Raw genomic sequence first — 144,179 nt, forward strand, 5'->3', positions numbered from 1 at the left:
AATTGAAAATAGAAAATGGCAATGCCTCAATTATCCACTAATGCTTGTTACCGTAATTTTTCTACTCTGGTTAGCTCTCTCCATCTATGCTGTATAGTATGTACTGTAGTAAGATGACCAGAACCATGAGCAAACATAGACTCTCCTGTCATTCAATCTTACAAATCAATACTTAATAAGTTCCAATATATAACATACCAAATCCAGTGGTGGAAAGCTTTTAAAGCAGATCATCCCCACACCAAAGTAAATGCCAGCTGCACCTAGAATCATGTTCCGGTAGAAGTTGAGGGTGTCTGTGTTCTCCTGCATGATCTGCTTCTGGCCTTTAGTGCCAGGCTTCCCCTTTTGAATCTGGAAAAAAAAAATCACAAATGCTGTATTTAGTTTTAGATTCACAGGTCCAATGACAAGTCCTGTGGTAGAATGCTCCCTCTGTCAGTGTAGCTTCTGTTTTATTAAGTTTTGTGTTGTTGCTCGTTTCTCTGACTTGGAAGGGAGGCCAAAAAATATGGTGCAGACAAGAACCACCGGCACACATGAAAACAATCACAAAGAAACTCTTCTGCATAAATGATTAAGTGCCAAAAGGTTTTCAATCCATGTTAAATATTTTGTACCCGAGAGTAACAATAAATGTATATTATTCTAACACTTGATATTGCACATATTAATTTCACCTAAATAAAACATACTGTACACTATTAATCACTTTTGCTGATAATAGGCTTCTTTGTTTAAAATTTCAAGCTAAGATGCCAAACTCAGGAATTAATCAAGTTTACGTAGTGCAGTAAGGTAATCTATATCCCACTTCACAGCTGCCATATAGAATCAAAAAGAAAGTTAGAGATCACAATATGTATAAGTGCCATTTTCACAATGTGTGGACAAAATAATAATGAACTTTACCAACTTTACACTACAAGATGTGGAATTGAAGAGGGAGGTGTGAGGGAGGGAGAGGAACATATTCAAATGCTGTACCCATATAAAATCACTCCTAATTTTCTAATCAGTTCCTCAGCCTTTCCATTTCTGAAGTCTCATACAATCTTCTTCACTGTTTTCTTCTCCTATCTGTCGTCTGCAACTTTTTCTCATGCTTCTGGCCCATTTATTTGCGTGTTCCACCATGCACCTTCCTCTTAATCAATTCCAAATACTGGTAATTTACTTCTACAAACTCTATTATATAACTCATTTACAATAAAGACTGGGTTGATTGATACTATGTAGATCATAATTTTGTACATGACTGCAACTTCACAAGGGACATAAAATTAAAAAATCATATCATTTTGTCATGTCAGAAGAGATTGTCCTAAAATAAGATTAAAATTATGCCGAGACTCTACCATAACTGGATTCTGTACTTACATTCAGTCAATACGGAATTCAATGCATTTTTCTAATAGCTCATCACTTGACAATAAAACATACCTCACCACCTATGTACTTTGAGAGTATTTTGGCATCTCACAAGATATCATCATGCCATCCTTGTTTGATTTAACTACTGTACAGGTTTTTTTTTTATTTCATTTGGCTTACTTATAAGAATAAACTTCCTGAGGGTTCATAATAAAATGTGTATCTCTACCAAGTATATTTAAGGGCAAATAATTTTGTATGAGAAAAATTTACCATCCTCGGTCCTAAATAGTTCTTCCCATGACTGTAACCTGGTGTATCGCTGTAATTACTGAACCTATAACCTTGCAATCAACTCGGTCTCTACTGCATACCCTTACTTATATCTTTCCAGTAAGTACAGAGAATGTAATGAAACGTTTTCAATACATTCAATTTAAATTCCTACAATGCATATACAAAACAATAATTCAACGGATCACAACAACACCTGTATATACAAAACCAGGTGTTGTTCGTCTAAGAAAATACTTATGGTATTTTCTTACCATGAATGGGGTTCCATAGGCTCTCCTAACATATCTATTCCTAGGCTCCTTGCCCTTTGTTGAAATGTTTCTATGTTGTAATTCTCAGTGATTTCAAAACAGTCTTGAGAAAACAGTTAATTATAATGAAGGAAGCTCTTTTAAGTAAGTACAATAATCATCATAAAATCAATCTATTTATTCCTCTGTCCCACTCTTGTATGGGATGATTCTAGGTGTAAAGACTCCTTAAGTCAGAAGAAATAATAGGGGGAATTTAACACAGGTGTTGAAAATGAGGGAAAGAGCCAAGATTACAAATTAGAGAATAAAAGCTCATATCCAACAACCTTGCATATGCAGTAGGCAACGGAAATCTTCAGCATCCACAACGATTCAAAATGGTTTATGTATGCATGTACCAAGAATGTTTTATAATCTGTGTTGCATGGACCATTTTACGTCACAGAATAATTTGACAAAAAAGCATTATTAGGGATTATTTTTATTTCTTACGTTCATTACCTACATGTCGCTGTGTGCGCTATGGCCCCATGTCAATGTATATGCAACAACCTGCTTGCAACTATAGTAAGACATAAATCTTTAGGGTCGTGGGTTGAGTGATACAGTACTGGAAAAAAGTATCTCACATTAATCAGGAACTTCAGAAATTTTTTTTATGAAAGATAAATGTTTTCTTAATTCAAAAAAAAATTTCATAGCATAACTTGGCATAATATTATTTTGCAATTGATTTTGTCATGAACACCGATCAATGTTGACACACTACCTCTCAGCAATGCAAGCTTCACCGTTTACATTGCCAGGTTATAGTACATTACCACCTACCAGTATTACCTTCATTACTGGGGTAAAAGAAAATTCTTCTCCAAATATTTATCCTTGAGGTAAAATTTTCCTCTTTGTTAATAGGTAAATATTGGTAATTAGTAGCCCATTCTTGTAAAATATTAGCATGGTTTAATAATGGTTTGGTTTTAATCACTGGATTATGTAAAGCCACTAGTTTGCTTGCCGCTATGACTCAAGTCCCGTAAGTTTTTTTAACCTAACTAATTAAGGATAGCTCACTAGTTAATACATTACCAATATAACCATAAGCCTAAAACTAAATTTGTCTCACTAATTTCTTTTCTGATAAATGATTTAGTATGAATATAATTACAACGGGGAAAACTGCATTACAATTACTGCCTTTATCATCATCACTGAACATACTGAGAAGGTAATTTTATCCTCATCGTATGGAGATAAATATATATTACCTTTTTAGATTAAGTTTAGTGATTCAATAGCAATAATAAATGGAAAAAATAGAAAATATACATCAGATTCTTACCACCATCTTGCTTACTTCACTTCTGTCACTATCACCACTCAACCATTAAATCCAGTTTACACACAAAATACTAACTGGAGAGAAATTGTGTTAATAGAATATATACAGTCACAGTTTGTACTAAAAGTAAAATTTTATATATTGGATTTATAATTTAAATACTATAAATACTGTAATTTATTTTTGTTTTATTAAATGAAATATGAAATGACAACTGGATATATACCAATTGCCAACATGCTAGATGTCAATACTAGATAAACAGATATATTAAATCCACATTTCCTCGTTTCTTTTATAATTTGTTAAACTGGAAAAATGAGCCCTTTTTTAATATAAATTAGTAAGAATTTTTTTAGGTAAACTGTGATTTTTTTTAGGAAGAAGTCTATTTAGCGAGTAATATTATAAGAACAAAGTGAGTCCCTCTCAACTGGGGTCACTCATTTCAACCATAAGGAGAGAAATCCAAAGTTTTTGTTACCATTAGACGCCTAAACTCCTAGCTGGAGTTTCATAAATGCAATTGTCATAAATAGAACTACTGGGTAATTAGTTAGGGGCCTATAGGAAGCTTGCTTGAAGCATTATATGTATTTGGGGGATTTACTATGATTATCTATGATGTTACATTAACAGTCATGAATTACTAGAAAAACACATTCTGTTGCGAAACTATTTCTGTATTGAAGTATAGCAGTGGACATAAAAGTCATCCTTTGTTGAATTAACTTAATATTTAACATTTTCTATATACTTGTATCGTATATTAACATGATGCTCCAATGTGAACTTTTATGGCTATTATATTCGATAAATAAGGGCAACTCTCTTATAATTATACAAGTTAGCCATATAAATTTTACATTTTCTTTTTATAGTATCATAGAAAACAAATAAATTTATGAATAACGCAACTATTTGGTAATAGTTGAGCAGGGGGCTAACACCTGAAGGAGTTGTTTGATTTCGTTCTTTTTTGGCCACTGGGCCACTAGTCGGCTCTGAAGCCGGTTGGCCTGGAGGTCACGTCTCCATTACACACTGTTAGCAAGTACTGGCTCTCCGTTACACATTGTTGACAAGTACTGTCGCCGTTACTTTTACTTTTACGCTTATCCTCTTCACCACGGATCGGCTCGTTAGCCGCTTGGGCGATCGGTCACGTCTCTGTTACGCACTGTTGGCAAGTACTGGGCATGCACCGGCTCCTGAATGTACTTGAACCTGCTCCAGTGTTGGTCAAATCTGGTCTTGAAAGAGCTCACACTCGGTGCCGTCACAACACATTCTGGCAGCTTTTTCCAATAGTTCACAACCCTCACTCCGAAAAAGTTTGCCCTCACAGTTTTCTGGACTTGCGGCTTCTTCAATCTTGAGCTGTGACCCCTTGTGGGGAGAGCGTCCGCCAGCTCCAAGTTGGGACACTCAAATGAGTAGTGCCCCTTGAGATGCTTATACACCTCAACTACGTCCCCCCTTGCCCGTCTGTAGTATAAACTAGGCAAGTTCAGGTGCTCTTATCTCTCAGGGTAGCTGAGGTGCCGAAGTGCAGGCACCAGTCTGGTGGCCCTCCTTTGAACATTTTCAACCAACTGACAGTCCCTACCATATCTCGGGGACCAGATGGGGAAGCACTTCACTCCTGAAGATCGTTACGAGGGACGGACTGTCTAGATATCTGAACGACCTTCTTGTAAGACCGAATAATTTATTTGCCTGATTTACCTTCCTTTCGCAATGGCCCGAGAACTTCAGCTCATTGTCAGCATACACACCTAGGTCCTTCTCACATACAGTCTCTACTAGTGCAGTTTCATCATCCCGTTGGGACATATGGTACGCCTCCTTACCATTGGTACGCCCCAGGTACATCCTCTTAAACTTCGTGACATTAAATCTCAGCAGCCATTTCTTGGACCATTCCTGGAGCCCACAGAGGTCCTTCTGCAGCTCTTCACAGTCCGCTTGGTTCTTAATTCCCGAAATAACTTGGCGTCATCGGCAGACATTTGTATGGAGGAGTGTACAACGTCAGGCATGTCATTTATGAAACAAACAAACAACAGCGGGCCCAATACACTGCCCTGTGGTACCCCACTTGTGACAGGTACAGATGACGATTTCGTGCCATTAATCACCACACACTATCATGGTCACGTTGACTGCTAATCTGTTTTAACTAGTGATTCTTATGAAACTCCACGACCGCAAAACATGAGTGGGTTAGCGACCCCTGAGAAGAAGTGTTTTTCCCCATAGACGCTACACATGTGTCCCCTCCCAGAGTCCCGCCTTTGTGAAGACAGTTATCAATGCGTTGTTTATTCCACTTTCTCCTGGGAAGCTCAATCTTGAATTAGTCTGTGTATATGAACTCAAGTAATTTGCCAGACCTTTGTCAACTGAGGGTCATCTTTGAATGAATAACAGTTGAGTTGTTTGTAATCTCTGTCATTGCGTGAGTAGCGATCACTGGCAACTCAGGGGATATATATACCAAGGGATGAGGCAGGGCGAGCGTCCCCTGACGCCGCTCCAATGTTTCCCCAGATCCAATTGTGACTCGTGGATCATTCAACAACTGCCCCGGATGTAGTAGCTACTCAGCAGGGATCAATATATGAAACGATGGCACCGATTCGGCCTGATTAATATGCCCAACTGCCTCATAGTGCCAGACCCCAGACTCGCCATGTGTCTGGCTACCACCGACCACCACAACGGTCATGAGCCCCAGTGTTCTACCCTGGGTTACTCCCTGGAAGTTATATGTCAACAGAGGGTGTTGTAAATGTATAATTATCCCATGTTGGGTAGTGGACCCATGTATCGGCTGGTTTCAGTATTAACGTGTATGTTGAGTAAAGTCTTGTATCTGTACTGTAATGCCACGTACCACCAGTAGGTGTGAGAAGTACAGGAATCTACAATGAGTACCATGTACTATGTATTGTGAGTAGGGCCAAGGAACTGGTCCTGCTATGCCATGTAATGTAACACCAGTAAGGTTGTGTGCAGCAAGATTGTAAGATCTGAGTAACTACTGTTGAGTAAAGAAATAAGAAAATAAGTAAATAAGAAAATAAGTAAAGAAGAAAGTACTGAGTCTGCAATAAGCCCAGGAGGTGAGCCTGGTAGTTATATGTAATACTAACTTTTTTTTTTCCCTTTGATTTCATATTAATAAATTTGTTCTTAGAGTATTTTAGGTGTATTCATTTCTCCCACAGTATTTTACCTTTATTTCCGTCCAAGTGACTTGATACCAGAATTACCATACCCATGTGCCTAGACCCTCGACCATGCTACCAAAAGAATGTTCATGCTACCAAAAGAACTTGTGAAGGAACTGAGTAAGAGTAAGAACTAGAGAAGAGAAGTAAGTAAGATAAGGGTGGTGTAGGTGTTGGAAAACACGCGCCCTTACAACACTGCTTGCGGTCATGTAGAAAGTCTTCTATCCACGCTAGGACATTTCCCCGAATTCCGTACCCTTCCAGTTTGATTTTCAGCCTTTCGTGGGGTGCACTGTCGAAAGCCTTGGCAAAATCTAGGTAAATATTGTCGATATTACCACCCCGTTTCAGAATATGGGTCCAAATATCCAATACCTTGAACAATTGTGTTAAGCAGGAGCGCCCCGGCATAAAACCGTGTTGGCAATCCTTTACAAGGTTGTTTCGTATTAGATGTTCCATTGCGGCATCTCTAATAATACTCTCAAGTACCTTACATATTATGCTGGTCAGGCTCACCGGTCTATAGTTGTTCGTGGAGTGACGATCGCCCTTCTTGAAGATAGGACTCACATAAGCCACTTTCCATTCACTGGGGATCATTTGTTCATCCAGGCATTTACAAAACAGGATCTTCAGGGGCTCTGCAAGCTCGTTGCACAACTCTCTTAACACTCTAAGATGCACCATGTCAGGGCCGGGACTCTTATGGACCTTTAGCCTGAACAGTTTATTTCTAATACCCTCTTCTGTGAACACAATGTGGGTCAGTGCTGTGTCGAACCGTCTGTCATCAAACGCAGGAAGGTTAGTTGCATCCTCTCTTGTGAACACCGAGGAAAAGAAGCTGTTCAATGCCTCAGCTTTATCCTGGTCAGAATCTGCATAACTACCATCCATCAGCCTCAGGTCTGATACTCCTACTCGCGTTTTCAATTTCGACTTTGCATAGCGGTAAAACGCCTTTGGGTTTGACTTGACCTCGCTTGCAACCAGCCTCTGGAACTCCTTCTCAGCCCTTCTACACTCTATCTTTGCTTGGTTTCTGGATCTTGCATACATCCTCCTGTCTTGCTCATCGTTTAACCCAACCCACGTCTTGAATTTCTGGGTTTTCTTCTTAACTTTGTCGACCGCCGCATGGTTCATGTGTAGGGATCCCCTCGTATTCCTAGAAGCACTGGGTTTGGTCTTGGGTATATATTTATCGATCAAATGGGTCACTTTACTAGTTATGATATTCAGCGTAATGTCTGCGTTCTTGTACCTTAATGAGTCAGGCCAGTTGATACCTCTCATCTCTTCCCTCATCCCATTGTAATTTCCCCTCTGTAATGTGTCGGGTCTCTAACATGTTGGAACAGAAAATTATCTCTCAGAGTTTCTACAAAAAGAGTAGCAGGGTTATTCAAGTCATTCGGGGTGGACTCGTTTCTCCAGTCGATGTCGCCATAGTTAAAGTCCCCCATGATAGGGAGGTGGCTAGGGTTGAGCATCGCCGTGTTGTTTATTAAGGTTCTTAAGTTCCTTTGATTTAGTGGGCCACAGTTTGGGGATCTGTAGATACACCCGACGATAAGTAAGACCCCTCCCTTTAATTTAATTTGACACCACTTGGACTCTTCAAAACATCCTTTCCCTGTACCCTCGCCTGGCTGGCTCTAAGGTCTTGCATCGCATAGATAACCACACCCCTCTTGCAAGTTTCTTGAGAAAGGTTCGTAAATGAGTCATATCCAGCAATCCTGAACTCACATTCCTCTGGGTCGATTCTCCTGTTCTTGTACAACAGTTCTACAACATCTACAATATCTGGTTGGTGTACTCTTAGTAGTGTTTCAAACTCCTCTCTCTTATCAAGGAACGTGTCAGTATTAGTGTACATGACATTCAAGCCAGAATTTGTTCTCGGTAACGTCTCTGCTCTTAGTAGTAAACCTGCCCCCCCCCCATTCTCAGAAGCTGCAGCATTTGCTAAGTACACTGTATTTTGCAGGGTGCGGTTAGAAATGTCATTGTTTACACGGCGCTCGCCTCCTGTCCGGTAGGCTGAGCTTTTGCCGCCTCCCGGGTGGGGGGTTGAGTGGGTGGAGGGTGCACTGCTGCCCTTGGCCCTGTGTCGGCACACTTGTTTCCACTACCCTCCCCCTGAATATAACCCATGTACACTTGTCCCAGTTCCTCCTTGACTCCTCCCTCTTCTGCTTCAAGTCCTGCAGGAGCTTCTTGTGCTGTTCCCTCTGCATTACCGTGCGATCTGGGTGAATGAATACATCCCGAAATGCCTTGCTCCTTGCTAAGTTTTTTTGCCTGTCGAATAACCTGCCATTTCTCCTCCTCACTCACTAGTGTGATCCTGAGGGGGCGAGGCTTATTCCCCTGCTTTTGTCCCAGCCTCCTCACATCCTGAGGGGTTGATGGAATCTTCAGAACCTCTGTACAAATATTTTGAAACAGCACCTCATCGTGTGTTACCTTACTCACAGTTCCCTCCGCCTGGCTCTCTGGGACTCCAAAAACCATTACATTGTTCCTGCGCTGGAGACGTTCTTGGTGTTCCTCCTCTCCCCTAACAGTAGGTCCGTTAATTTTCATGTCCTCGACACACTTCTTCAAAGTCCCAAGCTGTTGTAGAACCTGTTCAGATCCTGCATTACTCTCCGCCACCCCCGTGGCCCTGCTAATATGTCAGCATAACTCCTCTTAGCAACCACCTCCAGTCTATCGGCTACTTCCTCAGTCTTAACAAGGATCTCTTTCCCAACTTCATTCACCTTGACTATGCAGCCAGACTATGCAGCAATACCAGCAACAGCCATCATGCTTTACGGCAATTAGTAACTTCCTAAACGTTGAATTAGTCAGACCTATATCCTCCATATGCGACGTCTCCCTGCAGTAATCACATATCAAACTCATGGTTGTTGTTGTTGTGAGGGGGGGGGGGGCGCAGACTGTGTATAAATCTAAACCTATTTAAAAAAATAAAGAGAGAAAAAGAACAGTACTTAGCTACTCTCTGTTGCCTATAGAGTTGTCGTCTGTGACTGCGTACACTGTATCTCCCTGTGAATGGTGTATTGTAGGCACAGTTTCAGTCCTTGAGAAAGCACACAAACAAAATAAAATTTAAAGTCTCTGTGGCACCTATGACACGACTTGGTTTCAGCTGGCACGGCGCCTTTCCAGCTTGCTTGCTAGTGAGCGCTCACTTTAAGTTATTTACAACTTCTGCGGTCACTGATGACACTATGAACTATCACTGTGTACACTGTATCTCCCTGTGAGTGGTGTATTATAAACACAATTTCAGTCCTTGAGAAAGTACACAATCAAAATAAAATTTAAAGTTTCTGTGGCACCTATGACACGAATAGGCTGGCAGTTGTCCTTACCAGCTTGATTGCCAATATGTATTCACTTTTAAGTTATTTACAGTCTCTTCTTCGGTCACTGATGACACTATGAACTGATTTACCTAAAATCACAGTACTACACTCTCTGGTTGACCTTTATCACAGCCGTGACCACAACTCCTTAAAAAAAAAAAGCTTTGTCATATGGCAGTGATTTTGTGGTTATAGGCCTGTGACCCTGGCTGTACCTCCAACTCGGTGGAAATTGAGTTTTCAAAAACACAATCACGTCTAGCATTAAAAGTCCTACATCGATTTACACTTTCACATCACTAAGACGATCTTCATTATCTTATGTAATCACTGTCCAATTTCTGCCGCTCTACATCGAAGGCCCGAATGCCGAACACGCTTTGTTACAGAGACGCAAAACGACCCGACCCGGCCATGACACACTACCAGATTGTTCCAACTTCCAATAGTTCACAACTCTCACCCCAAAAGCATTTGCCCTGCCAATTTTCTGAATTTGTCACTTATGGCATCTTCAACCTTAAGCTGTGACCTTTTGTGGGGCGGGCATCTGCCAGCTCCAAGTATGAACACTCGACTGAGTAATTTATTTTGACTTGATTTAAATTTATTGAGTAAAAGTTCAAATACATTCCGACCTCTTTGAACTCTGTCTGTGTCTTGTTCGATACCTTGTCTACCGACATATATATTGTCTTTCCTGTGCCAGGTGGAAGGGAGGCTGGCTATATATTACTATAGTCAGTTGAATTATTTTAGCTAACCGCTTACTTATATTTTATACTTAATTAGCCTATTTGCTCACACATGATAAGAGGATCCAGTGGTGTTCGACCCTGGCCTTGTTCACGAGTCAAGAAACACTGCTCAACTGAGCGTAAGGTTTAGCGGCACCAAATTGATGGCAAATTGTTAGCATTATTTTTAAATGGAATCACTGAGACTTGAAGTTGATAACAGAAAATATCTCACTTAAGTAAATGAAGAATGAAGACAATTAAAGTACTGAGAGTATGTTAAGGACGCCAGCAGCCTGACAGGTCGGCCATTATGGCCACTAGTTATTTTCACAACGTAAATTTCAGTGTATCAAAGTCAATACTAAGTAATTCAGATATATTATTTCACTTACAAATAGTGGCGTAGTAATGGAAAGTGGCAGCGCCAAATTTAAAATCAGTTTACCTGGACTGTAGCTGCTTCCAAAAGACCTGGGCTCACTATAATATCATTTTTGTGCTTTATAATTTACATCAAATGTACCAACATTTGCAATTATCCAATGTGTAGTGGTAGGCTGCCCTGCTCCTACACATTTACCACAAAATCCCTTTCCAAAGGGATTAAGTGTTTTTCTACACTGTCGCTGTTGCTTATACGACCACCAATTGTCTTTCAGAGGTCAGAAAATCCTGAAAATATGGTGTGGTAAGGTTGCCATCAAGAAATATCTGAATAACTGGAAAATTTATTTGAACCAAAATACAAAAACCTTGGCCATGACTGAGGCCCGACTAGGCACAAAACTTCACATAGGAAACAAAAAACATCATAAAAATACGAATTTCAAATAGGAAAAATAAAATTGCATGAAATACAATCATGTGAATAAAATTGCACGTGGAAAATCACATGATACAAAAATAGCATAAAAATTCCCCTAAGGAGCAAATTTACAATATACAGTACATTGTATAGATGAATTAAAATGAAAGATATTTCCTATAATTACTTAGCATTTCAATATGGGTAAGTGTGCTGTATATATAACACTTGGTTATAATTGCCTGATTTACAAACAATAATAAAATGGATTGCATAAATGTAAACAAAAACCTTAATGACTCAAGGAAAATGGGAAACATATTCAAAATAAAATATAATAATAATAATAATAATAATAATATACAAAAGCCAAATTTCATAGTCTTCCTAGCATGAGATTAATTATGTACTGTACAGAGCTGAATTTTGATGAACCTGTATTCTGAAAATAAAATTTGTAATTATTTTATAAAGTACGTATTGTTATTTTTTAAATTTTCGCTGGTAAACTTTTTTCGACTGAAGATATTTGTAATTTTTTAACTTTTTATTCCATTCTATAACTCAATATATACATTCTTTACAATTGGTCGACTTATGCAGTATAATTCCTATACAGAGTAATTTGTATAACTGATTTCAGTTCCCTATTTATACAGGAATATGTATACACAAACATATCGATAACAAATTTAGGTACAAATTATATAAAAGTATATAGCAAAGGATATATATATATATATGTAAGATCACTTGAAGGAAATAAAAAATATATCAAAGTCCTCTTATATTTTTTACAAAGTATACGTAATACACAACATCTTTACTACGCTCCCATACACTTCTGATATTCTGTGTATGACTTGTGTTGGATATGGGCCATGTTGTTGAGTATGAGGAGGCAGTTACACAGTATCATCTCCACTTTACACAGTTTTGCAAGTCGAGAATCTGTATACGAGTTCCAGTTGTGTTTCAGTAACCGAGTTATCGCAAAATAAGACCAACATCAAAAATAAGTAACATGATGGGAGAGAATGTTGCTTTGTGCTGTTTAGTCATGGCCTCAAAACTCATCAACTCAGGGAGAAATATAGTCTTTTCCCATAATTTTTTTTTTCCGGTTGCCAGAAGGCTGTGCATATAGTCACTACCACAACTCTGGGGGCCACGTCGAACATGAAGTTTCTTGTTGTAGTAACTACTTTCCAGCTCTCGGAACTAACACAACCTTACCAATGTCAACCTCGTTTTGTAAAGTAGAAACAACGCCCATGCTAATTTACATAATCATAATGTGTTGCACAATTGTTTGTTTTCGATTAGTTTGTACTGCACATATATAATTATTGTTTACTTTTAGGGGAGAATACTGTAAGAGGTCGCTTAATAAAGCACACAGAGTAGAGTCACTGTGAATTTTCATGTTGGGAGATTTACAATGGATGAGAATTAGTCACTGGTTCCTGGGGTATGCCAGGACACGCGGCAGCTGGCTATGCTGGCTGGCCGCTCTCTCTTTGGTGTTGCTACCTCGTCGTCAACCTCAACCTCGGGTGAGCTGCCTGCCTGGACAAGGTCGATCTCACAACGCTCCCTCTGCACTGGGGCCGAGGTCATGCGGCGTCATGCGGCATCTCGGTGAGGTCTTGGATCATTGCGGTCGATGTCGAGGACTGGCGCAGACCCGAGGCGCAGTTGACGACGGACGTGGCGGGAGACGCTCTGACTGGTGGCAATGGGCGGTAGCACAACATTGGAGGAGGTAGGGCGCGGGTGTGGTAGGGAGGCCAAGGGCGGTAAGGAAGGCGGCGGGGACACCAGTGTTGGTGGCAATGAGAAGTTGGAGTTCCGTGGAGTAGGGTTTAGTGGCACCCTCCCTGACCTTGAGGTTCGGGCTGAGATGGTGCTGGTGCCGCCTCCCAGCCGAGCCCCTCGCCATGAGCCTGCCTCGCCATCCTCAGATCCCAGACTCCGTGGCCCACAAGATTCTAAAGACTCCTGAGAGCCAACAGAGGCACGGGAGTTACGGGAGAGAGGGCGCAAGGCAGTGGTGTTAGAACTCCGGGAGGTGGTGCGAGAGGAGGTAGCGCGGGCGCCTACCGTGCGTAATGCAGAACTATAGACTCGTAAGTCGCGCACCTGAGCTCTCAGTCTGTGGACCTCCCCGCGCAGGTCCGCCACCCGCCGTTCCCCTGCCTCCACCTGCTGTTGCATCTGCAATTCCCGCCATCTGTGCTGCTCCTGCTCCTCCTCTGATAGTTTTTGCTGGTTTGCTAATTGCTGCTCCAGCTGCACCACCCGCTGAGTACGTTCATCCAGTAGTTTGTTGAGCTCAGCCACATTCGCCCTCCAAGTCTCCTCATCCGTGAGAGTCACATGTCGCAGGTGAGCCTCGAACTGTAGGTCTGAAACACAAGGCTACAGTAAGTCACAGTGTAGTACAGTCATAGACAGCTGATAACTCCTCATATAGTATTTCCACGCTAACCTGGCCCATAAGCCACGCCCCTTTTCTATATTAATAGCTGATTGGTTCATATAAAATTCAAACTAAATGTGTACTATCAAATGATTTCAAGGCATTAGCACTTCAGAGAGGATGTTAGAAAATTTTAAATATTTATCATAAAAGGTCGATATAAATACGCGCTTTTACATGCGCAGTTCGGGGGGAGGTAAAACGCTCAGGGGAACCAATCAGCTATTTGTAGCTAAAGACGAGGGACGGAGCTTAGTGGCCAGGTTAACGTGGAAAGGGTATAGTGTTGCCAAGGCTCTAAGGAAATATACCTGAACTATATATTGTCAACAACAAGATAACAAGCATTTCAAAAGTAAATAAATGATTATTAATAATAGTGACGCCACATCCCCAGAAACACAAAATCATCTTAGCAGAAGACTCCAGCGGGTAACACAAACTAATGATATACAGTACTTTAAATATGTGGCCTTCATATCTGATACGGACCTTGGCACCTCCTAGGAAAAAATACAAATGCCAAATTAGAACATCATAACTCTCTTACTGCTTCATATACAGTCTGAACAGTAACAAAACCGGACGTGGGTTCGACTGTTCTATCGTTCCTGCGGCAGACGAAATATTGAAAATACACGTTGTGAAGTACAGTTATGAGCTGGGAAAAATACTCTTTATTGCTCTTTTTTAGCCATTTTTCACTTATTCATTCAAATTACATATTTTCTAAACTGCCAACCCCTAATTATATCATGGCAGGCATGCGAAATATACCCCTTTAATTGCGCCAATTGAACACGCACACGAAGGGATCCAGTTAGAACATGCACATTCAGGCACTGGATGCACAAGGTGTAACTATAGGAATTGTTGTATTTTAGAAATACTGATAAAAACAAAGTCGTAATTTATAAGAATATATGCACCTGAATGTAAATTTAAGTGAAAAATGTCGACGAGTTTGAGTCGAATTTATTGATTCGATGTTGAAAATGCACGGGTCTGTCGTGAGGCCAAGGGCAGGAAGGCGCATGTCGTGTGCTTTAAGAGGTCTCATTTTGGCAGGAAGGTTATTTTTTAATGGTCACGATATATAAAGAAATTAAACAAGAAAATTAAAGAAAGGAAGAGACAGCAAGGTCAATTGCAGTTAATCCTCAAATACTGTTCCGTTTTCTGTGAAAGCAAAAATATATTTTTCCGGGTAACTTTACCATTTACAATTTAACCAACTGTTGTGCTTATTTCTCCATTAAATCGCCACATATATTTGAGTTTCCAATGATCATTCATATTACTTATTGCCCAAAAATAGTGACATCACTATTTAAGTCAGTTAAAGTACATACTGTATTATCATTTCCCTGTCAAGCAAATATACTATCATTAACTTTTAAGTCCGAAACAAATGTGGTCATGCAAGATTCCATTACAACCTCATGTTAGCCAGTCGTGGCCACCACTACCATGACGCTACCACGAATGAAGTACTGTACCCACGGCTTGTCACAAAAATCAATACTCCTAGTTGCTCTGACTTCGATAAGAGCTACACAGGGACTTTCGATTTTGATATGAAATTAGGAGCAGTGTAAAGAGGAAGGCATCTAAGTCAAGGCAACTTTTGTGAACGTGATATATATAGAGCGATTTACTCCAGTTGGATAAAAGGGTGGAAGTAGAAGTGGTGGTCGGGGCTTGAGCTTACCTCCCCTCACCCTTCCTCCACTCCCATGCCACCCCTTCCCTACCACCTCCACCCACGCAACACACCACCTAACCACCCACACCATACCGCCTCCCCAACCACTTCCACCCACCCAACACCACCCCCACTCATGCGCAACCACTCTCCACTACCCCCCCATCTATGCTACACCCTCCCAACCACACCCAACTCCATCTCTTCACCACAAATAAACTCCACACCCACACAATACGTCCCTCCACCACCCCTACCCACACCACACCATCTCCGCCCACACTGAACCTCTAGGCACACATAACCAAAGTGACTGTAGAAAAAATTAATAATATCAATGAATGTATGAAGGCAGGAACATGTATATACAGTATCTGAGAATATTAGTAAATAAAAAAGGACAACAAAATCAGGTTTGTCTTGTCATCATTGTGGTCGAGTGAATTCAATAGCTCCACCTAATATTTAAATGCCGGACCACACTGCCTCCATTGATGAATCCGCAGCTCTGGGTGGCTCTCTGACATTTAACGCATAAAAAACAGATACCTAGTCAGTTTACTTTGAGCTTTGCCTGAAGAATAAAAAAAAAAAACAATGCCACCACTAGCATTCAGTAGCACCTGGCATTTAAGGGTGGTACGCCAGACGAACGTTCTTTTGCCTTTACTGACGCTTGCAAGGAGTTTCAGGTAAGTTGTCCTTGGTCGTATAGCCACAGGTCCCGGCCACACGTATTAGCGACGAATGTGTTGCTCTTGGTGCGTGCCTGTGTGACCTTGCTTATGTGAGGTAACTATGAGGTAGCGTGGAGGCATCTCACTTGTAGTAGCGTGTGATTACAGGGGGTTGTGCCCATAAATGCTGAGGGTTACAGGTGTTTGTTGTGAGTATAGGAATGAGTACAGAAATGCAGTTACAGGTGTAAGCGTGTGTGTACAGGTGTTGGCCCAACTAACTGGCTCTGGCTGTGTCAATAGGTGTCATAATTACTGTGGTCTAACGTACAGCACCACGAGAAGCTTCATGGATCGCAGCTCAGTTTTGTTCAGCACTTTCACATCACAAATAACTAAGTCAAGGACGATAACCTAACCTAACCTACCAAAGCTACGTCCCTTATAAACTATTCACATCAATCTTTATAAATTACTAACTCTATCTGTCAGTCTTTAATACAATATATACATAAAACATACACCAAAATATATGGGAATAAAATATATACACTGAAAATACAACGTTAATTGAAAGCAAAAAATAAAAATAAAAAAATAAAAAAATTGGTGATATGTATTTTTACTGTGTGTGTGTGTGTGTGTGTGTGTGTGTGTGTGTGCCCCATAATAAGACAATATGATGACTGGGAATATGATCTTTATTTTAAGATATTGTAGACAGGTAGAGTCGAGACGGATGTAGACAGGTGAAGGCAAGGTAGACAGGTAAAGGCAGGGTAGACAGGGAAAGGCAGGGTAGACAGGTAGATGTAGACAGGACCTACCGTCACACCGTTGCTGGAGGAGTTGCACTTGGTGATGAAGACCTTGCAGGACTGCCTCGTGCTCAGCCTGCAGGAACCGTACTGCCTCGTGTACGCTGCCGCCCACCCTGCAATACCAACACCGGTTATCCTTCAGCCTTGCAACACAACACTGGATATGATTCACACCTTACAACACAATACTGGATAGGATTCAGCCTTGCAACACAACATTGGATATGATTCAGCCTTGCAACACACACCTGAAACACAACATTGGTTATCAATGAGACGCAACACATACATATACAACAACACTGGCTAGCCTTTATTCTTGCAACACATTATCTCCAAGACAACACAGTTATCCTCCAGTTGTCTGCACCATTCAGTTTATCACTCACTGGATGAAACAGGGCACAGAGTCTCACGAATAAGCTTTAGACAAACGACTACTTGGTGACTATGGGAGGGAGAGAGTCACACCCCAGGGAGAATCACACCACACCCCAGGGAGAGAGTCACACCCTTCACCCCCAGGGATAAGGGATAGAGTGTCACCCCACACCAGTGAGTATAAGCGTGTTGCTAGGTCAGGGTACTCAGCAGCAATGGTTCCTACGTTAAAATTTGCATCGTAACTCGAATCGTAAGTATGCAGACCTCTCTCTCTCTCTCTTATACCCTGAACACGCTATAAAGACACACGGTTTCCCCAGCAAAAGGTGGAGAAAATATGACAGTAATGGAAGCTTCTTGACAATCATAACAGCATGACATGATGAGGCCAAGACTCCTACACCTTGACCCTCCTCACCCTCCTTTAACGCCACTGTTGACAGCTACTTTCCCTTAGTAACAACGATGTGGTAATTAGATGTTTAATGGCTTACAGGGTCATGCCAAGAGGTCAAAGCTGGCACTGATACTATTTTTAGTCTATCTCTGTGTGAGTGTTTTGTTTTTCTGTGTAAATAAGTCTATTGTACGTGGGTTAAAAATTCCATGTCACGTTAACTTTGAGGGCCAGATCGTGAGAAAAATTTCAAGTGCGTTGGTGAATGATACCATCTCCTTAACCAACTTGACTCTGTACACACACACACGTAACCCTAACCTAACCTACTAGCACTTTCCCATTCATGACCCTTCCCCTTCTAGACTCCCATGACTGCTGCTGGATACTGAACTCTGTCGTCATCAATAGTGCAGGTAAAGTAAGTAGTACCAACCCTGTTAGAGTGAATATCCACCGACCTGGTCTCTTCCTTACCTGGGGTCGTCAACAGTGGCCGCAGGGGTGTAATTCTATGGCTTACCAACTCTAGTGAACTGATATCCCACTTTACACCTGCGTGTGTGTGTGGGGGAGGTGGTGGTAAGAGGCCAAATGACCTTTGACCTTTATGTCCTCCAAAACAAAACAGTACAAAGGTTTGCCATGATGAATAAACAAGACAAGTTTAAACCCCGTATCTCCTTCCTGTGTTGACTTAATCGTAATACACATCCCCACTTGGAACAGTTACCACCCAGACATTGTACTCACTTGGAACAGTTACCACCCAGACATTGTACTCACTTGGAACAGTTACCACCCAGACATTGTACTCACTTGGAACAGTTACCACCCAGACATTGTACCACTTGGAACAGTTAACCCCACCCAGACATTGTACCACTTGGAACAGTTACCACCCAGACATTGTACCACTTGGAACAGTTACCACCCAGACATTGTACTCACTTGGAACAGTTACCACCCAGACATTGTACTCACTTGGAACAGCAGACATTGTACTCACTTGGAACAGTTACCACCCAGACATTGTACCACTTGGAACAGTTACCACCCAGACAATGTACTCACTTGGAACAGTTACCACCCAGACATTGTACTCACTTGGAACAGTTACCACCCAGACATTGTACCACTTGGAACAGTTACCACCCAGACATTGTACCACTTGGAACAGTTACCACCCAGACATTGTGTGTCATTCTAGTTCCTCATTCTCAACATTTACGTGTATATCACCTCATTCTCTTAGAGTTATGAGAACATAGAGAGAGTACTTGCAAACATACATTCATACAACAATCTATACATACTGTACATCCATACTTACACACATTCATACAACTATCTATACATACATACATACTGACTCGGCTGCTAGGGGTCTCAGGGTGAGTGAGAGTCTCTAACGGTCTGGAGTTATTATGGGTCAGTCTGCGGTGTACTGCAGTAAGTGGGTCGTTCGATCGCCGCCACGTCACGCTACCCACACTATATTGTCGCTTCGTATACGGTAATCAAGGTCACTTTGTATACGGTAATCAAGGTCGCATCGTACACGGTAATCAAGGTCGCTTCGTACACGGTAATCAAGGTCGCTTAGTACACGGTAATCAAGGTCGCTTCGTACACGGTAATCAAGGTCGCTACGTACACGGTAATCAAGGTCGCTTCGTACACGGTAATCAAGGTCGCTACGTACACAGTAATCAAGGTCGCTTCGTACACGGTAATCAAGGTCGCTACGTACACAGTAATCAAGGTCGCATCGTACACGGTAATCAAGGTCGCTTAGTACACGGTAATCAAGGTCGCTTCGTATACGGGGATTCGGCCTCTCTCTCTGCTAAATGACGAGGCGAGGCATTGCATCATAGATTGTATAAATCCTGATAAATTTTTTACATTGAAACTGTGTGTGTGTGTGTGTGTGTGTGTGTGTGTGTGTGTGTACAGATTCGTGTAAGCTTAAGATATGTGTGTGGTGAGGCGTCCTATTTACTCACCGTCACTAAGCAACCACTATCATTCTGTGTGTGTGTGTGAATGTGTGTGTGACAGAGAGAAAGACTATCACACCTTCACATGTCTAGATAACATAACTCGTATTTATATATGAACCGGATATCTACAGTATACTTAACAAGCCCCGGAAAAAATAACCTAACCTAACCAGTATCTTAAAGCGAATCGAGGTGTCTCAGAAAAATGTATACACACCACATTACAGATTATTCGTGGAGAACCTGTGAATGTTTCTGATACAGGAGCAATATTGTCCCGACTTCTGCAGGAGGAGGAGGAGGAGGAGGAACTTGCATATCAATAAGTGAGGAAATGTAAGGTAGTGTGTGTGTGTGTGTGTGTGTGTGTGTGTGTGTGTGTGTGTGTGTGATGTGGGTTGACGGAGGACAAACACTGATGTAGCATTCTGTGTTTCTGTGAGGTTTCCATGCGAATGGTCACCTTCAAGGCCTGGCCACACCCAAAGTGCTGCAATACTCACACACTCATTATTATCCACACTCACAGCCACACCATGCCACAGCACCGTACCCACACAACCAGGTAGAATATATCCACAACAACCTAGTCAGTATATTAACCCCTCCCTCACATCCACATGAGGTCAAATACAATACAACACTTGGTTCGCCTGATGATTATACACCCTAGCTTATGTCACCTTAAAATTATCCATCCTAACAGAAACCTAACCTAACCTCGGGTGAAATAAACTGGGGTGTCTATTATCCAGGTGACCCCAGTTTAGCCTATACACCAAGATACATGTGGGTAGATGGTTCTATTGCGTGTTGTGATGAACTAATGAGTATATACGATTGGCGACGAGGACTATTCTGCCTCACAACCACACACTGACTGACCTATAAACTGTGAGAGGGTGAGAACTAGCAGCTGTTGGGTGGGTGATTAGGTGGGAAGACCCGCGTGTAGAGGGACCTGGTGTTGAGAGGACCTACCTGTAGGAGGTGGATCTGGAGTTGGGAGGAGAATCCCTCGCCTTCCGTGAGAGATCAGAGGTGAGGTCATTGCGGGTTGGGTCGAGGACGGTGAGGTCGCGGCCAAGCTGGCTCTCCGTGGCAAACACACTGCCGCACGCCATCACTGTAACACAACACTGAGTTAGATTTACTGCACTGTATTCTTCACTGTATCACTTGCTGAAATATACACCGGCATACACTGACAATCACTGTATGAACAAGAACACTCACTGTAATACCCACAACGTTTCAGTAACCAAACATCATCTTAAGTTGCCAAACATCATCATCAACTCAAATTACCAAACATCATCATTAACTCGAATGAGTTGGATAGCTTCAAACATAGGTTGGATGGATATATGAGCGATAGGGGTTGGGTGTAAATGGGACTGCCCAGTAAGGGCCAATAGGCCCGCTGCAGTTTCCTCCAGTCTTATGTTCTTATATCACTTACGGCAGTATTTATCATCATACATTAACCTTCACTGTTATACCAACACTTAATACACTGCATCACATATACTTAAGTAACCATAATAACACAGCATAACTTATATAGGACAGACGACCCCGAAACCTACCTAAGCATCCGCTCCAATGCGATAAACATAAACAACATTATTTTCCCTCATACCATCTGAAACAGGTTATTCAAGTCTTAAAATTTCACGATAATACAGTTATAAAACAGTGAGAATGCTGACCCGGTCTCGTCTGGTTGGCCGCAGTAATACAGGAACGGTGGAAAATCTCAAATATCTGCAGTGGATTCTTGCACAGCCAAGGACGGAAGTGAACCGCTGGAGGTGTTGGGTGGACTGAACTGGCGGGCGAGAGTGTAATCTGAAGAGTCTCTTATGATAGTGGCGCCCCTGTGCTTAGTGGCGATAAGATTAGGACGAGCGGATGAGGGAAGGAAAGAAATTGTGATAGAGACTGAGAGAGAGGGAGATAGGAAGAATGTGAGAGGAGAGAAATAATGAGAAACATAGTGGAAGAAAGTGTGAGAGGAATAACAAAGAAGAAGGAAGAAAGGAAGACAAAGAGAGAGAAAAAATATGAAAGACGAGAGAATGAAAGAGAAGTCAACGATATACACTGCCACTAATTATAATTAAAAACATCAACGATTTACTGAATAAAAGACAAGAATTAACTAAACCCTTTATGCCCTCACCAGCACCCTGCCCCGGCCACTCAGAGAAGACCCACAAAACGTCTCATTCTCCCCGCCAAGACACCAGAGACGCTACCACCCTCAGCCATACATTATCATACATCCTGACGTTAATTTCTCCCTGTAACTAGGAAAGGGAGAATATATTGGCTAGTTACGGTAGAGTCTCAGCGCTATTACGAGGTCACTTTTACCGCTATCTCTGTGCAGTAGCTGAAGGAAGTCAGATAAATGCATTCTCACGTCCTCAGTTAGAAAGAAAAAAAAGTTACGGTAAGACATGCGTTCTCCGCGACCCTCTGTGTATAAGGTCGCACCTGTGTTGATCATTATAGCTCAGGCCAGGTGTGTCGCCGGTCCCAAGAAGGTGGGGGAAGTCCTATTCAGTTACCTGTAGGAGGAGGACTCTGTCACTTGAGCAATGACGACCTTCGCCTGATGGTGTGGTGAACGACCTGTGTACCTGGGATCACGACTTGGCTAACTGGCGGGAATCTTTACGTTACATGAAACTCGTTTTCTTTACTAATGACTGACGGATGATGTAATGTTTCCCGGTGTGTTATTGTCTGTTTGCCTTTAACGTCATCTGGTAGTTTTATTAAATCTGTTTTTATTTATTAATGGAAAGTTTTGTGAAAGAATTTAATCCAACGAAAGTTTAGAGGAATGCTGACACACAGTGGACGAGGGAGGCGGTGGAGGTGAGGGTGACTTGGCCAGTACAGGTGACCTTCCCGCCCGTTAGCCGAGGGAGGGACGGAGGGGAGCTGACTCACTACTCCCTCCTATCCTCTCCCCCATCACCTTCCTCCTTCCTCTCTCACTGTTCCACCTCCTTCGCCCCTCCACACCCCCCTCCAACTCCTTCCGCCCTCTCTCTCTCACCACGCCCGCTACTCCTGATCCACAAGTTATGCCGCCACACACAGCAAAAAAGGAGAGCTTCAGGATCGCTATTTTGTGGAAAACTCCCCATTAGAGGTACTGCAAACTGAACACTCCAACCCCACACAGTGTTACCCCTTGGGACACAGAAGGTCGAATGTCCCGGCACACTAACACAGCGAGGACGACGATATTGATCCGGCAACACGAGGCACTGTAGAACATAGAATACAAAGGTCATTTAGACAATCTTTTGTTAGTTTCATGACCACAATGACGCAGGCTGGACGACCACAACAACATAGGCTGGACGACCACAATAAGCCTGGACGACCACAACAACACAGCCTGGACGACCACAACACAGACTGGACGACCACAACACAGGCTGGACGACCACAATAAGCCTGGACGACCACAACACAAGCTGGACGACCTCAACAACACAGACTGGACGACCAAAACACAAGCTGGACGACCTCAACAACACAGGCTGGACGACCACTCATCCTATATACCCAAGATTAAATGCTTTTGGGTCACTTTCTGATTATATATTGACAAACAACATGTTAATTACTTTACCTGTTCGTTATATCAGAATCTGTAAACATAGTCGCATTTCTGTAAGTAAATAATACGGAATTAACTGAACTACATCTAGTTTACAATACTGTAACAACAGGAATTATAGCTGTACCTGTACTTTATACTTGGATCTGTAATCTTAGTGATGATTATGAATGGATCACCTGAAGAATACATACATACATACATACATACATACATTCATACATACATACAGACATACATTCATACATACATAAATACATACACAGACATAAAAAGTTATTTATATCTACACAGACAGACAGACAGGTGAGTTATAACAAATGGTTGAAGGTAACGTAACAGACAATAAAGCTACGGATTTAACTATGAACATACTGCGTTGTGATTGGTAGAGAGAGGACCGCGAGGACACCTGCAATTGGCTCCTCAGACCATGATGTTTGGCAGTGAGCGACTGGTGTAATATTCAACATGGTACTGCATTAATAACACTAATAGCTTATCGATAGAGAGTGAGTATTGAGTGTGTGTGTGTGTGTGTTTCTCTCCTACACCCAAACCTTCCTCATAGGTGTGGGTGTAGGAGACAGGATGGAGGGAGGATGTAGTAAATATGGGAGGGGTGAATGGGAGAGGAATAGTGGTGAGAGGGAGGGGGAAGTCGGTGGGGGAGGGTGTGATGGGGAAGGAGGGTGAGAGGGATGAGGTGAGGATGGTATAGGGAAAGAAGAAGAGGGAGGAAGGGTGAGGGAAGGGTGGGGAGGATCTATGGGAAAGGGAGGGGGAGATGTATGAGGTGGTGAGGGAGAGGAAGAGAGAGTAAGGGAGGAGTGAAGGGGGGGGGATGTAGGTATGTGGGTCAGGGGGGAAACATAATCAGTAGCCGCTGGTGGTAAGGGTCTGACTGTTGGTACACACACACCACACACACACCACAGAGACACACACACACCTGATAATTCGTCCTTGTGTCCAGAATAACTTAAGCTTCGCCATGTTTCACAGTATTTAAGGACCTCGTCACGCCACTACCCGCATAAATGTGGATTTTATTATACCACTACCCAGAAACGAGTGGATTTTGCGGTACTGTTACCCTCATATGCGTGGATTTTAACGTACTGTTACCATCACACACGTGGATTTTGTCGTACTGTTACCCTCATACGCGTGGATTTTGCCGTATTGTTACCCTCATGCGCGTGGATTTTGTCGTATTGTTACCCTCATACGCGTGGATTTTGCCGTACTGTTACTCTCACATGCGTGGATTTTGTCGTATTGTTACCCTCATACGCGTGGATTTTGCCGTACTGTTACTCTCACATGCGTGGATTTTGTCGTATTGTTACCCTCATGCGCGTGGATTTTGCCGTACTGTTACTCTCACATGCGTGGATTTTGCCGTATTGTTACCCTCATACGCGTGGATTTTGCCGTACTGTTACTCTCACATGCGTGGATTTTGTCGTATTGTTACCCTCATACGCGTGGATTTTGCCGTACTGTTACTCTCTACATGCGTGGATTTTAATGTATTGTTACCTCTATGCTGCGGATTTTGCCGTACTGTTACCTTTACATGCGTGGATTTTGTCGTATTGGTTACCCCTCATACGCGGGATTTAGCCGCGTATTCGTTACCTCTTTCTGCCACATGCGGATTTTGGTCGTATTGTTACCCCCATACGCTGCGGGATTTTGCCGCACTGTTACTACTACGCGTGGATTTTGTGGTCGCATTGGTGTTGGCCCTCTATACGCTGCGGATTTTTGCCGTACTGTTACTTCCTACATGCGTGATTTTGCCGCATTGTTACGCGTGATTTTGCCGTATTGTTACCCTCATACGCCGCGGGATTTTGCCGCATTGTTACTCTCGCTACGCGCGGATTTTGCCGCATTGTTACTCTCTACATGCGGATTTTGTCGAATTGTTACCTCATACGCCGTAGATTTTGCCGCATTGTTACTCTCTACATGCGTGATTTTGTCGTAATTGTTACCCTCATACGCGTGGATTTTGTCGAATTGTTACCCCTCATACGCGTGGATTTTGCCGTATTGTTACCTCATACGCTGCGGATTTTGCCGTATTGTTACCCCTTTCATACGCCGCGGGATTTTGCCGTATTGGTGCTACCCTCTATACGCGCGTGGATTTGCCGTATTGTTACCTCATACGCTGCGGATTTTGCCGCATTGTTACCTCTTCTACATGCGTGATTTTTGCCGTATTGTTACCCTCATACGCTGGATTTTGCGCATTGTTACCTCATACGCGTGATTTTTCCGATATTGTTACCCTCATACGCCGTTTTGCCGCATTTTGCCGTTACCTTCATACGCGTGGATTTTGCCGTATTGTTACCCTCATACGCGTGGATTTTGCCGTATTGTTACCCTCATATGCGTGGATTTTGCCGTATTGTTACCCTCATATGCGTGGATTTTGCCGTATTGTTACCCTCATATGCGTGGATTTTGCCGTATTGTTACCCTCATATGCGTGGATTTTGTGGTACTGTTACCCTCATACGTGTGGATTTTGTCATACAGCGAGCCGCCATCGTCACTAAGAGGACATATGAGTGACGTACATATCGACGAAATTACTGATGGTCACTTACGGCTTTGGTGGCAGAGGGGACACACACACACACACACACACACACACACACACACACACACACACACACACACACTCACACACACACCGCATTTACACCTCCACAACGAAAATAAGGTAAAAAAATCAACCCCGACGATAGCGACTGATAGCAGCTCCCAGGTGTTGTTGCTCTCAAAATGTAAACAAGACGTCAATTTGAGTCTCTCTAGCCACCAGGTGTTAGGCTAGATAGGACGCCCTGGTTGGTCTGTTATCTTACTGTATGTGTGTGTGACGCAGTTATCGTTGAGTCTGTTGTTATCTCTGTCTCTTGTTATCTATGTGTGTGTGTGTGTGTGTGTGTGTGTGTTTTATTATTGCAAACGTAATTAATGTGTTTTATCTACAAGAGAGAAATAATATTAAAAAACTCTGTTGACATGTTAAGTAAAGGTAGATGATATGTTATGTTATGTTACGTTAGGTTGTGTTAGGTTAGGTTAAGATAGGTTGGGTTAAGTTAAAATGGGTTAGATTAGATTAATATTAAATTAGATCGAGTGTAAGTTGGTTAAGTGAAGGTAAATTCAGCTTGAGTCCCCGTCGTTGATATTAAGGTCAAGAGTCAAGGTCACCTGGGGGGCCTACCTTGAGTACAGCCTTAAATACCGCATGGCTCCTGTAATACTGTACTCGTCACGGATTATGGTACTCTAGTGGTCATGTCATGCAATGGGATCATCGGAGTGCGTGTGTCACACAGAGAGGGAGAGTGAGAGAGAGAGAGAGAGAGAGAGAGAGAGAGAGAGAGAGAGAGAGACGAAGAATGAATGAGATGTAGTAAGATAAATGACACACCAAGGTTAGAATGTTACAACAATGAGTAAGAGGAATGTTACCGTCGATACTAGGAACAGAGACGAAGGTTGACGTGTGTGTGTGTGTGTGTGTGTGTGTGTGTGTGTGTGTGTAATAATAATAATAATAATAAACTGTTTATTAATAGAGTTGCAGCCGGTGGCTGAAAATATACAGACTTACTTTTGATTTAGACATAATGATATAATATGCATTGAATACATTTACAGGGCTGTACAGCACATGAATCAGGAGTTGTTTATTATTTTAACAATAGATGGGATGGTGCTGTTCTTATATCAATCGGTGCGGGCTCTTATGGGTGAATTTTGTTGTAGTGGCTGACTGCACGAGTTGGGTGGGGGGCTGCAGGTGGCAGGAGGTGGCGATGACGAGGGTGGTGCAGTAGTCCACTGCCAAACCTTTCCAGTGCTTGGTGGTGGAGGTCACTAAGGGATGGCATTTCCAGGGTGGAGAGAGCGTTGGTGTTGCCGGAGTATTCTGCGCCGAGCATGATTCTGCAGGCCCTTTTCTGTACCTTCTCTAGCTGACGTTGTTGGGTGGAGTTGAGAGAAGACGACCAGGCTGGTGACGCATATGTTAGTTTGGGGAGAATAAAGGCATTGTAGATGGTCCTCAGCTCTGGCGTGGGTGTCCCAAGTGACCTAAGTCTTCGTAGCATGTAGAGACGGTACGAGGCTGCCTTGACTGTGTTATTTACATGGGCCTTCCAGTCAAGTTTGTTGTCTATAGTTACACCCAGGAGTTTGGCAGACTGCACCAGCTGGAGAGGATGGGCACCCACTGTGACTGCTGGGGCTTGCACTGGAGTGGTGGCGGTATTGATGTGCATGACTACGGTTTTGGTGTGGCTGATGGTGACCTTGTTCTCCGTAGTCCATGCCTGTAGCCTGTCCAGGGTGCCTTGTAGCGATGAGTAGTCTGGTGCGGTGTTGTCCACTGAAACCCCCACAGTGCAGTCATCCACGTACTTCCACCTGTGAGGAGTGTCCGATAGAGCGTCGTTGATCAGGATGAGGAACCACAGTGGTCCCATCTTGGTCCCCTGGTGAACACCGCAGGTGAGGTGTTGGAATGTGGAGACCAAGCCCTGATACCTCACTGCCTGGCGACGTCCACTCAAGAAATCAGTGAGTCATGAGACCAGGTTGGTGTGTGTGTGTGTGTGTGTGTGTGTGTGTGTGTGTGATGTGTGTGTGTGTGTGTGTGTGTAAACAGTTGAAAAAATCCATAACTCATGACGTGATAAAAAAAAAAATTAGCCATCAGAAAATCGACTTTTCTTAACACAATTTAAATCCTGCAACCGGACGTAAGATTTACTTACCCAAAACATGGATTCTAATTAAGTTGGGTAAGGTTAGGTTTGAGTTTGGTTAGATTAGTTTATGTTAGATTAGGTTAGGTTAGAGTCAGGATGGATAATCATGACGTATAATAAGCTAAGGGTGTCTAATCTTCAGGTGATGTAGGAGAATGAACTCAGATCATAAACATATACACGAGAGTATTCTCAAACACACAAAGACTCTCTCTTTCTCTCACACACGCAATGAGAAGGTGACCTTTCCCTAGGACGTGGTGACCTTTGACCCAGCACAAGAAACAGCAGAGAAGCGCAAGTGGTATTCTCACATGTTTACCCAAAACTGGTGACCAGCTGTATCTTAATTACCTACCTTGATACTGTCTTGTAAGTGGTAATAAGTGAACGTATGTAAAGTATGTTTCTAAGTGGTGATAAGTGAACGTATGTAAAGTATGTTTCTAAGTGGTGATAAGTGAACGTATGTAAAGTATGTTTCTAAGTGGTGATAAGTGAACGTATGTACATTATGTTTCTAAGTGGTGATAAGTGAACGTATGTACAGTATGTTTCTAAGTGGTGATAAGTGAACGAATTTTACTAAAGTATTCCTGAAAGTGGTAATCTTCAGGCGAAATAAACTAAAATATCTAACCTTTAGGTGATGTGGAAAATCCCAAATACGAACTTTGGATATCCCATGTTGAGATAATACACAAACACATACACAATATAAACAACATTTCTACACCGACCTTATATATTATTAATTTTAAAATATAATTAATCCACTAAGTAAATATTTTAACTTTATTTGGTTTATAAATATTTTAAAATATAACTCCATGACTTTACACGTTTCTGTTGTCGTATTAATAATCGATTTTGATATGAAATCTTATCGTTATGACCCCTGATTAGAGAGACCTAGGTTTTGACGGGGAATATCTGTGACTCATTTGACAAACCTCGATACTTTTTTTTTTTTTTTCTGATGTTTGGATTTTATTGTATAACCTTAGACGTACGTGACCTTTTCTATTATAATTTCTTGTATAATCTTTGATCTTATTGATGTTTCGTGTTATTCTGGCGTGTAAGTGACCTACAGTACTTATAATTGGACAATCTTACTTATAATTGACCTATCTTGCTTATAATTGACCTATCTCACTTACAATTGACCTATCTTGCTTATAATTGACGTATCTTACTTATAATTGACGTATCTTACTTATAATTGCCCTATCTTACTTAATATTGATCTATCTTGCTTATAAGTGACCTATCTTACTTACAATTGACCTATTTTACTTAATATTGACCTATCTTACTTACAATTGACCTATCTTACTTAATATTGACCTATCTTACTTACAATTGACCTATCTTACTTACAATTGACCTATCTTACTTACAATTGACCTATCTTACTTACAAGTGACTTATATTACTTATGACCTATCTTACACATTACTGACCTCCTCTGCATGTAATTATGACCCGTTTGACCTTTACAATCTGGGTCACTCACAAGAACCTTTACTGAGCCTTTGTCAATTGGTCATTAAAAAATATGTTGACAGATATTAGATAATGAAGGAATGAATGAAAATAAAGATATTAGATAATGAAGGAATGAATGAAAATGAAGGCGATGAAAGGTTGATTTATTGGTCATTTGGTCCTTAACAAAACCTTCAAATATATAATGAATGAATGATGGTTAAACCCACTAATTTTAACATAATTTAACCTAATCTAAACCAACCTAACCTAACCAAGACGAACCTAACCTAACCAAGACGAACCTAACCTAACCTAACCAAGACGAACCTAACCTAACCTAACCAAGACGAACCTAACCTAACCTAACCTAACCAAGATGAACCTAACCTAACCTAACCAAGACGAACCTAACCTAACCTAACCAAGACGAACCTAACCTAACCAAGACGAACCTAACCTAACCAAGATGAACCTAACCTAACCTAACCAAGACGAACCTAACCTAACCTAACCAAGACGAACCTAACCTAACCAACCAAGACGAACCTAACCTAACCCGAAGTACCAGAACCAAGAAGAACCTAACCTAACCTAACTAAGACGAACCCAACTCCTCTCTAGATAAATCTCCTGTACAGTGGAGGTGTTTAAGTATTTAGTTACAGGTTTTTTGTGTAACAACCTAACCCGTTTAAACCAGATGTGTGTGTGTGTGTGTGTGTGTGCTGTGGGAGTGTGACAGTGGCCATGAGAGTGTGAGAGCCAAAAGCAGAGCAGACAGAGGCCATGGTGAGTGGAGGAGCCGAAAAGACATGGCCAGCGTGAGTGTGACAGGCCATGGGTGTGACAGTGGCCATGCAGGTGACAGTGGGTGAACATGGCTGTGGTGGCATCGGAGGTGTACAGAGGCTATGTTTCAGTGACAGTGGCCATGTGAGTGTGACAGTGGCCATGTGTTGTGTGTGACAGTGGCCATGTGAGTGTGACAGTGTCCATGTGAGTGTGACAGTGGCCATGTTTGTGTGACAGTGGCCATGTTTGTGTGACAGTGGCCATGTGAGTGTGACAGCGTGATAACTGAAGGAATGAGTCACAAACCACAGGAACTAAGAGAAGAAAGCTGAGGTTCAAGACTTCAATATTACCGTGTCCAAAAGACCTTCGTGTCGACCAGCGCTAAGATAAAGAAAATAAACGAATAAAGAAAGAACAAAAACAAGAGAGAAGAGGCAGAATAAAGAGAGAAGGAAAGAGAAATAGAAGACAAGACAGAAGGAAGAGAAAGGGAGAAAAAAAGGAAGATAAGGGAAGAGAGAGAAAGAAGACAGAAAATAAAGACAGGCAGAAGGAAGAGACACACACAGAGAAGGAACAAACAGTAATAATAAAGAAATACATTAAAATAAAAAGAAAAGAGAAGACAGACTGTAAGGCAAGAACCGGCACAGGAACTTCGGCCGAGATTCACCAACGCAAAAAAAAAATATTCACCCCCCCCGCCCCCTCCAACCTGATGACGCGATATAACTTTAAATTTAACTCACTTCAAAGACACAATGTTTAATGGTCGTGAAATAAGAATGAAATTTTATATAAACAAAGTAGTATGTTCTTTTTCTCGGGTAAATTAAAACATCGATGTGTAAATATCTGGGAAAATGGGATCACGTTACGGGTGAAAATATCCCCCCTCGTTCCTTCCTACTGTCCTATCAGCTCGAAACTTGACATTAACCTAAGTTGGGATAAAATAAGGAACGTGAAGTATTATTACGTTTGTTTGAGTTTATTCATAAGCTCACTGTTAACATGACCATTTCAGGTGTAGCGTCAAGCAGTCAAGCAAGATTTATTTGGGTTAAAAGTGAAGTCATGTTTCCTGTAAATAAATAAAATAATCTTGAAATAATCGTTAGTTTAATTCCTCGACCAAGTACAATAAATCAGATAAGTTTCGTCAAGCTCAGGATCCGTTTGATGTAGGTCGGTCATCTGATACGAGGTTTTGTTCTTTACTCTGGGAAAGTGTCTTGGCTGGCGTGATATGAGTCATGGCAGTATGAGGTCGCTAAAAGCCCGCAAAACGACCTCCACGCGTGACTAATTTTCAGGCGGCAAATCTCTCGAGAAATTAGATCAACATTTATGAACGACCAATGAGAAAAATACCATCAGACCTTTTCCAAAATAGTTGTCTTTATTTCTTATAGATATTTAAACCATTAGGGGAAATTTAAAGACTGAATTGATGATATTACAAAAAAAAAATCCAAACTCCTCTTGTGACATTTTTACTATGAACGACCATCACAAGAAAATGAACCAACACTAATTCATCATATGTGAACAAGGAACCTTTCTAAGGCTTTTGAAATCAATTGACATTAATTCTGAGGAACATTTTAAGACTTTCCATGAAATTTGACGACGTAAGGTGTGTGAGGGTGAGTCCGGACATGTGACTTTTTTAACAGGCCGACACTCGGGTTCGTCATGGTGGCTGACCTGCGCTAAGAGGATGCGGAGACAAAAAACAATATTATCAAGGCGAGGTGTGAGTTTTATGGTCGATCACAGAGTAACACATCATACAACAACTTCTAAAACATAAACCTTGACACACTTGGAGATATTTTCACCTGAGTTCAAATTTACACAAAGTTGACGATGTGAGATATGTTCGCCTGACTCTCCAGCTCTTATGTCCTTATTACTATTACTTTATGTTTATTGACAAGGAAATTTTCGAGAAGGGAAAACAACACACCTACATTCACGAGGTTTTATAACAAGGAAAACACGAGATAAAATGCATGCCCCCGTCCTCTCTCTCCTCAAGAACACCTGGTCTTTCCGTCCTCAGCTTGTAGACAATAACATACAAAGAACATAACTGTGTTGACAATGAGGGAAATAACACGGTTGAATCATGAATATTCAGACGCAAGTGAATCATGCACCACCGTCCACGTTCCTCAGGTTTTCAGCGACTTGAGTAAAAATCGTACATTTTGTGAGTGTGAAAATAGTTCAGGCAACTCTCTGGACGACTTGGTTCACCTCGGATTGGATATTAACAAGGCTTCCCAGTTAGTGCCATCTATATTACCTTCTAAGCAACCACCCAACAAACTGGTTATCAAAATTCACCCAAGACGTCACACACACAGGACGTTAACTGATTACCCAGGGAGTCACCCACTAGGACACACTGACAGCCTAAACACCTCAACCAGCAGCCTTAAAACGTGCCAAAGACAGTATAGCCAGCAAAGACAGTATAGCCAGCAAAGACAGTATAGCCAGCAAAGGCAGTATAGCCAGCAAAGACAGTATAGCCAGCAAAGACAGTATAGCCAGCAAAGACAGTATAGCCAGCAAAGACAGTATAGCCAGCAAAGACAGTATAGCCAGCAAAGACAGTATAGCCAGCAAAGACAGTATAGCCAGCAAAGATAGTATAGCCAGCTTTAATAGACCCCGAAAGAGACGAAGATACAGTTTTCTTGTTCCTTGGGTTGTGTCATCTTTTCGGGGTCAGCGAATCTCGGGTCTTGGGGTGATACAATAACGCCCTTAAGCCGTTGATTGACCTGGGCTCACTAAAGACACCAGAGCAACACGGCTAGGAAGAAACACCTGTCGTTGGATGATTGATTGACGACCTTCACCTATGGAGTTTAAGGAGGTGTCTGGGTAATCTGAAGATGTTTCCTGGGAGTTTTTCTATTCACATAAAAAACCAGATGAAAATTGACGAAGGAAATACTTTAATTTAAATTTCCCCTAAACAATGTACAGTCGCGGACAAAAGTTCTCTTCCCGTGATGAAACTGAGTCATGGGGATGAGTCTTCGAACTTACTTACCCTGGCTGCGGTGGTGCTGGTTCATCTCATTTGGGGTCGACACGGCTTCATTTTGGGAGGGAACGAACTTTTGACCACCGAGGCTATCAAATATAACTAATCTTTGGTGGAAATTGTTATAATTCACATACAACAGAGTGAGACAAAAGTATCATCAATCACTCGCCATCTGTTGCTCTGCCTGTCACCTTAACTCCTGCCCTCCCAGCCTCACTCGTGACGTCTCGCCCGGCTGACCAAGTGTGGGTCACGGTATCCCCCCCCCTCCCCCCACGACACCCCGACCACCAGGTAATATTTTCACGTTCCTCAACAAAACCTCCAAGATGCCTCCAATTTCAATATTTCCTTTTAATTTTCTAATAAAAGTTATACAAATATTTTTCGTTTTTTTCTGGTAGTGATTTTTTTTTACCAAGTGTAGATACAGATCCGAGTACAGGTGTAGGTACAGAGATGATGACCTTACATAATTGCAACAACATCCATCACGACCTGTCAGCATGGCCCAGGTCAACGTAGGTCAGGTCAGGTCAGGTCACTTGTATATATTACTTGAGCTATTCCTGTTATTCTTATTTTGTGTTATTGAGAATTTTTTTTTGAATAATTTTGTGTTTAATAGATGACTATGCGTAATTAATTAGTGACTCTCTCTCTCTCTCTCTCCCTTTCTACGTATTTTCACATTCTCTATCTCCCTACCTAATCTGTCTTTCATCTTGTCACTTCATCTATCTCTACTTTCTTATTCAATCTTTCGTTCTCTCTATTTCATTTTATTTATTTTTCCTTTATTCTCTATCTTTAATCTTCACACTTTATCTCTCTCTCTCTCTCTCTCTCTCTCTCTCTCTCTCACGCCATCGTAGACCACAAGTCATCATCTCACGGCTTCAAAAGGTTCATCGCCACATTCTTGAGGATTCAATGAACTTTGGATCTGAATTCATGAAGCTTCGCACACTTTGACATTTTCCTTCGTCTCGTTACGTGTAGAGTCTCAGTGCCATATTGACGCCATTTTGTGTCGTAGTTTAAGCAAGGGTAAAAAAAAAAATGGCAGCCTGAATGTCGTCAAAATTGCCCCAAGACTGTATCGTGATCAGGAGGGTTCGTTTATATGTGAATCCCCGAAGCCTGAGAGTCGACCCCTGGTGGAGTTCATGTATCGAACGTATCTTCCGAACCCGTTACAAAGCTTCATTAGTCTTTTATTTTGAAGCTTCCCATTTAGTAAGAAGAATTTTCCAAAGCATAGAGATATCCTAAGACACCCGCTATCCCCGGTAAGATAAGGAGAGAAATTCAATTGTATATAGGACGCGGCTGAGCACCAAGTCCAACTGAATTTGCATGATTTCCCGCCCACTGACTCAAAACACTCAGCAACATTACATTAAATCCCCCCCCCTCTTCCTAGAATCATGGTAATTAAACCCTATATGAGCTCAACAGTACTAAATTAACATTACCATTTAATAAATAAACATAACTACCATCAACATTTGGTGAGTTTGTGGTGAAGAGAGAGAAAACGACGATTTAAGTGAGATATCAACAAATCACAATGTTGGAAGAGTACCCCGACCACCCCCACCACTACCACCACCCAACTCTTAAAATTGAAGGGAAAGTTATGAAAGTTGACTGATGTTTTTTCCCCTGTCTTTAATTCACACACAGACGAGTTCACTTAGGCTGAAGGATGGCCTCTATAACGCTTGTAGATCCACCAGTACTTTCTACAGGTAATACAAGATGAAGCTACAAGTACAGAAACACATACAAGTACATAAAAGACAGGTTACAAATACAGTACACCTAACTAGTACAAATATTTAAAAACGACACCTGTACACAATCAATACACAGGCTGTAGGTGTATTATTACGTTATATTATCTTGTACATAATAGAAAGTAAAGGGGAAAGTCGTAAGGAACAAGAGAAAGGTGATTATACAGTAGAGAGAGAGAGAGAGAGAGAGAGAGAGAGAGAGAGGAAGGTGTTCTGACCAAGGTGTTCCCACGGTAGCCAGCCAAGCATGTGCTGCGGTCATCACACTCTCTCTCTCTCTATCTATCTCAAATTTCTCTGTATCTCACTATCTCTCTCTCTTTCTTTTAATTTTTGTATCTCTCATTATTTTTTTCATTTCTCTAATTCTCATTCTCTCTCTTTCTATCGTATTTTCTTAATGTCTCCTTTTCTTTGTCTATCTCACTCCTCCCTCTCCGCATTGTCTCTCACTCCGTCTCACTCACCCGTGTTTTCTCTCTCTCTCTCTCTCTCCACTAATAACGTCATTATCCATCATCATTATTCTCATCTTTCCTCTCAACTTCCTCATACCGACAGACACAAGTCCACACTGCATAAAAAAAGAAGAAGGATAATCTTCCTTATAATCGCTAATATTTTCACTAAGTTCGTATCTAAAGATCAAAATATTCGCTAAAATAATTTAAACAGTAGTAGAAAACGTTTACATGAGGCAAACAGTAGTAGAAAACGTTTATATGAGGCAAACAGTAGTAGAAAACGTTTATATGAGGCAAACAGTAGTAGAAAACGTTTACATGAGGCAAACAGTATTAGAAAACGTTTATATGAGGCAAACAGTAGTAGAAAACGTTTATAAGACAAACAGTAGTAGAAAACGTTTACATGAGGCAAACAGTAGTAGAAAACGTTTATATGAAGCAAACATAGTAGAAAACGTGTATATGAGGCAAACAGTAGTAGAAAACGTTTATATGAGGCAAACAGTAGTAGAAAACGTTTACATGGGGCAAACAGTAGTAGAAAACGTTTATGAGACAAACAGTAGTAGAAAACGTTTACATGAGGCAAACAGTAATAGAAAACGTTTACATGAGGCAAACAGTAGTAGAAAGCATTCATATGAGGCAAACAGTCCTAGAAAACGTTTATATGAGGCAAACAGTCGTAGAAAACGTTTACATGAGACAAACAGTAATAGAAAACGTTTATATGAGGCAAACAGTAATAGAAAACGTTTACATAGAGGCAAACAGTAGAAAACGTTTACATGGGGCAAACAGTAATATAAAACGTTTATATGGGCAAACAGTAATAGAAAACGTTTACATAAGGCAATAAACAGTTTAGAAAACGTTTATATAGGGGCAAACAGTAATGAAAACGTTTATATGGGGCAAACAGTAGTAGAAAACGTTTATATGGGGCAAACAGTAGTAGAAAACGTTTATATAGGGCAAACAGTAGTGAGAAAACGTTTATGAGACAAACAGTAGTAAACGTTTATGAGACAGTAGTAGAAAACGTTTATGAGGCAACGTAATAGAAAACGTTTATATGAGGCAGAAGTCATAGAAAACGTTTTACATGGGCAAAACAGTAAATGAAAACGTTTATATAAGGACAAACAGTAATAGAAAACGTTTATATAGAAACAGTAGTAGAAAACGTTTATATGAGGCAAACAGTAATAGAAAACGTTTATGAGACAAAAAGTAGTAGAAAACGTTTATATGAGGCAAACCGTAATAGAAAACGTTTATATGAGGCAAGCAGTCATAGAAAACGTTTACATGAGGCAAACAGTAAAAGAAAACGTTTATATGAGACAAACAGTAATAGAAAACGTTTATATGAGGCAAACAGTAGTAGAAAACGTTTATATGAGGCAAACAGTAATAGAAAACGTTTATGAGGCAAACAGTAGTAGAAAACGTTTATATGGGGCAAACAGTAGTAGAAAACGTTTATATGAGGCAAACCGTAATAGAAAACGTTTATATGAGGCAAGCAGTCGTAGAAAACGTTTACATGAGGCAAACAGTAGTAGAAAACGTATTTGAGGCAAACAGTGGTAGTAAACGTTTATGAGACAAACAGTAGTTTAAAACGTTTATATCAGGCAAACAGTAGAAGAAAACGTTTACATGAGGCAAACAGTAATAGAAAACGTTTATGAGACAAACAGTAGTACAAAACGTTCATATAAACAATAGAAGTGGGAAGAAAAACATGCGGTTGACTGACTGACCTGCGTGTTGACTGGGTGATGTAGACGATGCACTGGACGGTGGTCAGGTGTCACTCCCCAGTCACAACACGCCTCTGAGTGCACTGTCTCCCTATACACACTGGCCATAGCGTTAACTCTGCCCCACCAGCTGTCCCTAAACCGTGTATTATTTTCTCCTAAACAACTCAATAATCATCTCAAAGGTCACAGGCGTCCAGTAATATCACTTCTCATGTCTTTTAAGTTAGATGGTAGTTATGTTTAAAGATCTTCATTATAGTGTAAAAGGATAATTTAACTATGGGAATATTTTCTACACTCGTGGGGAGGTTTACAGGCGGCTGACGCACCACACCCACCCTTCACCGACCGCAGTCACCGGCCGACTGACGAACGCGCTGGGTGGGGACCCTCACTCCTGGCCCTGGGGAAGAGAAAGACGGTATCCGATTGGTTAGTAGCTCATGGGGGGGATGTATACTCAGCCTATGATTGGTCGATGTCATGGATGGTTGGTAATAATGCTCAGGTTGTTTGAGATGACGTAAGTTAAGATTGTGTTACTGATAAATTTGGCTCAATACTTAAAGCTTATTGTTCAAATGACAACTTATGTACCTAACTGAGATGAACCAAAGATTAACACATCATGTAATTACGACCATAAGAAAATTATTTATAAAATAATAAAACACAACAGAGATTTATATTTCCTGAGTTCATATTTATACTGATGGTTATAATACACTACATATATACTTTCATGGTAAACTATGTGTATTGTTGTATATTACTCACTTCACTCTCTCTCTCTCTCTCTCTCTCTCTCTCTCTCTCTCTCTCTCTCTCTCTCTCTCTCATATTGCTGTCACAGTTCTTTCCATCTGTCTGTCATCCACTTGTCACATTGCATGACAAATATGATCATCAGTGTTACCAAACCTACGCATAATCTGTTTTTTTTGGGGGGGATGGGGGGGTAATGCCTCGTCATATCATCATTTGCCAGACCAGGGAAGTGTAACACCACAGTCACGATAAATCAGGGTTGTGGAACGTGTGAATTGTACTCGGTGAAGCCAATGTGATGTTTACTGAGTTCTGGTTACCACTGAATGTATCTTACTCGTCAGGACTAGATAACCTTGAATGTGAGTATAAAATGTGAGATCTCTATACCACTGAATGTTTATAGTCGTATTTTCTCGATGTCATGAGTTGGTATTAGTATTTTTTGGATATCAATGAATGTACACAAGTATGTTTTTAATACCATTGAATTTATACAGTCATAAGTTCTGGTTACCATTGAATTTATACAGTCATAGGTTCTGGCTACCATTGAATTTATAGAGTCATAGGTTCTGGCTACCACTGAAATTTATAGCCATGAGTTCAGGAGAGCGTTAAATATTTAGTCATCAGTTCTACGTACAGCAGCGACCATTATATATCACCGTTCTCAGTTTAGCGGTGGATATTTTGGTCTCCAGTTAAGTAGTTCCTATTTTCACAACACACACCCACATCCACCCACACACACACACGCGCACACAGAGGAGATTAAAAACACGTCTTCCCAGCGTCGTCCACTCACTGTCTTGGTCACCTCAATACGAACCTGACCACATAAGCTATCCTACTTGAATCATGTACAGAACACCCACCTCTCTACCTCACCATGCACCGGAACAAGTAGTCACGACTGTGTGTGTGTGTGTGGTGTACATCCATGTGCGTTCTCAGTGACGGTCGGGAGAAACATGATCTTCTTGACCAGTTTCCTGTTGATCGTGAGCAAGACATGTGTGACACAATCAAGCATTTCCTGTTTGGCCGGGAGTTTGATGCAGAGGAACACACACACATACACACACACACACACACACATACACACACACATACACACACACACACACCTTCTAGCTACCAAAACAAGTAATTCTTCTTCTTCTCTCTCTTTTCTTATCTTCTCCTTTCTTGTTTTATCTATATTTATATTCAACTTCTCTCTCTCTCTCTCTCTCTCTCTCTCTCTCTCTCTCTCTCTCTCTCTCTCTCTAAGATTTAAGAGACATTGTATCTCTAAGTTGACGTAATATATATATATATCTCAATACTGACGTAACACCTCATATATAGTCAACAGTGCCTCATTGTTTGCAGGTGAGAATAACCAAGTCTTATCACGTAACACTAAACAATGTGGCACTCATTGTTTGTTTTGGGTGACGTCATACATCCGTTTGTTATTGTTGTTGTTTGTATCAGCTGTGAGTCATCGTTTCCCGCCATATTTTCCCGCCAGTTTTGTGATAAGTGCCGTTTAATTACTGGTGGTGATGTGTCTTTGAATGGTAAACAACATAAGAAAAAAAAGGTAAATATTATCTTATTTTTTTTTAAGAGAATGAACGTAAGGAGTCACTTTAGATAATCACCATAATTAGACATTCTTTGCGACTCATTATCCCTACAGTAAAGACACGTGAGGAGTGTTTAGGAATTTCAACACCTCTTCACAAATTAAAGTGGCATCTAGGTCACCGTTATCAGGTCAAGGGTTATCGAGTAATGTTCAAGGAATAAGTGGATTACGTGAGGAGGGTGACCTTACATGGAATAACTATCACAGAGACTTGGTGGTTAGGTTAGGTTAGGTCAGGTCCCGGATGAAGGGTTAGGTTAGGTCCCGGATGAAGGGTTAAAGGATAGTGATGATAAACCCTTTGAGGTAAACCAAAACACTAATTAACGGGGATAAGTGTTACCGGTTAGGAAGTGTGTGGTTTATAAGTGTCGTGGACTGTACATGGAGGAGAATAAATAACTAAAATGGCATCAAATCATCAAATCACACAACCTTAAAAAAATAAAACAGGACACATAATACGCCCGCCACATTTGGTCCTACACCCGCCACCCTTGGTCCTATGCCCGCCACCCTTGGTCCTATGCCCGCCACCCTTGTTCCTACACCCGCCACCCTTGGTCCTATGCCCGCCACCCTTGGTCCTATGCCCGCCACCCTTGGTCCTACACCCGCCAGCTGAGGTTAATGGCAGATCAATGTGCGTGAATTATTCCTTCAGCGTCGCCCACCGGAGGGTTTTATTACTTCTTTATGCCTCCTCCCGCAGATGATGGCGACTTAGTGCTGAAGCTGCGGGTACTGGTGGTGGTATTTAACAAGGTGGGGAGGAAAGTCATAAAGATAAATACATAAATAAAGTAAAATAAACCATAAATAATAAAAAATAATGACATTTAATTTTGTGTCACGAGGGATTTAGTGAATAAAACAATTTAATGAGAAGTAGCGAAAAAAACTGTTAGTTAAACACGAAACAGTTTGGAAATGAGCAGCCAGTTTCTTACGTCCTAAGTCCAGCTTAAGCCCATGTGAGCTTGTGTTGGACAAAGCTTAAACTCAATTAGCCGTCAGTAAGGCTTAGTTGTGTGTTAGACCTTTTGAGAACGATGGTTTAACCACCCTAAGCACTGTGTCAACAAGGGAGTAGGTCTTCCTACTAAAAGGATTAAGTTGTCGTACTCAAGGGGTTAAGTTGTCGTACTCAAGGGGTTAAGTCATCGTACTCAAGGGGTCAAGTTGTCGTACTCAAGGGGTTAAGTCATCGTACTCAAGGGGTTAAGTTGTCGTACTCAAGGGGTTAAGTTGTCGTACTCAAGGGGTTAAGTTGTCGTACTCAAGGGGTCAAGTTGTCGTACTCAAGGGGTTAAGTTGTCGTACTTAAGAAGGTCGATATATCTAAAAACACTGTGTTTATTCAGTGTACTCAAAAAGATGGCAACGATACTCAACCGAGACTTACATTAACCAGCTATACGCAAGGGGGGGGGGGACTACCTTATGGATGTTGAGGAGAAACTAAAGTATTATTTCCCGATGCCAAAGATTCTTAATGGAACTTACGGTAACTTTCTTCCCTGCCAAGATCTCTAACGTTACCATGGGGATATAATAGAGAGAACACAATAACAGGGCTAAACGAAGAGAAAGAGAGAGAGATACTAGTAAGAAAGATAGAGATGGAGACAGAAGAGAAAAGAGAAATATAGATGAAGATAAAGAACGTGAAAGAAAAAGAAGGAAAGAAAGAGAGGGTTAAGAGAGAAAGAAAGAAAGAAAGAAAGGAAGAGAAGGATAAAAAGAAGGAAAGGAAGAGAAGGATAAGAGAGAAAGAAAGAAAGATAAATGAAAGAAAGAAAGAAAGGAAGAGAAGGATAAAAAGAAGGAAAGAAAGAGAAGGATAAGAGAGAAAGATAAAAAAGAAAGGAAGAGAAGGATAAAAAGAAGGAAAGAAAGAGAAGGATAAGAAAGAAAGATAAAAAAGAATGAAAAAAGAAAGATAGAGAGAAGGAAAGACATTATACCCCAACAACACAGGTACACAGAGGCCTCTTGTTTCTTCTACCGTGTACACCTGACCTCATTAAGTAGGTCACGATACCACTCTTAAATAGGTTCAAACAGGTATGGACTCAAGCAGGTATGGACTCAAACAAGTAGGGATTCAAGCAGGTATTGACTCAAGCAGGTATGGACTCAAGCAGGTATGGACTCAGCAGGTATGGACTCAAGTATTCACATTTGGGTTAAGTCATTTAATAATACTCCAGCTAAATGAGAAATTATTTTACCTGTTCTATGGTGCTAATTAAGGCCAGGTGTGAGGTACAGTACTACAGGAAAAAGATACAGTCATCATTTAGTAATTACTGTACCTGTACTTTATATAATACACCTGAAGGTTAGCCACTTAGTTTACCTGTGTTTCACCTGGAGTTTAACCACCCGAATGCTAACCTAACATAACCTAACCTAACATAATATAACCTAACCTAATCCTTCAGGTTGTGTTGGTGTTTAATCTTAAGGCGAAATAAGCTGGGGGGGGGTAATCTTCAGGTGATCTATTCATACATAGAGTGAGTCTGTGTACTGATATCAATGTTGCTTAACACTCATGCCCTGTGTGTGTGTGTGTATGTGTGGATGCCAGGGCGGTGGTGTCATCAAGGAGGAGGTGGTGGTGTTCCTCCATCTCTCCCTCACCCCACCCACACCAGAGCCTCTCACTTCCCCTTACCGTCTCTCTCTCTCTCTCTCCCCCCCCCCCCCAGCTAATCCTCCCCACCCACCTCCATTTCCTCCATCACCCATCCGCCCAATAATTTCCTCCCTCCTCCCCACCCGCCTACGCCCACACTTTATTCCCCGACTATCCCACCTACACCCACCTGGCTAGTATCGACCCTCTCAAACACACACATCCACATTGCAGCTTGTTCCTAACCTTCCTCCTCCACCTATTCCACCCTACATTGGTTCATCCCCTCCTTCCCTCACTGCCTCCTTCCCTCACTGCCTCCTTCCCTCACTCACCTCCCTCACTGCCTCCTCTCCCTCACCTCCTCACTCGCCTTCCTCACTCACCTCCCCTTCCCTCACTGCCTCCCTTCCTCACTACCTCCTTCCCTCACTGCCCCTTCCCTCACTAACTCCTTCCTCACTACCTCCTTCTCACTACCTCTTCCTCTCTACCTCCTTCCCTCACTACCTCCTCTCCTCGCCTCCTTCCTCACGCTTCCTTCCTCACTCACCTCCTCTTCCTCACTAGCCTCCTCACTGCCTCCTTCCCCTCAATTACCCATAAATAACCCGACCAAGACCTACACACACCTCGGTCAGCCCCAGGTGTGACATAGTTAGTGGTTTATTGATCATCGCGGGTCAACCTTCAGGTGAGTGGTGGTTAAAGAGTTACTCTGGTTCTCACCTGACAACAAAACAAAATGACAGTAACATCGTGAGCATGGTTGTGTGTGTGTGTGTGTGTGTGTGTGTGTGTGTGTGTGTGTGTGTGTGTGTGTGTGTGTGTGTGTGTGGTATTCCTCAAGGACTGTGAGAGAGAGAGAGAGAGAGAGAGAGAGGAGGAGAGAGAGAGAGAGGAGAGAGAGAGAGAGAGAGAGAGAGGATAATGAAGGGTGGGAAAGATAAAGTGAGATAGAATGAAAATTAGAAGGAGGGAGAAAGGAAAAAGAGAGAAGGAAGAATAATGGAAGCACTAATTAATACGGAGTAAAAAAAGAAGAGAGAGAAGAGGGGAGAAGAGAAGGGGGAGGGAGATACAGAAAGAGAGAATAAGAGACATGAGAAAATAGGGAGAGATGACAAGGTAATAATCACCTATGAAAAGGGAGAGCGAGGGTGTGAGAGTAGAGGGAAGGGGAGGAGAAGGGAGGGGAAGGGAATCAATAACATGCCATAACATTCTACCATACTGGGGTCCTCAATACACAATAGTGACGTCATTAAGTTCATGGTCATTGTGTATGTGAGAGAGAGAGAGAGAGAGAGAGAGAGAGAGAGAGAGAGAGAGAGAGAGAGAGAGCATGTGTGTGTGTTTGTGAGTATGTACGTGTTTGAGTGTACATGTAAGTCAAATTATTTATTATGTAGTTACTAGCCTGTATATGTGTGTATGAGAACGCCCGTGTATGTATATAAACTCGTGTGTGTGTATGAGAACGCCCGTGTATGTATATAAACTCATGTGTGTATGTAAACGTTCACGTGTAAGTATTTGTCTCCGAGTAAACGTAAAACAATGTAAACATCCAGTCACCCGACATGATTAAACTCCAAACAATGACTCGCTGTGTTTACAAATATACTCCACGGGTCATGGCTTCTTGACCAATCACAGGAGCTTTCACAACCTCTTAACCAATCACAGGAACTCTAACAAATTCTAGCCCAATCATGGATTCTCTCAGCATATGAACCAATAATAAGGACGTTCAGAGCCTCTTCACCAATCACAGGGACTCACAGATTCTAGACCAATCACAGAATTTCTCACAGTTTCTAGACCAATCACAGATGAAATAAGCTAGGGGGCTAATCTTCATATGAACCACCTTTCTTGCATCTATTTCTGTCATCCCGTTATAATATTTCTCAATAAACACATTAATAACACGAAACAAAAGCGCAACGAGACAAAAACGATCATAAACACATTAATAACACGAAACAAAAGCGCAACGAGACAAAAACGATCATAAACACATTAATAACAAGATAAAATCACAATAAGAGACACAAGGGATCATAAACTAAAGGAGTTCATCTCCAGCTAAGGGATTGAACCCTACCCGAAGATGCTTTATAATCACACTGGGGGTAGGATTACGTGAAGGCTGGAAGAGAAGAGAAGAGAAGAGAAGAGAGGACAGAAAAGGGAAGAGAGAGTGAAGGAAGAGGAGAGTGAAGAGAAGAAAAAAAAGGAAAAGAGAGAACACGAACACGACACAGATGTTCCCTCAATCACCACTGAAAACTTATACCATGGAACAAATATTTAATACCATCGACGTCATTATAAGTGAATTAGCTAAAATTTACGTTTGAGTGAACTTGAATACATTTACTATCAGAATGAATGAGTTGCTTACGTAAATGTGGGTTAGAATGAGTTAAGTTTAGTTTGAATGAAGTAGAAAACTTTTACTACCAATCCACGTTCACTAAATGATGATGAAAAATATATACAAATTACGATTACTTTTACCAATAGCGTGAGAATATGAAATTACATCAGACTAAAATTATTAATAATATTTCCACTAACGAACCAAATTACCATCGACTTTCACCACCAGCGCACAGACATACGAACCTTTAGTTAGCAATAGTTATATACGAGTTCTTAAACATTTATCAGTCAATGGCACAACAAAAATTAACCCAGCAACACAAAAAAAACACCCTATCCACCGCATAATGTAATATTTAATTAAGGTGAATATTTCAGCAGGTGGGCAGCAATTGCGTGTCTGTTTACCTGAGTTAATGTTGCCTACCTGGGCTATAATATCACCTTGATGGCACACGACTCACGCCTCGAGACAACACTAGGATTAAAATACACTGATTTATTTGTTAGTATATAGTTTATTCTAGGTTGTAGGATTTATAAGAATGGATTAATACAGTTTGTTATAGAATTTATTTGTTAGTGAAAGAAATAATTTGCTCTAGTAGGATTTATTTACAACATGGAAAAAAATGAGAGAGAGAGAGAGAGAGAGAGAGAGAGAGAGAGAGAGAGAGAGTTTGATGGCCACACACCTCGAGTCAGCCAGTAATATATTAATAACACTCCTGGGATTTTAAGGGTGATGAGCTACTGGTGTGAGTCATCCAGCATGGCATTTGGTGAAGAGAAAAGACGGGGAGAGGGAGAGAAGTAGAGAGAGAGAGAGGGGGGGTGTGGATAGGTAAGATAAGAGTACAACAAAAAGAGAGGGATTGAGAGAAAACCGAATAGAGAGAGAAAGAGAGATAGTGTCTTGAAGTATTACATTAATCTGGTTTTCTCAATAACAACACCAACAACAACAGACAAAAACCACAATTAAAATGACAATAAAAATCACAACATTATGCCTTCATAGCTTTCAGCATCTTGCCACACATGAGTCACGAATCTATATTGCCAGGGAATTACATTTGTCTCGTGAGATTCAGGCTTACTGTTCAGGGATGTTCTGTGTGTTCATCTGGGCCGAGTAGATCATGCGCGATAATCTCCTTTGTTCATGACGACACCACATAGCTGGGGAAGGTCGATCCTCGCACCTACAAAATCCCAAGGCCAGTTCCTCAAACCAATTCAATCAGTGTCCATAATGATTTGTTTTTTCCACGACAGTTTGGGTTGAATTTGTTGTGGTGGTTGTGTTGGTGTGCGCATATGACAGGAAACAATAGAGTGCAGCTGGAGCCTGGCAGCACATTACTGGTGTATGTAGGCTGAGGTTATGTCATCATACAACTTTCCCTCCTCACAGCCAACACAGAACCGCCACCCGTGAGAGAGGCCAGAGTGCCACACATTCCTATCAGCCAGATGAGACAGTGAAGCGACATTTAGTTATCAGAGCTTCGTACAGCCTGCTGACCGGAGTAGCGTGACGGTGCCTACAATATGCAACAAGTGTGGCTCATATATTACGAACACCCAGTCACTGAGGGTTTATTCTGCCCCAAATAACACATTATAATTTAAGCGACCTCCCCGGCGCTTCACACTGTGTTGCCGTCGTGAAGTTTTGTCACTCGTCAGGTTATTACTCATGAATTGTTGGTACATTCAGGACTCGTGGGTAGGATATCTGCAGGATATTTGTGCCTGGGAACCCCACCGTCACTAAGACTGGTGTTCACAGCGGGGTATCATTGTCGGTCAAGGTGCTGCCAGCAAGGCCCACTCGGACCATCCCGTGTTGTCTGGGTGAGGAGAAGTAGTTGTCATGCACCACCGGGACCACTATGCACTTGTTATGCAGCCGAGGGAGTCAAGGATCAACTAACAAACCATTAGAGGAAAAAATATTGCCTCCTACCTCAGGTGTTGTGGTACTGCATTCCTGCCGCCCGCCCGCCCCCCACACAGACACACACAGACATACACAGACATACACAGACACACACAGACATACACAGACACACACAGACATACACAGACACACACAGACACACACACAGACATACACAGACACACACAGACATACACAGACACACACAGACACACACAGACACACACACAGACACTCACTAAGTGCCCCCTTCTCCCCATTACTCCCTCACACTATTTCTCGACTCCTCAGTGAGAGATACCTGCACCTTTAGTATTTCAAGTGTGATGTAGTGACCCTCGAGTGCACTCTATCAGTACTTAGTCCTCTAAATAAGGTGTAGTGACCTTACGGTGAAGTGTTAGTGAACCAGGTACTTTATCTAAGACACTCAAGCGCCTTTACCTCCTCGCTTATACCTGAGTAGTGGAACAGATAGTGAAGATGTTGTTGTTGTTGGTGGCTGAACATGTGACCTCCACCCACCACTCCTACTACCAACACTACCACCACCACCACTACCACCACCACCACTACCACCACCACCACCACTACCACCACCACCACCACCACCACCACCACCAGGTCGTAACACTGCATGAAACAAAAAATGGGTCGATCACATTACTGAGACTGGAAGAAGTAGGGTGCTAGAGGCCTCTCACTCACGGAGCCACGCCAGGAGTAGAGAGAGAGAGAGAGAGAGAGAGAGAGAGAGAGAGAGAGAGAGAGAGAGAGAGAGAGAGAGAGAGAGGAACCCGCCATAAAAACTACCACAATACGAGCAATCAACTCCACCTAGTGTGTCTCTCTCCTCCCTCCACCCCACTGGATGAATGTTCGCCAGACTTCTGCTTGCCTACACTGACGTTCGTCTCTGTCATGATCATTAGACTGCCTCGTTATAAGACTCTCCCGGGTAATGAATCACCCACACAAACACCCACAGAAGAATCATATTCTCAAAAGATCGTAGGTTAAAGTTTTCCTTATCTACCTGACCAAGATTGGTTCCACCGTGACTGTACAAGGAAGATATGAACGTAAGATTAATAATTTTTTAGTATCATGACAACACAAGATAACATGACAACAACGAGTCAAGGTCAGATACATACTATTACATCGCACTGACCTGGATGATGGTGACCATTGACCTCTGAAACACACCTGGACTCAGTATATAAATTTCGACATGATGAAACTATAGAAATCGTTATTTTCTATGAATACTTGAAGATACTGTAATTTATATTAATCCTAAATAGTTTTCAAATATCTGTAACTGTACTTTCATCTGTACCTGTTTATACCTGTAGGCTATCTGTACCTGTCTACCTGTGTCTGTACCTGCGTCTACCTGTGTCTGTACCTGTCTTGTTTTTTCTGTATATGCGCTACATAAATTAACACACAAAACTCTACGGATTTATTAAGACTTCCTTCACTCACTTTGGAAGAGAGAGAGAGAGAAAGAGAAAGAGAGAGAGAGAGAGAGAGAGAGGAGGGTGGAGGAGTGGTCAGGTCCTCACTAGGTGCAGCTAGGCAGCCTTGACTTACTGGATCATGTACACACCTTAACACTCATACATTTCTCTCTCTCTCTCTCTCTCTCTCTCTCTCTCTGTCTTTCTTTCTTTCTTTCTTTGTGTATACGACGACCTGTAATATGCATGTAAAAAATTCACATACTGCAACCAGACACACGTATACATACAGAGCATATGTTAACACACACACACACACACACACACACACACACACACACACACACACACACACACACACACACACACACACTGTACAGTTCAATGGTAAATATAGCCACGAGACGGAGGCATAACACGCACACACATCATAACATTACAACATAAACTAAAAAAAGAACCACACACCAAAGTTTATAAGACAGTACAGTACGTGCCTATCACCAGTCACCTTCAACAACTCTCAAAAACACCTCAGTATTGTCCTAACCTCGCAATATGACGGTAAAAGTGATATAACGACGCAGAAAATTGAACACTAATATATATTCTACCTTCCAGCTGACCACCACGGGCAATAAAAGGGACGATTTTTTTTTTATTTTAGTTTGTTTATATAAACCTATGACGTCATTCCATAGCAACGGGTTTTGTTTACCCTAGCAACAAAGAAAGGTGGAATGAGCGTCTTTTAAGAAGTGTGTTTCGATATACCAAGACGATTATTACACACACGTATATATTCATTTAACATAAGCCAAATCAAGTGGGTTTTTCTCTCTCTGATGTAACAATAATTTGAAGGTTTGGTTAGGTTAGGTCTTTCTCTCCAGTCGTCAGGGCCTGCAATGACGCCAAGGCAAGAAACTGTGTCCAATGTTGTCTTTAAGAGCATTGTGATGTAGACGTTTCGTGCTGTCCCAAAGTGCAACCTTCTTCTCTCCATCACCCGACTCCACACTTCCTACTCCGAGTCCTCCTCACACACACACACACACACACACACACACACACACACACACACACACATTTACTGGGATATTGAGAGGCTGTTATTTTTCCTACGGTCCATGGAGCTAACCCTAGACGTCTTTGGGCGGGAAATCCAGGAAAACATAGCCATGCAGTCTCTCCCACCTGCTCTCTCTGAAGGCTTGGCTACTCAACAGGGGGACCATTACTAAACTGCACTATCATTCTTCAAGGTATTATTCACACGTTATGAGCCGTTGTAGAGAAGTTAATGACAGAAGACACTCACAGTAAAATGTCTTCCTCGTATTCAAGTTCAGGCGGGTGTTCTTTGAGGTTATGTATAGATTAGATCCCTAGTTTATTCTAATACTAATCTAATCTAACCAAATGTAACGTAACGTAACTCCTTTTGCGTTACTCCCTTGGTGTTACCCTCTCGAGGACAGCCACCAGCTCCCAGGAAGACCCGCTCACACATACAGGAAGTCTTGAGCTAACCGCACGCACCACAACACACTACCACCACCACCATTACCACCATCACTACTACCACCACCACCATTACCACCAGCACAACACACTACCACCACCAGCACAACATCACTACCACCACCACCACCACACCCATCAACCATGCCATTACACTACACCTAACCTAACCTAACCTAACCTAACGTGTGCAGCTTTATGTGAAAAAAATTACATAAGTGGATCAGAGACGTAAAAAAAAAACACATCAGAAACAGGAAAGCACATCAGGTGGGCACTGAAGGTTGGCAAGTTCAGGCTATTGTTTACGTGATATGTGACCTGCTGGTGGTGGTGAGGGAGGGAAGGTCGTGGTAGTGGTAAAGGTGAAAGAGAGGGATAATGGTGAGGAGAGAAAATCGTAGTAGTAGTAGTAGTAGTAATGAGGGAGAGTCAAAGTAGTAGTAATAGTAGCTAGGATAGTTACTCACGTATTAGGATATTTAATATTAAGGTAATAAAATGGCGGCGAAGGTGTGGCTATTGGTGGAGGCTGGAGGCCACATTTAACAAAAAAAATAGTAAATCAATTTGTAGTAGTGATGATGGGACCCCGTGCACGAGGCTTATATATAGGCGTGTGTCTATAGGAATCTCAGGGGAGGAGAGGGAGAAGTGCCGTCCTCGGTCTCATGGTTAAGACAGATACCAACCAAGGCATTTATTCCTGATAGAGTTCGGTCATAAAAGTAAATGGTGTGAGGGAGGTTGTGGGTGTAGTGTGGGTGTAAGACGTGGGTGTGGCGTGGTGTGGGTGTAAGACGTGGGTGTGGCGTGGTGTGGGTGTAAGACGTGGGTGTGGCGTGGTGTGGGTGTAAGACGTGGGTGTGGCGTGGTGTGGGTATAAGACGTGGGTGTGGCATGGTGTGAGTATGTCAGTCAAGTGTGGGTGTGGCATGGTGTGGGTGTAAGACGTGGGTGTGGCGTGGTGTGGGTGTAAGACGTGGGTGTGGTGTAGGCGGAAGGAGGAGCTATGTATATTACTCATTGAGGCTGAAAGACAGACAGACAGACAGACAGAAGTACCTTACATGGAGAGAGAAAGAGGGGCAGTCACAAGATGCTGCCTCACCCTCATGACTCACCCATGACTCGTGACCCATCTCCTCTCTACCCACGATTCATGACTCACAACTCATATCATTAGACTCATGACTCACAACTCATATCATTAGACTCATGACTCACATTACTCATAAGTCATAACTCATAATAATTAACACATTCAATCTCTAATTCTCTCTCATTGTCATTAACCTAATAACATAATTATATTTTATTATCATTAATCACTACACAATAATATCTAGTTTATTATTATTATTATTATTATTATTATTATTATTATTATCGTTATTATTATTATTATTATTATTATTTATTATTATTATTACTATTATTATTATTATCGTTATTATTATTATTATTATTATTATTATTATTATTATTATTATTATTATTGCTGTTATTATTATTATTATTATTATTATTATTATTATTATTATTGTTATTATTATTATTATTATTATTATTATTACTGTTATTATTATTATTATTATTATTATTGTTATTATTATTATTACTACATTTATTATTATTACTAGAGTTGTTGTTGTTATTATTATTATTATTATTATTATTATTATTATTATTATTATTATTATTATCATTATTTCCAACACAGTCCTCCATATCTCGTAGTATCATGACGTGAGCACTAATGCCCTTATCTGGTAAAGCCCGTTTGTACACAGCTCCGGGAAGGCGGGTTGACTCAAGGCTACGTCACGGAAGAAGGAATGAGGGGATGATGATAAAGATGATGATGATTGATGATGATGATAAGTGATAAATATGGAAGAGGTTTAAACAGAGGTCAGTGGGGTTTATTGTGCGTTTTATTTTGTGGATGTGTTTGAGAAAGAATGAAAGAAATAATTCACCCTGCCCCAATTTACTTCACGTGAATAATAACAACTACCCAAACACTACATAAAAGGTTAGGTTAGATTAGGTTAGCTTAGGTTAATTTAGGTTAATTTACGTTATGTTAGGTTAGGTTAAGTAAGATTATGCACTAAGGTGGTTAGTTACACTCCAGGTGAAATAACTCAGGGGGTGGCTAGTGTTCAGGTGTTCTCATTATCACAAAACATACATAAAGGGTAACTTATTCACAAATGTGTGAGTACAGGTGTGTGAGGCAGTATGTCTGGCCTCACACTTTGTTATTCATATTTACCTGAGAAGTATTCAAGCACATTGTGGATTTGGTTCTGTACATGAGAAGTGATATAGTTACTAAGTGCAAGAAAGTGGATACAATCTTAATATGTCGGCTATCTTGCCATTAGGTGGAGAGGTGGGAGGAGGTGGAGTGGGGTTGAAGGGGTAGAGAGGGGGTGGAGTGGTAGAGAGGTGGAGTAATGAAGGCAAAGTGGGGTGGAGTGGGGTTGAAGGCAGAGAGGGGAGGAGTGGGGTTGAAGGGCAAAGGGTGGGAGTGGCGTTGAAGGGGTAGAGAGGGGTGGAGGGCAAGGGGTAGAGAGGGGAGGGGCTGAAGGGGTAGAGAGGGGATGGAGGGGTTGAAGGGTAGAGAGGAGGTGGAGTGGGGTTGAAGGGTGAGAGGGGATGGAGGTTGAAGGGGTAGAGAGGGGAGGTTGAAGGCAAAAGGGGGTGGAGTGGGGTTGAAGGGCAGAGAGGGGATGGAGGTTGAAGGGCAGAGAGGGGATGGAGAGAGAGATGGAGTGGGTTGAAGGGAGAGAGGAGGTGGTGGGGGTTGAAGGGCAGCTGAAGGGTAGAGAGGGGTGGAGGGCAAGGGGCAAAAGGGTGGAGTGAAGGGTAGAGAGGGGATGGAGGTGTTGAAGGAGAGGGGGTGAGTTGAAGGGCAGAGAGGGGGTGGAGGAAGGTGTAGAGAGGTGGAGGGGTTAAGGCAAAGAGGGGTGGAGTGGGGTTGAAGGGGTAGAGAGGGGGTGGAGTGGGGTTGAAGGGGTAGAGAGGGGGTGGAGTGGGGTTGAAGGGGTAGAGAGGGAGGGAAGGTCTTGTTGATGGCTTGGTGACAGTGAACGCAGACACTAAATATTAATCAATAGTCTTATAGAAAACAAGAGAGATAATATGTTACCCAGGGAGTCGTAGAGGGAATATTGGGATCATTTAGAGATTAACCGCTCTAACCTAACATTAACCTAACCTAAACCTAACATTAACCTAACAATAACCTAACATTAACCTAACAATAACCTAACCTAAACCTAACATTAACCTAACAATAACCTAACAATAACCTAACCTAACATTAACCTAACCTAAACCTAACAATAACCTAACCCAACAATAACCTAATCTAACCTAACCCAACAATAACCTAACCTAACCTAACCCAACAATAACCTAACAATAACCTAACAATAACCTAACCTAAACCTAACAATAACCTAACCTAACTTAAACTTAACTCCCTCCCTCCCCCCCCTAAGGTAGTTTTACGGTGGTTAACCAAGTAAAATAAACTGGGTGTCTAATATTTAGGTGGTACTAATTTTTGTTACCAGTCTACGTCCTTCCTTAACCTCAGGGTCTTTAAGTGTGATTTATTTTTTTCCCTGGAGAGCGCGGACAGATACACAAACAGACAGACTTTGTGGGTCATTGACAATCTAATGTGAACTTGACCTCGCCTGATCTATGTGGACTAATGGCTTACAATGAACAACCTAACTCCTGGTTCTTCCTGTAGTCGACCACACACACACACACACACGCACCACACACACACAAACAGGTCTTCCTGGATGAGAGTGCACAGGGAGTGAACTGCCGTGATTTACATGAATGCCATCCTGGTATTCATTAACCTTTTGATATAAACCAAATCTGTGTCTTAGAAAACTGTTGGCCCACCCTGAGCGAACACAGAGCATCAGATACACCAAATACTAACACAACTAACAGCAGAGAATGTTTTTGATTGGATGAATATCAAAATCAGACGATGGTTGGCAACTTAAGGTGAATTGGTTAAAGGTGGTGGTTAACTGGGTCTAAATCTTACCAGGTAATGGTTGATGTGGCTCACCTGGTGTGGTAGAGGGGCAGGACAGGTGTGTGTGTGCAGGTCTAGGCCAGCCCTGCAGGACCCTGGGTGGCAGCAACACATGCACACGCCGCCACACTTGCAATATCACATTCCATCCCCTGTTTCACTCACACAGAGTCCTAGCCGCCAGCAGCTCACAACCTCTGGCCACACTCCCTCCCTGATGCCTTGAGAGACACCTTCAGTACACACACTCGGGTATCTAACACACTGTTTTAGTCAATAAACTGCTTCTACGCTTAATAGAGGTGATCTGTCCTTCCACAAACACGTCACAATTAGAACTGTGTGTTGGTGTGTTCCAGCCCTTCTAGCAGCTGCTCCCAGGCGGTCATGTTGCCAGCTCGGTACTTTGGTTCGATATTTTTCGAAAAATCCGACGTTAAAATTAGAAAATACTAATTCCTTTCAGCCATAACTGTAATACATATTCTCCCAAAATATGATAAAAGAAGAAAAGTTGAAAAATTTCTGTTTATAAAACGATAGTTATTTATACCGAGCTGTTAACTGCGTGTCATTCACTCCATGCTTGTAAACTTAACCTGGTCGTCATGACAACGCGTGTAACAGAGACGTAAACCATGTCCCTGGTCCCGGCCTTCCTCGCTCTCACACAGTAAACAACGAATTCCCGCTACTGAGGCACTGGAGGCAAATAGTCGTTGACGTGCTGGGGTGAGGGAGGGAAGGCCGAGTCGAGGACAGAGTGTGTGTGCTGCAGGTGGCGGGAGGTGGCAATATGAGTCTCCCGCGCCACGGATAACGGGGCTTTGACACGGCGACCTCGCTACACTGATTCTTGTTTCCTTGAGACAAAATTCGGCGGGAAAAATGCAAGAAATACTGATGGAATGTTACGTGGATCACCAAACACTGCCGTAATGTTGACTGGACCATCTCACATGTACTGTACCAGCACCAAACACTACTGTAATGTTGAATATTGTAACACACAATATTGTAATGATTAAAGATGTAACATAAACTACTGAAATATTCAATAACGCTTGTAATACTCACAAAATACATCTGTGCAATCCCAAGTAATTATATTTAAACTTGAATAAAATATTCCGTCATCGTTATTTTTAATGTTTGAATTTGTTCGCTAATATAAATCAATATATTTTACCTAATATGCATTCTATTTTTTATCAGTCATCAAATGCTAACTGTATCCTCATTAAGTTATAATGTATCACTAACTTATTCCCTTCAATATCGTCAAAGAAACTTCACTTTTCGTTAACTTTACCCTAACTTTGCATAATAATTTACCCCTTTCAATGTCATGTAAGTTAGGGCCTTCATTAAAAGTACTGTGTTTATTACTTATTTAATTTGTCATTTAAAAATGTGTATTTAAACTCTTATTAAATGTTTTTATTATTTACACTAATTTATTTTAGTATTAGTATTCAACGTTGGAACATTACCATTAGCATAAATCCTCACGTAGGTGTTGGTGTCCGATAATTTTAAACTAGTCTATTATCCCTTTAAAAATGAATGTAAATGTTTATATTTTAAAGCGTAATTTCTAAAAAAATAAATATAAATTAAATCGGGGTTTAAAGAATATTACTTAAGTTTCCCCTTTTACATTCTCTATGATAATGCTATAAAAGAAAATATCTTTATGGGAAACTATTTTAAAAAAGTGATTTTGCGAAGAACAGTTGTGAATAATAATAATTATTCAGTAAGGTTTTCATACAGGTTTACAATTGTATAATCATGTTTCTAAATTTTGCAATGCAGCATGAGTATAGACAATATAGGTATACGGTGCACGTAGGCTGTGGGAATACACTGTGTTGTGTGTGCCGAGACAGTGCAGGTCAACAATGATAAACGGGCAACTTGACCGAGTTCCTTCTCCCAGTGCTGCCCCACATCTATGAAGTCATTTCTTACCCGCCTATAGCATAAGCTAGACAACTGCTGGCGTTATTATCTCTCTGTGTGCCTAAGGTGTCATAGCGCAGGGTGGTGGCCCTCCTATGGACTTTTTAATCAACCGAGTCTCTAGTATACCCAGTGTGTTGACGGGGGCTTTAACATTCCTGTGAAGGTTTAAAGTTTGGGTTTCGTAACTTCACATCGATTTCTCCCCACATCCAGGTGCAACCACCTCCCTTGCACCAGGTGTTTACTCTATGTAGTAAGTTAGTTCACTGTGTACACATAGTAGAAGCACATCAACCTCGTGCGTGAGAAAGCCGTTTACTTAGCATACAGTTTTTTGCATACCTAAACTAGTTCCCTGTTGTACTCGACAACGATAACAGGTACAGGATGGTGAGTGGCATTGTCTGGATGGTTCATGTTACAAATCAAACTTTACAGAGCCCTAAAATATCTGAAAATATGCCCGGGGTGACGTAGAAAGGTTGCTGTAGCAAATGGATCTACAAAAATTGGTTATCAATAATCATGATAAGTTGTGTATAGTTTTGGGTGTATAGTCATTCCAAAAGGTATATTCATGGAGGGGGCCGATGAATTCCAAAATGAACACTGCGGCTCCTGTTGTCTCGGTAGGGTTGTCAAAATCCTCCATCGGTTGTGTCATATTGTCTCACACAAAATCGTAAAGACACCTTTTGGAGTGACTGTACGGTCATGAACATTCTACGAGTACGGTCGTCTACGATCTAGCTCGAAATATTGTTTTGTAGTCAGTATGATTGTGTTTCATGTCGTAAAGGTTTCGATATAATACTTACAAAGTAAAACGTTAGTGTAAAACGTAGTAACTTAGTCCCATTCAACTCCTCCAAGCGAAGCAATAAAGGCATCACATGAAGACTAGCCGCCCACCTTATCATTTGGTGACGAAACACCTGGACGCTACCTGGGGGTAGGTTCGGTTAAGTTATTCTAGATTAGCTTTAGGTTAGGTTAGTGTTAGGATGCTTAATATTACGGTGAAATAGCTGGGGGGAATACACAGGTGATTCCTCGTCAACTTATTATGTAATGACTAAAACCCGAGAAGTCACCCCGGCCTCTGACTTTCCCAGACCTTGGTACATAACTCTGTTCATTCACCTCTGGAGACACATGTCGCTGTTTCCCAAGGTTGAATCGCTTAAACTTGCTCTTGATAAAGGTCTCTAGTCACCAGGTGGCCGGCAGTGGACAGTGATCATCTCTAAGGACTGCACTGAATGAATTACTAATGTAAACAAAAGCTGCTCAGACTCTCCATCATCACCGAAGATCCTCACTTTCACCAACACAAATAATAAACACTGCCTCTTTAGGTCTCCAGTCATGGATCTGAAGTGCTTTCCCTCTCCACCCACCCCCCTCCTCCTCCCCTTCCCCTTCCTCCTCCCCTTTCCCTTCCTCCCTCCACTCCTTCTCATTCCCTTTCCCCTCCTCCCCACCTTCAAATAATGAGTTAGCGGACCTTACAAAACAAACTAAACATTCATTGGATTTATTATAAAGGTTCACTGATACTGTACAGTCAAACATTTAGTCTTCAAAACAACCTGTACACCCCCAGACGTCCTCTTCAGTTAAATACAATCACAATTATTCCTGCAGCTCCTAGACATCTTCACGTGGGGCCTCTTCCCGCTAGATCAATGCCAGAGTGAAACTGTTGTTGTCTTTCCGAGAGAGAATGGACCAACGAGCCCTCGACTTTTTATCAACCAACCACGAGTGAAAACCGACTGACAGCTGACTACCATTGTTCTGCATGGTAGTTTCCCTCGCTCAAATGATTGTATCTTGGTGATTGGAAGCTGCTGGTTGAACACTCCTCTGTAACCCGGATATATATAGATAACACACGCATGAAGTTACTTAAATAGACATAACACTTGGAGAAATAATACTAACATTAATATGTCTTTAATGAGGATCTTACCCTCCTATAAGTGACTTTATCGAGCTCATTATTTACATCCAACCAACCAACCAAAACACCAACCAACCAACCAACCAAAAAACCAACCAACCAACCAACCAACCAAAAAACCAACCAAAACAGCAAACAAAAACCAAACCAACCAACCAACCAACCAACCAAAAACCAACCAACCAACCAACCAAAAACCAACCAACCAACCAACCAAAAACTAACCAACCAACCAAAAACCAACCAACCAATGAACCAAAAACCAACCAACCAAAAAAAACAACCAACCAATCAACCAAAAAAACAACCAACCAATCAACCAACAAAAACAACCAAAAACCAACCAACCAACCAACCAAAAAAAAACCAACCAACCCACCAAACCCACATTTTCGAACACCTTCACCCCAAACTTCAACATATCTAAACAGAAAAAAAAAAATAGCAGAGGAAGCAATGTTGTCGCCATCTTAGAAACCTCACAGTATATAACCAAAACAAACAGATTACAATAAGCTTAGTCACAATATCAATAACTTTTTCCAGATATAAGTCAATAACAGACTCTGCTACAATCAATACCAACAATATTTCATAACCACGTCACTTGATCAGCACTAATAACCGCCCTTCTCATCGTGATAGTTGCAATATTTACAAACTCAGATTAATTTTCCTGGTTATTATTAGTAGTAGTTTTAGACGTTGGTAGTAATAGTAGTAGTAGTAGTAGTAGTAGATAATAAAATGTATGGAGAAGGTATGGCTGTAATGGGAGGTTGGAGGCCATGTTAAAAAAAGTAGTAGTAGTAGTAGTAGTAGTAGTAGTAGTTAGTAGTTACCGTAACCTAGCTCTCGATGCTGCACACAGGAGGAACGAGAACGACAAGATAAGGGCATATGGGGAGAGAATTCAGAACGTTGATCAAGGCAGCTTCACTCCTCTAGTGTTCACAACCTCTGGTGGGATGGGACCAAGTGCAAGATGCTTCTACGCCAGACTCACGGAGGTGATCTCCGAACAGAAGCAGCAGCCCAGAAGTTATGTTACAGCCTGGATGAGATGTCGACTGTCCTTCTCTCTCCTTAGGTCGGCTTTGCTCTGCCTCAGGGGAACGAGAGCATCGGCCCCAAAGCCGACAACTGCTGCAGATATTGACTATGAGGCAACAGTCACTGAATGCCACATAGATCTGCGGCTCAACTAACTCAACACAGCTAGGATAGCTACTTATGTATTAGGATATTTAATTTTAAGGTAATAAAATGGCGGCGAAGGTGTGGCTATAGGGGGAGGATGAAGGCCACGTTTAAAACAAAATATTAGTAGTAGTAAGAGAAGCATCATCACAGAAAATTCACATAAGAAACCCCAAACAATAACAAGAATAACAAACAATATATTATCCACCTAACTCACACAAAAACATAACCTCAATTTAACAACTCACAACCTCATTCCTGCCTTAGATATTTTTCCTTGATAAACAAAAATAATAACAAGACAAATTTATACACGAGATCACAACCCTGGTGAGATTAATCCCGTTTAGAAATTAAATCTTCAACGGGGAAAATAATGAGATGCAAAACTATATTAAGCAAGTATCAGTCAGTCAGCCAGTCCAGTACCTCTCTCTCTCTCTCTCTCTCTCTCTCTCTCTCTCTCTCTCTCACGGAGGTACATCAAGTGTTTAGCAGCTATTGATATATTGATATTGATATTGAAACAGTTTATCTAGCCAGAAGAACACAGATACAGAGTCGATACAAAATCATAATATTAACATGGCTGAGCCAGTTGAGAGCCTGAGCTCTCTTGTAGGCACCTGATATATACTGTACATTTATCTCAAGGAAGTATTATGTAACATTTAGTAACATCTGGAATAGTACACATAGCATAGAGGTAATAAGAACACCTCAGGATGTTACCAAGGTTATCACTTCGATATTTATTTAATTTATTTATTTATTTATTTACTTTTTTTTATTTATATTATAAGTATATACATAAGTTACAGTGAAAATTGAAAAATATATATATGATAAGGGAGGGAAGCAGTACAACATGGGCTGTATTAAGGTTGAGCAAGAGGACAGAGCTGTCAGGATTATGTCTAGTTGGCAAATACACCCGTTGCAAATGTTAACCTTTTACCTATATATTACATGAAAATTTCTGATAAAACGGTTTTGGTGGTACAGTAAAAGCAGGTATATGAAGAAGGTATTACAAAAAACTATTAATACTAATACTTAGACAATAGATATTTTTTTAAAGATGAGTTAAAGGAAGGGAGCGTAGTCTTTGCTGGGATGGATGGGAGTAAGTTGTTCCACACCTTCACACCAAGACATTTTATGGAGGTCTGGGACTGAGAGGAGCGCATGGGGGGTGGTCTTAGTCTCTCTTGGTGCCTTAAGTTGTATCTCTGATTATTCCGGAACTGGAAATAATTGTTGTCAAACAAGTGATTGACAGATTTGTAAACAAAGAGGGCACAGCAGTAGGTGTTAATATCCTCGAATTTTAACATTTTCAATTTAGCAAATTGTTCGTTTGTGTGATCAGTTTTTTTCAAGTAGGTCATTGTCCGCACAACTCTCTTTTGTGCAGTAACCAGGGATTGGGTTTTTGAAGAGCTAGAGGCCCCCCCATAGTGCGTGGCAGTGTATCAGGTGTTGGTAAACAAGATCATGATAGATTTCTTTCGTTGCTGCGAGAGTGAGTGACTGTCGAGTGTGACACATGATACCGCACTGTTTATTGACCTTACTGTGAATGGCTTGTATGTGGTTTCTCCAGTTAAGTTTCTCATCAACAATAACTCCGAGGAATTTAGTATTTTGTTCGCGTTTGAGGACTGTATTACCAAGGTACAGGAGGTCCAAGTCTGAGGGTAAGTTTTTCCTTCTGCGAAATATCGTGTAGTGGGTTTTTTCAGGGTTTAAGGTCAGTTTATTACGTACTACCCAGGTCCTGACTTTAATCAATTCAGTGTTCATAGTTCTCATCAAGGAATGGAGGTCTGAGTTGCTGGCATAGAGATTACTATCGTCTGCAAATAAGTTGTACTTTATGAGTGTGTTGGCGTGGAATGTATACTGTAAATAATATTCAGTTTTAATATTCTACCACTTAAAAAATAGCATTCCACTTAAGAAACACCTTACTACTTAATAAATACCTTACCAAAGATGTAGTACCACTTAAACAGGCAACTTATCACTTAACAAACATCTTACCACTTAACAAACACGATACCATTTTACAGATAACTTACCACTTACCACTTAACATACATAACAACACTAAACATTTATATCCTGAAGAAAAAAAAACTCAGAAAAACAAGAATAAATAACTACACGCACGACTTGATGACAACAAACACCACAGACACTATAAATCTATTACTAATCTGTGTGTATTTTCACCATATTTCCTAACACCACCTCCACCTCCGTATACCCAAAATCCACCAATCAACTTCATCTGAATCCCTTACCCCTTCCCTCAGTCAACCAATCACCGACGAGATAATACTTCGTTGTTGATTTTTTTTCCCCGCCATTGGTACATACTGCATTTACCAGCTCGATAGATCCGTCCCTGGTATATTATCAAGTGAAACCTTCCTCACAGGTAGTGACTTATTTAGAAACCGTAGGATAATTATATGTATTTATCACGTCGCGTTCTTTTGTTAGCCAGACGAAGTACCTATAAATTTTCAGAGTGTTTAAAGGTTTTATTCTGTGCCCCCCGTGACCTATTAATCCAAGTGGGGTGGGGGTGAATCTGTAACATTACTCTGGTTAGTTAAAATATGCTTAAAAATATATCTTTGACCGTGAATGGATGTAAATATAATTAAATAATATTGATGTTAAGGGTGAAATAGTAAATTTTGACTAGATTATCTGAAGAAAAAAAAGTGGTAGCAAGTGGGTCAGAGACAATACTGATATAGCATAATATAAAAAAAAAAATTTTACGATACGTTCAACTTGTAAGGCTTGTGGGTATCTCAGGCAATAAACACAACGATCTATTTAAAGCACAGGAGACCATTACGCGCTTCGCTATACTAGTACTATGTTATTTACCGTGCCAGCGTGGGCATTATAAGTGTATCTGTTACTTCTGTGGTTCATTATTACAGCTGAGTCATCCATAATGTTCAAGTCACTCTCCTTGACAGCCTGACCACAACTTACACCATTATAAACACATTATACTCTGAGAAACCTATCATTTGTGTCTCTCTCATCTCTTCATAGTTCTCTACATCACACTGAGAGACCTAATACGTGTATATCTCTCATCTCTACACAGTTCTCTATATCTCGCTGAACAACACCCTGAGAAATATTGTTATTCCCTTGTAGTTCTTTCTCACTACCTCTACACCTACACTGGGTCAATAATTCGAGTCATTCGTAGCTTAATTCTCCCTGTAGTGTCTTTTTAACGCTACAAAGTGTGAGAATTTATGTAGGCAATGATATCAAGAAATTATAGCTTAAATATTATTAAATGAAAGAGGAAGTAGAGAGAATTAAACAACTATTGACAGAGAGAGAGAGAGAGAGCTTACAACCCGTCATTATTTGTGGCTAAAGTTCTATCGTAAAATCACACTGGGAAAACTGTTGTACATATCTGAAGGATATTTAGAGAAGCAAAGAGTGGAGGGAGGATTCACACATAGGGAACCGAGTGTGTTGTGTATTTGTGTTGTGTGTGTGGTGTGTGTGTGTTGTGTTTGTGTTGTGTATTATGATTGTAAAAAAAATAAAAATAAAATACAGGCAATACTAGTGATTAAATGAGTAAGTGGCAACCAGGTGAGGAGGTGCCAGGTAGAGTATTAATAGAGGGAGGTGAAGCGAGAGCGTGTCAGTCAGGTGTTACAGTGTGAAGGTGTAACGTCTCTTACCTACACCTGCATCATCTTCACTACAAAGATTTATTCATCATTGGCGACAAAGGAAATATGAAGGTAAGTTATTTTTGTGTTATATTGATGTTGTTTATGTATGTATGTGTAACCCTAACCTAACCTAACCCAAATACGTCAGTGGTGATTGAAGGCTTACTAGTAATGTATGTACACTGTCTCAATAAACACAGTAGTGAACATGTAGAGGAAGAAGGCGCCACTACAACGGGAAAATCAAGACCCGAGGAAAATTATTAACAGGATCACCGAGTCACTAGGGTATATTTGAATATTTTTCCTTTATTAATACATAAGTTACAGAAGATTAATAGAAGAAATAGATGTGATACGTACAAATGAGTGTGTGTGTGTGTGTGTGTGTCTAAAGTGATTTCCTGTGTTGCCTGTTAATATTACGTCAATGTTGGGATCACCTGAAGATTAGACACCCTAGCTTATTTCACCTGATGATTAAACACTCTAACGTTACCTGGAGGGCTTAGGTTAGGTTAGGTTAGGTTAGGTTAGCGTTAGGTTAAGTTAGGTTAGGTTAGCGTTAGGTTAGGTTATGTTAGGTTAGGTTAGCGTTAGGTTAGGTTAGGTTAGCGTTAGGTTAGCGTTAGGTTAGCGTTAGGTTAGGTTAGGTTAGCGTAGGGATGATTAATATAAAGGTAAAATAAACCAGGGTGCTAATCATCAGGTAACCCCTCCCCCCCTCTCTCAGAAATAAACCATAAAACCACAACTGGCTCAACTCTGTCCTGGGGGTGGGGTTGAGAGGGAGGAGGGGGGTGGGTGGGAGGGAGGGAGGGAGGGCTCGTCAGAGTCTTGAGGCCAACAACTACCTCTTGAGAACATTACCTCCTGTGGCCACCAAACCGCAGAACATCGTGAGGTCACACATGCTCCATACTTCACTACATCCTTGTGTTTACCTTAAATTATTTGTTATTGAGTCTTAGTTAAATCTAATTCTTTATCGTGTAAGTTAGTGGAGTAGATTTATTAATTCTTTGTTCCATGAAGAATCTCCACCTCTGATTATTTTACCTGGATATTAACTATCCTTTCGGTAACCTAACCTAACCTTATCTATCCTCTCCTAACCTAACCTAATCTATCCTCTCCTAACCTAACCTAACCTAACATGACCTAGTTTATACGTAATGGTCAAATCTTCCTTCCACACTAATGAACTGTGATTATCGACTGTTGCTTACACACACAAACCTAACCTAACCTAACCTAACCTGTGATAAAGTTTGGAAAAGGTAGCCATCACGTGTTTCAGCTCTTGACCTACACTGTGGTCTATTGTTCATCGTCGTCTTGGCCTGACAGGAAAACGAGTATTTTCCTCAGGCAGGGGAAACGGACCTAACTGCTTGAGGAAACAGACAATACCAATGATGAACAAAATAGCCAAAAGGCACACGTTATAAAGTTTCATAAATGGCCCTTTTAGGTGTTATATTGTAAAGTGTTATATCGCATTTAGGTAAGTTTGGTTGTGTACTGACGGGGGTTTGAGGAGGCGTTCGTGGTATTCCAGTTAACATTTCCACGACACTAGATCAGTTAAACACAAGGTCAATAAACGGTATGGATAAATTCACAAATTGGTGTTGTTTTCACTCACATCTATAATACTCCTCTGAACCCCAATTATTATTATTATTTTTTGACTGGCTGTCGTGTGGTCCGGCTATAGTGTTCCTTCCTCTCGCCACTATGACCCGGGTGTGATCCCTGCTTAGGTGGAATGTAAGTCAGGGTGACCCAACCAAACATGGCAGATTTCTTCGGATACTCGTAATTTCCTTCTTTACAGAACAGAAACTTTACAAGATGCCCCTCGTTGGATCTAAGGCAAACCACTGTCACCTTTTAATGCTCGTACACATTAAAACTCAGAAATATAAACAAAAAAGTCTTAATAGTTATATAATCAGTACAAACTAGGTAGGGTGAATGTCGGCTGGGTGTGGGGTGAATGTCGGCTGGGTGTGGTTAAAGAGGGGGAAAGCTTAAGCCTAGCTGTAGTATAGGCCTTGGTCTGACAGGAAGCCCCACCCATGCTGGCACAATGCTATCCCACCACCACTTTTCCTCCTCTTCGGCCCATTGTTACTGAAGATGCCTGCCTGCTACTGCTACTGCTACTGCTACTGCTACTGCTACTGCTACCGTTATTACTGCTGCTGAGGCGGAGGAGTTGTTGCCCCGTCAGAAGACACCAGCAGGAGGCGTGTGTGTTGGTCTCACCGTTGTCTCAGAAGGATGGACGTCTACAAGCACGCGACCGTCTGCAGGGTGTCCTCAGACCCACTTGTGAGAAACCGTGAGAGGCGGAAGTTATGGGAATTTACGAGCTATAGGAATGCAACAGCTGTCTATGAAGGCTATCCAGATCTTTACGTTTTGAGAACCTAACCTAACCTAACCAAATACGGAAGATCTCCCCAAAAAACAAACAGATTTCTATTCCTGATATACCAGAGTATGTCGCTGCACTGAAATTTAATCCTCTACCAAGCAAGACTCAGAAGATTTGCTCAGGCATAGATTACTTTCCTCGACAGAATTAACCTCCCACTCGTATTAATCTTCCCGAGTAAGAATTGAAGCATCACTAAATTAAAAAAAGAGAGTAGATTTTCCCCTGAACTCATAGTATACAAATCAATACTGGATATCTGATATTAATATTTTTGTTACCTAGGAATAATGATAATAATAACAATAATAATAATAAAGACGAGAAACGTTTATACAAAATATTTTCATAGGATAAACAATTAACAATCGCAAAAGAAAATCGTGTTTCGTTTCCTCGCGGGGACTTAAGGTAATCTCTCTCTCTCTCTCTCTCTCTCTCTCTCTCTCTCTCTCTCTACAGCATTAAGGAGTGAAGGGAAGACAGGTAAAGACAGCAGTGAAGGGTGTAAGACAGTGAGATGTAATGATCAGTCTGGTCTTGCGTGAGTGAGAACAGATATAGCACCTGGAGAAGTGTGTCTTTGCATGTCACTCTACCCCCACCAACACCTCACACTTTGTCGTCATGGTCGGTGAGATAATGGTCACACTGTCTTAACTCCACTGCTGGGATCTCTTGTTAAGTATCGGAAGTCTGTTGGGTAGGTTAGGGTTAGGTTAGGTTTAGATAGCATTAGGGAAATTGATCGTAAAGTCCGACAGCTTCTCCTGGCTTAATAAACTCTCTCAGCTGACTCTAACCTCCTAAAGTATTCTTAGTGGTGGTATTAATATAGAAAATCTAATAATAAAAATAATTTACCTACTTGTTGCGTTAAGGGCCTACAGCTGTCACCGTTGCGTAGCCTAACCTATGGCCCGGCAGTTGGTTCCCTGACAAAGAGATAGTTCTTGTGATCATGATTTTACGGGAAGTTGTTTTCACCAGTACATAAGATACGTAATTATGCGAGAGAAAGTTCCCATACATGAGGAGAATGGGAGAAATATGGCTCAAGATTTCGTAGCTTGGTGTTTACATGTTTTTAATATATTATTTTTTCCAATGGTGCCAGTTTTTATATATTTTCTGTCGCAATATCTGATGTTTCTTGTATATAAACAGGCTTACAAGGAACTATTATTGTGGACATAGTATTTATAGTTCATGGCATGGGGGGGGGGTGATAAAGTGTACAATGTTGGAAAAGTACCACGACCGGGTTTGTTGATATTCTACATTTCTAACGTAAAAACTACATAAAGGTCATTATATTAATTTTGGTTGGTACGTGTAGTAAACAAAATAAAATAATATACAGTAAATGGTTAGCGGCTGTAATTCCTGGTGAGGGAAGAGCCAGCAGGTTGATCCCCCGTGGTTAACATTCCAATAGTGTAGGCGACCGACTGTTGCTGGAAGCGTCGTTATGACCTCTCTGTCTCCTGCTCTTAGTACTTATTATTATTCCCTGGAAGCTAAAAGCACAGCAGCAGTAGAGAAAAACACGCATTGGTATTGTAATATTCATAAGTTAGTTCACGCCATATTCTGTTAGTCTATGGCGACGTTCGTGTCTATTTTCCTGGTAACTTTTAGACGTGTTCACCTTCCTGTCTCGTTGAACCTCTCCCCTCTCATTACTGAACCTCTCCCCTCTCATTACTGAACCTCTCCCCTCTCATTACTGAACCTCTCCCCTCTCATTACTGAACCTCTCCCCTCTCATTACTGAACCTCTCCCCACTCATTACTGAACCTCTCCCCTCTCATTACTGAACCTCTCCCCTCTCATTACTGAACCTCTCCACACTCATTACTGAACCTCTCCCCTCTCATTACTGAACCTCTCCCCACTCATTACTGATCCTCTCCCCTCTCATTACTGAACCTCTCCCCTCTCATTATTATCGAACTTCATTTTGTTATCGAGTGTCACCTGTTTCTATCTTGACCTGGTGACCTCTTGACCTGGTGACCTCTGGCGTCCACAACCACCGTGGGATTATCACCTAGAGGCACTCCCTAACCTAACCTACCATCAACCAACCATCACCAACTCTCAAACAACCTCGTTATCATATCTATCAACTAATTACGCCTTTAAAAAACTCCATCAATTCCCAGGGTTGAATAACAGTCAATCGTCATGGTGATATAACGGTGAGGAGTTCGCTATAGGCCGTAATAACGACATAGGTGATATAAGTCGTATATACCGTTAGCGTCACGTATCATCTACCACTATTGATGGCGGTGGCGGTGGTGGGTTGTGTTATTATATAGTTGGGTGGTGGTTGATGAGGTGGTTGTGGTAGTGGTGGTGGTAGTGTTGGAGAGAGAGAGAGAGAGAGAGAGAGAGAGAGAGAGAGAGAGAGAGAGAGAGAGATGTGAAAGAAAATTCATAAACACAAATAGCCAATCACGATATAATAGGAGGGAAAGACCTAAACGCCGTGATGCAACAGAAGTAACGTGATGCAACAGAAGTAACGGGATGCAACAGAAGTAACGGGATGCAACAGAAGTAACGGGATGCAACAGAAGTAACGTGATGCAACAGAAGTAACGTGATGCAACAGAAGTAACGGGATGCAACAGAAGTAACGGGATGCAACAGAAGTAACGGGATGCAACAGAAGTAACGTGATGCAACAGAAGTAACGTGATGCAACAGAAGTAACGGGATGCAACAGAAGTAACGGGATGCAACAGAAGTAACGGGATGCAACAGAAGTAACGTGATGCAACAGAAGTAACGTGATGCAACAGAAGTAACGGGATGCAACAGAAGTAACGGGATGCAACAGAAGTAACGGGATGCAACAGAAGTAACGTGATGCAACAGAAGTAACGTGATGCAACAGAAGTACCGTGATGCAACAGAAGTAACGGGATGCAACAGAAGGACAGAGAAGAGAAGGGAAAGTGTATTACTGTACGACAAAGTTCTGGGTCGTAGGTGCTGGTATGTGGCGCGTGGTGACCTCATGTAGTGGCGCGTGGTGACCTAATGTGACCTTTTGTGGAAATTCTCTTTGGTATTACCTTGAGGAACAGGTGATGATTAGGCACTCCTGCTTATTTCACCTGATGATGCAACAGAAGTAACGTGATGCAACAGAAGTAACGTGATGCAACAGAAGTACCGTGATGCAACAGAAGTAACGGGATGCAACAGAAGGACAGAGAAGAGAAGGGAAAGTGTATTACTGTACGACAAAGTTCTGGGTCGTAGGTGCTGGTATGTGGCGCGTGGTGACCTCATGTAGTGGCGCGTGGTGACCTAATGTGACCTTTTGTGGAAATTCTCTTTGGTATTACCTTGAGGAACAGGTGATGATTAGGCACTCCTGCTTATTTCACCTGATGAACCTAACCTAACTTAACCTAACCTAACAACCTAACCTAACCTAAACTGAACTACATGATTCATTATAATAAGTAAACAGTACAAATAGGACAACATCAGACAAAGGAACGCATGGACAAGAAATATAAAGACAATTACATAAAATATCATAGACATTTAACCCTGACCTGAGTACAGAATGACGTGACATCAACAGAATGACAAGACATCAACACAATGACTTCACAGGATGTATAGGAGATCATCGCAATAAAAGATATAACATATGATGATGACAAGTGAGCATCGAATTCAAGAGGTTTTTAGAGAAAGGTTTTGTTTATAGTTACGGTTATTCTGTCAATATAGAGGATTAGTATAAGCACTTAAAGAGTTGAATCCTGTTTTTGTTGTTTTTTTTAGGGAGTTTTTGAACGTTTAGTGTATCTATGAATATATTAAGATGGTAAGGGGTGCTTGGTGTTGGTCAGCACTATACCCCTGACACAGCTTAGAGAGACACTAGTCGTCACGCAGTCGTTTCAGTCATCGTTAAGTCAGACGAGCAACTCTCTGGTAACCTGTATCTAATTATTTCCAGGTTTAAATATTTACATACACACGTTTTCTGTAACTTTATTATAGTTATTATTATTATTATTATTATTATTATTATTATTGTGTTTTCCTTTACGATTTTAGGAGCTTTTGGTGTTTAACAGTTGCTGCATTTTAACATTGACCGGATCACCTGAAGATTAGATACCTTAGTTTATTTTACGTGATGATTTAACACCCTAACGCTACCTGGGGTGGGGGGTTAGGTTAGGTTAGGTTAAACTGCATTTATAAGGATTTGGGATCATATAAACTACTTCAACGTGTGTGTGTGTGTGTGTGTGTGGAGGAGCCAGCCAGCCTAAGGGTGTTGGCCAAGGATGCTCCCTGTGGTTACGATGAAGGAGTTAGGAAAGTGTGGGTCGTCGTCGCTTCGTGCTCCGGGCGCTGCACTCACACAGACACATAATCCATCGCAGTTCAGTGGTCAGATTACGTCACGAATACATTAAGAAGTTATATTGAAAGTTTTTACCTTAATATAATGTTAAGTAATAATGAGTATAAAAAAAAACCCTCAATGAACGTGAGGAAAGATTGCAAAATATAAACGATATGATTATTGTAATGATACGTTTCTTATTTTTCAAGGATCATTTCTTTGGTTTTTAGACATTAGATGATACGCTAGATCGCCATGACTTTCAGCATCCTTGTGAAGTTTTAAAGACCTTCGGTGTTGTGATATTTAGAGAAAAAAAAACTATACTTCTTGACATAAAAGCCGAAAAAATTTGAAACTGGAATATAAAAATTTCTCTTCTGTACAGTAGTCACAGGATGATCGTCAAAATACAATCAGAATTACAAGTGGTTCAAGGCAGAGTGGATGGATAACTCCCTTCTATCGCTGTAGGTACCGGTAATGCACTGTAATTTGTATGGAGTGTCTGGGAGTCTTATATGTTACTCAAGTAGTTTAAGTGCTTGTTGCAACACTCACAAGCCTGCGTGTACCTTCTTTACGCTCGCCCCCTCCCATCTTCCTCACACACACACACACACACACACACAGTTCCAATATAACTATCCCCGGCGGCCAATCACCACTATAAATAATCCCTATTTCTACAGCCTCGCCCCCACACGAGCCTGACCACTGACCCCCACCTCCCTCTTTCCACACCCGCCCCACAGGTCATCCCCCTCCTGCTGGTGTTGGTGACGGTGACGGGGACGGCCTGGGGACAGAACTTCATGTCGGAGGCCAGGGAAGACATGTTCTCCGCCACTAGCAAGCTTGAAGATCTCCTGAGCCTTGAGGCGGAGATCGTGAGGATGGTCGAGCGCTACTTGGAGAACACACAAGAGAGAATATCCACCATTAAACAGTAAGTGACTTTCAAGAGATTTCCCCCGAGATGATTAAGTAGGGATCACCTGAAGATTAGCCACCCCAGCTTATTTTACTTAAGCTCCCTAAAGCTTAATGTACCCTAACGCTAACCTAACCTAACCTAGTCTCCCACATGTAAGGATTTTCTATTACAAGAACGGTATATTTTTCACTAAATTTACTAAATGTTAATAAGTCATCAGTAATAGGTATTTCGTTCGTCTGTGTTTGTTTAGTTATTAGACGATCAATAGCAAAGTGTTCCCTCGGTAAAAGTAAAAATAACCTTCTTTGTTCAGCCACGAGACGATAAAGTGCTGACTTGCTTCTTCTTGAACAACAAATAACTATTTCTGTGATGAGTTTTAACATTAGACGAGAAAATGAATCACTTGTGTGGTCCTACTTGACTATTGCCATCCGTCTTAAGTATTAACCTCGAGTATTAACCTCCTCCTCCCCCCCTCCTCCCCACCCCATAGCTGAGGATTAAATTCATCTATTTAAGGTAGAGTCTCAGTCCAAAGTCGACACCATTTTGATCTCTATCTCTCTGCCTTAATGAATCCTATAGATACATATATTCGGTTAGTTTTTTTTAGTTTTTTTCACTGGAGTCTTTACGAAGATTTGGACTCAGTCGTAAAAATATTCGTCTGCATAATAAACATATCCGTATCGGTAATTTTACAAGAGTTGGACATTAAATGATGGGGGGGGGGGTAGAAGAAAGAAAACCCACTACGTTAGATAAAGAAAACGAACCATGACAGACGAAAGAGGACAAACTACTCTAGAAATTATATAAACAAATTACTATAAACAAAATACCCTAATATGTATTTTATCCCTTGAAAAAACAAAGCAAAAAACACCAAAATACTTATACTTTCACCAGTTACCAAAAATAATCAGTATAAATAACAGAAGTGAAGTTTATGGTGATTGTCAATAACTTCAGCTGTGTGTTTTGTTACGAACCACTTGTTGATTAGGTTATTGCTTTCTGCTTATGTCCTCCACCTGGCTACAGTCTTTTGTCCAGCAGCTGACTCTCTCACTTTCTGTAATAATTTGCTTTAAGCTTTCACTGCCACCCGTTATGGAGAGTCTGTTGTTATTTTTCCCAAACTGAAGAAAGAGAAAATATCAACCAATCAACCAAAATATTCCACCCTTTTATCCTGAACGCTATTTTTTTATCATAGTTAACCTTAGGCTACAACATTCTCTCCTGTATTTTGTAAAAGTCTGTATTTTCCACCACCAACATAACAAATCACCAATCACGCCACCGGACTGTTATTTGTTATTGGTCAAGATAATGTGAAGTGGTGTATCATTATGCTATTACTCAACACTTGTCGAGTAGGTCAGAGCTGATGGTATGTGAACTATACAAACTATCTAATGTAAAAGCAAGGACAGTAGCTGTGTCAGAAATCATTATTAAAGAATCCTACAAAAAAAACTGTATAAATAACTAAAAAAAAAAAACTTGCTGCGCCACACAAACAAGTACCTTCTAGTATGTTATATCGTGGTTTACGTGAGAGAGTTATAAACGGGTTGTTTTATGTCCACAATATGGCCATCAAAATACGAACAGGAACACGGTATATAAACAATAGTAACATTCGGATGACTTTCTCTCTTTAGTCATCACGTGCATGGAATATGTGTGTGTGTGTGTGTGTGCAAGTTTCTCTCCTCTTGGAAATGTTTTTGACAACTGGCCATAATGCAAGTCATGTAAATGATCTATAATCGAAGGTGTAAAGAATAATACATCATGCACTTGGAGGCTTATTTCTGGCTCTTTCACTCATATTATATAAAAAAAAAACTATTTCCCACTCGTTGGTCACTGCTCAAATCACCATCATAACGTTACGATCACCCGGTAGTGAAGAAAATACGACTAACACACACTCAGATAATCTTACGTTGTTTTAAAGTGGGTGACGCTAACTAGTGTAAGAGTAAGTTTAAGTCTTATAGTTAACACACAGACTCTAGTAATTTAAGAAGCCATTTACCCTGATGGCAGTTTCGTGTTGTTATGATTCCAATGGCCTGTTGCCTCGACCAAACTGTAATTATTATTGTTTACACGTACTGCTTACGGTGTGTGGTGATTCTCTCTTATGGTGAGGTGATGCTTCATTGTGTCCACACTCCTCACAACACTGGTAAATGGAAACATGACTGTAGAACATACTGTAGGGTGATGTGTGGGCGTACAGGTGTGTGGGCGCGTAGATGTGAGGGCGTGCAGGTGTATGGGCGTGTAGGCTTGGGCGTGTAGGTGTGTGGGCGTGTGGGCGTGTAGGTGTGTGGGCGTGTAGGTGTGTGGGCGTGTGGTGTGGGCGTGTGGTGTGTGGACGTGTGGGTGTGGGCGTACAGGTGTGTGGGCGCGTAGGTGTGGGCGTGTGGTGTATGGGCATGTGGTGTGTGGGCGTGCAGATGTGTGAGCGTGTAGGTGCGTGGGCGTACAGGTGTGTGGGCGTGTGGTTTGTGGGCGTGTGGTGTGAGCGTACGGGTGTATGGGCGTACAGGTGTGTGGGCGTGTAGGTGTGTGGGCGTGTGGTGTATTGGCGTGTAGATTGGCATACAGGTGTGTGGGCGTACAGGTGTGAGGGCGTGTGGTGTGTGGGCGTACAGGTGTGTGGGCGTGTGGTGTGTGGGCGTGTAGATGTGTTGGAATACAGGTGTGTGGGCGTACAGGTGTGTGGGCGTGTAGGTGTGTGGGCGTGTAGATGTGTTGGAATACAGGTGTGTGGGCGTACAGATGTGTGAGCATGTAGGTGTACTGGCGTGTAGATGTGTTGGCATACAGGTGTGTGGGCGTACATGTGTGTGGGCGTACATGCGTGTGGGCGTGTACTGTAGGTGTGTGTAGGAGAGAGGGCAGAATGGTGAGGTCAGGGTACAAAGAGTTCACTTTCTTCTGGTCTCGGTGTTGTAACCTGTTAACCATTAATTACCAGAGGGAAGGAGGCCGCCTCTACCACTCCCAGGAAGAACGAGTGATTGCAGTAAGTGTTGTGTACATACATAACACTCGTGTAGATACATAACACTCGTGTAGATACATAACACTTGTGTAGATAAATAACACTTGCTCCCCCCCAAAAAAAAAGTATCTTTGCGATTTTATGTCAGAATATAACAGAAACGGACGAAGGCTTTTGACAATCCATACGTATCTTTGCGATTTTATGTCAGAATATAACAGAAACGGACGAAGGCTTTTAACAATCCTACGAAGACAACAGATGTGATGAAGATGCAGTTTAACATAGAGAATTTAGACGGAGTTGATGGAGTGACAGATGGCTGGGATAGAGGAGCAACTGACCGGCTGCCGGATGTGATGCAGCGGCAAAGAGTTATTACTGAGGAGTTTACAGGCCAGCAGTCGCGGCAGAGACGGGTGGCTAAGACGGAGGAGTAACTGTAAATGATATAATTCCAGGTTCAAAATAGTTAACTGTGACTGCCGTTATCACAGTTGGAGACACAAACAAATATATACAATTCAATAAAATCGTCCTATACAAATTCACAATGATTCAACATCCACATAGAGATAGTACAGTAAGTATAATCAAAATAGTCAACAATAAGCCGATACAACCAAGGATACATTCTAAATAATTGTATCTACATTATAACATTCGTAAAAAAAAATAATAAGTAACAAAAACAAATGAAAATTAGCACATGACGTAATGAAGATTTTATAAGGGATCAGGTACTGTTGTAAGTCTATGGTTGAAGAGAATGGCGAGAAGCGGTTTCTGTTGTTATCTGAAGCATGAAGATGTTATTTTTGTTTGTTGATTATTTTCTTCTCTTATTGGTTATTGTACCACACACACACACACACACACACACACACACACACAGATCTTTCAAGCTTTCATAACTCAATAAGTTCGAAATGAAGAGAAGTCGAAAGAAGAGGGGTACAATAATATGTCCTACCATGGTAATATATGAGTCCTAGACAAAAAGTGAGTGAGTGACCTGAGTGACAGACATGAGTGACCAGAGTGAGTGACATAAATGAGTGACCAGAGTGTGACATGAGTGAGTAACCAGAGTGAGTGACTTGGATGAGTGACCAGAGTGAGTGACCTGAGTGAGTGATCAGAGTGAGTGACCAGTGAGTGACATAAATGAGTGACCAGAGTGAGTGACCAGAGTGATCAGTGAGTGAGTGACCACAGTGAGTGACATAAATGAGTGACCAGAGTGAGTGACCTGAGTGAGTGACCAGAGTGAGTGACCTGGGTGAGTGACCACTACAGTAATTACTCTCCTCACCACCACCACCGACAGCTGTTACCTCAAGTATGCTGCTGGCGCTAAAACAAGTACCACCACCTAACAGCCCTATTCTTGACTATCCTAACCTAACCTAACTACGTCTCCTGTAGATAAATAGACACACTACTAACGTCTTCTGCACACACACACACACACCTATTCAAAACCATTATCCCGTCAGCTATGAACTTCTAAGATAAACCACTGTACCTAGCTTATGGTAGTACAATACTTAACCCTATCAAGGTGTACAGAGGTTTGTAATTTACCCATAAAGTAACTAACTACCTTAAAAGTGAAAGGCAATGGAAGGTAGGAGTCAATGGTGGTGGTAAAGAAGGGGGGGGGGAGGAATCGGGGTGGTGGCCGGCGTGACGTGCTGTGTGACGCTTATACGGTACGGGCCATAGCCGTCACCGTTATCTTTACATTGTCGCCGTTAATTAGTACACTGTCGTATTATCTAGTCATTAGACACTATCAATCACGAATCCAGCGTAACCGTTCGTGTTTCGCCGTCACCGCTTCGTCTTCATCGTCACCGTCACCTCTCTTCCACAGTACCGTACACCAGTTCTGTCTTGGTAGCCCTTATACTCTCGCCTCACACACTTCCAAAAACACTCACACACCTCCAAAACACTCACACACCTTCAAAAACACTCACACACCTCCAAAAAAACTCACACACCTCCAAAAACACTCACACACCTCCAAAAACATTCACACACCTCCAAAAACACTCACACACCTCCAAAACACTCACACACCTTCAAAAACACTCACACACCTCCAAAACACTCACACACCTTCAAAACACTCACACACCTCCAAAAAGACTCACACACCTCCAAAAAGACTCACACACCTCCAAAAAGACTCACACACCTCCAAAAAGACTCACACACCTCCAAAAGCACTCACACACCTCCATACACAGCCACACTTTACTATAAAAATTCACTCCCGCTGATGAACTGAACACAGCGCCATCATGTACAGCAGCTAAAACAACTATCTGTGCAGGTGGGGGTCGATATGCTCTGAAATTTGACGTGTGACTAGTGACAGCCCTCATATACCAAAATGTATCGTCCATGGTCTCATATTGTTTACCACAAAGTACGCACAGATAGTTGTTTAAGCTACTGTACAGGTATATACACAACATAATCAAATAGATCTCAACAGCTGCATGATATTAATGGTCGTAGACGAAGAGTTTTCACACACACACACACACACACACACACACACACACACACACACACACACACACTACTACTACTACTACTACTACTACTAGTACTTTGCTATCACTCGGAATCAAGTATGGCAATCATCCAGCTATGATACAATGATATGAGTTATTAAGGATGTCACCTAGGTTGGTGAGTTTTATGGTGACTAAAGTTGCCGATATGGAACCGGCAGAGTCGTCCACAGATGTTGTACATGTGGATGTCTCCATCTACTGCGGCAGGAGCAGCGGCAGCGTCTTTCCGGCGCTGTCGCTTGTCTGCCTCGGTTTCCAGTCGGGCTAATTCGAAAGTATTGATACCTTCTCGTGTGGTGTTCCTCCAAGCGTTACGGTGTGGAGTGATCGTCTCCCAGGTGAGGGGGTCGATTTGATACTTTTTCAAGTTTGTCTTAAAACTATCCTTATACCTTTTCATTTGCCCGCCAGCGTTACGTTTACTATTCGTTAGTTGATTAAAGTAGCTGTTTTGGCAGTCTACTGTCAATATAACTGTCTTTGGATAAATTAAGTCAATAGCCCCCCTAGTCTCACTGATGTCTTATGTCAGTCATGCGCTAACGGAGAAAATGTGATTTCTACTCTGGTCTGGTGCAACCCTGAGCAAGTAGCGTGTACTTGTTTTTAAATAGACTCTGCCGCCCCCCTCGACTGCTGCTCATCAAAAAGCCAGATAATGGACAACTTGTGTGTGATGGCGGGTGAAAATGTAGATTATAACTTTTAATGTCTTTAATAGTTTGAGATAATGTGTAGTAGAGGGGAGGCAGAAGTGTGCGATTACCGTATTTGGGCCTACAATATTTTATTTATTTATTTATTTATATATTTATTTATTTATAGACGTGTGTAAACAGAAATATGTGGAGGAATATGTGACAAGCAGAAGCCACTGTCGGTAATGTAAACACAACTCACTGTTTAAGCGACCTTGTTATAATGTGATGCTACCGCTATGGAGACTTCATAATTTTCCGCCTAGCGTCTCTCTCATCTCTTTATGAAGGGAAAATGAACACGAAGAGACGCTATGAAAGGTGAAAGAGACTGAAGAAGGAGAGAGAGAGAGAGAGGGCGCGTATAAAAGCAACGAGAACATCATGCGCAGCCTCCAGCATTAAGAGAAGAGAGTTTCAGTGGGTGATGGTGGTCGGGTGGTGGCAGCGTTCACTCACCTGCCAGTACATGCATCCTTTCTCCTCTCTGACGTTCATGAATGGTGGCCGCGTTCAACTCGCCCAACTACACGGCGCATTTTATTCAGCGTGGACTCGTTTAATTCTCCTGCCTATATTTAAACTCCTTTCTCCTCTCTTCGCCTTCTGTGAGTGAGCGGTAGCCTCGTTCATTCACCCTTTTAAAACTCTTGTTGCATATTCAACTTCTTGTCTCTTAAGTAACAAGTTGCATTGCACAAGTGTCTGTCCCCTGCTGGCCTCTGTCTATTATAATTAATAAATATCAGTCTGGTAGTAAATAAAAGATTGATAAATAATTATTTATCAATCTTTTATTTACTACCAGACTGATATTTATTAGTTAATCTAAACAAATTATAACCTGCAACGTAAAATTTAAAAAACCTTCAAATATATTGTGAAGTAAAACAAAAATCACTCGTCACCATGAAAATCTCCCTGCGCGTATATTTTCTCGCCTTTATTTTCCTGTTCGACTGATCTCATCATCGTAGTGTACGTTTTTTTTTTTTTTTTTTTTTTGCACTGTGGCCACCCTCCCTCTCCACCCTTTGTGATTCAGTCATAAGATACGTAATGCCGTAATCCGTTCATTCAAAATCTCATCAAAACTCAATGCCAATTTTTACCGTTTTCCTTATACTGTACAGTAGAGAGTTTGATCAATTTTCATATCATCACTTAGCGAATATTAATGAACAAACCTCTGACAAGTCGTGTCCTTGAGATTTATACATTTCTTTCCTATCTCGTGAAAGTACTGCTTTTGCTATGATAGTTGCGCTAAGATACCTGCTTTATATTCACGTAGATCCAAATACTCTTTTCGGAACATCTGATGATTAACCACTTTAGCTAACTACATATCCAAACTTAACCTAATCGAACCTAACCTAACCTACCTACCCCACGGGAAGCGATAGGGTGTTTAAATTATCAGATGAAATAAGTTGGTAGGTGTCTAATATTCAGCTGATCCAAACCCTCATTGGGGATGTGTACCGAGACACATAATCGACACATAAAAACATATATTACCTTAACATATACTACATATTAACAAGGATATCAGGCCTGTGTATCCCTAACTTCAAATACCTATGGACAATTAATCAGCTGGCGGCATTACCTTTTACATATGAATCTCCCATTACATAACCTATCACTATTCCCTTAATATAATACCTCCCTCCTCAATATCTACCCCCAGGTATGTATCTGAATATCGTCGTCTTAATCCTGGAGGAAGCGAAGCAGGGGGGTCAGAGATGGCAGCCAGTGCATCAGCCACCTCCCAGTCCAAGGTGATCGTGGCTCACCCAGTCGACGCCTTCCTCCTACTAAAGCGCCTCACCGTGGAGTGGGGGAGTGTGGAAGATGCCATGAACCGCCACGCTAACGCTACACAGGGTAAGTAGCGCCCCCTATCTCTCTCTCTATTTGTCTTATCTATTTCATTATCTATCCACTTCTCTACATATCTATTAATTTAACTATCAATTTCATGTATCTACCTGTCTATTAAGTCCGTGTCAGCGTTTTCCCTTAACTCTTTCCCCGTACTTCAGAGCTGGTGGGACGCGTGGTGGTGTTCCGGGAGAGGTCGACTTTCCCGGTGATGGAGGACTTACACGGGGCGGCAGTGGCGTTGGTGAGACTCCAGGACACCTATAACCTCAACATGACCTCCCTCCCCTCCGGCACCTTCACTGGGGTTGGCCTCACACACGACGGTAAGTCTGTGGTGTCCTTGCTCCCTTCCTCTCCACCCACCTACCATGGTAATTTTCCCTTTCTCTCCCTCTCATATATCATGGTAAATCTATCTCTCTTTTCCCTACCTACCTATCATGGTAATTTTTCCCTCCCTCACACGTTATGATGATTCCCTCACTCTCACATATCATGGTAAGCCTGTCTCGTGCCCCTCTCGCCCCACCTATCATGGTAATTCCCACCCTGCTTCACACACCATGGTAAAGTCCCCCTCACACATTTACTGCTTTTCTATCCATCGCCACCACAAACTTTAAAAATAAATTACTATTTATAGGTCGTCAAAATATTAACCAGCTGTGAAAATTTATCTAAGCTAACCATTCTCTCTCTTACTTTCACAATATAACACTGCATTATCCTACAAAGTCATTTCACTAATACTTTCAAAAGAGCATCGCTGCACATCCTACATTGTCACTTCACTTATACTTTCAAAACAACATCACTGTATAATTTCACATATACATTCAAAACATCATCACTGGATATCCTAACCTAACACCCCAGATAGCGTTAGGGTGTTTAATCACCATTTAAAATAAGGCGATGATTTGTAATTATCAGGTGATTCGACAATTCCTCTCATGATGTGCGTCCAGCTTCTCAAAGATTCGCACACACACACACACACACACACACACAAACACTACTATTACTTCTACTATTTACTATTTTGCTGTCACTCGGAATCCTGTATGACGATCATCCAGCTATGAGACAATGATATGAGTTATTGAGGATGTCACCTTCGTTTGTGAGTTTTAAGGTGAATAAAGAGGCAGAAACGGGACCGGCAGTCGTTCACAGACGTTGCACATGTGGAGGGCTACCTCTAGTGCGGGAGGGTCGGCGGCAGCGTCTTGTCTGCCTCGGTTTGCAGTCGCGCTAATTCGAAAGTTTTGACAACTTCTTGTGTGGTGCTCCAAACGTTACGGTGTGGAGTGATCGTCTCCCAGGTGAGGGGTCGATTTGGCACTTTTTCAGGTTTATCTTAAGACTATCCTTATACCTTTTCAGTTGCCCGCCAGCTTTATATACGTTTACTATTTGTTAGGTGACTAAAGTAGCTGCTTTGGCAGTCTACTGTCGTCCATGCGGGTAACCTGGCCAGTCCAACGTGGTTGTTCATGGATGATGGTAGCCTCGATGCTTCTACAGTTGGTGTTAGCGAGAATACTGGCATTTGTTCTCTTGTCTTCCCAGCGAACTCGGAGGATGGAACATAGACTACGTTGGTGAAAGTTTTCAAGGGTCTTGAGGTGCCTTCTGTATGTGGCCCATGTATCGCTGCCATATAGCAGGGTAGGGAGGACCACTGATCGATATACGTGCAGCTTTGTAGATAATTTCAGCTCCCTACAGCTAAAGACACGGGTACGGATTCTGCCAAAGGCTTGAGATGCATATCTGATCTGGTGTTGAATCTCTTCATCGATGTCTGCGGTAATGGACAGGTGGGAGCCGAGATACTGAAAGTGGGTAACATTAGAGTGGGTAGCACCATTAAGCTGGATGGATGTTGGAGGTGTGTCTGAACCAGGGGCAGGTTGAAAGAGAATCTGAGTATTAGTACATTCACCTCAAGGCCGAAGTTGTGCATACGTATCTACGTAGGTGTTCAGAATGTCCTGTAGCCTGTAGGTCGCGTTCAGTGTGAGCGACATAGGTGAGGTCGTCTGCATACTGAAGTTCAGTAATGGAAGCTACCGACACCTTTGTTCCTGCCTGTAGTCATCTTATGTTAAATAGACCCTTCATGTGGTACTGGATGTCCATTCTGCCGGCTAAATTGGCACTGGCATGAGTAAGGAAGGCAGCCAAGAAAATGGAAAAGAGAGTTGGTGCCAGTAAACATCCTTGTTTTACCCCAGTCTGGATGCGGAAGAGCGAAGACTGGGTGCCATTGTAAAGGACACTGCTGTTCATGCCATCGTGGAGTTGCCCCACAATGGCGATGAATTTTGGTGGGCAGTCAAAACGGCTGAGGGCCTGCCAGAGGGCTTCTCTGCTCTGTTGACCAAGTCAAAAGCCTTGGTTAGGTCGATGAAGGCCATGTACAGGTCACGACACTGTTCTCTGCACTTTTCCTGTATCTGGCGGGCAGCAACAACCATGTCAGGAAGTAGTCTGTTTAGGAGGACTCAGGCGACAATCTTGCCAACTACGGACAGCAGCGAGATCCTGCAGTAGTTGCCACAGTCTGACCGGTCTCCCTTGTTCTTATAAATATTGACGATGGAAGCATCTTTAAGAGCTTGGGGAATTTCCTTCTTTTCCCATATAATCTCCAGGAGAGAGTGGAGACGGCTGGTAAGCAGAGGTCCTCTTGTTTTATACACCTCGGCTGGGATTCCATCAGGCCCTGAGGCTTTGTTATTTTTCATCTGTTTGATGGTAGTAGCTACCTCATCCAGGGATGGAGGATAGCTGAGATGGGTCAGCTCTGGATGCTGAGGGACCTGCAGGGTAGTCAGGACATCCACATCGGTGTTTCGGTTGAGCAGCGAATGGTAGTGCTCTTTCCAGCCCTGAAGGAGGCCTTCATCGTCTTTAATTAGGCTTTTTTTTTTTTTTTTTAAGGGGATTAGCCCACCCGGGCACAGGTCACTGACCCACATCGGGGCCTGGGGGGCGAAAATGTAATAATAATAATAATAATAATAATAATAATAATAATAATAATAATAATAACAACACTGTAATAATAATAATAATAAAGAACTGTAAAGCAAAAAAATAGTGAGAAACAATATATTTATGTTGTGTTGTCAATAGTATGAGAAACAATTGAGACCCTGCAATTGTGTGTAATTGAGGCAGAAAGACAGATCAGCAACCTGGGATTTGGTCACAATTTTCGTGATGCCATATGGCAGCAGGGTCTACCATTAGACAACACATTATGTTTCCAAAATCTTCCCAGGCGGTAGTACCTCCCTGTTTGGTAGCTGCGCCATGAGTGAATGGCCCATAAAATGTTTTAATTGAAATGATAAATTCCTGCATCTTGTGTTGATGTGCAAGTTTTTGAGTTTCACATGCTTTATTTTTAGACCAGCCGTTCTTTAGTTTGCAAAGTTCGCGCTAGGTCCCCGCTTTCTTCTTGCAGAAAGTATCAGCTTTGGTCCGAGACTGAGGGTTGTTCTGCCAGTCAGTTAAAAGCAGCACATTGATCATTGACAAGTACATTGATTTTCGGGTCATTTTCATCATACCAGTCCTGGTGTATTCTTTCGATCTGGCCGAGGGTCTCTGCAGGTTATTGTCATGACAGTGTCGAGAATACCTCATTCGGCACTGGGATTTGGGTTGTTTGTTGTCGGGTTGTTTATCAGCCCCTGTTCGAGCTGCTCTCTGAAAGCATGTGCTACCGCTACACACACACACACACACACAATAGACATAATGGACATCTCCTCAACAGAGTTCCACAGCAGTAAGCCCCTGAGCGCCCGTGACTGCTTGTTCCTGGGCAAACACGCCTTCAACAAGGGCTACTACGACAAGGCCATTGAGTGGTTTGAGGCAGCACTGGACAAGGCTGGCCACGAGGAAGATTCGACCGTGCTCAAGCAAGAAATTGAACCTTTCTTGAAGGCAACTATGGTAGTGGTAAGCAGTGGGGACCATTTGTTTATATATGTGTGTGTTGTTTATTATATAAGTTGTATTAGTAACTGAATGTATTAAAAAAATCATCATAAATACTAAAAAATAGATTCACAGTACAATTTCAATATAGACAATATTATTATAACTTGGTTGTGACCACTAGCATGACGACGTGCTGGAGAAGCGAGGTCCTCGAGGCACAGACTGGCAGACAAAGGCGGTGCCGGTAGACCAAAGTTTGGCCAGCAAGCACAAGTACCGGGGGGCCTCCACACACAAGTTCTTGCCCAAGTTGTACCAGCAGCAGAGTGAGGAGGAGGAGCACGACCACTACACCAGACTGTGTCGGGGCGAGAGTCTCAGGGTAAGACACGCCTCCATATCCGAGTCTTATTTTGTTTGTATTTATGGATACGAACTACAAACAATAGATCTCATGAAGATTAACCACGGTAACGCTAAACCTAGCATATAACCTAACGTAACAAATCTAACTTAACCTAACCCTAACCTACAATAGTCTAATCTAACCTAACACTAACCAAAGCTAGCCTAATCGTATCTCCCTAGGTAACGTTGGGATGTTAAAGCATCAGGTGAAAATGAAGATTAGCTAATCATGTGATCCAAACAACAAGCAGCCCACATAATTACTCAACCCTAAAACATTAACGAATTAACCCATCGTGTTTATATCTTTTATGTGGTTCTTTACAGCCGGCGGAAATAGAGTCTTCACTAGTCTGTCGAATTGTAACAAGCCCCCCTGCCCACATTCCCGCCCACACCCACGCCCACGGGTACTTCAAGCTAATGCCTCTGCTGCTGGAGGAGATGTCACTGGACCCATACATCGTGGTCTTCCATGACTTCCTTACCCAGCGCCAGACCGACGCCATCATCGACCAAGCCAAACCCAAGGTAGACGACCCTCACCCACCTCCTGGTCGATTGACATCTGTTTACCTGGTTCATCTGTTTATCTGTGTTAATTGTGTACTTGTATCAGCTGTTCTGCTTTCCTGTGCCTTCCGTTTGTCTGTAAAAAAGTAAATAAACTCAACCTATAGTGCACACCTGATACTTGAACTCGAGTAGAGCGCGTCTTCTGAAAGGGTGGCACAGCGGATGAAGTCGGAAGTCATTGCATGCAAGCAAAAATTTCACTTCAATGATATTTAAAATCCTTCACTAGTACTGACAACTTCACTCACCAAAAAATCTGAATATACATTGTATAGAGTTGGAGAGAGCACTCATCCTTGTCTAATTCCTCGTACGTGAAGAAATTAATTATTTACCGTAAATATTCCTAAAAATCTACCGAATCACCGCGAGTCGTCTGTTTGTTTGCAACCGACCCACTGGGTCTGACGTACACTCATCCAAAAAAAAAAAAAAAAAAACGTGAAATTACACCATGACGCTTCAACAAAGTTGCTTTCATTGGTACCAGATATTAAAACAAGTGCCTTCTGATTAATATGGCGGAGAGGGGGGGGGGGTCGCCCCCGGCTGGGAAGTTAGGTAAGGTTTGGTATGTTTATTTGATTGGTTAGTTCAAGTTCTATTAGGTTCTAGTAAATGTCGCCTTTTAAAATACTTCTATAACGATAAGAATATCTGTGGAAAAAATGAACGAAATCGAACAACTCTTTCTGGTGGTAGTGCTGTTCTGAGACATTACAGAGTTATCTAATACAGTAACAAATCATACGTGTACTAACCTTTATTGTTGAGAAAATTCATTTCAGCATTGTGTGTTTCACCATCAGAAATCCTTCAGCTGCTGGTAACTGGTAGACTTACATCACATTAATTAAGTGCTCTACGAAACACTCCACCCATACGAGGGATAGTTTTTAACAGCGTCTCTCTGGAGTACACCTAAACACGGCTCGCCCCATCACTAACTTAGTTTTTACTAGTTAATAAACCACCTGATCATAAGAAATATCCAGATTTGCACCAAAATACACTGGTTTTCACTGCTTTAAACCCGAATAAGTATGCACCAGTATCACTATTTACATACTGAGGGTTGTAAGCGACGTCATGTTCCAATAACTCAGCCGTGCGTCTACCTGTTGAGTGTTTTTAATTTGGCCTGTATCATCTTGTTACCCATGTCATTAGTTTACTTTAATCATTTTCTACCCTCTATGTTTACGTTTATCAGGTGATCACTACCTTGTGTTCACCCGGTGCGTGTTGTGACCTGTATGATGATCTACATTAGCTGATGATTTATGTTATGCCTCGCAGCTGGCTACGTCGCGGCATCGAGGTCCTGACGGAGGGTTCATCTCCAGCATGGTCAGGACCAGCAAGAAGTGAGTATCGGGAGCTACTGGAGGTGATCATTGAACTTAATAGAGAAAATTTGCTTATGTCACTCACTTTAATGTAAATCACGAGAGGCGAGAACTAGAGTTAAAGTTGATTAGGAATTCCTTGTACGAATTTTGTAAAGATTAAACTAGGAAATATTCATTCCTGTGTTGCACTTGCTTGGGTGATAGACTGTGAATATTTACGTGTGTTGCATGTTGCAGTGCTTGGTTGAGAGAGAACCAGGAGAGGGCCGATCTGCTGGCAAACCTGACCAAGAAGGTGGAGGTGGCTACAGGGCTCCACGCAACACAACCTTCATCAGGCGAGGACTACCAGGTAGCCACACTGAAGTCCTCACCATTACACTAACTCCGCCCTCTCCCCTTACAGATACTACTGAACTGTGTATTAATCTGTTGCCACTTATGAAATTTTCTTCTAAAATTCATAAAATAAATTATACAAAAAAATATTACTGGTACCATTTTGTACAACGATATTTTTTAGTGAGTAAAATTTTGAGAAAATTAAACAGGAGGAATATTAACCATTACTGTAGAAATGTGTATTGTTTATAATATGTCTGATCTATTTATGTTCTTTATCTATTTATTCTACACAAAGGGAAGATTCCTTATACAAATAGTGACTCAGATGACCAACCACGGATCCTAACGACGTATTTCATGTGTATTCAGGTGGCCAACTACGGCATCGGTGGGCTGTATGTGACTCACACTGACTACCTCATGATCCACCCGGACCCCGCCACCTATTCCCCCTGGGAACACTTCATAGGTGACCGCTTCGCTACCTTCATGGTCTATGTGAGTGTTCCATTTCTTTTCGGTAGGGTCACACTGCCCCCAATGGATTGAACCTGGGAGGCATTGGTGAGGCAAGTGTATTATTGCTGTACCACCAACAGACCATGTTTTTGTTTACGGGGATCAGCCCACCCGGGCACAGGTCACTGACCCACATCAGGGCCTGGGGGGGCGAAAATATTATTATTATTATTATTATTATTATTATTATTATTATTATTATTATTATTATATTAATAATAATAATAATAATAATAATTATAATAATTATAATAATAATAATTATAATAATAATAATAATAATAAATAAAATTTATAATAAATAATACAAAATTTAAAAATAAATAATAAAATAATAATGCTAATAATAATAGCACTAATAATAATAATAATATTAATAAAGAACCATAAAGAAATACAAAATGAAAAAAAAAATAGTGAGAAATTATATACTGTATGTATGTTGTGTTGTCAATAGTAAGAGAAACAATTGAGACCCTGCAATTGTGTGTAAATGAGGCAGAAAGTCAGATCAGCAACCTAGGACTTGGTCACAAATTTTGTGATGCCATATGGCAGCAGAGTCTACCATTAGACAATACCTTATGCTTCCAATTTCTTCCCAGGCGGTAGTACCTCCCTGTTTGGTAGCTGCCTACTACCTATATAAGCGCCTTCCAGTTAATATTTTTCCTTCCAATCATCAGATAACAAAATCTTTCCAGTCATAAGTTCATCCTTCCAGTTACGCATCCAGTCACCGTGATATATATACTAAGAACGTTTCTCCGGTTATTTGATATAACTGACTCTTTCCAGTTGTCTGATGTGGAGGCGGGAGGAGCTACGGTATTCCCTCGGGCTGGAGTCACTATCTGGCCTAAGCGAGGTTCTGCAGCCTTCTGGTGGAACCTCTACCGCTCAGGTGTTGGCGACGAGAACACCAGACACGGCGGCTGTCCTGTCCTCCATGGCTCTAAGTGGAGTGAGTATTTCCCCTGTGATGTGGAGTGGTCTGGTGTTTGTGGGGTGATCTGGTATTTTTATAGTGGTCTGGTGTTTGTGATCTGTTTTTTTTTTCTGGTGTTCCTGGAGTGGTGGTGTTTTGCCACGTTTGTGATGTGATTTTTTTTCTTGTTACTGTGGTGTAATAATAATAATAATAATAATAATAATAATAATAATAATAATATATTTTTACAGGGACAGTACCCGAGTGAATAATTTGTAAATACAAGTTTAATGCATACTGTATTTCCTCATTCGTTAGCGATAATCAGAAACGTTGTTTGTTTTCAGTTTGTAATAAATGGGTTCACTACAACGATCAGTTCCGGCAACACACATGTGGTCTTAATACCTGGGATAAACTGGTGTGTCCCTAGTAATAACCATCGACCTCCTACTACTGTATACCTACCCGACGAATACCGTCCTCTACCCTGGCATATCCAACCAACTTCACACACTTCACCACCGCCAGCCAGTCTGCCACCCACAAGATCAGCCTCATCCATACTTCCACTCCAACTACCGTCAACCACTGCCTCCCTCGTCAACCAACCAACCGAGGAGGTCTGGAGGTGGTGCTAGCAACAAGGTGGTATACAGTACATTTGAAAAACAAAAGGGGCTTGTGTCCTGAAAAGCCTTAGAAGTTAAAGATGAAAGATGTTGACGACGACGCCGAGGGGCGTCGAGAGGTTCTGAATTCAAGGATGAATTATGTTATCAGAAAGAGCTTACGCGCCATTGTGTGCCTGTTCTACGATTTGTGCATGAGAGTGAAGTCAGAATTAATAGAAAGTAAGAAATGAGGAAATTTAAGATTTTTTGTACATATGGTGAAATTTACAACTAAACATAATGCACTAAATAGAAGAAAAAACGTTATGGTGGACTGAAAATAAACACAGCAGCCAAGGAGAGGTGTGATCGTCAGCTGATGCTGAAACTGACAAAACATAGCCAAGAGTCGATGTAATATAGGACGCTAGGCTAGGCTGTCCCATTCCAGTGTTATTATAAAGCTTTCCTGGGTTAGGTTTCTGTCTTGTCGTTAACTCACACAGGTTTTCCTTTACCTTGCTAGATTTATCTTTTGAAAGGTTATTATTTTTTACTAAAGGGTGGTTCTTCTAGGTGGGTTGTCCCAATTGGTTTCAGGGGAAAGGAATTCGCTAAAGGGTATTGATTTTGCTGGGTGACTTGCCTAGGTAGGATGCTATTATAGTATTGCATTGTGCTGGGTCTACAGGGTAAATTTTTCTTTATTGTTGTCATTAATATAATTATATTTATTTTCATTCTCAGCGATAGTAATAGTAGTATTAGTAGTAGTAGATGTTGTAGTCGTAGTAGTAATTTTTTTTACCATTAGTATTATTTGTAATGCTTATTTTTTGTCGTTATTTAAATATTATTCTAGCATTAGCATCCACAACTTATAATTATTAATATTATTGTTATTATGCTTTTAATTTGTTATGTCTGAAATAGCTTTTCACTGCCTAGGTAAGTCATCGCCCCATTCGCACTGTCCTCCACACTTAAGTCTCACATAACATCAAAGGTCTCTAGGTGGGGTTGCCATTACGCAAATAGGTCAAAGATTAAAACAGGACATGTACGATTATAATTCTCTCCGTGATCTGGATATCGGTGAACCAGTTGGGTGGTTTTACGAGAAGCTGCAAGGTCAGGATTAAGGTTATAACACTGGGTATCAACTACGCATTGTCTCCTCTGTACGGATTACAACCCGGGGATAATGTACTTCCACCCCAGTGTGATAACATGGTCGCCGTACCCTGGTCACAAGCTGGGTGAGGTAGGCTGGGTATATCTAGAGGGGATTTTGTCCAAATACTAGATGTAGCATTTGATCCATGATAAGTAAACAGAAGCATCAGTCCAACATTTACTCATTACAACTAAGTAAATATGCAAATGAATGAATGCTATCGTATATTGGAAGTGCTGTGGGTGTGTGGAAACAGCTCACTTTCTGTCCTAAGGGCAGTTGGTTCATGCCCAGGTTACCTCCATTCCACCCAGCTGTAAATTGCCTCGCTGCCATCTTATGCACGAAGGGGTTAATATCCAATTTGTTGAAACCCATTTTCAGGTGTATAATGCTGGTAATAACGTGTGAGTACTGTACAACCTCGTCAAATGTTTCTTATAGCAGATCACATCAAGTGGTGCACGATTAGTTTATTTCAAATACCATATAAACTTTGCTCTGGTTAGTGTGAGTCTATGATAATCCTAATAATATACCTTGATAATAGTAAGCTGCATAATATTACATAATTATAATAGTTGGTATAGTAGTAAGTATTCCCATTATGGTACTATTCACAGTATAATACTATGGTAACCCTAATATTTAGGAATTGTTATAAGTATATTTATCTGTCTATCTGTAAATAACCTCTCATTTTATCTTAGCTAAATGTAAATACTTTGCAGCTTAAGTTCCTAAAATGGTTGCTTCAGCTGCACATATAGGCCACACACTCGTGCTCTGTGATATTAATGACATGTTTAAATATATTCTGGTTTTGGGAAGATCCATGGTCATTGTAACATTAATTTGGAGAGGCAGATGGTCTTGAAGTATATGTATGTATCTTAAACATTTGTTCAGCATGTATATGTATCTTACAAAATTTGTCCAAGACACATGTGCATTAACTTCGATTAACAGTATTAATTTCTGGTATACTTTTTCGCTAAACATTAGTATTACGATACACATATTTAATAAACATTGTGGTGTATATTGTTAAAAAATATATTAGTGTTGCAATACACCTACTCAATTTACATTAGTAGACAAACACAAGTACAGTACATACAATAGTAAATATTTATGTAAGACGTAATACAGTAAGTCTATCGTGAAACACCTGGTCAACACAATCAGGTAACTACACACACACACCTTCACCTAGGATCACCACCACAACAAACACCCACTGTAAATATTTTAGGTCAGTATTCATCTAACTCCCTTCGTGCACACTTGCGCGTATTTAAGTGATATTAATTCATAAGATCGGCTAGCCTATTAGGCATCTGTCAAATGATTGTATATACTCTCTAGATGAATAAAGTGAACAAATTATCGAACATGCCTTTAATTTCCACTTTAATATAAAATTGATATCAAGATTGTTTAAATCACTGATTTGTGCTGAAAGAAATATAGTTTATATCTTCTTACTGTTCTACTTATCCTCTTTGTCAGTTTTCTGATATGCACTGTTGGCAAGTATTGGGCATAATATGGACTCTTGAATGTTGCGAACTTGTACTTGAGTTGGTTGTGTCCTAACAACAATCTTTGGGTTCACAACTCTTACTCCAAAGAAGTTAACTCTGACAGGTTCTGTTATTGTAGCTTCTTCAACGGACAATGTTCGGTACATCCTGTGTACCGCCGGTATGGATGAGGGGTGTGGGCGTGGGGGAGGGGTGAGGGTAAGTGTAAAAAGTATGTAACTGGTAACAGTTAGAACTTAGGAGTGTAAAACTGTACAGTATATTACAGTCTCTCCTCAACTTACGACGGGGTTCCGTCCTGACGACCAGGTCATAAGTCGAATTAGTCGTAAGTCGAAAAGGCGAAAATAGTACATTGAAATTCTAAAATGGGTGTCTCTTTTTCTTCTCGGCACCACGAAAACTCTCACTTTTACGCTTGCCAGCCATTTTAAAGGGAATTACAAGCAAAAATTTTGTCAGTGCACAGCGCGATCACCAACGTCGGGTCTCGAAAATACGTATGTGAAAAATATTTTATACCCTTCAATACAATGAAGGGTAAAAAAAAGGGACTATACCAGGAAACATTTAATTGTATCAAATGGAACTTAATCATCACAGAATACTGTACTGTATCAGGATAGTGGAGTGATGGCAACATCTCACTTTGGTCCACATTTACAGAAGATCTATAGTGATCTCTAGAAGGAATACAAATTATGACTTTAAACCCTTCAACTCCTGTACTGTACAGTGTGTTGTATGGTATTTGGTGAGTAAGATACCATACTTAAATGATTTTCTTTGCTTTATAGTTTATACAAATTTTGTCTGATAAGTACTGTTAGCCCAACTGATATTACCACTATGAGACATTGTCACGCTTCAGAACCTAAATGAACTTAAATTCATAATTTGTAATCAAAGTCAGTAAAGAGAATGTTTTTATCCCAGAGTAGTACATAAATACTGCCTTAAGATACCTGTATGTTAATAATTTAATTTTTCTTTATGGATAATTTATGTTGTGAAAAGCATTACACTACCTACAATAATTTCAATATGGTTAAGTAGCAACTGGACAAATGAACCATAAAAAACGTTAGTAAAGTTCAATATCTTACTTTTCAATTGAACAACATAAAATTTCCAATAATTTCATTGGTACTGTACTGTCAAGCCATGAAACTAATGTTGTCACTAAAACTGTAGTACACATATCTATCTTATGATATGACTACAGTACTTGCCTCACAATTATATGAACAGGGATATACAATTATGGAAAGAATATATGAAAGCATTACTTGTAGCTTCAACACCTAGGGTATGGTATAAGGTGATATCAGCAAAAATTCACTAGATCTCATCTTTGTTACTTTTCTGAAAATGACAATCATCAAAACTTTCTAGAGTGCAGAGTCCTGTATACTGTACACTTGACGTTACATTATCCTTTATATAACTTTTAAAAAACATTATTCCAAACACATGTGCCACGTGACATCACTTACAAACTCTTGTAATTAGCTATAATTTCTCATTACTGGATAAACATGACCTACAATTACCATATTATCTACTCTACATCAAAACCATTAAGTAGTACAAAAACTATCAAACTATCAGTCCTGCTGGTCAAAATCTAAATAAATCTTACACAAATGACCACAGCATGTAGGCATTATTCAGGAGTGTTAACAATCCATAAAATATTATCAAAAGTTCATATCACAAATACTCCCTTATTAAATTGTATGAAATGCTGTTTACAAAAATAAGTAAATTACTGTATTATTCAACAGAGGATATTCACAATAATGAGCACAATTAGAACATAAAAAGCTGCATTTTACAGTACATAGCTTAGTGAAGATAACAATAACACATGGATGCAGCTCATTTTATTGTCAAGTGTTTTTAAGCACAATTCCATTTACTGTATATATATATTAGAGCTTCTATAATATTTACACTCCTAACTTTTAAGGGCACTGGTGTTTTTCCGGGGTGAAAACTTCATTAGGTGTGCCTGGCATGACTGGACATAAAATTATGGGTATTCTTCTCTCAAAAATTATAAACTAATCAAGTTTCAATACAATAGCATTCTTGCATCACCTGACTCTTTAACACCATGTACTGTATGTAGTAACAAAAGAATGGATTCAATAGCTGACACTATACCATTTACAAAAAAATCCAGAAAAATTGCTCTGGCAAAATCTGAAATATTCACAACACATTTCTATTAAACATAAGGTTGTCTGGAGAAACTGAGACATAGCTGCCTGCATTACCTGCTTGCTCAATACAATCTGGGAGCTCCTGTAGTAATGTTGCCAATAAAACAACATTCCCAAAAGGTCATCATGCAATTCCTTCAGATTTGATAAAGTTTTAACCAGCAGGTAAAAAAAAAAAAAAAAAAAAGTTACCTGTACTTGTTTTACTACCGTATATCTTTATCTAATTCATTTTTATTTTTAAAATCTTGGAGCCCTAAGCAGTTATCCTGTTTCCCCTGCCCTTAATTTGCATTGTACAGGTATTACAAAGATTGCAACCAATCCTCAGATTCCCAGTGATTCACAAACTCATGTTACTGACTGGGAATTAATACACACACACAGATAAACAGTATACATACTGTATTTATATTGCAGTACAGTAATACAGAATCATATACATAATATGTAACCAAATGCTTAGTCATAATAATTAATGTGCATGCCAGAGCAATTTTGGATCAGAAGACATTACAATTCTGTACAATTATTGTTTTTAATAAATTGCGTAGTTATACTCTACACAAATGTCAGTTTTTTATGCTGCCAGCAACAACTACCTGCATGCAGCATATACAAATAGATTTATCTAATGCAAAACCTGCATGTGAAATGAACTTGAAGTTTAAACATTCTTTGCAAAGTGAAAAAGAATGGGGTTTTACTTGCATGGGATATATCAATACAATACTGTACTGTACATTCCATTTTCAAATACAGCAGCTCGACTTATGACAGGGTTAGGGACCCAAATCCAGGTCGTAAGTCGAAAATGCAAAGATAATACATAGAAAATCTACAATGGGTGTCTCTTTTTCTTCTTGGAACCACAAAACTCTCACTTTTAAGCATGCCACCCATTTTAAAGGGAATTACAAACGAAAATTTTGTCAGTAGACAGTGCAATCACTAACGTCGGTACTGTATCAGAATTCCCTCTATACATGCAGTGAGACAAAACTTTCCTGAAAACCTGCCAAGTATTTTCTTGTGGTTATGAACTGCACTTTAGTCATGCTAGACAAAGATCAATGAAGCTGACAATTACTTACAATTACTGTACCATGTTAATACCATTAAGTATTGGAAACACTTGGGACATCTAAACCAGGAGACCCATGGCCAAACATATTTGGTGTGCTCTGACCTAGTCTCCCTGTCAGGCTGTGGTTCTAAACTAACTCTTCTTATCTGATCAATGCCACTCAAGTGTAAGAAGGGGGACAGTACAGATAACCTTCAATATTACATCTGTGTACAAGCTGTAAAGATCTTAGGATAAAAGTAGAGCCCCAAAAATTGACAAAGCCTTGCTGAGATTCATACTTCATAGAATACAGTATGTACAGTATCATGTAACTACAGTATACTTTAAATGAGCAGTGACCTTACTTAATGCATTTAAAATCTCCCAAGATACTCCTGAAGTGCATGTTCCTCTAACCTGCTTTTAATTACATTGTTTAAACAGTCTTGATCCTTTTCTTCAAATCTAAATTTTTTTACATGCAGATAACACCTTTAATTTCCAGTTTACTATAAATACAGTACTAGCAACTGAACCCACCTTAAGAAAATTATTTTACAAAATTAATTAATAAAAAAAATGTGATAAAACTTAAAATGTACAGTACTAAACTTTTTAACATTTAAGTAGTATAAATAAACTAGCATTGAGAAAATAAGAAATTTAATGTCCAAACTAAGTTAACTCAACACTATGTACCAAATTTAGCCAGACATAAGTGTTTTAAAATAAAATTAATAAGTAGATAACTTTGATGTAATGCAATGTACAGTACATGTACTTGGATTATTCATTTCAATGAGAATTCTCTAAGTTAGTGAGTAAATATAGAAGAGCCATTCTTCATGCAATGTAACACTGACATTATATACCTAAATATGCAATGAGTAATCGATACTTTCAAAATGGCACTGATCAAGTAAACAAAAAGTTTGGCTACTCAAGCTGCCTCATACAACAAACAAAAACAAGCAACAGATCCAAAATAAAGCATTAACAATCAACACTGTAAATTTCTACACAAAAATGCTTATACTGACAAGTTGCAAGACCCAGATAACAAAAATGTTCACTTGGACACACGTACACAGTTTTCAGCATTCATAACACTTGTGTGTATCATGCAGCATGTTATTAATAAAAACGAAAGAGTTACTAGAACAGCATAATACTCTTTCATCAACAACTGCTGTGGGTTATGATTCTGTCATACATAATTGCTGTACACACAAGAAATTACTGCTAGACTTGCATTATAATTTTGTTCATTAATTATTAAATATCACAACACCCTCATTATATTAACTAATAATCTCTGAGAATTACTCAAACTAAAAATAGCTAACATAAAGATATGAATTTCTTCAAATCAATATGAGTGATTCAATATATTTACAGCATGTATGAAGATGAAGAGTATGTGTCATCCCCCCCCCCCCAATAACAAGCTCAGAATATAATCTCCCCTAATAATTCCACTCCTAGCTCAAGGAAGGAAGATAGGTATCTGGGTGTGTGGACTCAGGGTGTCACTTTTAATGCAAATTATTAGTCTACATCCTTTAAAGAATCAAGTGTTTCAGGTTAGGACTGATGCTCTACTGGTCCTGTACTGGGAGGACAACATTAATGTATATGAATTGTGCTTTATGTTAACCTTCAGAACCTTCCAGTAACATTTCACAATTACTGAATCAGGCCAACAGTGTAGATGCAGCAATTAGGACCTTTTCAAGATGCCCTCCATGGTAACTATACTGAATGATTACTTGCATAAGAACCGACAACTCTACAACAGACCTTAAGGGATTCCTCCCTCTAAAGTTCACTGAAATTATATTTACTGTGAGGAAGATAAAGTTTAAAAATACTGTGCAAATCCTGGATAAATGTGCCGCTACATAGCCCCTATGGATTTTGATATGAAGACCACATACAAGGGAGCAATATTAGTGTTCTTTAGCTCTCTTGTTCATCAAACTAGTATACCAGAGAAAAGGAAAGTATCACACGTCTTTGTACAGACAGTACCTAAGAATATTATTCCATATTATACATCTTATCAAATATACACAAGCAAAAACGATTAATCTGTCATCTTTAATGTCATTTGGAATTTAGTCTCCTTCACACTGTAATTAATGACATCTGTTTATACATCACTACTGTACTACCTACTGTAACACCTATGCTCTTCACTCTCGTCGTCCACTTTACCTGCTTACCTACATTCTTATCTCTTTCTTTTTATTTTACTCAAAGTTAATTTCACTTCCATCTCCATACTTAGTAAAGGCTATAAATTAGCTTCAACTTCACATCTAGCTCATAAATTTATTATGCGATATATAAATATTCCATCAAGATGTGGTTGTAATGTCTTGAAATATGCTTCAGTTCCTGTTTGTATTATTGCTATGGACAAAACTGTTTGTCTTATGCTCTTACATACTCAGACATAGAAAAAAACTTGATACTGTACATGATGAAGTAGTAATGCTAAGCTCTGGAAAAAATACACCAGTAACATCAAATACATTTAAACCATGGTAAGACCCAGGGACTAAAATTCTATGAGATCCATAAGGTAGGGTGATCATTAAATAATTTAATCTGGCAAGAAATAAATAACAAATACCAATTATGCATACTAGATAACACACTCAATCTGAGGAACAAGAAGGAATCAGAGAAGAAAGATGTTTACATAAAATATTTACAGCAAAACATCTCGCAAAGAAATACAGTAGTACAGTACACAAGAAAAAATTAGAACTATGTAACATTTACTGTATATATACTTTTGGAGAAGGTACAGTATATGATATGATGGACTAGGAAGCACTGTGGGAGGTAAAGAGGATTTATGGAGGTAAAGGAAACAAAAATATATAAATATGTAATGAATAAATTATTGGAGGAGGAAGTCAAAAAAATGTCTAATATTTGAGAATGATACTGTTACTGTACTATATACAAGGGGTTCAAGTACAACCAAGTGGAGGATAATACACTACAAGAGGGTGACGGTAAATATGGGAAATGTCACTTGGGGAAAGAGTGTAAGATACGGTTTAGTCATTCTTAACTGGCCAACTGGTAGAGACAGGGACAAGCAGCAGAATAAAATTACCTGAGGGCTACATCTAGTGTTAACAGAATGTTTGGCATGACAAGAAAAGTATTAGAGGTTCAGAATGGCCGAAAGTGTGAAAGTAGTGGACTGTGAGACGCATTCTGAAGTAGTAGGCACACGTGAGGAACATGCTTGAGAATAGGGCGTAAAGAAGGAATAATGGTACCAAGTATGAAGGGAAAAGGAAGAAAACCTACATTATGAAAAGGAGAATTAGGGCAGTGCTTCAAGGAGAGAACAATGGAAGGAGTAAAGAGGGCAAAAGAAATATACTGATTGAGTTACTTTGAGGCTCTTCTGGCAAGAAATCCTTTCAGATGGAAGCTCCCCACGAGAGTAAAGCACCAGAGATAAAGACTAGCATAACATTAATTTGAAGAATCATCAATGATCTACACAATCATGAGCATGGATCATTGTTAATCCACATAATATTAAATATGAATCATTACCATGTTCATTACACACAGCTGCATAAAGTATCTATCATTATATTAGCAAACATGATGATGAGAGACAATCATTTTCAACTTCCTTTTAAAATCATCTTTTTTCATTCTACCTTCTGAAAAAATATTCCCTGTCTTCAAACCAGTTAATAATAACTGTGTCTGTTACATATGTTGCCAAAAATCATGAATCACGTATCCAGATAGAGCTATGCTGGAGATTTAAAGAATTATTGAAAGGTAAAGATGTGAGCTTGCAAGTGTGAAGGAGTTCACTTTGAGGCATAGTTCAACCCAGCTATGTGAATGGGGATGAAACACAAGCAAACTTCTGTACAGACTGTAAATGGACATGATGGAAAGTTAAGATGGTGAGACTCTACTGCACAGTGTACATGAATAATGGATATAAAATCAATGAAAGACTACAGTATACAGTATGTGTGTGTGAAGTAAGTGGAAGATTACAAGTTGCTGGATAAACAGGAAAGCTTGTCCAGTTGTGGCTAATTCTCTTACTATGTCATACCATTAAACATTAGTTCTCAGGAGGGAACTTAAACTGATTAAATTTGCTAAAAAAATTTGGATAAGTGTATGTTGACAGAGAAGCCAATCCAGGTGCTAGGGTAAAAACAAAAGACCCCTATTCACTAAACAGAGGAGGTAGGGGTGTAAATAAGGAGGGATCTGGAGATGTGTAAAGACAGACTGACACAGGAAACTATGTAAAAGTTACCGTGTTGGATAATGGGAGACAAATTGTTGGGTAGATACACAGCATACAATAATATTGTGTTAAAATCTCATATTTACATTATGAGAGGAATTACCATATTAAACAAATACATTATCAATAATGAGGAATACTGTACAATTTTTTTTTATAGTTTAAATGTAGCATCTTAAGACACATTCATTTTGCTATCCCCATACAGACAATTAGAAAACGGAGAATATCTGAATACTGTATATGACAATAAGATTTTCAGTAATGACCCTATGATCTTATATGTGTGTGTGAACAACAGTCAGGCAATCCAGCAACACCCAGTGAAATGTGCTTCAAAACACTGGAAATATATTGAAATACTTTACACTAAAAATTTTGGCTCTACCAACACACGATAATAAGCCTAACAAGAACTAGTCCTCTATTTAAACAACTCTGAATTTCAGTTGGCATGTGCTCTAATAAGGGAAATAAAAGATATTTACATCTGCCATGCCTTTCCCACTGTACTGTACAGCAAATGGTAAAATGATGGAGGATATATATTAAATACCAGAAAGTGTAAAGAAGTACACACCATACAGAAGAACAATCCACAAATTGCACTATCCACTGATTATAAAACTATTTGAGGTCATATTTCACAAAAACATTATTAAAATCCACATTTCATTCAAAATATAAAATGCAAGCATAATTACCAAACATCAGCTGCAACTACTTGTTTTCCTCCCGTTTGCTTCAGTGCACTGGTCCAAGGAATAGTCAAAAACCTTGTATAATCCCAGCCCAAAGATACAAATTTATGTACCCGTACTGTATAAACTGTTCGTAAAATGGGCCAAAAAATATCAACAAGGTTTGAAAGGGACTAGTAAGAGAATTCAAATAGGCTATACACAGCATTTGAATTACTCACGAAAAAATTCTTATTACACCTTCTTGGCTAAGGTCGCATATCTGGAGGAAAAAAAAATGTATGGAAAGTGGAGGACAATTTGAAAAGTACAGTACGTTTATTTGTGGTGCCAAGCAAATGGTTCAACTTTTGAGCTGTCATACAATGCACTATCACACATGAATACTACCACACTGTGTTCACAAACATACACAAAAACCATAATTGTGACAAATATGTACAGTAGGGTCGGGATATATAGCGATTTTTTATAAAGATTTTTTTATATCGCGACTACCAAAATTATCGACATTTTCCATTATATAGCGATAAATCTATTTATTTCATGAGGGAAATCGGACAAGAAATATTTCAAATGTACCGCCATGGCAAACAAATGCGTTATTTGCTCATCAGAGGCGCCACCGTGGCTGCTCACTCACGCATTCACGCTCGCCCGCACAGTCTTTCTGATTCAGCTCTTGAAAACATGCAATGCAGTAAAGTTGCTATATCAGTTCCAATGATAAAGAATGAAGCAATGGAAATACAGAAACGTCTGCTTCAGCAAGAAGGAAAGCCAGCAAGTGAATGTAAATTCACAGCTAGCCAAGGCTGGTTTCACAGCTTCATCAAGAGACTGAATTACGCTGCATGTCTCAGCCGATACACCTACAGCGGAAAAAGTGAAGATAGATTGGAAAATAGTGGTTGAGGAAGGTGGCTATACTCCAGACTAAATCTGAAATTGTGATGAAACAGGAATAAACTGGAAAAAGATGTCAAAGAAGACATATTTAATGAAATCAAAAGGAGGCTAGCTGTGAGTCGAGCGGTGCGAGTGATGAGTCAGCAGCTGACTCTGCTGCAGATTCCAACTTCAAAAGTGAGTGTAAATGGGTTGCTAGTGACGTGGAAAAAAGTGAAGAGAATGGAAGGCTTAATGGAAAAGATTTAATACTGTAACTAGTATTTTTGGTTTGTTCGTTAATGTAGGTGTGGGATTGTCAAGTGAGGGTGGCAGTGTGGCGTCTGCTGCCAAGTCTGGTGTTCAAGGGATGGTGCGTCAGCTGCCGAGTCTGGTGTTCCTGAGTCTGGTGTTCCCGAGTCAAGTGTTCATTGGTGCTTTAGTTAGTAAGAAATAAACTCGTTCAGTCAAGTTTAGTCACTTTTATTGGCCTCCAGAACCTAACCCTATTTTCCCCATTGATTACAAGGAATTATATATCGCGATATAGTATATGGCAAACATTCTTGGACCCTATCTCGCTATATATCCCGACGCTACTGTATAGTTCTTTCTTATACATGAAGTTCATTCTATGAGAATTTCACACTTTGCTCTTATTCAATTATCCAATAAAATCCTCAAAGTTATCAAAATACATACAAAGTCTATTTAAATAAATAGTGCTTAAGTAGTTGCTATTAACTCTTAAATCTTAGAGAAATTATAAATTTTAAAAGCCTGAGAATCATGTATCATCATTTGTATCACATTAACTCATCATCACTTTTAAAAATACTAAATTTCAGATACAAACTTGCAGTTAGTGATATCTGGCATCACCTGTGGCTCACAGCAGGTACAGTACTTTATGGAATGAAACAAAAGTAAAAGCTTCCAAAAAGAAGACAACAACTTTCTCTTCCATCTCCCAAAAGCTAAGAACTTGCAAGCTGCACTTTACCCACAATTAACAGGATGGCTGCTTTGGTCCTTTAAATCTCTTGCATAAAATTTTATGAAGATCCTGTAGGATGTGCTTCTGATCATCCTGACTCTGAAAGAATACAAACAAATTATCCTCCCAAATTTTAACTATTATTAAATATATTTAATAATTTAGGGGCCAATTCACACATTATCATCACTATTTCAAGGTCATTTTCCACATTTGTGTGGGTTAGCCATGATTACCTGAGGGCATGGTGTACAAGTTGTGAAAAAGCAAATCTTAAACAAGTTTTACAACCAGATGCCCTTTCTATTGACTACCTGGGGTACCTAAGTTGACCTAGCCATGGTTGGTATCAAACATAACAGTTCAGGAAGTGAAGGCAATTCATGCCATGTCAGCAAAACTACCTACTTGTGTAACAGAGGTTTGATATTTCATGTGCTATACTGTACTATCTGCACTGCTCCTAAAATTGGTATCAACCATAAAAGACCCAATTTCACCTATAACATCAATGGTATCAATATGACCTGCCCTGTTTCATCAATTTCACTATTGTCTGACCTATAATAACATTGGTATTTACCTATCAGCCCTACACCCAAAATTATACAGAATTAATGTTAGCCCTGTACCATCAATGGCCTTAAAGACTACACTATAACGTCCATGACATTAGTGTCTGCTCTACACTTTTAATGGTAATAAGGTCTGCCATATAGCGTACCATCAGTGGCAATTACATGTCTTCTCCACACTATCAATAGTCGCAGTATGTCTATATGGCACCAGTACTCACACAACAAATCACCTACCCTGTCAATAGTGATGGTTGGGATGAAGGACACGTGGGGTTTGAGATTGTTGGTCATATCACCCATGTGCTTCATTATGCTGCTGCCCTTATCTGAGAGCACACATGACTCAACGTCCTCCCAATTCTCACTGTACTTTTCAACACACTGGGAAGAAAAAACAATACTGAATTAAAAAAAATAGTCTTAACCACTTGTGTATGGGGTTCTCTCGGCTGAATAAAATCATCTGGTGCTGGCCAAATAAAATACTAAGACGCATCCTATAGTGAAGGGGTTAAATGTTGTCTTCCTTGTGAAGATAATTACACACTGTATTGGACATGTAAGACTTACAGGATGGACCCAAGACACTATAAACTTGTAAGTATGAGCAGAACAGTGACAAATAGCATCAATGCTAAATGTCTATACCTGTAATGTACAGTACTGTACACTAAAGGTTTACATTTGCAATATTATAGATTACTTTTAGTGTAAAGGAGCAATTAATGTTAAACGAACCCAAACTTATATGCCTATGAAAGCACATACAATAATCGTCATTTTCAATTACAGTATTCCAAACATTCCTCCTCCTCCTCCTGCACACTATGGATTAATCACATTTTGATAATATCTACACTCACATACTTCATAATGTCACCAAAAATGGCAATATATAATTTGAAAACAGTCCAGTAAAAAGACATTAACAAAGGAAAAACTCTAAAAGGGTTAACAACCCCAAAACTTATTTGATCACCTTACCCTGCTTCATACAGTACTACACTAAAACAAAAAGACAATTTCAAGATCCCACAAAAAGTTTACTCCAAATCTCTTGTTCCAACACAAATGTTCTGAAAAACATATGCAAACAGTGAAAGCAAAAACCAAAATAGTATCTAGCAACAGAAATATGAAACTCAGCAAGACCAGCAACTTAGTAACCTTCCCACTGCCATACCACCAACTGACCTTCTGCCCAATCTTCATGGGTGCATCATTTTTATCAATCATGCAATGGACGATTGCTAGTTGCTTGGCTTCTTCCTTAACTAAGTTCGTGACACATGCGTGAACCATGTTGGCCCTGCACTCCACTGGTCCATGCTGGCAGTCAAAGATAAACTTCCCATCCTTCTCCTGGGTCTGTAAAGGTTTCCATTAATTAATTTGAAGGATGCCAATAGAAGTACAGTAATAGTACTGTTAAAAAAAAAAAATAAATAAAAAAGCATTCCCTGAAAATATTACTACTGTATGTGGAATAATAACTGGATCAAATATTTCCACAAAAATTCAAAGAAATGGAGAGGTGAGGTTAGGTTCTTTGTTAATTAAATTAATTTACTGAGTACCTGTCTATAATTACAACATAAAATGTACCGTTGCTAATCCCTAGAATTGGAAGAGAGTGTGTGTATGTGTGTGTGTATGAAGAGAGAGAGAGGTAGCAGACTGCATAATACAATACAGGTTTAGGATCCACACACTATGTGAAACTACGGTGTAACCTGACTTACCCTTGCCTTGCCATAGGGAACCAGGGCAATGTGCATGATCTTGTGAAGCTTCTCATACGCTGGGGTGAGTTGCTTCATGATGAAGTACCGACTATCGGGACACAATGCTTCATAGTACACCTCAACATGCAGGGTTGGATATACAGGTACTTCCTGGGGTAGAGAGAAGGAGTCATGATGACTACAGAGTGTAACTGTGAGCGTTAATGGTGACTTCATAATGATGATAACTGATGTAACTTATATGATTCTAAAACTCATTAATGAGGATGAGCAGGGACTGACTATTTTTATCACCTGTATCATTATTAACATTATCATATTATTCTCATCATGATCGGTAACCAAAATCAACATCATGAAGCCTAAACACTGGCTGAACAAAGTTTAATATACGTAGTATATTAAACACGTGGCATATGTAGAGAAACACTTGAGGAACACCTGTGATGAACACCTGAGGCTGTATGTAGCATACTGTACATGGCTGTACACCAGACATTACCTTGTACTGTAGTTGTATGTAGAGGAAATTACTGTATGTTGTACAGTATACTTATAAAACATAATATATTCACCATGTATGAATGACACACCTTCAAATACTGATTATATGTGAATGTGAACTAATGAGGAAGTTATGTGATGAGCTCCACTCTATCTCACAACTATCTCCGTTGTTTCCCTTTTCCCGTATGATTTTATCAAGATTTATCTTATCCACGTTTTCATTGTGGATCTACATGAAATATATATATAGTATATATACAAACTACACTCAATAAATCAAAACAATTAAAGGAAATGCGAGTGCATTAAATTTTCATGAGAATATACTAATGACGGCCATGGGGAGGGGGGGGGGTTAAAGTAGTGAATCTACATTTTAACAACTTTATTTAAATAGCGTCAACTTTACGGACGTGGCACCACTTACCGGACAGGTTGAGAGCCAACCCACGACACAACACCAACTATTACAGACGAAGCAATATCGATACAAGTTCCCTTTTTCTTGTTCACTTGAGAGTCCATACAAACTAGCAGGGAAACGATAATAGCACACCATAACTTATGGAACGAAGTGTGCAGGCACTTACAGTTCCAACTTCAATTATCAAGATAAAGTAAGAAACAAAGTCTGTAAAATGTCACCAAGGTTGAATTAGGCTTTGTTTAGTGTTTAAATGTGTTATAACATCTACACTCGCCCATAATTAGTCACAAATTGGACAAGTGAAGATCATGTGATTATTAACCTACTGCAACAAGGTTTTTACCTTTATGAATCACTCACTAATGCCCTGGTACTATTACTAGTCAGAATGGATCCCCATTAATAAGTACAAACTTTTATTGCTTATGTTAAATATATGAAAGACAGTTCCATTTAATAGTAAAAATAATACTTTATAAAATATACAAAAATACATGTAACTCTAACGGGAAATAAGAAAATTTCCTTACATCACTGGGTGACGGAGCAAGACCCTGCAGAAGGGCTTCTCGGCGCCGCCTGTAATGTAGGTTGCCGTAGGTGTTCATATCGTTAATAAGGACAAGCGTCAATACCATAGACAACAACACCATCGTCCATGCCGGCTGACATACATTAAAGTAACTGGCTCTAGTCTGCCGTCTTCGCGTGATTGGTATTCTCAATAATAAATCCAATGCCATGACTCCTCTTGCATCATCTGACGTCTTTGGTGGAACAATGTATTCCACAGTTCTCTCTAGTAGAGCCAACCCACTACGGTTAGTTTCACACGTTCTGTTGGATGAGCTGACTTGTGCATTTAATAAGTTATGCGATTTATTATCTTTGGTTTCACAAGTTTTCGACGTAGATCGCGTTGAAATATGAACACGCGATACTTGTACATATTTATTACTCATTGTACAATCTTGCTTACGTTTGTGTATAATATTTAAATTAGATTTTAATGAACTTTTAACTTATATCATTATCATGAAGAGCACCTTTTAATTTTCACAAGTGTAACAGCGTTCAACGACAGTTTCAACCACTTTCAAAAGTTCTCAGAACAAACGAAAAGACATCACTAGGTTCATTACACCTTCCTCTTTCCATTAAAACTACGGTACTACTGTTACTTCTCGTAGCAGTTGTAGGTATCCTCGCACGCAAGCTTTAAAGATCCCACCCGTACCTCGTACCGGTGTCAGTGAGCAGTTAGCCTTAATGAGCAAGTTTATATCTGGAAAATATGAGCACAGGAAATTGAAAATGAACTTTGCAAGATTAAAATGTGGTGTGATAACATATCTATATGTTCTATAATTACATAAACTTTAAATAAGACAAAATAAATACTTCGGCATTAAATTCGTACCGCCAACTCGAGGCTTTGTTGGTGACATCACTGGCCACGTGTTAAGTAACTACCAGACGAACGATAATTATCATTCCCACCTCACTAAGCGTGTTAAACTTTACCTTTCTTTAAACTGATTAAAATAAACATTAAAAACGCCAATTTATGATTTTTTTAAACTATACAAAAGAAAAATAGAGCAAATGTGTACGACAAGGGGTTGAAGGAGGGTGGCAGCGAGACTCCACGTAGCGGTACCTTTGGGGCACAGTGAGATGGAGAGGTCAACACCCTAGTTCACTGAGAGCAGGAAACTTGAAACAAATATATAGTTGGAAACACAGCTACTTGTTTTGACATAAACAATAACTTAATTAATAAGCTGAAGTTACTGCCATGAACAAACTAAGGCAAAGTCATGTTTTTATTTACGCTCCAGTAGACGGAAGTAGGTCAAACGTCAACCAAGTCTATTAATGAAATTCGTTTATTTTTCAAGATGTGGGTGCTACTATTGTATGCGGTCTACCTAGCTGGAGTTGGTATACTGTGATATTTACACTAGCGTCTATTAACCTCACCTAACTAACCTAGATTAGGTTAGGTTAATGGCTGTTCGTGTAAATATCCCGGCAATCACAACTCCAGCTCGGTAGACCGCATACGATAGTAGCACCAAGATGAGTGTATACAGATATTTAGTATAGCAGTAAAGGAAACAGTTACGCAGATTAGAATGAGTCGACCCTAGATTGTTGACAACCTGAACAGCAAAAAGGGAAGTTTGTGTGAGGGTAGGTGAGAGGGTGACTTACAACGGGCCGTCACCCTACACTTCACCCACTAACGGGAATAAGTGACGCACTAGTAGCTGCTAATTGACGAACTACGGTCCAGTAACCTACAATTGTGGTTTAATTTTGTTCATTAATTACAAAATTAATAACTTATAAAGCAAAACCCATGCTAAGCTACATTAAAGTTAAAGGAGCTATGGTTTTTGCAGTAGCTACAGTACCAAATAAAATATACTTTTATCCTATACGTAACTTGTCGGTCTCTATGAGGTTAGACAGAAAAGCCTTGATAAAACTAAGCATTTGGTCAGATTTTTCTTCATAACTAATAGTAACATTAATCTGAAGTACAGTACTGGGAAAACATCATTATATTTAGATTAGTCGACAAATCTGTTAAATATGAAAAAAAAGTTGAAGTTAGTCCTATTGGCCTGAAAGACCATTGGGGACTAAGTCAATGGTACAATGGAAGGCAGCACTATGAATACGAAACCATTGAAATTCAAGACGTGGGTTGGGTCAAACGATGAGCAAGACAGGAGGATGTATGCAAGAGCCAGAAACCAAGCAAAGATAGAGTGTAGGAGGGCTGAAAAGGAGTTCCAAAGGCTGGTTGCACGTGAGGTCAAGTCAAACCCAAAGGCGTTTTACCGCTATGCAAAGTCGAAATTGAAAACGCGAGTAGGAGTATCAGACCTGAGGCTTGAAGATGGTAGTTACGCAGATTCTGACCAGGATAAAGCTGAGGCATTGAACAGCTTCTTTTCCTCAGTGTTCACAAGAGAGGATGCAACTAACCTTCCTGCGTTTGAGGACAGACGGTTCGACACAGCACTGACCCACATTGTGTTCACAGAAGAGGGTATTAGAAATAAACTGTCCAGGCTAAAGGTCCATAAGAGTCCTGGACCTGACATGGTGCATCCTAGAGTGCTAAGGGAGCTGTGCAACGAGCTTGCAGAGCCCCTGAAGATTCTGTTTTGTAAATGCCTGGATGAACAAATGGTCCCCAGTGAATGGAAAGTGGCTTATGTGAGTCCTATCTTCAAGAAGGGCGATAGGCACTCCACGAACAACTATAGACCGGTGAGCCTGACCAGCATAATATGTAAAGTACTTGAGAGTATTATCAGAGATGCAGCGATGGAACATCTACTACGAAACAACCTTGTAAAAGATTGCCAACACGGTTTTATGCCGGGGCGCTCTTGCTTGACACAATTGCTCAAGGTATTGGATATTTGGACCCATATTCTAGAACGGGGTGGTAATATCGACAATATTTACCTAGATTTTGCCAAGGCTTTCGACAGAGTACCCCACGAAAGGCTGAAAATCAAACTGGAAGGGTACGGAATTCGGGGAAATGTCCTAGCGTGGATAGAAGACTTTCTACATGACCGCAAGCAATGTGTGGTGATTAATGGCACGAAATCGTCATCTGTACCTGCAACAAGTGGGGTACCGCAGGGTAGTGTATTGGGCCCGCTGTTGTTTGTTTGTTTCATAAATGATATGCCTGACGTTGTACACTCCTCCATACAAATGTTTGCCGATGACGCCAAGTTATTTCGGGAAATTAAGAACCAAGCAGACTGTGAAGAGCTGCAGAAGGACCTCTGTGGGCTCCAGGAATGGTCGAAGGAATGGCTGCTGAGATTCAATGTCACGAAGTGTAAGAGGATGCACCTGGGGCGTACCAACGGTAAGGAGGCGTACCATATGTCCCAACGGGATGAAGAAAATGTACTAGTTGAGACTGTGTGTGAGAAGGACCTAGGTGTGTATGTTGACAATGAGCTGAAGTTCTCGGGCCATTGTGAGAAGAAGGTAAATCAGGCAAATAAATTATTGGGTCTTATAAGAAGGTCGTTCAGATATCTAGACGGTCCGTCCCTCGTGACGATCTTCAGGAGTGAAGTGCTTCCCCATCTGGAGTACTGTCACCCCATCTGGTCCCCGAGATATGCTAGGGACTGTCAGTTGGTTGAAAATGTTCAAAGGAGGGCCACCAAACTGGTGCCTGCACTTCGGCATCTCAGCTACCCTGAGAGATTGGAGCGCCTGAACTTGCCTAGCTTATACTACAGACGGGCAAGGGGGGACCTAGTTGAGGTTTATAAGCATCTCAGGGGGCACTACTCAGTTGAGTGTCCTTACTTGGAGCTGGCGGACGCTCGCCCCACAAGGGGTCACAGCTCAAGATTGAAGAAGCCGCAAGTCCGGAAAACCGTGAGGGCAAACTTTTTCGGAGTGAGGGTTGTAAACTCTTGGAACAATCTACCAGAGAGTGTTGTGACGGCACCGAGTGTGAGCTCTTTCAAGAGAAGACTTGACCAACACTGGAGCGGGTTCAGGTACATTCAGGAGCCGGTGCATACCCAGTATTTGCCAACAGTGCGTGACAGAGACGTGACCGATCGCCCGGGCGGCTAGCGAGCCGACCTTTTGGTGAAGAATATAAAGGAAAAGAGACGTGACCGATCGCCCAAGCGGCTAACAAGCCGATCAGTGGCGAAGAGGATAAAAGTATTGGTACGCAAAAAGGCAGCATGGCCGGCACTGAATTCGACTGCCTTCACTTCCCAAACAGTAAATAAGGGTACCTGTACTCGTTCACAGCATGGTGGACTGGGGTTGCCCTGGGCATGAACCAGCTATCCTTCATACAGAACGCGAGTATTGTATCCTATTGGCTGTCACAAAACTCGCCCCCCACAAAAAAATAAAAATAATAATAATTACATATCCTTCATATTAGAAAGGATACACCAGAACTTCAACTACTTACCATCTTATTGGTACTAAAAAACTTTTAACCAAGAAAAGATGCACTCATCCACACCTGAGAATTGCCTTGACCGAAGGGTCAAGACGTACCTGGCGCTCCTCTCGGAGCAGCCAGGTCAACTGTTAAGTTGGCCCATACCAGCCCCTTCCCCTGAACCCTCCTCCCCACCGGAATATCAGCAAGTTCTCGCCAGAAGTTACAATTTCATTTAGGAAAGGAATGGAACCAGTGTTAAACAGAGGTGAACAGTGGTGAACAGTGCTTAAGTCAGTGAGAACAACTCAACAGTAACAGTAGTACCCAAGTTAACCTTCACACAGTGAGGTCCCAGGTACTCAGTGATAACGGCCCGTGAGACCCAACAACCAGCGATGTGTTAATCCGTCTACGATAGGAAGGCCTGGGACCACACCTCACTCATATAACACCATCTGTGAGGGAATTACTACACCACGTCAGGTCCCTCATAACACCATCTGTGAGGGAATTACTACACCACGTCAGGTCCCTCATAACACCATCTGTGAGGGAATTACTACACCACGTGTGAGGCCCCTCATAACACCATCTGTGAGGGAATTACTACACCACGTGAGGCCCCTCATAACACTACATCTGTGAAACCACGAGAATTACTACACCACGTGAGGTCCCCTCATAACACCATCTGTGAGGGAATTACTACACCACGTGAGGCCCCTCATAACACCATCTGTGAGGGAATTACTACACCACGTGAGGTCCCCTCATAACACCATCTGTGAGGGAATTACTACACCACGTCAGGTCCCTCATAACACCATCTGTGAGGGAATTACTACACCACGTGAGGCCCTCATAACACCATCTGTGAGGGAATTACTACACCACGTGAGGCCCCTCATAACACCATCTGTGAGGGAATTACTACACCAGGTGAGGCCCCTCATAACACCATCTGTGAGGGAACTATTACACCACGTGAGGTCCTTCCTAACACCATCTGGGAGGGAGTTACTACACAACGTGTTTGCTGTTCAACACCTACATTAATCTGTATGTTCACTGTATGTTCATTTACCTTTCTCTGATGAAGGCTTTTGTTAAACCACCAATGTATGTAATAAGTCATTTATGTCCAATGTATATTTTCAGCCTTCGGGCTGCAGAACTTTTTCAATAAACCGTTAATTATTATTATTATTATACTGTACAAGTATTTAAAATATTTTCTTTCTACATTCGCCAAAGACCTGATCAAAAGGAGCCTTCCTAAGACAAGTCCATTCTTTTAGGAAAAAAATAACAACTGTTCCCTGTTGATTTTCTTGGTTATGTTGCATTTTCCCCCATCAAAACTGCCCCCAAAAATGCAGCATGTGCTATTGCCTCTGCACGCTACATATGCTCTGGTGATATTAAGACATATTGGCACTGAACCAAGTCTGATTTTAGCAGGAACAAACCATCGAGTGAACCACGGGAAATGCTGCTCACAAACAATCAGCTTTACCACTTCAATACTTTAGGTAATTACTTTAAAAGTCGTGAAGCCTAAGCTAAGGATTTTTAAGGCAACATGAAACTTTAACACCATAAATTTTACCATACATGTTAATGGGAATTCTGTTGCAGCAAGCCGATTGTTTTGGGGATAAGTTTTGACTCTTCCTATAGACTGAAGAAAGTGGCTTATAGGAACAATTTACTGTATCTCTATAAAGTTATTTTATTTAGTCATTAATCATCGTCATTCATTTTATTAACCTATTTCATTCACTCTTTTATTCGTTAATTTGATTAATTTCTTCAAACAAATCAATAATGCAATATCTACTAAATATACATGTGAACATATAAACATAGTAATTTACAGTCATTAATCACAGAGTACAATGGAAACAAATCATCTTAAAATTTCAAAGGTGCTGTCGATGAGCCATGAGCACCTGGGGCTGAGGTTCAGATCAGATCATCGTACTAAACCAAATCTACTGTACATGGACTAGGCCAGACTTTCATTTCATGGTGAGACGGAGGTGTAGCCTTGAGACTTTGCCAGCATCACACTCATTAACTTCCCCCAAGGAGTTAATAAAGTGCTGTTGAACTTTTTATCACTTGTTCAGCTTCAGCCTCGTCTTGTTCAATGTTCCATCTTGGTTGTTTCTCCAGGTTCAGTCAGCCAGTCGACCCAACAACAGTTACATGCGAAAAACAACTATTTACAAAAATGTATAGGTATCCTTTAAGTATATTACATTACATTAAATTCATAATAGTTTAAATACATTATATTAAATTATATTAAACTCATAATAGTTATTCTTCAGTCGCTACATCAGCCCCCTCCCGCCGGTCACTTGTAAGGAAAGTGACACATCAAAACCGATGCGACGGCCGGACCTCGTCCTCAGACAGGAGCGTAGTGGTGACATAGTTGCAGGTTCTGCGTCGCTTGCGGAGGCAGCGCTGATCAGGATGTTTATGCTGGGGCCAGGAACATCCACGTCCTTGTCGATGTGGGCCGGCTTCAGTCAGTCGATGGAGACTGTGTGCCGATCCCTTTGGCGGTCGATTGTAAAAAAATTAGACGAACGGCGGAGCATCCTGAAGGGACTGTCATAGGGGCGTTGCAGTGGCGGTCCAGGTGCCATGCCGTATGAAAACGTGAGTTGCATCGTCCAGTGCCTTGTCGATGAAAAACTGCTTTTGAGAGCTCTGCTTTGGTGGTGTAAGACACAGGGACCGGATACAGTCGCGGAGTGTCTCCACGTACAAACCAGGCTGCGATGATGGAGCAGATGTGAAGACTAGAAACTCTCCGGGAAGGCACAAAAAGCCGTAGACAAGCTCAGCTGCTGAACAGCCCAAATCGGTTTTAAGGGCTAACCGGATTCCGAGGAGAACAAGCGGAAGATGCCATGTCCAACTGCTTGGTGTCGACTGGGTCATGATGGCTGCCTTCAACTGGCAGTGAAGCCGCTCAACTAGCCCGTTGCTTGCTAGGTGGTAAGTGGTGGTGCGGATGTGGGAAGAGCCAAGCAGTTTCATCTGTTAATGCCAAAGCTCGGATTCGAATTGCCAGCCTCTATTGGTCGTCACAGTTGAGGTCACACCAGATCGAGCAACCCAACCAGAGATGAAGGCCTTGGCGACTGCTTGTGTGGTGATCTCGGTGATGGGTACTGCTTCCGGCCACCATAAATGTGCTGGTGAAGTACAGCGCCGACGCCAGTATCAGAGGTGTCCACTATGAGGCTCAGAGGTGCGCCAGGGTGAGGGTGGCTCAGTAGTGTGATGTTGGCTAAGGCTTTCTTCACCTCCCCGAAAGCTTGTGTCGCCTCTGTAGTCCAGAACACGGCTCCCATTACTGTCTTGTCTTTCTTTAGTACAAGAGCGTAGAGCGGGCGAAGTAAGGCAGCTCAGCGAGGGACAAAACGGTGGTAATATGCCATGAGTCCCAAGAACTGCAAAAGTTGCTTCTGCATTTGAGGCAGTGGGAAAGAAGTGATGGCTTCGACCTTATCGTGCAGGGGTTTTGTTTCGCGCTGGGAGATGCGATATCCCAGGAACGAGAGCTCGGGGATGCCAAACTGGCACTTTTCTTTGTTGATAATGATCTCGTACTGTCGGAAGTAGTCGAAGATCTGGCGAAGATGCTGCAAATGTTCCTCCTCAGATCGGCTGGCCACAAGGCAGTCATTGACGTAAGAGAAGACGAATGGCAGTTCTCTCAGCACGTTATCGCTAAAATGCTGGAATGTCTGGCTGGCGTTCCTCAGGCAGAACAGAAATCTGACGAACTCGTACAGACCGAAAGGAGTAGTTACAGCAGTTTTACACATGTCAGCTGGGTTGACAGGTATCAGGTTGAACTCCCCCATGAAATCTATCTTCGAGAAAATGGTAGCTCCAGCGAGATTGGTGGCAGAGTCGAGAATATGTGGCAATGGATAGCAGTCGAGGACTGTCACCGCATTGAGGGTGCAGTAATCGCCACAGAAGCGCCAGCTTCTGGGCTGCTTTTTGGGTACCACGTGCAGCACCAACGACCAGGTGCTCTTCGATGGGCGGATTATGCCCAGGCTGAACATCTGATTGAACTCCCTCTTAGCGATGCGGAGTCTGTCGGGTGCTAGGCGCTGAAGCAGGAGAAGACGGGCAGGCCTTTGGTCTCAATATGGTGAACCACCTCATGTTTGAGCAGCAGAGGGCTGTCACTGTAATGTGCCAAGGGATGGAAATTCCTCCAAGAGCTTGATATGAGGAGAATTTTCTGGGTAGTCGGCTGTGAGTCCCAGAGATGCAATGGTGGTTGGTCGCCTGCTGACACAGCACTGGGTGGTTGGGTTGCAGATCTTCTGGTGCTGCATGTCGATTGAGAAGCAGTAATGCTGCAGGAAATCTATGCCTATGACGGAGAAACCGACATCAGCTACTAAGAACGTCCAAATGTATCATCGGCCAAGGTTGAGATCCAGCGCAACCAACTTGGAGCCGTAGGTGTTGATGTGGGTGCAGTTTGCCGCCAATAGCTTGGTGGTTGATGCGGGTGTTGCTTGGCCACTGGGCTTCGGCAGGACACTGAACTGCGCTCCAGTGTCGATCAGAAAGCGCTAACCGGTACAGTGATCTGTGAGGTGGAAGAGGCGGCCAGGTTCTGGCTCCCAGGCGGTTGCCGCGCTCACGACCGGGGCGACTCGTTTTCCGATCAGGAGCAGGGTAGTTGGCAACGGAGCGACGATGGTAAAAGCACAGGTTGTTGGACTGTCCTGACGATCTGTGGCCTGCAGGCGAAGGCGATCGGCTTCGCTGTTGGTGACGCTGCCTTGAATTTTCGCTGTGGCTGTCTGGGCGGTGTTAACATTCACAGGGAGGCAGTGACGCTATCTGGACAGAGTTAAGGGCACCGATGAGAGCGTTTAGTAGATAGGCTGGCACTGTGACCAGCTGCTGGTTTTCCTCGGGCTGCGGAGACGGCAATGAACAGTCTGGTGCCAAGGCAGGAGAGGTTTGTGGTGCTGGTGTCACGGACGAGACACTGGCAGTCATAGAACTAGACGCTTCCATGAAGCGGTCAGCCGATTCTGCCACAATGTCCAGTGAGGTGTTCTCTGGAAATATGGATAGCGCTGCCTGAACGTTGGCTGGCAAACGCTGTAGGAACAACAGAGGGAGAATGAGGTCTTCAGACGTGTTGCCAGTGGTGGAGAGCAAGTTGCGGAGGCTTCGCAGGAGCTGGGAAGGCTTGCGGTCGCCAAGGGATTCGTCCCTTAACAACTGCTGCATACGCTGCCGAGTAGATGCGCCCAGCCGCGCACGAAATGCCAAGCACAATTTCTTGAAAGGCCCCTCGGTCGGGGGCACCATGAGGATGTCGCGCACTTCCATGGCGACAGTAGGCAGTAGCATCGACATGGCATGGTGGTACTTCGTGGCAGAAGATGTTATTTGGCATGTCGTGAAGCAGCTGTAGAGCTGCAGTAGCCAAAGCTCCGGGTCAGAGCCATTGAAGGCCGGAGCGGCAGGACGGGCGACGGCAGGCAGCACAGCAGCATCATTGGCAAATGGAGCAGCACCGGATACGCCTGGTACTGACATGGTCACTCCAGGGTCATTAATGTAATATTGGGTCCAGAAAACTCAAGCTATGTCCTCAGTTTGTTGCTGTGGCGAGGAGAACTATGCTCAAGCAAGGACGAAGAGTGAGTGACCGTTCCGAGGCCACCCAGCTCAGCTCAAGTCTCGAACCAAGTTCAGCCACGTCAGCCAGCTGACTCAACAACTACCCTGTAGTTACAAAAATGTATTGGCATCCTTTAAGTATATTACATTACATTATATTATATTAAATTCATAATAGTTATTCTTCAGTGGCTACAGAACAATAGAAATAGGAGGGATCGACAGTGACGTCACCGAGGCTTAGCATGTACAGTCCCCCTTCACCAGTGTGTTTATAGGGGCTCGTCAGGTTTTGTGCAGTGTGGCAGCCCTGTGTTTGTTTACATTCGACAGAAGAAAATTCGCAATAATATACTGTTCATACTTTGGAATCAAATAAAAACAATAATAAAAAAAATATGTCAAAGATAATGATTTGTGGAATGTTTATACAGTACAGTATATATATATATATTTTTTTTTACGGGGATTAGCACACCCGGGCACAGGTCACTGACCCACATCGGGGCCTGGGGGTTAATAATAATAATAATAATAATAATAATAATAATAATAATAATAATAATAATAATATTTAATATTAAATAAAATTTATAATAATACAAAATTGAAAAAATAATAAAATAATAATAGCACTGTAATAATAATAATAATAATAATAATAATAATAATAATAATAATAACGAAAAAACAAAAATTAAAAAAATATCAAAAGTGAGAACCAATATATGTATGTTGTGTTGTCAATTGTAAGAGAAACAATTGAAACCCTGCAATTGTGTGTAAATGAGGCAGAATGTCAGATCAGCAACCTGGGACTTGGTCACAATTCTCGTGATGCCATATGGCAGCAGGGTCTACCATTAGACAACACATTATGCTTCCAAAATCTTCCCAGGTGATACACCTGTAGTACCTCCCTGTTTGGTAGCCCCTGTAAACACACTGGTGAAGGGGGCTACCTGGGGGCTTTCTTTGCAGGCCAGGTCATTGTGAGAACAGAAAAGTAAGGGTTTAGCTCAGCTGTGACATCACAATATATAAGTGTGTCTGTAAAGACACACTGTGGTTCAAAGCTAGTGCCATGCAGAGGCTTCAAAGCCAAAGCCTTTAGAAAGTTTCAAAGCTGAAACCAAAGCCAAAACTGGCTTCAGCCTCATGTCTGCCCCACACTTATCTAAATTTGAACTATCAAGTTTGCACTAACAGCGTGCTTTTATTTGTATTTTACAAACCTGAAGTTCCCAGAGGAGTATTAATTACAATTTCCCAGACAATACAACTTTCACCTCTTTGGGACTTCATTGATTTAAACAAACTATCACTGGCCTGTTACTGATTTCAGCAGGAGTAAACCACTGAATACTGCTGCTGCAATCAATCGTACACCTACATAAGCTTGTACTGTATGATAATGCTCAATGGTTCATACCTGTTAAAATCAGCTAGAGTTCAATTATGGTTTGCTTTAATGTGCCAGAGCCCCAAATTAGCATAAATAGCAGTGAGCAGAAAAACGAGTTAGTGCACATTGAGAGGTTTCATAATTATAAAAACAAAAACACTCTTAGTGAAAAAGCCATGGTTAAAAACAAGATCTAATCCCTCTGTGAAAGAATGCTGAAAATACTCGTCACGCAATAGAAACTAACGTACGGTAAGGATTCGTAAGGTCTGCATATTTTCTCAGAAGGTTTTCCCATAAAAAAACTGTGTGCATCCACCAAAGGTTGCCATCCATTGTTTATTTTTGCAACTACTTATGCTGTATATGACATCCATCTTGGTGTTGCTACCCATGATCTCAATTTCCCCCCAAATTCCAAATATACTGTACTGTAGAGAGGTTGTGCCCCTTTTTTGGTAATACTATAATAAACTACACTGCAGTGTTTAATATTTTCTTACCAGTACAGTATACAGGGGTACTGATGCACGATGAAGCATTAAAAAAAAATTAAATTCTGTGCAGTGAAACTACCAAAAGCATGACCAAGAATAAATTCTTGTTCAAAGCAAGATCAGCAGGGCTTGCAACAGTGGTGTGCGAGTAATTTATGCATTGGAGAAATGAGGGGGTGCCTATTTCTGGCTCTGTTTTGTGTGAAAAAGCTGTAAATTTCCCCCAAATTTGAAAATTACAAGTACTGTACATACAGTACATGTACAGGGTACTATAACTGCAAAATTCCATGTATAATGGTGATGCAACAGTGACACGCACACATTTATATAACTTCATATCTTTGAATAAAATTCATTATTACAATGTTATATTTTATTCATGCATCCTTGCATTCATTGGTAATAGTCTAGGATGGGTCAGGAATAACCAGCAAACTAATGAAAAATCTCTGCAGAAGAAAACTTTTACAGTATCTTACCTCAAGAAAAACAGAAATCAGGTGGAAGAATTGCAAATTCCCATTTTATTTTTCCATGGGATTTCTTGTAAATAAAGGCGCTTTTCCCATCCACCCGGCAAACAGTGTTCGCACTTCAACTATTGACAAGGTATTCCAAAAAACTGACCAAATGCTATGTGACAGAAAGCTTTCCAGCGATCTTTCCAAATGAACTGTCCATTAAACGTTACCACCAGATCGATCCGAACCTTAAATAAAGTAACTGCACAATGCAGTACTTCCATCCAATGGAAAGGACACTGCGAAGTGTTTGTGTGTCTCACTAAACCAATACTGTATGAGGAAAATTGCAAAACGTTCTTCTTTTTCTGGGATATTATTAATGTTACCAGTACAGTGCTGTCTCTTTTTTTTATTTGAAAACCTTAAATAATTCCCATACAGTAATTTGACTGTAAAAACAGAAAAAAAAGTTTATGTTGAAGAGAGTCTCAAACACGAAGTTCCTTCCACTGAACAGATACACAAACTGACGCCAAGCTTCGTGTGTTGAGTGGCTGTTTGGCAAGCAAAAAACTAGTTTCCTGTACTTCAATTATGTTCAATAATTGTTAAAATGACTAAAAAATTTAAAATAAAATTTTTAATTTTATTGAATAGTACAACTTTCTTGATATTTACTCAAATGGTAACGAATTTAAGCCATAGAACCGATTACTGTATTGGCGGACTAATACTACAGCTGGTGAGCAGCCGAAAGCAAGCAAAAACATGTTGGGAAAAATTTGTAAGGAATTCGTTAACCGAAGTGAAGAATCTTATGGAAGGTAATTCGTTAACTGAAATTTCGTTAACCGAGGCGTTCGTTAACCAAGGGATCACTGTGTACTAAAAATCATGTCAGTTAGGAGCCTAACATTTTGCATAAATGACGCCTAATGTTACAGAAAGATGAGACATGATCCTGTGAATTATCAGGTATCATGTGAATTATCATGTGACCCATCAGTGGTTTTTATCAGTTTTCACTCAGTCATGCCATGGCACTCACAACACACACAAACATAACACAACAATCACAAAACATAATGAGCACCATGGTGTGACTAAGTGAAAACCATTAAGCACCACAGACAGGTCATTTGATAAATCACGTGATATGTGATAATTCTTTCTTTTATCCTCTTCATCGCTAAACTGGTCGATAGCCGCTTGGGCTCTCAGGATCCTGTCACGTCTTTCTGCAACATTAGGCTACATCTACGCAAAATATTAGGCTCCGAACTGATATGCTGTAGTGTTTAGTGTATGGGAATTATACAAGGTTCTAAAAAAAAAAAAAAATCACCTTGTAGTTAACCAGTTGTGTATGGGGTTCCCTCATTGCTGAATAAAGTGGTCAAGCATTAGCCAAATAAAATATTAAAAGTGGTGTCCCCACTGTGAAAGGGTTAAGAACAAGCGTACAAGTTAACCAGCTAGCTACTAACAAAAAATATCAAGAGTAAAACTTATTCCATACCACAAGAATAGAGCAAATCATGTGGCATAAAATCAATTTCCACATTCAAGTTTTTCCTCTTAGTTCTTCTCATAAATATACTTTGTGCCACTAGCCTGAGGAGGATGCTATCTTTGTTTTGATCAGGACGAGTCTGAATGTTTCAGAGACATTAATAACCTTATTACATTTTATACTTACTAAGAAACAACAGTAACAACTTGAGGAAATTTTTCATTTTATTTTTTCACCGTTTATCAGCTTACTGGCTGTTCAGGCGGTTGATCTATCCAGTGTTAGTACAGGAGGAAACTGGTGACCAGGAAACCTGTGATGTTTGTTAGGGTTGCATTGGATAACACCCTTCTCACATGTGTCTAGGCCGAGGCTTGAACCCGACATATTGGCAAAAATTACACGCGTTACCACAATACTACCAACGCCCCCAACATAGATAAGATGAACCAACAAAACCTACCTAACCTCGCTAACCTATTATCATTTTAGGATAGGTTAGGTTCACATGGGTAGGAAGGAAGGTCGGTGGCTGTGAAGCACTTTTCAACATTGATGAATAAACATAGCATCATTGTGAAGAGGGCAGTTGGCAGCTTTTTTTTATCTTCAGGGAAAACTGAGGATAAACATGAATATGAAGTGTGATTCCTCTACCCAATTTGGATTATTCTTGAGGTACGGCACAAAATATGTCATCGGCTATAATTTTTTTGGTTAGGTGCCTAGTTAACCCACATCCCTCTCCTAAACTATTATTCAGTTTCCTATGAAATACCACATTCTGGGCTCTATACTGCTCATAAATGGCTACAGGCTTATTCCAGCTAAAATCAGACATTCTGAGAAGGTTTAAATTATTTGCCAAAGCCAAGGCCCACTTACCCTTTCCTTGGCATATTCAGTAATGTTTTCATAGCTTCTACACCAGATCCATTAACAAAATCCATCATAAACCAAATCTTTCTTTTTTCATAGAACCTTTGGTGAATCAACTATTTATCAATGTTAACGGATATATCGATATAGATCTAAAGTTTCCTGCTTAACACTTACCAATTCCTCTTGTGGTGTAGGTACAGGAGCCACTAACATTGAAGGCTTTCCCTTTTCTTCACTTTCCTTTAGCTCAACCTTGGTCTGGGCCACAAGTGCCTCTCCTACCTTGAAGTTTGGAGGAGCTTCAGCAGTAGGGAGGTCAGAGTAGTCCCATACTTTCCATATAAGAACCACCACCAGAACCACTATCATGAGCCTTATTAATCGTCCACCTCCCATGTCCATTGTCTTTCGTTTAAGTGAAGTATGGCACAAAGTACACTACTGCCCCCCGTCTGCCCTCCAGCTGTCACACGCCAACACCACCTGGACCATTTTCCCTTTAAAACAAACTACTTTCATTTATTGGCTCGCGTTTGAATATCACAATAAAATTTCTTTAAATCATGATATTAATTTAAATATATTTTTCTTATAAATCTAAAATAGGATAAATATATACAATCTATATATATTTATATCGGTTGCATGTATACCAATACTAATGACAAGATCACAACCTCGAGATTGTCATTAATTTAAAATTATCATTTCAACACCTATTACCTTACCAGACGTCCCCTGTTCTTTGTCACTTTGTTATTAACTTCATTATCAGTGTTAGTACAAAAGGAAATCGGGTACCTGGAGGAAACCTGTGTGATTGAAAGTCACACTGGGTAACATCTGTCCCTGGCCAGACTCGAACCCATGACAATAACCTAATTCTATTCTTGGTACTCCAATATATATATATATATATATATATATATATATATATATATATATATATATATATATATATATATATATATATATATATATATATATATATATATATATATATTTGTATCACACTCCGACCAAAATAGCTAAGGCTCTGAAATCATTATAATGTACCAAATCTATTAGCCCTCCCAACAGACCCAAACACGAACCTATTGCAATTTTTTTAAGGGGATTAGCCCACCCGGGCACAGGTCACTAACCCACATCAGGGCCTAGGGGATGATTATTGATGATGATGATGATGATGATGATGATGATGATGATGATGATGATACGATGATGATGATGATGATGATGATGATGATGATGATGATGATGATGATGATGATGATGATGATGATGATGATGATGATGATGATGATGATGATGATGATGATGATGATGATGATGATGATGATGATGATGATGATGATGATGATGATGATGATGATGATGATGATGATGATGATGATGATGTGATGATGATGATGATGATGATGATGATGATGATGATGATGATGATGATGATGATGATGATGGATGATGATGATGATGATGATGATGATGATGATGATGATGATGATGATGATGATGATGATGATGATGATGATGATGATGATGATGATGATGATATTAATAATAATATTAATCATAATAATAATAATAATAATAATAATAATAATAATAATAATTAATAATAATAATAATAATAATAATAATAATAATAATAATAATAATAATTAATAATAATAATTAATAATAATAATAATAATAATAATAATAATTAATAATAATAATAAAAATAATAATAATAATAATAATAATAATAATAATTAATAATTAATAATAATAATTAATAATAATAATTAATAATAATTAATAATAATAATAATAATAATAATAATAATAATAATAATAACAATAATAATAATAATAATAATAATTAATAATAATAATTAATAATAATTAATAATAAATAATAATAATAATAATAATAATAATAATAATAATAACAATAATACTAATAATAATAATAATTATAATAATAATAATAACACTAATACTAATAATAATAATAATAATCATAATAATAATAATAATAATAATAATAATAATAATAATAATAATCATAATAATAAAGAAATAAAAAAAAGGGTCAAAGGTGAGAAAAAATATATGTATGTTGTGTTGTCATAAATAAGAGAAACAATTGAGACTCTGCAATTGTGTGTGATAGAGACAGAAAATCAGATCAGGAACCTGGGACTTGGTAACAATTTTCGTGATGCCATATATCTTCCCAGGTGGTAGTAATGTAGTGGATTCCTCCCCTACAAACGCTGTTTGTCGCGGAGTAGCTGACCCCGCGAATTCCCCAGTGTATGCCTCGTGGTCTGGGTCAACCAGCGCCGCCTTACATGATGGAGGTCAACTATTAAGCCACGCCTTCCTCCGCTATATAAGACCTGACCTCGTGGTGACCTATCTCTTTCTACCTACAGCCAGTCTTCAAGCAACACCTCCTCCACTCCTGCCTGGCGGCCCTCGCTCCCGCCGGCGACCATGGCGATCCACAAGCTGTCCTCCTCTGGGCACCCTCACCAACCAGCTCTCTCCACATCACGCTTGTAACCATGCTGCCACTTCCCAGCACCAAGCTGCACTGTACATCCAATACAATATGTATACAGTGAGCACATTGTGAGTTTCCTTTCTCCATCCCATCCTGAGTGTGAACAAAATAACCCCTACCCCACAGTACCTCCCTGTTAGGTAGCTGCCTAATACCTACTACCTAAAATTTAAATAAATAAAAAAAATTCTTGGGAATACAAGAGTGATGCTGTTCTGTCACCCATCTGTGTACAATAATTATATCTATAACAAATTGGGCTGCAGTTGGATAACTTTTCAGACTCAATAAGTTTATCAAAATTTTAGTGTAAGTGTGTCATGATAGTTTCTCGAGGTTCTTGCTTAGTATGCTTGGGACTGTTGGATAGAGCCCTAGTTCTCATTACAACCAAACTATTGATGACACTCAACCATTCATGGGTCCATATTCTGGAACGAGGTGGTAATATCAACAGTATTTACCTAGATTTTGCCAAGGCTTTCGACAGTGTACCCCACGAAAGGCTGAAAATCAAACTGGAAGGGTACGGAATTCGGGGAAATGTCCAAGTGTGGATAGAAGACTTTTTACATGACTGCAAGCAGTGTGTGGTGATTAATGGCACAAAATCATCATCTGTACCTGTCACAAGCGGGGTACCACAGGGCAGTGTATTGGGCCCGCTGTTGTTTGTTTGTTTCAAAAATTACATGCCTGACGTTGTACACTGCCCCATACAAATAGTTGCGGATGACGCCAAGTTATTTCAGGAAATCAAGAACCAAGTGGACTGTGAAGAGCTGCAGCTCCAAAAATGGTCGAAGAAATGGCTTTTGAGATTCAATGTCACAAAGTGTAAGAGGATGCACCTGGGGTGTACCAACGGTAAGGAGGCGTATCATATGTCCCAACGGGATGAAGAAACCACTATTTGAGACTGAATGTGAGAAGGACCTAGGTGTGTATGTTGACAATGAGCTGAAGTTCTCGGGCATTTGCGAGAAGAAGGTAAATCAGGCAAATAAATTATTAGGTCTTATAAGATGGTCGTTCAGATATCTAGACGGTCAGTCCCTCGTAACAATCTTCAAGAGTAAAGTGCTTCCCCTGAAAAATTGGAGCGCCTGAGCTTGCCTAGCTTATACTACAGACAGGCAAGGGGCGACCTGAGCTGAGCTGTATAAGCATCTCAAGGGGCACTACTCAGTTGAGTGTCCTTAACTGGAGGATAAAAGTATGTGATGAGATATATTTATACTGTACAATGAACTTGATACATGGTGGCAGTAGAATTTCTTTCAGCCATACACTTCATTTTCCTAAGTTATAAATATTTAAATTCACATGTGGTGCTGTTAAATATGACATACAGTATATTATTATTTTATGCAAACAAATCTCACCTTTCTTATGATGAAAATGAAGTTACTTCCTCCACATATATTTCAAGACAAAACTTCAATGACATGCAAAATTCTTCAGCATGTATCTCAGATATACAGTACTAACTCAGGTGGCTGGCCCAGGGTGACTAAAACACACCTCTCTCTCTGTTATAAATGACATAGCTTATGGATAAACACATTTAAAAACTCCTTTCATCTTCTAAGCATTAATGGTGTGAAACATAAAATGAAAATAGTGTAGTTTTTCTTTTCTTTTTATTTCTCAAGTGTCATTAATCTGCTCAAGTAGAAAGTAATGTTTTTCCTAAGGAAATTCGTTCTGAATTGTACATCGAAATTAATTTAAGTGAAATAAATGTAGAGATTCAATTACTGTATTTTATCTTACAACTACATACATTGAGTGTCACTTCAAAAGGAAAAACTTCTTTCCATTTTTTTATATCTGTTGTCTAGTGTATGGACCTCCTAGAGTACCTACCGAGTTGAAGCATAGAAATACACAATAACAACATTTCTCTCCTATACACTTACTAGCACCTCAGTTTCAAAGATCGTTGGATTGTCATTCTACGGTCCTGTGGTAATAAAATACTCTAGCATGCGGTGGATATATTTTTTTTACTCCTGCAAGCCTTTTACTTCTTTATTGCAGGATGGTTAGAACCAAGAGCAAACACAGACTCTACCTTCATGTGCTGTCAATCATTCTGTTTTACTGCTGTAACAGATGTGGTGGTGAATGTGCTGATAACAATAGTTGAACATCAGTGAGCTACATCACTTGTCATGGAAGCTTTAAAGTCTTTCATCCTACATTCATGATGTTCTTCCGACAGAACAAGATCTACATATTGCATATACCATTTCTCATTCAAAAAACAACAAACATTATAATAACCATAAATTTCTAAAAAAAACAAAAAAACACATGTTAAAATCTAGTACTAGCAGTTACCAATTTATGAAGATCTGGTTTACAAAAATCTGAGGTACAGTAAAGAAAAAAAATCTGATTTATATATGAAAAATTCAAAGTTACGATTTTCTTTTTCATAAATCTTTACAGCATCGGTAGATAATAAGGTGCTGACAAACTAAAAATGATGTATAGTTTTGTACTGTACTGTATTAACCCCTTCATGGGGATGCCACTTTTACATTTTATATGGCTGATGCCAGACTTTTTTATTCAGCTAACAGGGAACCCCATTCAGAAAGAAGGGGTTAATAGTGGTTAACTAAGCTAAAAAATAAAATACATTAATGTTATAGTTATCATGGCTCATAATATTGCTGGTCACTACATGAAACCGTGGCAAAAAACTGATACAAGACATTTCAACTGCAGGAATACTAATGTGTTTAGTATCCTGGAATTTGATCTGATGTTCGTGGAAAGTGTAACATGTTAAATGGCTAAGTTTATCATTTCATCATCAGCTAAAACCTCATCAAAAATCAATCTAGTGAAAGCAAAACATCTCAAAATGCATATTGCCTGTAGTACTGCATGAAAAATGCAACAGACTTAGTGTTGGTGCACAACCACTCAAATTAAAACTACTGTATATGTCTTGGCTGGGCCTCATAGTCATGCACTGTACCACAAGGAGTGGTGCAGTGTCTCAGAAGTCTTTGTGTTCATCACTGCATGTAATTCAGTTATTTTATTTGTTATTGGGTTTAATCATTGTGTACACCAATTTTTTTCATTAACGTTTTGTAGCATCTTAAGACATTTTGGGATTTTTTGCCAAAAGAATGTACAGTATCTCTGTTTTTATAATGCGAATCTATGGAAAATTGTATCGTAGTCTGATTTACTAAAGATTGATTCACGAAAGTTTTTTCAAGAAAGGAACCCTTTCATAAATTGGGGAATGCCTGTAGTACTAAAAAATGGTTAATTTCTTTGACAACATAGGGATTGTCACCATTAGTCAAATGCAGGAAAGAACAAGACAAAACACAGTATTTAACATAAATTAAAAATCTTCAAACTATAAGTACATAAATACTGAATGATAGATATACTTACACTCCTTTATAGGTTTACAGGGTGTTCCCCTTTTTTATTAAAGAAAATCCCATACTCTTAAAATGTAATTTTAGCAAATATACAAATCATGTACAGTCGTACTGTACATATTTGCTAGCATACACGACACTGAAATATAGACATAACATGATTGCTCGATACACAATATCTAGGTCTGCAGGAAAACACTTACCTTTTCTATCATGTGTAACAGGCAAAACGTTAAAAGAACTTTTCCATACACTTACTCATTCTTAGTGTAATAGAAAATGAGCATGATACCAGAGTAAGCACTAAATTTGGTGTTTCCAAACAAGAAAGGAAGGAATGAGCAAATCTGAGTTCCAAGTTCTAAGACAACCAGGGTGAAGAACAGAATACATAACACAAAGAGTGAGGCCAGCAACAATGCCTAACTCTCATGAATGAACTTATCTTGAAGAAGCAGTGGTGGCACACGTTGTTCCACTACAGTGATCCTACAAAATATTCTTTAAAGTTATAAGTACACACCACATAATTACTGTACCGTACTCTATTTTTTGACAACTCTGGCCAATCACATGTCCCACTATAGATGTGAATAAAGCACAATTGATACCTAGACAGACAGCTCATTTAATTTCTTAGCTTGCTTCACACATATCAAGCTTCAACTCAGTCACAGCTACTAAAATTTAGTTTGGGTACATCATAGTAGAACAACATGAAAGGTTCTGTGTGGGAGATACTGACCATATTGATAACCTATTATTGACTGTTTGACATTCCATATTATTATGTAAACAAATTTGTATCTTTTTTTTTCAATTAATTTTAAGTTAACAGTTATAACAGGGTAGTTATGTGGTAATTTTGATATCAAAGAAGTATTTTCTATACACATTAGTTCTAACTCATATACAGGTAGTTATTATTAAATCTACATTTCGTTGGTTTTGTAATATAAAAGAAATACAACAGAGTACTGAAGCACCAGTACAGTTGTATAGTTAAAAAGAGGTATAATTATTGTTTGTTCAATGAAGACTCTAAGACCACTGACGCTTGTTCTACACATCTCAATGCCTCTTTTAAGGCTTGTGGATTATTGACCTCAGTCACCTGTTGTACTGCTTGTTCAAGTGCTGTTAACAGTTTGAAACGGTCAGTACTCACAGAATCAATGTCTTCGGACAAGTCAGGAAGAGTCTGAATTTCTGTGACATTTTCCAATTCAGCCTTAATATCTTGTGCAGAAATAATATGTGTTGCAACATTCCCTTCATCTGACGTCTCCTGGATAAAGTGTAAAGTAAGATAGCCATCTGACATACCAAAAAAGTGCTTTTCATCTGCCCGATTATCAACATTATCGTCTATAATTCTTCTGGTTTCACTACTAACAAAAATTTTTTGTTCAGGTTCACGTTCATGGGTCAACACTTTAGCATCTTCTTCCAGTGTGACCTGACAGAACTTACTTGTTTGCATATTACATATAATGCGTCTTAGGATTGTTCTTATATCTTTCAAAATAGGAAAGAAGCACCTGTCCCCATTCGAGGTTTCACCAATCCTGAAGTTTTCACGAGAAAACTGAGTCACTAAAGATTTTATTGCTTTTGGGGATGTGATATCGTCTTGAGTCACTAGTTTGGTGATGTATTCCACTATGTCAGGATGCACTGGAAGTACTCTCTCTTCAGACATTTCATTTTGATGATTCTGATGGTGTCCTGCTCGACTAATGGCAACCACATATCGCTCCTCTCCCTCTACCTCACCATTTATAATTGCTTGTTTTAACATTCTGGCAAATTTTCCTTTGATCTTCTTACTTGTTTCTGCTGCTACAGCAAAATCTGGATATGCCTGTAAATAAGAAAAAATCAACACTTATCTCTTATACGTACAATGTTAGTTGGCTAAATAATTTAAATACTAGAATAAAATCTAATACTATACATTTTATATGTCCCTTTCACAGGTAACCTATGAAGTCTTTTTTAATATTATACACTGTACTGCTTTGGAAGTCCCCGAATAACAAATGTCTGACTTATGAACACTTGTATATTTATGTACAGTAGCTAAAAAGAGCAGCTGTGCATATTCTGTGTTAAACAACATGAGACCACAGACGATAGGTATTGAGATATGCATGTCGTCTCCTAATACTATGTGATAGCAATCACTTAACCATTTATTTTATTCCTATATGCCAACCCACCCCCTGGTTGGATACTGAGTGGCGGTGGGTGAAGGCACACATACCAACCCTCCGGAGACATCACAAGTTGTAAGTATAATTTTGGAAGTCATCAGACCCAACCCGTCAGATGCTATTGTGCAGTACAAACAAATCTCCATATGGTCTTGGTATTTTATTAGTAATAAAATGTTTTAAAAATATTTTTAAATAATAATTATAAAAAAAATGCTGCATTGCCATTTGGCAATTATTTCACAGGACACCAGACAGAGAACCACCAAGACCCCCACACCTCTCCTCCCTTCCCTTCCCTTCCTACTCCCCTCTCCCCCGCTCTAAGGGCTAACTCTAGCGCCTGTAAGAAATGTTAATTCCTTTCTTTTTTTAACCTAATAATACAAGGTAATTATTAATATTTTTTGGTACATTCTGTATTAACGATTGCTGTTTACATATAACAGTAAAAAACAAAAAACAACAACAACAAAAACATATATTTACCTGAAATAATGTGCTGAAAAAGAAAAACAGTGCATCTTACAGCTTGGCCAGGTAATGGGATCCTGAGATTCCTGACACCTCCCTCCTCTCCTGCTCCGTCTCCTAAACACAACACTAACTCCCGCGGACGTAAGAAATGTTTATTCTCTTTTTATTTTTAACCTTATGATAATACAGTACAGTCAACCCTCACTTTACGCGGTTAATTCAACCCACAGGGTACCGCGGAAAGTGAGAAACGCGTAAAGTGAACAACATAACATATGGAATTAATTGAAATAGAGACCGGGCCGACTCCCAAACTCCACTTTTTGACGACACACAACTATGTTGTCGTAAAAATATTATCTTAACTTTATGATGGTATGCACACACAATTAATAATGAAGAGAAATATCAATAATATTAGGTTTTTTAACACTTACATTAGTAGAAAAGATGGCTGGGCACACGGGGATGGGCGGTTGGTTCCGAGGCAGAGGGCAGATTACTGGCCCTCACCTGTATCAATTGTATCACTATCCACCACAGAGGTTTGCAGGGCCTCTTTGTCAAACCCCTCAAAGTCCATATAAGTCCATATCCTCACTATAATTATCACTATCACTGACTTGGGCCGGCTGTGGTGGGTGGCGGGTGAAGAACTCGGTAATGTTTTGATGACTGGGCGACCTTGTGCGCACCATGCTCGCGCCGCTTACACAACATGGCGGATGGCGAGAGAGGGCGGGAGGTTTGGATCCAAAAATGGCGTGGCTCGCCAGCCGCTCTCCGCGTAAAGGCGTACACACACCGCGGAATGTGAGCATTCCTGTTTCGGCAGGGTACCGCGTAAACGTGGAAACGCGGAATGTGGGACCGCGTAAAGCGAGGGTTGACTGTATTTATTTTTTATTTTTGCACATTCTGTATGAACGATTATGTATACACGTAAGAGAGGAAAAAACAAACAAACAAAAATTAAACATGAATATCAACCCGAAATTATGCGTTGAACAATAACAGAATTCTCAGCTCAGCCTCACCCGCTGAGTGCTCCTGGGAGGCTCAGTAGGAGACTCTGCTACTTAATTATGTGCCATCTCCACAGATATTATTCCTTGTTATCCCTTGATTAGGATATTATTTCTCGTTTTACCCCATTTATTTATCATTTCACATTGACAATGGGTTTTCAGGAACACATCCCAATTGTTAAATAAAGGATGCCTGTAGAGTATTCTGAGAATCAGCGAGTTTGGCCGGATGATGCTCATCGTTCATGCGATTTTTTTCATCGTAAATAGGGAGGTGGTCTTAAAACATCAAAATCTCTAAAGTGAAATATTGTAAATGAGGCACTCAGCATTAGAGAGGGGTGAAGTACCACCCCGGGCAAAATGCGTTTTTTGATGGATATCACTACTTTCACCCTTCCTCTACAGGTTGTGATTTCGCCTCAGGCCAGGAGCTACGTATCTGGTTGTGCACTCAGTCAATGAAGGTGGCAACATCCCGTTCAGTGTGAGAGGAGCGCGAGCCAATGACAGCACGCCTCCCTCGGACCATACCCCCTGAGGCAGCCAATCACAATGGATTTCCCCTCGCTACGTCACAGCTCCTCGGCCAATCCGCATGCCTAGATACTGCCTACTTGTACAGCATAAGGAGGTTCAGTGTACTTTCTACTGCTATTTTTGATAACTTTTCGGCATAACATTGACGTTATACGTGTTCCACGGGTGTGAGAAGAGCTGTGCAATATCTGCCCGATATTAGAGCAAGACTCGAGTGAGGCCAGGCCTTCTGGTGTGGGTTCAGGAGCCCATTATTCCTGAGCGTGTGTTTAGTGACGACAGTGCTCACGTGGATACCCCAGGAATGCTTGGTGATAGTGATAGTGATTTTGGTATACAGTATAACGTCGATTTAAAGCGATTTAATTTTAAATTATTGATTTAAAGTGATGCCTACAATTAAGGACAATGTATTAATTTAAAGCGAATCTTTCATATTTTACGCGAGTCATTCTGGCGCAACATATGGAAATACACACTATTTTAAAATTTGCGTCTAATGTTTACCGCCAGACGCGTCTCTGGGCACACTACATGGCTGCCTGCCACCCTCCCACACCCTCACGCATCTTCAGTTCTAGCAGTGGCGCTCTAGTGAACGGACATATTGTGTGACACTATCTCTTTCTACCACGTGCATCAACCATCGCCACGATGTCCAAGAGGCCAGCCACTACATCATTAACTACCCCCAAAGACCATGAAATCAAGGCAAGCAATTACATTGGAGCAGGAAATCAAGGTGCTGGAAGCACCGCAGTGAGGAAATGGTGCTTCACGTATGGGGTGCCAATTTGGACAGTGATGTGGATGATGCACTGGTCGAGTTGGGCTCTGCATCTTCAGAGGATGAATTGCCTAACTAAAATTGAGTGAAAATCTATTTTAGATCACATAAAGTAATTAAAAAATTAGTTGAGGGGAAAGTGAAAGTGTTTGGTGAGTCGGACGAGAGGCGGGTGGTGTGCGGCGCCAGCGTGACCACCCTCTCACAACAGCTGATTGCTAGTATACAGAGCATTTCGCATCTCGTAATTTTAGCTTTGTTGATTAAGGCCATTAAAGTTATATGCACTCCTCAGGATTTATATAACTTCAAGTTACTACAATCTTCAGGAATAATAAAACGAAGGAACTAAACAAAGTAAGATTGTAAAACTATTATCATAATACTGTTCTGGTTTTACCAAAGATTATGCAAACTTTCTCCGCATTTCTATGTTAATTACGTTGAGGGGGGTTAATGGCGGGAGGGATGAGTGTAGTGGTGTTTCCTTATTATTACACATTATTATACTTAACAATATTATAAATCTTTGGCTAATAATAAGGACGGAAAGATAAATACTGATAGGCAAATGAGTTTTTTATTACAGAGTATTATATATTTTTGGGGGTGGGTTTGGGAGGTTTATGGGGGAATGGGTATGAGACGAGTGCTGTTTTTGGTGATCATTAACTTGTTTTACAGTACTAGCTAAGATGAGACGAGTGCTGTTTTTGGTGATCATTAACTTGTTTTACAGTACTAGCTAAGATGAGACGAGTGCTGTTTTTGGTGATCATTAACTTGTTTTACAGTACTAGCTAAGATGAGACGAGTGCTGTTTTTGGTGATCATTAACTTGTTTTACAGTATTAGCTAAGATGAGACGAGTGCTGTTTTTGGTGATCATTAACTTGTTTTACAGTATTAGCTAAGATGAGACGAGTGCTGTTTTTGGTGATCATTAACTTGTTTTACAGTACTAGCTAAGATGAGACGAGTGCTGTTTTTGGTGATCATTAACTTGTTTTACAGTATTAGCTAAGATGAGACGAGTGCTGTTTTTGGTGATCATTAACTTGTTTTACAGTATTAGCTAAGATGAGACGAGTGCTGTTTTTGGTGATCATTAACTTGTTTTACAGTACTAGCTAAGATGAGACGAGTGCTGTTTTTGGTGATCATTAACTTGTTTTACAGTATTAGCTAAGATGAGACGAGTGCTTTTTGGTGATCATTAACTTGTTTTACAGTATTAGCTAAGATGAGACGAGTGCTGTTTTTGGTGATCATTAACTTGTTTTACAGTACTAGCTAAGATGAGACGAGTGCTGTTTTTGGTGATCATTAACTTGTTTTACAGTATTAGCTAAGATGAGACGAGTGCTGTTTTTGGTGATCATTAACTTGTTTTACAGTATTAGCTAAGATGAGACGAGTGCTGTTTTTGGTGATCATTAACTTGTTTTACAGTATTAGCTAAGATGAGACGAGTGCTGTTTTTGGTGATCATTAACTTGTTTTACAGTACTAGCTAAGATGAGACGAGTGCTGTTTTTGGTGATCATTAACTTGTTTTACAGTATTAGCTAAGATGAGACGAGTGCTGTTTTTGGTGATCATTAACTTGTTTTACAGTATTAGCTAAGATGAGACGAGTGCTGTTTTTGGTGATCATTAACTTGTTTTACAGTACTAGCTAAGATGAGACGAGTGCTGTTTTTGGTGATCATTAACTTGTTTTACAGTATAGCTAAGATGAGATTTGAAAGTTGTTTTGGTGATCATTAACTTGTTTTACAGTACTAGCTAAGATGAGACGAAAGTGCTGTTTCTTGGTGATCATTAACTTGTTTTACAGTATTAGCTAAGATGAGACGAGTGCTGTTTTTGGTGATCATTAACTTGTTTTACAGTACTAGCTAAGATGAGACGAGTGCTGTTTTTGGTGATCATTAACTTGTTTTACAGTATTAGCTAAGATGAGACGAGTGCTGTTTTTGGTGATCATTAACTTGTTTTACAGTATTAGCTAAGATGAGACGAGTGCTGTTTTTGGTGATCATTAACTTGTTTTACAGTACTAGCTAAGATGAGACGAGTGCTGTTTTTGGTGATCATTAACTTGTTTTACAGTACTAGCTAAGATGAGACGAGTGCTGTTTTTGGTGATCATTAACTTGTTTTACAGTATTAGCTAAGATGAGACGAGTGCTGTTTTTGGTGATCATTAACTTGTTTTACAGTATTAGCTAAGATGAGACGAGTGCTGTTTTGGTGATCGTGCTTTTTTACAGTACTAACTAAGATGAAACAGTGCTGTTTTTGTGATCATTAACTTGTTTTAGTATTAGCTAAGATGAGCTAAGATGCTACGATTGCTGTTTTGGTGATCATTAACTTGTTTTACAGTACTAGCTAAGATGAGACGAGTGCTGTTTTTGGTGATCATTAACTTGTTTTACAGTATTAGCTAAGATGAGACGAGTGCTGTTTTTGGTGATCATTAACTTGTTTTACAGTACTAGCTAAGATGAGACGAGTGCTGTTTTTGGTGATCATTAACTTGTTTTACAGTACTAGCTAAGATGAGACGAGTGCTGTTTTTGGTGATCATTAACTTGTTTTACAGTATTAGCTAAGATGAGACGAGTGCTGTTTTTGGTGATCATTAACTTGTTTGCAGTACAGTACCCTCAGTTAACGAACTCAATCCGTTCCAGAAGGTCGTTCGTTAACCGAAAAGTTCGTTAACCGAAACCATTGTTTCAATGGGTTTTTGGGTAATTGGTTCCAGCTCACCGAAAATTTCCTAAATTCAACAAAAATGGTAGAAAAGTTCACTTACTTTGAGGTGTGTATGTAGAAGGCTCCTGGATGATGATGATGATGATGGGAATTACAATGGGGGTGGAGGAGAAGGAAGAAGAGAAGGCATTGGGGTGGAAGAGAAGTCACCCCATGGCACCATTTCACCCATAAAATTTTAGTTCTCTTGGTGTATTTCAAGATTATTTTCTTTAAATCAACACTGTACTGCATTATATATTGTCAATATGTAAAATATATTTCAAAATGACCAATAATTTGCTTGGAAACACAGAAAAAAGCGTTTAGTTGAAGAGAGTCTCAAGCAAGATGTTACCTCCAGTGAAAACAGAGAGACTAACGCCTGTTTGCTGTGTTAAGAGGCTGGATGCTGCGCTTTAAACTAGTCACTTTACCTTCAATTATGTTCAATAATTGTTAAAATGACTAAAAAATTGAATATTAAACTTTTAAAATTATTGAATAGTATAAACTTCTTGATATTTACTAAAATAGTTAGGAATTTAAGCCCTAGAACCGATTAATGTATTGGCGGACTGATACTAAAGCTGGTTGCCCGGCCAGTGCAAGCGAAAACATGTTGAGGTCGGTTCGTAAGAAATTCGTTAACCGAATTTTTGTTCGTTAACCGAATTGAAGATCCTTATGGAAGGCAGTTCGTTAACCGAAATTTCGTTAACCGAGGCGTTCGTTAAACGAGGGGTCACTGTACTAGCTAAGATGAGACGAGTGCTGTTTTTGGTGATCATTAACTTGTTTTACAGTACTAGCTAAGATGAGACGAGTGCTGTTTTTGGTGATCATTAACTTGTTTTACAGTATTAGCTAAGAAAATTTTGCAGAAAAATGCGATTATTGTTGGTTTGAAGATCAAACAACTGTACATGATGGGTAGTTATTCTCATTCGACTCGTGATAAAATAATAACTATTCACAATACTGTACTAACTTCCAGTTTTCACATTTCACTAGCAGATGGATTGAGCTGCACAATAAAAAAAAAGAACACTCTAGCTTAAAAACAAAAAAAGTTATAGCCATTTGATTTTTGAAAAACTTTAAACGCGTTTTTCTTCACTTTTTAAATTTGACGCTTCGCCCCCTTCTAATGCTGAGCGCCTCAAATCAGGAAAGTGTAAATCAGGGATACCTGTACTGGTATTAAAGGAGTGTGGTGCAAGACAAATGTAGAAGGTACTATAAGAGCAAAGGGGAAAAGAAACAAGTAGACGAGATACTCCACTCACACTCCATCATATCCTCCACAGTAAGCACGATACCATTAGGGTTTCAATGAAAACATATAGAAAATAGCACCATAAAGTCACAGGTTTTTAATACAATATTTATAATAATTAAAAAGTCAATTATACTGTGACTGTAAGTTTAAAATCTTTATATATATATTTTCTTAAAATGAAGACTATCTTCACTAAATAAATATGCTAGTTTTCACTTTCTGAAAAAGTAATTTGACATAAAAAATACAACTGACCAAATACCTTACATTTCGGTACTTGGAGTCATACCATGGATTTTGTTCAAATTTAATACAAAGGTGCTACTTAACATGTTGATTAAGGATCTGGTTTCACAATTAAAAAATTAGAGTAATTAGTGGTAATTAATGACCTGCGAAATAATTAAAGATACTGTATGCCAAATTTATATTTAACAACCTGGATTAAGTATAAACTCCCAGGTACTGTATATCCTACCTTGATAGTTCTAATGCTCATCTTTGCAGGGCAGTCACTCTTAATGGTGCGGTAGGGTTTCCTCTTCTTCTTCGGTGGTTCCATTGGGTCAGGATTGTCGACTATTTCCTCTTTTATCTTGTTTTCATTTTTTCTCTGTAATTTTGAGAATTTTATGTATTTTTTTCCTACATACAGAGACAAACTATATAACAAATGTTTTCAATAGGGAACATTTAAATATTAAACTATGGTTATACTTCTGAAGGATATCCTGTAGAAAAGAAAAGCTGACAGTTTTCCAAAAAGATTAAATCATCCTGAACAAAAAGCCCTACTATCTGATATAAATAACATAAAAAAACAAGAATTAAGAAACACATACATTCATTTACATCATATTCCAATAAGTGAAAGCATAAATCTTTTGTGTAAATGGTTAGTTAGTACGGATCCGTGAGAACAATATGAATACTTTTCAGCATATGCAGATGAAGACAGTAACTTGAGGTCTAATAGAGTTTAAGCAGTGATATGAGTCACAACTTTCAACTCATAAACTGGTACTATGATGAACCCCAACTCCATGACTTGTGAGAGGAAGTTCTACCCTCACATCAGTGTCTTCACAAAATAATGAAGTTGATGAAACTTGAAACTAGACGTACCTTCCAATAAGCTCTTCCTCGACGACAGTCTTTATTAACCACTTTGTTTATAACAAAGGGTGCATAGTCATTGAGGCACACACCCTGAGGAGGTGCACCCTGAAGCTTGGGAAGAACCCAATGGATGCTGTCTTTTTTATCATCTGTCAACATACAATACAAGTTACATAATCATCTAAGAAAAAATCTGTACTGTACTAATGTGTTACTCCTTAATGATGTAGCTATAAAATAAAGGCACCACCTTTATTTTTTCATAAGATCTGTACTGATACATTCAATCTAATGCATAGAATGTAATAACAGTGAAGGATCAAGGATAAAATGAGTGTGAACTTATAAAAATGTGGATCCAAGTTCTGTAGAACGGACTATGTTTCATTTGTTTGCTATCATGTAGGAGACTCTTGGGATAAAACAAATCTAACAGCCAATAAAATGAATCAATCAAACTAAACTTTTCTAAAAACCTATTGATAAAGGATACTTTCTATTTATCATCGTTGGTTGTATCTCTGTCAGAAGTGATTAGCCTTACAGTTTCTAGCCAGATAATAAAAACACTGAGCAACCCTTGCTTTTGGAAATCTAAAGCCTGATCTTCAGAAGACCTTTTCCTTTTAATTTTCATTTTATATATTAAATGACTACATTATATCAATATTGATCCCTTAAAAAATCCCAAGTAATAAGGTGACACCCTTTTCTACACCTTTACCCAAGATATATAACTCTGACAATTTTCTTTGTTCAGAGGTAGAAATATAACTTTAACAAGCAATTCAGTTTAGATGTAGAATCAGGATGACATTAAATAACTGAAATCTTTTGATGGGATGTTCAATGATATTTAAGTTTTAATGCACAAATATTTACCTGTTAGTCAGTCCAGCAAAGGTTAATACTGTATTGTCTTTTTCAAGTAAATGATCTCACCTATTAACTTAGCTACAGTCTTTTAAGACAACAGTACACAAACGAACTGGTACCATTCCAGTGGATATATTATATTTATTTTCGAAAGTTCTCTCTCCCTTTTTCCTTGCTCCCCCACTGATTTACATTCTATGCATTAAATAAACATATTTCTAAAGATCCTGTTAAAAAGACTGTAAGGAGTGGTGCCCTGATCCTATAGTTTTATCAACAATTCTGCTGAAGGAATAAAGTAATGACCCTCTCCAATAAAAAATCATTTCAGCTCTGCAGTCTCTTGTTTCTTATAATTTTTCCACCGTATCTTTGACACTATTTTGTTTACATGCCTAAAATATAAATTCTTTGGGAGAAGCAAGGAAAAATGAGTGTAAGCATATGCAAATAAGAATATTTCTGAGGATGAAATGGTAATCCTAGAGCAGATGGCTAACACCAAAAACTGTTGTTTGATTTCGTAAATTTTTTCCACAAGTGTTCTTTGGATGATGAAAGTAAGTAATAAAAATAATAACAAAATGTACAGAAGCTAATAAAACCTGACCGAAGCAACCCAAAAAACCTACCTAACCTTACATAACTTCCTAGCCATATTAAACAGAAAGTATTTGCTTTGATATTTGGTACAAATGAAAGCAACTTTGTTGAAGCATCATAGTGTAAGTTTACGTTTTTTGTGGACGAGAGTATTATACGCTCGGACTGAACAGGTCAGTTGTAAACAAATACAGCAGACAACAATACGCACCGACAACGGCAGATTTTTGGGGGTAAATTTTATGGTAAATATTTAATTTCTTTGCATACATGAAGAAATTAATTATTTACCAAAAATACAATTTCGAAAAATCTGCCGAGTCACTTCATGTCGTCTATTTCTTTACACTGACTCACTCGGTCCAAGCATACTCTCGTAAGAACATAAGAATGGAGGAAACTGCAGCGGACCTATTGGCCCAAACTGGGCAGTCCCATTTACACCCAACCCCTATGCTTGAAGCTATCCAGCATATTCAAGTTAATGATGATATTTGGTAACTTGTTCCAGTCGTCCACTACTCTATTTCCAAACCAATGTTTACCTATTTCACGCCTAAATCTAAATTTGTCTAATTTAAAACCATTGTTACGAGTTCGCTCCTGGTTGGATAGTTTGAGTACCTTTGTAATGTCCCCTTTGTTCAGCCCTGACTTCCATTTATACATCTCGATCATGTCGCCCCTCACTCTACGTCTCTCGAGGGAGTGCAATTTAAGATGCTTTAACCTGTCTCTGTACTCAAGGTTCCTGATGCCCGGAATTAGTCTTGTCATTCTCCACTGGATTCTTTCCAAGGATTTTATATCCATTCTGTAATACGGTGACCAGAACTGAACTGCGTAATCCAGGTGAGGTTTCACAAGCGCAAGATATAATCTTAAGATGACCTCGCTAGTCTTGTAACTAACACTCCTTTGTATGAACCCAAGTACTTTATTAGCTTTGTTTTGAGCAAATACACATTGTTTACTTGGCTTAAGATTCCTACTTATCATTACTCCTAAATCTCTCTCACAGTCGGATTTCTCAATAACATCGTTGTTCATCTGGTATCTGGTTTCCCTGTTTACGTCTCCTATACTGAGTACTTTACATTTGTCCACATTGAATTTCATGCCATTTTTCAAACCATTCGAAAAATTTGTTTAGATCTTCCTGTAGTTTTGCGGAGTCCTCGTCAGATTTAATTACACGGCCTATTTTAGTGTCATCAGCAAATTTACTTATGTTGCTGTCTACGCCTATATCTATGTCGTTTATGTATATAATAAATAATAATGGTCCAAGTACTGAGCCTTGCGGAACTCCACTAGTGACGTTGCTCCAATGGGATTTAGTGCCATTAATGCTCACGCGCTGTTTTCTGTCCTGTAACCACGCCCTAATCCATTTTAGAATATCGCCTTTAATGCCATGAGCCTCCACTTTTCTTATTAGTCTTTCATGGGGTCCACAAAAAACGTAAAATTACACCATGACACTTCAACAAAGCTGCTTTTATTGGTACCAAATATTTAAATAAGTTGTTTTTGTTGAATATGGCTGCACCCCCCCACCCCCAGGAAGTTAGGTAGGTTTCTTTGGTTGGTTAGGTCAGATTCTATTAGGTTCTAGTAAATGTCACCTATTTTAAAATACTTACTATAATGATAAGAACATCTATGGAAAAACTGAAAGAAATCTGTTGTTCGTCGGTCCCCCGTGGGATTTTTATTTTGTTCATTAAAACTTAAACATCATTAAACATTCCATCAAAAGATTTCAATTAATTAATGTCATCTGATACAACACCTCAACTAAATTACTTACTAAAGTTATATTTCTACCTCTGAAAATAAAAATGAGTCAGATATCATTTTTTTTAATACAAGATCCTGGTTAAACTACAATAGTGTTTAGGGTAATAGGAAGAATTTCAAGATTTTCACAATGCCAAAAATTTTCTGTCTCAATTTTATGGATCTTGACATATAATTTCTAAAAAACCACAATAACAATTAACCTACAGACAATAGAATTAATTAAAAACACATTCTCCTTACAGTGTTTCTCAACATTACGAGTTGAGAACCAGAAATTATATTGAAAAAGATGATCTCTTAGGTCCTTCAGCTCTGCCACACTGTTCAACACTCCCACTACTTTCTCGTCATCTATGTGAATTATTCTTAATTTCTCTAGAATAACTTCATCGTATCTTCTAAATCTTGCTTCCATAGTTCCATTTAAAGATAGATATTAGGTAGTTAGTGTAGTCTATGGTTGTTGTTGTTCTGGTGCACTAACCGACCAGCTCAATGTTTATCTTTCATACAATAATTTTCAGTTGTATAAAATTCTCCTCTTAAGTTTTTTATATATTATTGTTTAATATTACATACAATTAAATTATAAATATATATTGGTAATTAGTTGGTGAAAAAGGATAAATTATTTTTTTAAAGTAGGTTTGTACTCTTCCATTTGTCTTCCTCCTTTCAAATTCTTTTATTGAGATATCAGTATATTATTTTGGTGTGCAATTATTATTAATATAGCTGAATATTATTATTCACTTTCATAAATATTAAGAAAAAATAATTTGTCATAAATTTAGACAATAGGTATATCGAGTAGACGCCTGTAGCCTCGATTTTGATTAATTGGTTGATTTTACGGGGAATTCATCTCAAATACAATATGGGAAAGAATAACAATTTCAAGTAAGCATTTATTTTATACTACATTAATAGAACTCCGAGGCAGTGGTGTCAGTGCCGGGTTAAGACTTTCGTAGGCCTTAGGCACCTCCAAGATATGGGGCCCCATTTTTTTACGGGAATTAGCCAACCCGGGCACAGGTCGAACGACCAACAATGGGGCCTAGGGGGCGAAAAATTGGGAACAGGAAGAAATTAAAAATAGAGAAGAAAAAGCTTATACTGAGTTAATCTACGCCATGAAGATGCCGGAAAACCAGCTTTTTAAAGTGAGACAGATTGTATAAGTATGGAAACAGAAGAAGGCATATGTATATAATAAATAATAATGGTCCAAGTACTGAGCCTTGGGGAACTCCACTAGTGACGGTGCTCCAATGAGATTTAGTGCCGTTTATGCTCACTCGCTGTTTCCTGTCCCATAACCACGCCCTAATCCATTTAAGGATGTCACCTTTGATGCCATGAGCTTCTACCTTTCTAATTAGTCTTTCGTGGGGGACTCTGTCGAAGGCTTTGCTAAAGTCGAGATATACCACATCATAATTGTGCCCCTCGTCCACCGATTCGAAAACTGATGAAAAGAATGTTAATAGATTAGTTAGACATGAACGCCCGCTTGTGAAGCCATGTTGGGAATCATTGATCAACTTGTGCTTCTCCAGGTGGTTTCGAATAGAGTTTGAAATAATTGATTCTAGTAATTTACCTACTATTGATGTTAGACTGATTGGGCGGTAGTTAGAGGATAGTGATCTATCCCCCTTCTTGAAAATCGGTATTACATTCGCTATCCTCCAGGATTCTGGCACGACACCTGTTTTTAATGACATGTTAAACAACTTTGCTAAGGGCATACTAAGCTCATCCTTACATTCCTTTAATACTCTGGCAAATATCTCATCGGGACCAGGTGACTTATTAGGCTTCAGTTTGTCTATTTGCTTATTAACATCGTTACTAGTCACTACTATCTCGCTTAATTTGTTTTCTTCACTATCTCTGAATAGAGTCGGTGCCTCGGGTATCATGTTTAAATTTTCGGTGGTGAAAACTGTTGAAAAATATTTATTCAGATTATTGCTCATTTCTCCGTCGTTATCAGTTAGCTCGCCGGTATCTGAACGTATTGGTCCAATCTTGTCTCGTGTTTTAGTTTGATACATTTGGTAGAATCCTTTGGGGTTTGTTTTCGCCTCCCCTGCCACCTTCAGTTCATAATTCCTCTTCGCTTTTCTTATCTCGGTCTTAACCCTACCGGCCAATACCTTATAATACTCCCGGAGGTAAATTTCGCCACGATTTATCCTTCTACCTATAGCCTTCATTTGGCCAATAATGTTCTTTAAATAATTATTTATCCATTTAGGGTCATTGTTGTCTGATCTGAGTTTTTTGTATGGTATGTTCTGCCTTTGTGCCTTAAGTAACTCGTTATTTAAACTGTCGTGAAACTCGGCAATCTCAGATCTCGTTATCAGGTCGGTGTCATCCGTCAGGTTCACGCCCAAGCGCGACACCCCCTCTCTCAGCTGCCTCTTTAAACTATCAAAGTTTGCCCTTCTGAAATCTGGGACTTTAATGGAATTTTCCTTACGTCTGACCTGAAAATCTAACTGGAATCTAATTTCTTTGTGATCGCTGTTTGCAAGTTCGTTCCCTACCTCGACATTGCTAATGAGGTTTTCTCTGTTTGACAGAACTAAATCGAGTATATTATTACCCGGGGTGGGTTCGGTTATATGTTGACTTAGAAAACAGTCCTGTATCGTTTCGAGGAAATCCTCTGATACTGAGTTACCCGTAAGGTCAGTCCAATCTATTTGGCTACACTACTACCTACGTCTGCAGCATTGAGTTTGAAGGTAGTGACGTCATTTCAAATGGCGGCCATGTTTGTAGAGAAATAAACTTATCCAGACTATTATAGCAGGACTTTAAAATTTTATTACATTTTATATATACCGTATCACTGTATGAACGTGGCAGAGTGTATTTCTTGTGTTTACCCAGACCCGTCAACTCATCCATTGTAGTATATACTCTTGTAGCATCTATGTATTGAACATGGTGAACTAATGTAAATCTGTATGATGATTTTTATTGAATATCTATTTATACAGCTATATATTTATACATATATCTATTCATCTATATATCTATCCACCTACCCATTCACCCAGAATCTTTTTACTATTCAGTGACAGCTTCCTCCGCAAGTCCCTTTTCGCCAGACTAATATCCCGAGTGTTTGCCTGCAAGGAATTCAGGTCCGGCACACAGCCAGAGAATGTTCCTCAGTATTTGGGCAGTTCTTCCCCAGTGAACGAGTCTAATCCTCTTATCCTCGTCTCGTGTGTCCCTATAATAATAAAATAAGATGTCTCACCATGTGCATAATCCCCCACTTGGTGTTTCTCAATGACTTCATCCCTACTGTACACATCTTTCTATGTATATGTACGTATCCATATTACCAGTCATAGAAGGCACATACAATACGTCGTCTACATTTAAGATTTTCAGCCGTGTTGATTTTAAGTGAAGGGCGTGGAGCGTTTATTACCCTTCATTTAATTTCTTGTCAAAGGTTAATTTGCCTTCAGTAACTTGGGGTTAAAGAGAGCCCAAATAGCTCATTTTCCACCAAGGGGTTTTATTTACACTCTGGTTTATGAGGTCCTTGGCCTTAGATCCCACTGAGTAATTGGATACCACAGGGAACAAGTGACTCTCGGCGATTTAAATAGTTGTTGTTCACTTCTCCTCTTCCTCTAACCCAAACCCCTCATGATTGCTTCCCTGTAATGTATTTTCACGAGGGAATCTATTTATTGATGAGAAAACCCTCGACCTCATCCCCTTCACCTTCTCGTACACACCGCTCATGACACTCAGGATCTCTTCTATATGTCTTGAAGATGACCGCCAGGATCTAGCCTCTTCCTCCACACAAATCATCCGAGAATCCCCATTTGCTTTTACACCTGCTCCCTTGCTCTCCTGTCTGTCTCACTCTAAAATAGTTTCAAATTCCTCCTCCTCCTCCTCCCGGCGCCTCTAGGTTTATATGAAGCTGCCACGTTCATTCTTGTTGCGGTATAAATACATTTCATGTCACTCAAAATGCTCCACTGCAATTTCTTCTTGACTTAAATTACACAAGACTGCCTGGCAAGTTTCCTTAACATAAAGTTATCTTAAAGGGGTTATATCAGGGGATCGAAGCCAACACGGTACTACCTGTGTGTTTGTGTGTGCCAAGAGGTCGCTTATAGCTTGACGTAATTGCTCTTCGTTTCTAATCAACTCACTCATCGATAATTTGTCTCTAAGTACAAAAATCAGGTGTGTCAGGGGATGTTACTCCCCACTATACCTAGAGTCTGTGTACTAGTTTAAGCTCAAGGGTTTTTAAGTCAACACATTATAAATCATCTTTCCAAACATTAACACATACAGGTTCCAGAAACAGCGTAATGTTAACTTTCAGCTCTCTCATGTACGTTTCCATTATTGAATTCATATCCGATACATTTATAATTATACAGAATACCGTTATCCAATATATTTCCTCAGGTATTTATGTCGTTTTTGGTACTTTGGGGGGGTATTAATCAAACCTTTCCGAACAGAGCTCTAGTATTTCCATCGTTTTAATCATATGTTATATAAAAAACTACCAATTATTATTAGTATTATCATCAGTAAGCCTCTATGATAACCTCGTTTCATTTTCGACTCCATTATTATTTCACTGTCATCAACTGCTGTGATTTTTCGTATCTAAACAAACAACATTTAATTTACATCATCAAAAGATAATTACATGGCTCTCAATAACATCTCTTGGAGGTCTTCGCACTTTTTCGACTATTTTTTTTCTTCTTCCAAAATGAATATGAAAGTCAGAAGAAGTATCCATATGAAAGGTTTCTAATTTACTTTCGTTATCATTCGTTCAGCGTTTTGTTTACCGGTGTGGCAAATGGCGGAACATGTGAAGATAAACTGCTACAGCATATTTCACCTGATAATTAAACACCCTAACGCTACCTGGAGTGGGGGTTAGGTTAGGTTAGCTTAGCGTTATGGTGCGTAATCATACTGTGAAATAAGCTAGGGTGCCTAATCTTCACGTGTTCCTAAAAGGTTATGAATGACACAATCCAACACGCCACCTAAGTCAGGTAAGGTAAGTGAATTGAGTAGGAGTTATTACGACAGGTGTAATTATCTCACATGTTATTAAAATAAAAAAAAGTTAAATATCTTCCTGAATGATAAGCATTCTGAGGCTAACCTAACCTAACCTAACCTAACCTAACCTAACCTAACCAAACCAAACCAAACCAAACCAAACCAAACCAAACCAAACCAAACCAAACCAAACCAAACCAA

At 40.1% G+C, this 144,179-nt stretch overlaps 5 protein-coding genes across 9 annotated transcripts in view; 1 reads left to right on the top strand and 4 right to left on the bottom strand.

The window, feature by feature from the left end:
• The window catches only part of LOC121867905 (transmembrane protein 208-like), a 7,121-nt gene extending 3,757 nt beyond the window's left edge, over positions 1–3,364 (bottom strand). Inside the window, exons 1-2 of the mRNA XM_042368037.1 lie at positions 3,265–3,364; positions 199–354 (exon numbers count right to left, since the gene is read on the bottom strand). Of these exons, the coding sequence (XP_042223971.1) occupies positions 199–354; positions 3,265–3,270 (162 nt within the window). The 5' untranslated portion in view covers positions 3,271–3,364. The remainder of the gene's footprint in view (positions 1–198; positions 355–3,264) is intronic.
• A 7,984-nt stretch (positions 3,365–11,348) lies between these two features.
• On the bottom strand, positions 11,349–54,571 carry LOC121867907. Of its 3 annotated transcripts, none has more exons than XM_042368038.1 (5): positions 54,258–54,571; positions 37,764–38,169; positions 20,891–21,035; positions 17,129–17,235; positions 11,349–13,845 (listed from the first exon to the last, which is right to left on the bottom strand). In XM_042368038.1, exons 3-5 carry the CDS (start codon positions 21,031–21,033, stop codon positions 13,064–13,066), a joined length of 1,032 nt encoding a protein of 343 aa, XP_042223972.1. In that variant the 5' UTR covers positions 21,034–21,035; positions 37,764–38,169; positions 54,258–54,571; the 3' UTR covers positions 11,349–13,063. The 3 variants fall into 3 exon arrangements, with proteins under 3 accessions (XP_042223972.1, XP_042223973.1, XP_042223974.1); XM_042368039.1 differs by having other exon boundaries at positions 54,234–54,571; XM_042368040.1 differs by lacking the exons at positions 37,764–38,169; positions 54,258–54,571 and adding an exon at positions 21,622–21,914.
• An 8,483-nt stretch (positions 54,572–63,054) lies between these two features.
• On the top strand, positions 63,055–90,373 carry LOC121867908 (prolyl 4-hydroxylase subunit alpha-2-like). The gene is made up of 12 exons (XM_042368041.1): positions 63,055–63,167; positions 70,694–70,887; positions 78,895–79,094; positions 79,253–79,417; positions 82,888–83,075; positions 83,239–83,439; positions 83,793–83,996; positions 85,341–85,408; positions 85,631–85,745; positions 86,108–86,236; positions 87,056–87,221; positions 87,536–90,373. The coding sequence occupies exons 1-12, from the start codon at positions 63,162–63,164 to the stop codon at positions 87,619–87,621; spliced, it is 1,722 nt and encodes a 573-aa protein (XP_042223975.1). The 5' UTR covers positions 63,055–63,161; the 3' UTR covers positions 87,622–90,373.
• A 710-nt stretch (positions 90,374–91,083) lies between these two features.
• On the bottom strand, positions 91,084–119,896 carry LOC121867909 (gamma-interferon-inducible lysosomal thiol reductase-like). 3 transcript variants are annotated; one of them, XM_042368045.1, is made up of 5 exons: positions 119,688–119,896; positions 103,045–103,197; positions 102,497–102,670; positions 101,537–101,683; positions 91,084–100,823 (listed from the first exon to the last, which is right to left on the bottom strand). In XM_042368045.1, exons 1-5 carry the CDS (start codon positions 119,805–119,807, stop codon positions 100,737–100,739), a joined length of 681 nt encoding a protein of 226 aa, XP_042223979.1. In that variant the 5' UTR covers positions 119,808–119,896; the 3' UTR covers positions 91,084–100,736. The 3 variants fall into 3 exon arrangements, with proteins under 3 accessions (XP_042223979.1, XP_042223978.1, XP_042223977.1); XM_042368044.1 differs by having other exon boundaries at positions 119,580–119,896; XM_042368043.1 differs by lacking the exon at positions 119,688–119,896 and adding an exon at positions 104,512–105,161.
• A 3,814-nt stretch (positions 119,897–123,710) lies between these two features.
• On the bottom strand, positions 123,711–139,364 carry LOC121867910. Its single transcript, XM_042368046.1, has 4 exons — positions 139,122–139,364; positions 135,603–135,745; positions 134,956–135,090; positions 123,711–127,245 (listed from the first exon to the last, which is right to left on the bottom strand). Exons 1-4 carry the CDS (start codon positions 139,294–139,296, stop codon positions 126,400–126,402), a joined length of 1,299 nt encoding a protein of 432 aa, XP_042223980.1. The 5' UTR covers positions 139,297–139,364; the 3' UTR covers positions 123,711–126,399.
• Between the last annotated feature and the right edge of the window lie 4,815 nt (positions 139,365–144,179).

The sequence above is a fragment of the Homarus americanus genome, unplaced genomic scaffold, assembly GCF_018991925.1.
Source record: "Homarus americanus isolate GMGI-L3 unplaced genomic scaffold, GMGI_Hamer_2.0 scaffold37032, whole genome shotgun sequence".
Taxonomy (NCBI): domain Eukaryota; kingdom Metazoa; phylum Arthropoda; class Malacostraca; order Decapoda; family Nephropidae; genus Homarus; species Homarus americanus.

Excerpts from the sequence above, each read along its gene's own strand:
- LOC121867907 (XM_042368038.1), bottom strand. The coding sequence starts at position 21,033 with ATGGCGTGCGGCAGTGTGTTTGCCACGGAGAGCCAGCTTGGCCGCGAC. Across the intron at positions 17,236-20,890 it reads TCCAGATCCACCTCCTACAG|GGTGGGCGGCAGCGTACACG; the intron begins GTAGGTCCTCTC and ends TTGGTATTGCAG. Across the intron at positions 13,846-17,128 it reads CCTCCAGCAACGGTGTGACG|ACCTACAGTTCGAGGCTCAC; the intron begins GTAGGTCCTGTC and ends CTTGTGTTTCAG.
- LOC121867908 (XM_042368041.1), top strand. Across the intron at positions 70,888-78,894 it reads AGAATATCCACCATTAAACA|GTATGTATCTGAATATCGTC; the intron begins GTAAGTGACTTT and ends ATCTACCCCCAG. Across the intron at positions 83,440-83,792 it reads GTCGGGGCGAGAGTCTCAGG|CCGGCGGAAATAGAGTCTTC; the intron begins GTAAGACACGCC and ends GGTTCTTTACAG.
- LOC121867909 (XM_042368043.1), bottom strand. The coding sequence starts at position 104,943 with ATGAGTAATAAATATGTACAAGTATCGCGTGTTCATATTTCAACGCGA. Across the intron at positions 103,198-104,511 it reads TTGCTCCGTCACCCAGTGAT|GAAGTACCTGTATATCCAAC; the intron begins GTAAGGAAATTT and ends TCTCTACCCCAG. Across the intron at positions 101,684-102,496 it reads CCATGAAGATTGGGCAGAAG|TGTGTTGAAAAGTACAGTGA; the intron begins GTCAGTTGGTGG and ends TTTTCTTCCCAG.
- LOC121867910 (XM_042368046.1), bottom strand. The coding sequence starts at position 139,296 with ATGGAAGCAAGATTTAGAAGATACGATGAAGTTATTCTAGAGAAATTA. Across the intron at positions 135,746-139,121 it reads TCGTAATGTTGAGAAACACT|ATGATAAAAAAGACAGCATC; the intron begins GTAAGGAGAATG and ends GTATGTTGACAG. Across the intron at positions 127,246-134,955 it reads TGAGCATTAGAACTATCAAG|GCATATCCAGATTTTGCTGT; the intron begins GTAGGATATACA and ends TCTTATTTACAG.